The sequence below is a fragment of the Callionymus lyra genome, chromosome 1 (assembly GCF_982586985.1).
Source record: "Callionymus lyra chromosome 1, fCalLyr1.hap1.1, whole genome shotgun sequence".
Lineage (NCBI taxonomy): Eukaryota > Metazoa > Chordata > Actinopteri > Syngnathiformes > Callionymidae > Callionymus > Callionymus lyra.
In genome coordinates this window covers 22607160-22729055 of record NC_141818.1, presented here as the reverse complement: position 1 = coordinate 22729055, position 121896 = coordinate 22607160, and the positions used below count along the sequence as shown (strand labels likewise).

General features: G+C 38.7%; 2 protein-coding genes across 3 annotated transcripts; one reads left to right on the top strand and one right to left on the bottom strand.

Annotated features, from left to right (window-relative positions):
- Positions 1-222: 222 nt before the first annotated feature.
- lrrtm4l2 (leucine rich repeat transmembrane neuronal 4 like 2) lies at positions 223-6282 on the bottom strand. The gene is made up of 2 exons (XM_087797436.1): positions 5609-6282; positions 223-5351 (listed from the first exon to the last, which is right to left on the bottom strand). The coding sequence occupies exons 1-2, from the start codon at positions 5646-5648 to the stop codon at positions 3772-3774; spliced, it is 1620 nt and encodes a 539-aa protein (XP_087653562.1). The 5' UTR covers positions 5649-6282; the 3' UTR covers positions 223-3771.
- Positions 6283-12921: 6639 nt separating this feature from the next.
- LOC148088412 (leucine-rich repeat transmembrane neuronal protein 4) lies at positions 12922-98660 on the top strand. 2 transcript variants are annotated; one of them, XM_087797424.1, is made up of 3 exons: positions 12922-13232; positions 15123-16739; positions 98577-98660. In XM_087797424.1, the coding sequence occupies exons 1-2, from the start codon at positions 13202-13204 to the stop codon at positions 16694-16696; spliced, it is 1605 nt and encodes a 534-aa protein (XP_087653550.1). In that variant the 5' UTR covers positions 12922-13201; the 3' UTR covers positions 16697-16739; positions 98577-98660. The 2 variants fall into 2 exon arrangements, with proteins under 2 accessions (XP_087653550.1, XP_087653542.1); XM_087797416.1 differs by lacking the exon at positions 98577-98660 and having other exon boundaries at positions 15123-16959.
- Positions 98661-121896: the final 23236 nt, after the last annotated feature.

Sequence of the window (121896 nt, the reverse complement as noted above, 5' to 3'; positions counted from 1 at the left end):
TTTGTGTTCCTGCACAGCGGCAATATCACAGCAGAGTTGTCAGCATGCCTTGTGTTTGATTTATGACGCCGAGACAAAGCAGGTCTCAATGAAACCTGCCTGATAAATAAATACATGTTGTTTTTTTTCTGGAAGTGGGTAGAAAACAAACTAAACTATTTAATTTGAAACTAGATGTTCTGTTAAATATTGTTGACAAAGTAGAATAAATAAGACCAAATCTTGAAAACCAATGAAAGGATCTTTTATTTTCTCTTATAGCAATTTCCCAACAAAATACAAACGCATGTTACATTACACAGGAGAAGAATGCATTACCAGGTGAGGACATGAAGGCACGAATAACTCACACATATGGACAAATGTGAATATACACGCACGCCCACACTCGTGAAGAACCTAAACCAAGAAAACACAAGTCCACTTATGGATGGATCAGCGGGGGAGCCTGATAAATTGTGATCCACCAGTAGATCTGAAAGGTTGTTCAGGTGCATCATGAGAGAGACATGGAAAACACAAACTTACAATAGGTTTTCAAGGACGTTTATCGTTGGAAACTTTGGTATTTGCTACTTCAATGGTTGCAAGTTTAATGGATCCACCATAGGTGTTGATTCCTTTTATATTTTTATACCATTTTTAAGATTTTTTAATCACTACATCTGAATGCGTTACGGCCCAGCTAACTTGAAGACTCAGCAGAGCCCCCAGTGGCCATTTTACCACACTTATCCTAAGTTGGAACCAGAAAACACAAGAGGGAGATAAACAACTATAATAAGAATATTAATGAAGAGGAAACTGAAGGACAGAACAGATCAAAAACAAACAGAAAGATAAATTTAATTAGAGATGGACAAAGATGTGACCCATATTTAGGTTGGATACATTTTTAATTTAGGGAATAACACTCAAAACTCTTTCTTATCTCTAAAATAAATCAGAATTCTGGCTATAATGAAGTATGGTGCAGAGGTTTGAAAAAGTAATAATTATTCAACTGAAGTTTGCTGTGAAGGTTATATACAGAGAAAAGACAGGAGAGCACTCAACTTTTGTTCATGTTATTCATATGGTCTTTATAGAGCGTTTTAAGTCAGCAGGTACTTTAGATACAAATACATTTTTTTTAATTGATTCATATGCATTTTTAGGGAAATAACAGCAGCATTGTCTGAGAGCAGTTAAGTCACTGATATGTGCAACAAAGCAGCAACATAAGTCATATATTGTGTCATAAGCCGACTGTTCTTTTTTATTACACAGTCATTATCACAGTTAATGCCTTAACAGAAGCGTTTATACAAATACAGTGGTGATGAAACATTTATTAGAAAAAACGTTTTGAAAATCAATACATATTTTCTCACAGAGTTTTTATTTTCTAAATGTTGTTCACCATATAAAATGTTGACTGTTAATTTTCCCGAGAGAGAAGATAGTTTTGTTCTTTTGTTGCTGAACATAAACGATCAATAAGAAAATCACTTGAGCCTCTCTTTGTTCACCCTTGTGTTCCTCATTCTCTAAATGTCAAAATGTTTTTGGAAAGGTTAGTGTGGAGTCAGTGTTAATTCTCTGTTTGTAATGAACTTAAAGTGTTTAGACTTGGAAGAAATGTTTGAAGTTTAGCATAACAAGGTCAGTGAACGCAGCAGTGAATCTTTGTTATGCCGTCAGTAAAAAGGATGCAGAGAAATGTTGGATGAGGAAATAAATCTTTGAACTTTGAGTTGATATAATCAGTGTCAGTTCATACTGTAAACACTGTAAAACATCATATTCTTATATGGAGAACAGATGTTTGTATTTCATGGAAAATATAGTTTACTGCCGGCTTTTTAAAGTCATTTTTAGATGTGATAATCTGGACCTGTTACATCCTCAAACCCCTTTTGCTTTTCTTAGTCCTGGAAAACTACCTTGTCTTCCTTTTTTTAAAATTGTGGTCTTCTAGGCAACTTGCTATTCTTTAGCATTTATCAGTTTGGATTTTTCCATCAGATTGTTGTTCTTCATCTTTCCTGCCAACCATGCCAATCATTTGGTGACATATAACATATTAAATGTAACGTCTAACATATGTCATAAAATATCATTTCCTCTTGTTAGAATAGTTCATTTTCTTTATAAAATATAATTGATTTTATATATTTTAACAATATTATACATTTGGCAGATCAAATTTATAAAACATCACCAACACACACACACAGTTGAGTTCTTCAACACACACTGGATACAATTTCACGGTTATGTCTTAGGTGTGCATTTTGTGTCACCTCTGGAACAAATATTACCATTAATAAAGTATGTGTGTTAGCAGCATAGTCTAGATCATTTAAAGTGCTTAGCATTTTATTTATTAGCACATTATGCAGCACAAATGGATTCTGCTCATGGATGGTAGCCAGGGCTTTACTCTTTACATCGCTGCTTATTAGAAATAAAGAAGTAAGTAATCTGTGTACTAATGGTTGATGTTACCTTATCACAGTTACTTCTCTTTTTATATCATGGTTAACCATAATTATCATTTTTAATTTGCTAGTTGTAAGTGAAGCTTATGTGAGACAATGACCACAGGTTTACAATATTTTGCTTCTTCTATCTTTGATTGTTTCATCATAGAAAACTTCTTAAAATATCCTTTTTAATTATCTGGTTTATACTTAATTTTAAAACTACATGGCTTTCGTGTTGATGTGATTTTAAATTGTAAGTACAATTAATTAGTATTTATTTATTCACGCTATAACAAGACAATGATTTAGCTTTCTTTGTTTCAGATAAGAAATTATTTGCGTCCCGATATGATCTCACTAAGTGAAACTGCAGTGTAAAAGGTGAGTGGGAGCTCAGCTTTCTGCTGATGGGATTTTTGCTTCATAGATAAACAACCATCCTCTGACCAGCTCGCCCCTGGGTGCGAAGTGTCAGGGATAAAAGGGAACCGTGAAGTCTGAAGGCACAGCTCTTAAATAGAGAAGCGCTCAAATCTCCAGGTTCAGGTTGTTTGCTCTCAGTCTATGAGGCAATCAGGTACCTTGAGCTCCTTTACTGCACCACTGTGATGAAGAATAACATTATTTCCTGCTTCTACTTCAGACCTTGAACTCTGCCTTAGACTGGTCATGCCTCCACACTAAATACAACCTAAAACATTATCAACATTATTCATGTTCATCTTGAGTCACAAAAAATTAATAAATAAATAAACTAAATTGTTATCATAATTATCATAATTCAAAGAGTAAAAATGGTACACTTCTTGTTGAGGGAGAATGTCGAGTGAGTATTTGCTCTTCTACAGTGAAGAGACATCTGCAACCTGTGGATCAACAGATGGTCCCTGGTTCTGATGCTTCTCTTTTTTTAAGTATGTATTTCCTTGCATGATGAACAAATGACATGTACCGCGGCGGAGTAGCGTATCTACATCTCTCCCATCCCCCCTACATTATGGGCCCTGAAATAAAAAGTTCACATTAATATTTTACAAGTCAGATTTCAAAAACAAGATAGAAAAGATTCCTATCTTAATACGTCTTACAGTAGTGAGAACGAGCCAAGGAAAGCCTCAGATATCAAAAGGGCTTCCTTGCTTTTGAGGTTTGAGTAATAGAGATCCCACTCGGTAATGATGCACATCTTCGTGCTGTAAGACCAAGTATACACCTCTGTGTGCTATATCTCATCGGCACCTCCTCATAGAAATCTTGGTTAACAATTGCACTTCTTGTTTCCCGTTAAGGTTGACTGGTGCTCTCACACTTCACATTCTATAGATCCAGAAATGGTACATGTACAGGGTCTGGCCTCGTTCACCAGCGAGTCTGTGGTCTCAGAGTTTGAGTGATAGGTAAGGTAGTACTCCTGCAGCTGAGTGTTTAGATCCTGCTCCTGCTTACTGCCCTTTTTCCTGCGCTTGTGGTTGACGGAGTGCTGCCGCAGCTGCCTCACAGTGTTGGGGTAGTGCTTCCAAGAGACGTAAATAACCAGCATAATCAACGACGCTGACACGAACAAGGCGACGCTGCCTGCTATGATTTTATGGAAAACCATGTGCTCAAACGGCAGCTCCGAGTGGGAGGACGTCGGATATTCAGGGGATAGAGAGAACCAGGTGTCTTCCTCGGTAGTTGTGCCAGGGGAAGTGAAAAAATCAGGCTCAGTAGAGTCCGTATACATCTCCTCTGGGTAGAATGTTGGAAAGGGTTGCGAGATATTCACCAGCGCAGAAGAAGTCCAAACAGCAGTGACCGCGGTCATTGAATTTCCCACACAGGTTGTGAAGTTCCTCACCGCGTCCACCACCCGCTCCCCTTGCCACGACTTGGGACTACTGCAGATCATACTGATGTCTTTCACGTCCCTCAGAGTTTTGAGCCATCCCATGAGCGGGCAGATGTTCGGGCTGCAGTGCCAGGCGTTACCAGCCAAGCTGATGGTGGTGATGGATCTCCAGGCAGCGACAGCTTCTGAAGACACGCTGCTCAGCTTGTTGGACTCCAGGTTGAGTGTCTCTAAGTTGGGCATACACTGAAAAACCACTGGATCCAGAACCTGGATTTCATTCCCTGAAAGGTCCAATTTCTGCAGTTTGACCCAAATCCAGGGCCCGCCTTGACTGATGGATCGTATGCGGTTCCACTGCAAATACAGTGACTGGAGACTGCTGAGTCGTGGGAAAACAAAGAAATTAATCCTTGAGAATTGATTGTGCTCTAAGTGAAGCTCCTTCAACCGGAACAGACCAAAGAAGGTGGTGCGAGTGACGCTGCGGAGGCGGTTATAGCCCAAGTCTAGAAACTCCAAGCTTCGACATTCCATAAAAGTACGAACTTGGATCTGCTTCAGGCCGTTGGAGCGAAGGTGGAGGTTCTGTAGTTTTCGTAAACCATAAAAATGTCCCTGGTGCAAGAACTGCAGCTGATTGTAGGATAAATCCAGATTCCGCAGGTTGGGAATGGCACTGAAGGTTTTGTTGTGTAGATGAGAGATCTTGTTGGAGCTGAGGATGAGCTCCTTGAGTCTGCGGACCCCGTGGAAGGCTAAGGGATCGACCAGAGTGACAGAGTTGTGATCCAGGTAGAGCCAGACCAGTTGGTTGAGATGAGCGAACTGGTAGGGCAGCAGCACCTGCAGGTCGTTGTAGCGCAGAGACAGACCTTGGCATCCCGAGCTGATGTTGCCAGGTATGCCGTTGAAGATGCCAGACTCACAGTAGACCATCTTGCCTTCACAGCGGCAGCTCACGGGGCAGCTCTTCTCCCCAGAGCTCAGCAGCAGGAGAGCCGCCGCCTGCACCAGCACACATGACACCTTCCAGTCCAACATCCCTGACCCTGTGGTGAAGCCACACACAAGTCACAGTCAGCAATGGTGATGAGGGAAAATCTGCGCACTACATGGATTTAAAAAGAAGTTCATCCAGACGATGCCTGAGACAACATTCTTCATGAAGAATCAACCACATTCTAACATGATTTCATTTAATTTTGAATAAAAGATAGATATTAAAAATGAGTGAACGCAAAAATAATATGATGGTCGTGGAAGATAATGAAAAAGAAAAAAAAGGGAGGGATGAATCTCCACTCACCCATCGCCACTGATGTCAGAACAAGCTGGACCAAAAGCATCAATCTCCTCCTCTGGCTCCTAAAGATCCGCGCATCGTCGCTTCGAGCAGAAATCACAGCAACAACTTGAGAAGAAGACGCAGTCGGAGCCGCCGCTACTTCAGCCACGAATGACACACACACACACACTCACACACACACACACACTCTTCGTCTATCCAGAGCCTTTTCTCTGCTTCACCTACACCCCCCTCTCAGAAGAGTGGGCGTCCGTATGAGCGCGCACACGCTTGGGCAGAAAGACTCCTTAGACACAGACAGGAGGCGCAGAATATATTTATACACGGACGGTAAATATAAATCCATTAAAAAAATATTAAAAAAAATAAAAACCCACGCAAGCATCATCTCCAACCCACACACACACGAACACCTACACACACACAGACAATTACGAAAAGTTCACGCACAATTTCACGCTTCAAACGAGAACACGGATTATTTATTTCTCAAATAATACAGAAATAATCGCATGTCTGGCGCACGGACAGACTTAACACGCACACAAAGTTTCCAACTTAAATCGTTCTCACACACACACCTGCGGTAACTCAGCCTGGCAAAATATAAATAAACAATTAAACGACTTTTAAAGAACTTTCAGCAACTCTGAGTCACCTCATTTATAAGTGATGTCCAGTCAGGGGATGATCAGCTGGCCTCCCCATCACTCCTGCTTAAGTGGGGTGTTGACACACTGAGGAGGAGCTCGTGTGTGACTGTTGTTTCAATGATAACGGAAGAAAAGGATACTCGTAATTGGGGATGAAAAATGTTCTGGGGAGTTGAAGAAGGAGTGGGTGTCATCCCAAAAGCGTTTTAAATCCGATCATAACTCATATTTATGTTCATGTACTCCCGCACCAGGATCAGTCTGGCAGCGGTTGATTTTACTGTGTGGTAACAGTGACCCCTGGTGGTAGGAAATATATACACAGCCAAACACCGTCAGGAACCATACAAATCAAATGATGTTTTTTAAAAGCTTTAATGAATACAAATGAAGAGCCATCCGGTGAGCAGAAATGGTCAATTAAGAGTCTTTCTGAGGTATGACTTTTGTTGAAAGACATAGCACACAGTGAGGTGAGGGCACGTGGATTATGAGCAGCGCCGCAGAGGAGAGGAGAAAGTGCACAAAACACCACTTATACACTGACATATTGTTCAGTTGAATGTTAAGCACTTTCAAGGAGAACACAGGAGATGTCATACATGAGAGGCAGGGGTAAGTGATCAAACGGATCAAGGGAATGTGAGCCAGGTGTCAACCAGATCAGCATCAGGTGGGTGTTGACAGATGATAAGTCAAGAGAATAAATGAGAGGATTTCTATATATATGTATTAAAAGCATCACGACATATTGGTGTCTCTCATGTTGAGATGGAGGTGTAGGAGGTATGAGGGATTTACCGTGTTAGCCTGGAGGATTCTCCTGTCACTAACAAATCAATGGAATTAAATTAAGGACTGTACCAACACTTCTGACCAGTCTGTTGTGACCTCTGACCTTCCACAGCATCCGTTGAGCAGAGAAAAAAAAACATAGAGACGTTTTTAAAATTTACAGTTAGACAATAGAGGACTAAGGACTTCTCAGCAGAAGTAAAGTTCATGTTTAGGAAAATACTTTTATTTCATTTACAATTACTTGTGCAATCTTATTTTATTGTACAGGTTTCCCTCTGCCCAAATGGGTTCTTTCAGCGAGATTATATTTAAGCGTTACTGCCATTATTTAACTCTTAAGACCCAAAACTACAACCTTCAGAGAAGCAAGGTCCGTGAGGTCTTATATGTGAGAACCTACACAGCTCAAAGACACTCGATTGAACCGCTTTGTTACTGTGCCAGATATCTTTTCAGTCTTCCTAACTAGACTTCATGGTTCCCTTCCTTAGTACCCACCATAGCCTTGCCATTCCATCTGCACATAATTATCCGTGGAAAACAGCCCCATCCCCTCTTCATCGCCACCTTGTATTGCAGCATCCAGGCAAGGTTCACTCCACGCTGCTGGAGAAAAGGATGCGACTTATCTCCCAACTTCAGATATAGTGTACAATTTGAATGAAATCCCAGTTGTGGAATGACTTGGCAGGTACTTAACCGTAACATGGAAATGCTCCAGTGGGTTTTCGCTTCCAAGCACGGGCATGTGGAGAATGGATTGTTGTCTTGATGATCGCATCACTGCCTTCCATGGATAATGTGGTCCAGTTGGCTTCATTAGTCTCTGATGCTTCCTTGATGGGAGGAAATAGCAGGAAATGTCACCTCCCATGATATACGTATGATTGAAAGAGCCTTCGTGGACATAGAGGTCCGTTCTAGGCATAGACGGTAAGGGAGTGTTCCATCCCAGAGCTCATAATTCATTTTCTTAGTGGGAAGGACAGGGATGGTTCTTGCTCATATTTGGAAAAGAAGCATAACTTACTCATCTCTTTACCCAATCATGGGTGTGCTTCTCAAAATGTTTAGAAGATACTTTTGTATAGAGCACATGTACTCTTTGCAGCCTTTGCAAAAGGCTATGGGGGGCAAGGCTGCATGATTACGATTAATTTATTTCATACCAGTAGAAAAATGCTTGGAGAATGTGATTACAACTTGCATGTTTTGATAGCACAGTGGGTAGGTCTTTAATGAGAGCCCCTTCCATTTTAAGCATAGGGGTCAACCTGGGTAGCACAAAAATGCTCATAATGCGAAGTTTCATATAATTATTTTATTTGCAATCACTCACCCAGTGTATCCATTTGTGTAACTGATGCACAATGGTTGTGAGTGACATGAAGCTCAGTGACTCCATTTGTTGATGGTCCTCCTAGTCTAGATGTGTGAAGTCTGGCTTTGCGCTGCAATGGAGGCTTTGGTAGTTTGTCAATTTAAACTAAATGAGTAATTAATACTGGGTCCCAGTTTAAAATCTCCCGATGTTTAGTTTGGACACACTGCAATGTTTTGGCAAAAGAGTACATGAGTCACGACTTTTCAAAATTAAATTCTTAGAGAAATGATGAAGATAATAAATTAAGTCAACATGTTACACAGTGCTGCTTCAATGTTTGCCTTATTGTGTGGTATAGTTGTTGTTATATGCACTTTCAGGTGTGTAACTTTGCTTTTAAAAGGCATGTTGTCTGAGAGACGTACTTATCATATATATTTATGTTAGAGCTGTTAAAAACAACATAGCTGTGGGTATATCTGGCTGTGGATGTATGTGGTCCTCAAAAATGTATGTTGATATAAAGAAGACATTTGAAGTTCTCTGCTCACAGTTTCAAGCTGCTTAGAGTCACTCAATGCAGATTTCATCATGACATGTTGCCATGTGCTTCCCGTCAGAGGTTTGACTTGGTCCTCTGATCTTCCTGATCAGAGGAAGTCTTCACCTTCACTACATGATGTCAGATGTGTGGCTCTTCTGATGTCTGAGACCTGAAGAGTACGAAGTGGAATTACGGCAAAGGAAAATTTCAAGCATCCACTTTTTTTTTTGTCAATGTTGAGCCCTTTATACGAGTCGACATGTTGATAGAATTCCTCTCTTCTCTTGCTGACTGAACCTTTCTCTGGACCTGTAACTGACCTTAAATGACGTTTGTTTGCAGCCTCAGCGCATGAGCTGACAACAGCAGGTACGACATGATCTTGGGAAATGAAAACATAGAAAAAATAATCCCTTGATATATAAAGAAAGTGGCTTTTGTCTTAAGATGGATCACATTAATCCATAAAACCCTTTCTAGGTCATCGGCACCAGATTGTGGTGTGTTCTTTAATAGATCATGGAATCACCAAAATTCTACCAGCTGCCCACGTATGGATAACCTGTGGTTCAAGTTTCCTAAAACAGTATTTGAATTAGTCATTTACCTGTAAATGTTTTCCTTTTTTTCCCACAAGGTATAGTTGTCTCATTCTATTGTATAAATATTTATTAAAGTTGCATTTTTACTCATGTTTGTATCAAAAACATCAGAAATGATGTGTTTGTGCTACATTTAATACATGTTGTTATCTTGAAGGAACACACTTTTCTTAATAATGATGGAAATGTTTTATCTGCAGTACGCCTGCAGATCGTCATCTGAAAAGCAGCAGTGAACTAATTATAATTGTAGAACAAATAATGAAATTGTATTAAGGCAGATACGATAACTGTAGTTGAAATTAAATGATGATAAAAACTGTATAGTCTGCCAATTTTAAGTGCTGCAAGATAGAAAATAACTTGTCTGGAGGTCAAAGTGTGTATAAGGGATGCATATTATCAACCAAGCATACATTTGTTAAATTTTATTTCATTTTTTAAATAATTAAATTCAAATTAATTCATCGTATTATTTTAAATGCAACTAGTGTTTTAAGTGTCTCTTAAATTGGACTCCTATTGTTCTCATCAGTATATCTCTGTTTGTACAAAACTCTCTTTTCATGAAATATTTACATTACAAAATGTGCTTAATCCCCACACTTTGTTTTGCTGGAAATTAAATCTTGATTACCATAACCACACCCACTCTGCTGTGATTGGTCAAGCATTGAGGTTTGTCACTGTGCAGTCCCGGAAGTCTCCACCTCCAAGGAGCTTGTTGTAAAAGCAAAGCGGGCGTGATTACAGCTGGAGGAGGAGTTAGGCCATTATTACGTCATAACGGACTTCACTCTTGTAACCTCTCCTTCGCCGAGATCTTAGATGGGATAGAACTTGGCCTTGATTTCATATAATTTCATAATTTATCTCGAAAACCCTTAAAAAAAACAATAATTTTACATTTTCTTTAAACTTGTTTCAACATGACATATTCACAGAGAGGACACATGGAATGGATTTGCCCTGAAGATAAAGGCCTTGAAAAAGTTCAATTCAGTGTTGGAATAAAATAAAAAACTTCATTTAGCAGTCAAAAACATTTCTTTTTTATTAGTTTAAAGAGATTTACTCAGACCTAATGAGGGATTCTTAGTTCTCATTAATAAGACTCATAAAACCTGAACATCACCATCATCAGTAGATCCCAGCATCACAGTCATGAGTCTCTATATTAGAGGAAAACTGTCTCAGTTCACCCTGGATGTAGAAACAGTTAGGAATTACATTTTACGCGAAATGTGATGATCAGGATTTCTCTCTTGTACAATTGAAGAGGATGACTGGGCACAACATTTTGGCTACAGGCATTTCTGAATAAATCTATCAGCAACTATTTGGGGAGAGAACAAAAACTTGTTGATTTATGTCAGAAAGTCTTTAAGAGTGGACTATTTGTACAATGTTCCATCGTGCCTCCATCATAAAAAAGAGAGAGTTGGAGTGTCATTGTGCATAAGGGGTATCTTCTTGACTGAAGCGAAAAATAAAATGTGTGTCATTGTTGCTCGACGTATTCTCCTAGGGTCTGAATGTGAGTGTAAATGGCAGCTTGTCACTGAGCATCACTCTCCTGGCAGACAGTGGAGGAGTGCACAGTGACTCACCTGTGTCCCTACTTTGCCAGAGAGTGACAGGACACGGTCCCAAAAATGGGTTAATATTAACTAGATATCCTGCATCACAGCAGGGATTTTAGACATGTTTTCATAGTGTCAAGAGTAAAGTCATTAATATCAAAGAGCAATTAGTTAAGGATTTCGTATGTACTGATCTAAAACTTCTTATGATGTTCCAGGTAAGGTTAGAATCCAGCTATGCATGTTTATCTTGTGACAATTATTGGAGAGAAAGTGACTAACCTTGTGTCTTCAACCATACACACTCTCCTACATGTGAGTCTGTGTGTCTCTGCCTGAGTGCGTCGGTCTCGTCCTTGGACTACAACAAGCGGATTGATCCAGCTATGGGAATTAAATTAGTGATCCATCTGCATGGCCTCCATGTTTGTTTACTCTGGTACTTTAGTCACACACCCCTTATAATTCCTGCTCAAATGTTGGTTAATGCGCATTACAGCTAATTATGAGGCTGGTTAAGTGTTGGGGCAGGGGGAGCCATTAGACCCGATGACTCTGACCCTCGACACGGTGTCTCATTATGAGACTCTTTCCTCTGTTTACACTGTTCATTTCACAACAAAGACCTAAACAGTAGCTCTGTGAACACAAGGATGCAATGCATGGATGGCTTTTCTTGACGTACACTGGTTTCATAACACACAGCAAAATATAAATTCGTTCATTGACAACCCGTTGTTGATGTACATGTGCACTGTGATGGACTGAAGACCTGTCCAGGGTGTTCCCTGCCTCTCCCTCAACTTTATACTAAGGCGAGAATTCATCTTTTTTAATCACAAATCACAAATATCACAGTGACACCATCTAAAATATATACTGCCATGGAAGTTACTTCATTATTAAATGTGGTCTTATCATCCATTTGTTTGCAATATTCTTTTTTTTCTAATGTTTTACTTATTTTTTAAATAATTAAATACATTTTTGTCCCCCTCAAAATTGTATTTCTAAAAAATCAATCTTTTTTTTTTTGATTTGAAGGTACAAACAAATAAACGTAAAGACTATGAAACAATTGACCCAGATTGTAAGCAGCTGTTATATATGTCATTATTTAAGTTAGTTTCAAACTAATGGAACAAAAAACGTTTTCTTTTTTACTTTTTTTTTCCCATCAATACACTTGCTGACTGCCTCCAAGCCAGCAAGACTCCAAAGTCTAAAATGAAGGTTGTTTTCAAAGTCGAGTGTACACTTTGAAGCTGCCTCTCTGAGGATATCAGACACACAACATGTACCTCAACTTTCTTAACTTAGAAAAACCTAATTTTGGTACATTTTGCTTATCCATCCTTAACACCTCTTCACACACACACACGCAGATATAGGTAAAATTTCTCCGTATAATAAAGTAATCGAACTAAGATTATTTATTTCATTTTATTGCAGGCATATTCTCCATCCAATATTGCAATAAAAAATACATAAGAAAAGGTAAGTCTCAAATAGGCTTTCATTTTTTTATCGCTCTAAAAACACGTCGATTGTTTGTTCAAACAAACTGTTGATCAAAGCAGTTGCCACACTGACTGCAGGGTGGAGGGGCAACACATGGCCAGCAGGAGGCGTCTCATGCCCTCGAACCAGCTCCTGCTCGCTCAGAAACCCCCACCAGCATCATTCCTGTTGCTGCTCAACTGATTTATACTTGATGCCTCGGTCAGCGGCTCTGATCCACACACGCCGGCCCACCTTCTCACCCAGAACCGCTCACCAACATCTCTCTGCGGGCGGCAGCCGCTTGTCATCACTTCCTCGACTCTTCTCACAGAGATTCAACAATTGTCGACTCGGATGTTCGGCGGCGTCTCTCCAGCGCCCGGGAGGAAACATGGAGTGAGATGATGGCTCTTTCTGCTGATCTGCTCTGGTAACAACTCTTGGTCCACCTTCAGACCCGACAGGTGAGCTTCTGCTGCGCAAAGTGCGTGGAGCTTCTTTTTTTTTTTTGGGCTCCTCCGTCCTGCACCCTCTGGACCAGACGCCGGGTGTCTCCTAACATGTGGACCTGGGACGAGCCCTGAAGATGAGGACGAGCCGACACTGCACAAGTATGGGTATGTCTCCCTGCCTGATTAAAATTCACTTAAAGCGGATGTTGCCGGTTACTTCGCCCCCCGTGGCGGATGAATGATGACTGCAGGATGGGGGGTCTGGGATTTTAGGATCAGTGGTTTTCCCTATGCAACTATTTGACAGATTATTCCTGCTGTTTTTGTTAATCTGTCCCAAGAGGATGATTTAGACTGACCAATATGGATGTGTGTTTGATATACATGCAGTCATGAACACACCATAATCACTGAGTTGAGTTCTATCTATCCATCCATCTATCTATCTATCTATCTATCTATCTATCTATCTATCTATCTATCTATCTATCTATCTATCTATCTATCTATCTATCTATCTATCCATCTATCCATCTATCCATCCATCCATCCATCCATCCATCCATCCATCTATCTACCCATATACCTATCTGCCCGCCCGTCTGTCCGTCCGTCCGTTTGTCCGTCCGTCATCCAGCCATCCATCCCACCATCATTCATCCATCCAACCATCCATCCATCCATCCATCCATCCAATCATCCATCTACACATCCACCCATCCATCGATTCAGCGTCCATCCACAGTTAAGGTGAAGCGTCAAAAAAGACCAGAAGTAAACAAAATAAAATACACTAAAACAGTGCAACTAAGGGCAAATTACAGTTTACTGAATGTTTTCCCCAGGGATCAATAAAGTTATATCTATTCATCAAGCTACGATAAAGAAATAGTAAACACAATGACAAATTATTGACCACAATATCAATTCTTCCAACACAACAAATCAAAAAACACATATCACAAAGAACCACATAAATAACTACTAAACAATAATCACATAAAATCACAACAGAAAATTAAATGTATTTTCAAAAGAACATTTTATGGAAAAGTTTTGTCTGTAACAACAACAAAAAAAATACAACAACAACATCAATAAAAATTGTGGACTTAACACAATTTGAGAACACTAAATACAGATCAGGGCCGAACATAACACCCGTCCAAGTTCAAAGTAATTACAGATAAAATCACAAGAAAGTGTTTTCAACCTGCAACTAATGTGAACTCTGTGGTTGCCTGATTTAAGGCTGATGTTTTGACACTAAGTACCAACATGATACTCAGGTTAAAGCCAGAGTAGGATTTATGAGGGGACGGCAGCTTGTCTGGATGTTGTCCCCGTCTGGCTGACGGAGAAAATGCCAGACTCGATCTGGCCTTGCAGTGCTAATCACAAATCAATGGAATAATGAAGTTATTTATGATTGATCCAAAACATTTCAATATTTCTTTGTCTGTAGTCAATGGCTGTAAGCTCCCCTGACGTGCCCAATACACTGTTTAATGAGCTCAATGACAGAGAAATGCATATAAAGACGTTTATAATGTTGGTGTAGATGGACAGTAAGTGGCTAATCTTGCTAAGATGTAGGAGCTGTTGTTTTTCACAGCAACCACAATAAGTCTTAAGACCTTTGCCAATAGTCTTAAGAGGAAAATACATATCCACTGGAAGGAAGTCTATAAATTAAACAACTCTAAGCTTTAAAGCAACCGTAGGGAGCTTATTTTAAAGAGATAAAGTAGATTCTTTCTTCCAGCATTAATACATACATTTTAAGCATAGCAATTAAAGAACCTTAGAACATTTTCTATTGGCTCTATACTTTAGATTCCTACAGTACTTAACTGTGATGTGTGTTAGGTCATGTGTGTCTTGATGGGCAGACCCCTATCATGAGGAGCTGAGGAAGAGAGTCAGTCCAGGTTGCACACGCATGAGAACATACCTTTTTTTTTTCAAGGAATCAAAATACAACATTAGATGGAATCCAGACTCAAGACTCCTGACTAAATGTTTCTTTGACACCTGTCTTTTCTATTTCTGCAGGACTTTCTGTGCTACTCAGATGGCTCCTATTGACAGTGGTGGCTCCTGCCTTGCTGGTTGCCGCTCCGAGCATCGTTCGGGAGCGTCCATGCCCTCCGAGCTGCAGATGTGACGGGAAAATCATCTACTGCGAATCCAATGCCTTTCGTGATGTGCCAAGCAACGTGTCTGTGGGAACGCAAGGCCTCTCCCTGCGATACAACAGCCTGATGAACCTGCGAGCCCGTCAGTTCGCTGGGATGAGTCAGCTAGTTTGGCTCTACCTCGACCACAATTACATCAGCGATGTGGACGACCAAGCTTTCCACGGCGTCCGGAGGCTAAAAGAACTCATCCTCAGCTCAAACAAGATTACACAGCTGAAGAACAACACGTTCCACGATGTTCCTAATCTTCGGAATCTTGATCTTTCCTACAACAAACTCCAGGTCCTTCAGCCGAATCAGTTTGTTGGACTAAGGAAGCTTCTCAGTCTACACTTGAGGTCCAACTCTCTAAAAAATGTCCCTATGCGAGTTTTCCTCGACTGTCGCAACCTGGAGTTCCTGGACGTGGGCTACAACAGGTTACGGAGCCTCACAAGGAACGCTTTTGCGGGACTCCTCAAACTCATCGAGCTACATTTGGAGCACAACCAGTTCTCGAAGATCAACTTCGCTCACTTTCCCCGTTTGGTCAATCTGAGGGCGCTGTACTTGCAGTGGAACCGTATCAAAGCCCTGGCCCAGGGGCTGCCGTGGATGTGGACATCGTTGCAGAAGCTGGACATCTCAGGGAACGACCTTCAATTTTTGGAAGCAAGTACATTCCAATGCCTTCCTAACCTGCAAACGCTCAACCTGGACTCCAACAAACTGAGAAATATCTCTCAGCAGACAGTGGAGGCCTGGATTTCTCTTACCTCCATCAGTCTAACTGGCAATCTGTGGGACTGCAACCCCAATCTGTGTCCACTGATGGCCTGGCTCAAGGCCTTCAAGGGAAACATGGAGTCCACCTTGATTTGTGCTGGCCCTAAAGAAGCACAGGGAGAGAAAGTGAATGATGTGATGGAGACATATAAAGTCTGTACAGCAACACCGAGCCCCATCTCTACAACAACAACAACAACAACAACAACGACGACGACGACGACAACAACACTAACAGCTCAGACACCAACAGCAAAAGACTCGCTTCCTGTACTCACTCAGTCTGAGCCGATAACAAACAGGACAGCTTCACCAACTCCCTCCTTCGCCTCCCCCACGATCGCCATCCCAGACTCTGAGTTTGTGTCCTTTCACAAGATCATCGCCGGCAGCGTGGCACTTCTATTGTCAGTGGCTATAATTCTCCTGGTCATCTACGTCTCGTGGAAACACTATCCCAGCAGCATCAAGCAGCTGCAGCAGCGCTCCGGGGTGAAAAAACGGCAGAAGAAGGCGCGTGAAACCGAGCGCTCGCTTAATTCTCCGTTGCAAGAGTACTATGTTGACTATAAGCCTTCTCACTCAGAGACTATGGATGTGCTAGTTAATGGAACAGGACCTTACACGTACACCATCTCAGGCTCCAGGGAATGCGAGGTATGACCGTTGCCCTCCAAAAATCCATTTCTACTGCGAGGCGTGAGAGGTAAATTTTCCAATAGTCTCAGTGGTTGTTGTGGTGCCTGGATGAGGAGTTAAAGCCAAATGCACAGGGACTTGTTTCGCAAATCCAACAGTTCACGTCCACGCAAAGAGTTAAGCTGTTTTGTGTACAAACAATATTCCTAGAACTGCAGTGGCAGCTCCTCTGCAGCTCCCCAAGATAAAGTGCTTAGAAGTCGTTGGCAACACCCTGACACACAGTTTGCTCATCATTTATCCTTGACTTCAAATTATATTCAATTAATGAATCCACTGGTGAAAACTCGACAAACAGAGCACCCCTGGAGAACCATGGCCACACGTGTCATTCACCAATTCACTGTGCACTCGGTCTCCTCGTATCCAGTGTGTTTGAGCACATCAGTCATGTGATCAGTGGGATTTGTCAGAAGCAAAAGCTATAAGTGATTATTCCATTTCTCTGTTAAGTGATGAGATGAAAACAAACATTGGGATAATAACAAAGGTTCAGTTAAAACACGCTTTACTTTGGTTTTCTACGCATGTAATTCAACAATAAGCCACAATGATGACAGTCTTTCAAATCATTTAAAGGGAAAGGAATAACCACACAAGTGAACACATTAGCTGTAATGACCAGAAGGTGAGGTTGGAACAACACGGTACCAAGATGGACGTCAAAGTATTATTATTATTATATTATTAAAGTATATTAGCCTAACTTGAGGCATTATTCACTGAAATATAACAAGCTACACTTGGTGATGTTTGCTGTTATAGTAACAGTGTCAGTCTTTTAACTGAGCAGCTGTCACCACTGAAAAGCCTTCATTCGACTAATTATTTTTTCAGTGGGAAAAAAAGGATACGGTTAAACAGATTAAGCCTAACAGACCCTATATAACTATTAATAAAAGTCATAGTATGCAGGGTTTCTCAAGTTATATCAAATTATGTAGAAATCTGCCATCTAAAGGCATTTGTTTTAGTGATTTCCTCTTCTGTCTGTGACAGCATTAAACAAAGTATTTCATTTCCCGGAACATGTAAGCTTGACGCAGGTAAAATGTAAAACATCCAGACAGGCAAAATGCTTTTTATAAAATGAATTATAAATCATTTGAATTCAGTTAAAACTGACCACCTTACATTTGAACAAATACATATCCTTGAGCAAACCATGGTTCTACTTGTGGGGACTGTGACTTCATATTGACATGGTGAAATAAAACCTTATTATTTTTTTCCATTGAACCACTTAATTTAGCCTTTTCTCTGCCAAATAGACAAATATTTGATCTCTGTACTGTACTGGTGTCAAGCAGAGCAAGTGTGAATATGTAGACTTGAGAAGTCATTCAAACAAGGGCCCAAACCAAACATATAGTCTTAGCAATAATACATCAATCATATATCTTCCCAAAATACCCACACTGAGAGTTATCAGGAGTGAATACAAATGTTTGTCTCTTTTGACCTGAGATCAAACTGTTGCATTACTGGACTTTGATTTGTACGACTTTTTTTCACTTGTGAGCTGCCATTTATAGATATTCAGACGTCATATCGCAGCCATATATCACGGCGGTGATGCGGACCCTCAAGCTGGCTTGTGTGCTTCAATTTACTCAACCTGTGACCACAACCATTTTGTAAAGCAATCTTTGAGGTGAAATAGAAGAAACAGCCAGCATCCGTTGCTGGACAATATGGCCTTACATTTATCTCGATACCGCTGCCAAGGAGTGGCGGAAGGGATGTACTTGTTGCATTGGTTGGTCTGTTCTTTTGTTTGTGAACATTATAACTCATGAATGGATGAATGTATTTCAATGAAACTTTCAGGATGGATGATTTTGTTGATTTTTTGGTCATTTATCTGGATTTTGGTATGTTTTGAAGGTTTTATCCTTTACCTCACATGACAAGCTATTGATAGCAGAAACTGAAACAACTGAATTTTTTTTTAAATAATTAGTCAATGTCAACATAATTGACATGAATATTATATTCATTCAACATTTATTTAAGACAATAAGTGTAGATGTAAATACTCAGGAATGCTAAACAACTGAAGGATGCTGTTTCTTTAATGTCCGCTGTTAGCTCATGGAAGCTGTGGCATTAATTTGATCATATGCACTTTATGCAGTGTTTTTATTTAAGTCACGCAAATGTTTGTGCTGTCTTGCAAAGTTTAATTATTAACATTTTTGTTTATTTATTTATATTCAGAATGATGAGAAAGGTTACCACACAACCACCCTTTATTTAAAAAATAACAGCCAATATCTCACTTTAATGAACTGATCCCGTTTTTTTCATGGAGAAAAGTTGGATATACACGAGTGTTTACTATAATGGAAAGTCATGAAGAATATCTAGAAATGCTCTCAACTCCTTTTGCTGCTGGATTACTTTTCTAATGTATTTGAGGTCAGCTTTGAATTTGTTCAGGTTTGCTTAATGTTGATTTTTCCGACTTGACAAACTGATGCGTTTCCTGACTGTACCTTCAATTTTGAAAAATAAATGTATTTTTAAAACAATTACAAATCAATGCCTTTTATTTATGTATTGTATGGTTCTTTTAAAATACTGTTGGTAGTAAAAGTACGTACAAAAAGTACTTCATGAATTCCAATGCTTAGTAGATGTATATTGTAAATGTTATGTTTGCTTCACGAGTCTTGTTTAGAGGTCAGAAGACAAATATGTAAACGTGTGGTGGAGGTTTATGCACAGGACAGAAACAGAAGAAATCATAAGCCACAACACAACACTTAAGTGCTGTGAGATCTCATAAAAAGGAATTGCATCCATAAAAAAGTGCTTTGCTTGCTTAGACATTACACAATGTAGTCTTTAATAGTCACGCAACCGTGCTTTGATTCTGCAACAACAAAAACATCAAGTCTTGTACGGAGAAATCAAACACTGGAAACCGCTTCTAATTAATAAATGAGACGTGCCTATGATCAATTAAGTGAAGTAGAACAAAATGGGTTGTTAACAACTAACTACACCTCAGAAAACAAAATAGGTGACTCATTCCGCTCAAGATGAGTATTTTCCTTTAGTTCATTGAGCTCATCAAGTGAAACCTTTATTAAACCAATAAATATGACACAACAAACAGAGGATAAAAACATACTATTTAATTCATCACAGATGTAATAACATTGACAAATAACTAGGAAAGAGATGAAGCTCTACCAAGGGTGTAGAGTAACAGTTTAATTCTGTTTGTAGGAAACCTGAAAGTAATGGTTCACCCAAAATTCCCTCATTTTCTACTCACCCTCATGCCGATGGCTGGGATTATTTTCTGTTCCTTTATGGTGTTATAGGCAGAAATGTATGTTTATTTTAATGTAACGACTCAAGCTCAGGTGTCCTTGACCTCATCTTCGTCCAAAAAGACACATTTAAAAACATCATACCTTCATGATGCTTATCTGTAACATCCATCTTGTATTAAAGCCTCAACAGGAGGAATTGTTCCAGAAAGACTGAAACAAGTCTGTAGCTTTTTTTTTAGCAGGTAGGCCAACATCCCACATAGACAGGAAGTACTCCAGGTAAATATCACAAGCGTTTCCTATGTAGACAGTAGACTGAAAGCGCTCCTGATATTAACCCAGAGTACTTCCTGTCAGTGTAGGCTGATGGCCCACCAGGGTCTGCTAAAAACAAGTTTAAAATACAGACTTTTGTAAGTTTTTCTGGAACAATTCCTCTTGTCGAGGCTTCAATACCAGATGGATGTTACAGGTGAGCATCACAGAGGTATTTGGATGTTTTTAAGTGTCATTTTGGACAAAGATGAAGACAACTGCGCTACATAAAAATGAACTTGCATTTTTGCCTGTAACTCTAAAAAGAACAGATAACAACTAGTTGACATGAGGGTGAGTAGAAAATGAGTGGAGTTTGTATTCCTTTTAAGACTTGTTTTTAGAGAGTATTTGAAAATGAGTATTTTCTCTAGTCTCCTATTTTATTGCGTTAGATAAAATGTACATTTAATCCAATCCCAAAGGGATCCCTTATGAAAAAAAAATGTAAAGTTAAACGTGACAGAACTAAATCTGTGATGAATTGAATTCTCAGGAGTGACTCTTCAGGACAGACCATGAAAAGGCATCTGGACCATTATCTTGAGCGAACTGACACTTGAAATGCTTCCTTTTCTAATGCAGCGATTATGAAACGTGCGCCCACCTCTGTACGCCACCTACTGTTGATGTAGGATGACACATCCAAGCCATATTGAAATGGATTCCTGCTGTTAAATATGTAAATACATGCTCACATTATGTGCAAACATTGTAATTAAACATCCCATATTACAGTCTGGCCTGCAGCAAGAGATCGGCTTAATGTTTAACTCCTTGCTCTGTTTCACAAACAATTATTATGAGCTCTGAATGAGGGACTGCAGAGGCCTTCAGCTAAATGAAATATGCATCATGTCCTTGGCATCAGTTCACAGCCATCTTGATGTTTAATTTGGATTTCCACCTCCAAAATCTAAACGTCCTGTTGCTGGGATGGAACTGAAGGGTTAAATCTATGCCTCTTTTAAAAATCCCCCGATGCCACGGAGGAAGGCTTGGCAGGGGCACCGCTCAATTCACTCATGCTTAATTAGGCACTTTTTTTTTTGCATGTGTAGTCTATTTTCCACTAATACCACGCATCTATCTTCTCCTGGCACTAAAGTTAAGTGTGATTAACAGACACACTAGGCTGAGAAAGATGTAGTGTCACCAAAAATCTCTGCTGCACCTTCTCCTCAGACGTGCTGATGACTATGAAAGACTTTCTCCTCCACAACTCACAGACAAAGTTTTATCTCAGACTGCCACACAGCTCATTTCCTATATTCCACACGGACTCCATCAATCATGGTGAAATATGTTTCAAGCCCACAGCAGCGTTTGTGCTGCACGACACTGTAGCTCCGTGTTCCTTTGGCTGGACTCAACGTTGAGTCCTCCACTAACCTGCTGCTTTGTTCCTCAGAATGTCATGGTGCGCGAGGTACACAGGACGCTAAATCAGCTGCTTGTCAGGGTGTCTGTGGCAGAACATTTCTCAAGTACAAGAGAGGCTTGAGGTGGGATGGCCGGCTTATCAATCTTGTACTTTCCATGTAAGAGTGTGATGTGGGTGCGTTAAATGGCACAGCTAATGGGCCTTCTGCTGGCTAGAATAACTAATAGCCCATCCAAGGTAAGGAGCCGCGACTTCCCACTGCTTTGTTATTTCGTGCCCTCTGCAGCTCAAGGGAGCAACGGAGGTTGTTAAAAAATATAATGAGATTTTTTTTTCTATATTTGCACGGAATGCATAGAAGAAACGACGATTACACAGCAAGACACTTATAGAAGGAGAAATGAATAACACATAGGCGCAGAAAGTGTTTGTATATGTGGGAAATAATTATGAGCCAATAAAGTTTAATAATGCATCACACATAACAGCAATGGTACACACGTTATTATATGTATTCGAAAAATAACAACACAGAAAAATACAACAATTATTTGTCCAAATACAGCAACATATGAGTAAAAAAAGAATACAAATGCATGGTAAAGACTAAAAAATACATGGGACACAAATAATAGAATAGAAAAGATTACAAAAGATAGTAACACATGAGCTCAAGAATGTTAAATAATTAAGAAGTATATTAAAAAAATACCAATACAAAAGGAGATAAGGTAATACAATAATAATTAAACATTATAACTAAAAAGTAACTACTTTTTTGAACAAAAGTGTCCAAAATGATAAAGTGAAAACCAATAAAGGCAAAATGTGAAAGAGGGCTTCATACCTAGATCTCAATAATGACTTCAAAATATAATATATCTGTATCTTAAACCAGTTCAACCGAAGATTGAAAAAAGTCCTCAAAAGACTAACGAGACAACGTGTTCACCTAGCAACAAAACTTCAGTTTGTTTGTGTTTTTATTTGACTCATGTTCTTGTTGTGCGTTCTTTAAAAAAAAAAAATGTTTTTAATACATTTTTATCATTTTTACATCACATATAATGGAGACCACGGGCCACATGGGATCTTCTCAAGGGACTTCAAAGTGTTAGCATGTTAGCATTTAGACAGCAAACAGAAAAACACAGAAGTAATATAGAAATATTTTCCTTCATCCTAAAATTAAAAACAAAATAGTATTCGCTGTTTAAAATTCAAATTAGAGCAGCTCTTTGAAACAATCTAACTTGTCATCATGCACAAAGAGTGGGGGATGAAAGGATCAGTCAACCATCAGAGGATCTGTTTAGAGCGGTGTTTCTCAAGTATTAAAGGGCGAGATGAGGTTGCTCAGCAGGTAATTCATGTTGTATTTTAATAGCTCTTTTACAGGCGGCTAAGTCTGGGGATAGATGCAGCAGATACTTGTATAACTCTGATACGTGTTTACATCGAGTTTCCCCTTTTAGGTCAATATAAAGTATTGAAAATACCTTCTTCATTTCTCCTTTTATTCTGGTTCAGTGAAACTTGCAATTCCGATCTGGAATATTGTCAGAACGTTTTTTAGTCTGTTTGATAGTTTGGGATTCAAGCAGACCTGATTAAAGTGTGTTTGTACTACTGAAATAAATGGACTCAATGTTTCCTCGCTCAGTCGGCTGCAATGCTATAGGGACCATCGATTCTATTTCATCAAAGGTTTTCTTCTATTCTATCTCTGAAAGACTATAGACTCTGAACACTCAGACGGGAAAATAACAAGCTGCATTCAATTCTGGTGATATGTCGAAGAAGCTTCACGAAGCAGTCTCATGTTTTTACATCTCAGTAGGAGGCACAGTTTAATAACGATATGAAGTTTTGGTAGAATAGATGTTAAAAACAAAAGATTATAAAGCAGAGAGTGACATCTAGTGGACTCTGAAAATAAACTTAATGAAGCTTCAATAAGTTTTAAATATTATAGAGCACTTTTTCCGACCAGGGTCACAAAGCGCTTAAACATTCAAAACTATACTCAATAAAATATATACTTAAGAGGTCAAGAAAACACTGAGAACAACACAGGAGTCTCAGATGTTTCTTGAAGGCGTCAGTAGACATCATCAAGCGCAAAGAAAGAGGGAGATCGTTCCAAAGCTTAGGAGCAACAGCCTGGAAGGATTTCTCTCCTCTAGTCCTGAACCGTGTGAGTGGAACCATCAGAAGATTCTGAACCACAGACCTCAGCGCCCGAGCTGGGGTGTAAGGCTGGATCAGATCAGTGATGTAAGGAGGAGCCTTGAATAGCTCTGAAAGTAAGAACCAGGATCGGAGAAATGTGAGTTCTTCTACTAGAGCGGGTCAGAATTCTCGTACAGTGGCGTATCAGACTTGTGTGTGATTGGCAGGTGTTTGTCACTTCCATAACCCCCCTCCCCCCGGGATAGCAGGGGAGAACAGAAGATGTATCTGAACGAGCGTGCTTCCAGTCCCTGGCCTCTCTTAGCTACACCAGATAGCAAGCACTTAAGCTTTTAGCATGCATTTCAATTAGCACAAAGAGCTTTGTAATTGAAGTGTTCCGCACATGCCTAGAGCAACAGCATCGCAGATAATTTGTTTCTATAGATCTCTTCGAGCACTGCTCAGCAGGTCGGCCTTCACACTGCATACCGAACCCGAAAGAAGTCTTGATCAAGGTTTTATTCTTCGTGCCTTCTTCCTGTGGCTCTTAATGAAAACACCACTTTCCTCTCCGTATGTTTCGCACTCAGACCACCGCAGTGGTCTTTCGTGTCCATCCAAGGATGTATCCCTGCAAAGAAAGCTCATAAAAGATTGTGTTGGAAATCCCACTGACTCCTCCCGGTGATTCTGGTGCAGGATCTGGGAGCATTAACGAGGTGAGCCGGTCCTGCCAGCAGATAATTAAAGTTGCCGGTAAGAGGTCTGAGACCAGAGAGGAAAGGAGGGGGTGCTATTGAACTCTGGCAGTCTCAAAGCTTTGATAGGAGCTTATTTTAATTAGAAATAATTTTTGCATTCAAGGGCCAAAGGGCCCAAAAAGCTGGATGTTTGAATAGATTTTCCTATGATGGTATATCGTGGTATACGTGACGATGAAAGAACCTGAACTTCATTAGAGAAGCGTGATGGAATCATCCTAGGAGGATTACACATTTTCACAAAATAAATGGTTCATCTTGTTCCTAATACTTGTGAAGTCCTTTCAAATATGATTGACAGAGTCTTGTGACCAGCTACAGTTACACTCAGTCGTCACATTGGCGTTGGTATCTAATATGTATGTGGAGATAATATCCCTCTGTCAATAAGCTTATATGAAGTGACACCAATTCCAGTAATAAATCTGAATGTTTTATATTTGCTTATAAGTCTATTCTAAGATTAATTCCTGAGTGTGGCACTTTTTGCATTCTTTCATACGACGCAATTCTACTTTAGTTGTGCGTTATTCAAATAATATTAAAGTATGAAAACAAGTAGAAATTAAGTATGTGATTCATAAGGAAAGTTAGTGTTTTGCATACATAAGCTTTGTATTTTTTAACCCTTGTGTTATCTCAAGGTCAACGTGGCCCAGAGGGTCAAATACAAATGTTTTTGTTAGTCGGTTCACAAGCAACACATGGGATACTGAAAACACATTTGTGTGTCTTGACTATATTTCTGCTTTAAAGAAATATTCTTTTCACACATGAATATATACCATGATTTATAGGTTTGCTGAAGATAAAATGTAAATAGTTTACAACACCTTTTTTGCTTTGTATAAGTTCATTATATTAAAAACTTCTCTCAACCTGTAAGGCTGAATTTTAAGCATCATAAGAGCAGATACTTTGAATGTAATGTAGGTAAGTCATGTTGCAAATGTAACACAAATGATTTTGCTGAACCGATGTAGAGATGTCATGTAATGACGTAACGAATTTCCCGAAGGAGGTCTACTGAGGGATTAATGATATGTATCTATCCATCTATCTAATGTGTGTCTGTTTGCACAGAAAAGAGACAGTCAACACAAATTAAGTTAATTTCAGATTAACTTGAAAGACTACAACAACTTGCTTTAATTGGTGATGATTGATCTGATCGTAATTTCGACAAGTCTCAACTCTGATCAGTCGGCAGCTCTTCTTTTTCTCCACTTAATTATGAAATATAATATAATAAGGAAAATAGCACTGGCAATAAAGTCACAGGGATATTACCTTCTTTAAAGTTATGACTTTAATAATTTTAATAAATTACAAATCTAAATGATGTAGCAACCACATAGCAAGTCCTTGGGTTTCCATTAAAAACTACTGTTAAAAACCTTCTGATAAGATTTGTGTGTAATAGTGCATTCATAGATTCACTTGAATCAACTTACTTCTTTCAAGAAAGTATAAGGATTGAAGAAGCATACACAGTGGCACAAATATTTGATATGCGAAGTGGTAGGACCTTTTAAATGTGAGCAATGTAAAGGACGTATCAGGCATGAACTTAGTACAGGATGTTACAAACAAAAAGAATGTAAAAAGTATTAATTCTCATGTTCACTCAGAAAGTGCTCCATGTTCTTTGTTACTGTAATAAAAGAGAAGTTACGGTTATTAATAAACATTTTTTAAATACACAGCAATTATTCTTGTTTGATATTGAACAATTGACCACCTAAATATACAACTAACTATTTCTTTCTCCACTTATCTCTCTTGCTCCCTTGCGTCTGAGGAATTAAATGTATGAACTTTCTTCTTTAAATAAAGTCAATATTCCAATTGTTTCATTGCAATTAAATATCACTCGTTTAAGAAATAAAAGACCAGATGAATGATCAATAACTTAGATATGGAAAATAGTTTACTAAGACTGTTGGATTTGGATCGAAAAAAGAGGAAGATACAAAAAACCAACACTATATTTAATAGTCTTTTTATTTGTGTGACCCTTGACTGAAGTCTTAATTCTTAATATTCAGAAATCACGTGAAAATATGTATACCATCTGCTCTGAACACTGTCCGTCCTCTGCCGACCTCGGCCGCGGCTAATGTTGATCCAGCGCGTTGTTTGTTCCAAATGGCTCTCACAGCTGCCGGCGTGTTTGTTTGGCTTCCGGCACTAGATTTGAATTCTCTCCATCTTTATGAAGTCAGGAATAAGAAATAAAGATGATTGGCATTCTTAACTCAGCAACTTCAGTGCCAAGATGGCAGCTTGTACTTCATCTGTTCAGGAAGTGCACAGGAGGCCAGTTTTAATAATGTGACAGAAATGTTAAGAGCCGTTATTCATCAAAAATGGTGAGAAAGCATTGTGGAAAAAGAAGAAAGAGAAAGACCCGAGTCTGTCATTTGTCTCACAAAAGAACCTGTTAATGGCTGGAAGTGACTTGACTTCCATGGGTCTTTAATGATGATCATCCGAATCTTGGCTCTGGCTGAAACAAGTCTTTTAAGTGAATTAGCTCTCAACCTGCCGAGCCCTGAGTAGCAACTCTTACGCAACATCATTGCTCATTGTCCTGCTACTTGTGTAGACCGTCCAGCTGCCCCCCCAAAAACAAATATACTCGTAGGCAGGTTTGCTTGAGTCGATGCTTTTAATCGCTCAAGATTTAATTTTTCTTCTCATTGACTTTGTTTTAAGCTCCGTGTCATCCCTGAGTCAATCTATGAATATTTGAATCCAACCTTTCAATATTCCAACATCAATTCTTCCATACATTCCTCAGTCATTACCAGTATCATGACTTAAACATTTCTTCTTTTTAGTATCTTCCCACCTTGAATATTCGATTAAACAGAAATCCTTGTCGCCTCCACTTCACTCCTTTATTTTTCCACAAACTACACCAAGATTCCTCTCCTCCTGTCTTCATGTTATCTTTTCTCTGCCTTATTTCTCTGTTGAAGCGGCACTGGCAACACAACTTTGATTTATTCATGCATGGAATTCCTCTCCATATCTACTGTTCTTTTATCCTGCTTACAATCTTCCTGCTTTAGGAACAGATGATTAAATATTTGTGTTTTTTAATTGGGATTTTGTTTGAGGATTCGTTGAGGATTTATTTCCTCTTAATTCAAGTTGGATTGAAGTGAACATAAAACATATTTTGGAAAGAAAAAGCGCTTTTATATCTAATCATTCAAATTTATAATAAATTCATTTTTCTTTAATTTATTTATCTAGTTTGATTGATGTTGAAAAAAAACAGCATAGGGGTCATGAGTTGATAAGGTTTCACAAAACAGTGTTTTTACATTTTCACGGGCCACACGATAGCCCTCTGTGCTCTTTATCTATGGCAAAAAACCCTCCAAATTATTTGTTTATCTGAGAGCGCCACCTAGTAGTCTTTCTTCTCCTTTTTTGGCACAGAGTGATAAAGGTAACGAGCGTTAAAAAACTATCTTTTCTAGCTCAATAGGTGGCGCCCACAGTTTAGAAATGATATTTGTCATGGAAATAAATAGATTATAGAGCAGAGAGTGACATCTAGTGGACTCTGAGAAAGATGATACTGCTTCATGAAGCTTCGTCGACACAAATTAAAAGTCGAGTTCAACTGTTTCATAAAATGATTGCTTTATTAAGAAAATAATAATATTTCTGTGTTTATTTCTACCAAAATAGTTCATCATGCATATAAGATATATTATTTATTTCCCTGTCCGCTGTGTTTCATAAAGAAATGAGCCACAGGTCTGTGTGTTTCTTTGCTTTTCCTCTTCCTCACTTTATTCTCACATTCCTAAACGTGTATCCATACTTTTTTTTAACACCCATTCAACCTTTGTTTGTGTTTGTTCTTTCATTCATCCTTCACCTTTGCCATTGGTCCTTTCTTCTCTCCATCCTTTCATCCAGCAATTCGTAATGCTAACAAGCAGGTCCAAGAATATCTGACAACCACAGAAAGTAACTTCTGCATTAACTTTGGATGTGTCATGTTGTTATGGTCAGCGGCGAGGCTGTTAATATTACAGGATCCTGTCGCGTCTATATATTTTTAAATAGATGCAGGAGATGTATTGTTGCTCTGGCCGCGGAGGTAAAGCAGCATTCATTAATAATCAGACCTCAGAATGATCCTGGATGCTAAGCAGCTCTCAGGCGCTGGTGTGCGTGGGGGGAGATCTCCCCCAAACAAACATGTATGATTCAGCCTTTGGAAAGCTGCTCCTTTCAGAGGTGGGATGTCTGCTGTGGCGAGGAGGTGGAATACATTTCAGCGTGAGGATGGCACGCAGTAGCAAACAAGGTCTGAGCAATCATCGTCTCTCATCTAGAATGGCTTGTTAAAGGAAACATAGCAATTTTCTTCATGGTGATTGATCTCAGTGTTCCTGCTCGTGTGCATATAAACCGTGCTTCTGTTATTGAAACTGTTGCCTCTTAAAAGGAATGACCTCGGCCCGGCAACTGTTTTTTTTTTTGTTGCATATAGAAAATATGACGTCATCCTTGTACTCAACATGGACAATATCGGATTTTACTTGGGGTTAGATGTTGTGGTTTACTGAGCATATTTCGGCCAACTGCGACTCATCGTCACAGACTGAGGGTGGACGAATGTTTGCGCGGAGGAAACAAAGGGAAAAACAAAACGCCCCGTTAACCTCCACACCTCATTTTGAAATTGAGGGCAGACTTGATTGACAGCGTCATTAACTCTCGAGTTTCGAGTGATATTACGCGATAACGCCTCTAATGCGTCGCCCTGAAAATGTTTTCTGTTGGTGCGTGTTGTTAAAAACCACCCAAACATTTCCTCTCTGAGAAGAATTCAAAGACGACGAGCTAATAATCAAACCTCGCTTTAATTAAAATGTCAAGATGCGACATTTCTGCTGGTGGAGAGCAGAAGTGTCTGATGTCGTGACAGCCTGGGAGCTCATTATCCTCTCCTTTCAAAGATCGCTGGTCCTGGTGATTCCACGCTGGCTTTAAATAAAGTTCCCCCCAAAAGATCAAAGAGTTCCGAATATTTTTTTGGCCCTTGATCCCATTTTACATGGCCCTTAACTGCACTATTTTGTGTTGGTCAATGTCAGTTAAAGATAATAAACTGTTATTAAATGTTGTTAAAATTATAAAACATTGGTCTGGTGTATTTGTCCAGGTGTGTAACTTTAACCGCTTATTATTTTATATTGTTATACATGATACGAGTCAGCAGACACAGTATTGGTTAAATCCACCGCCTCATAGCCAGAAGGTTGCTGCTTCACCTCAGCTTGAACCTACAGAACAGCTGAGGGTTTCTTTAGCAGCTGAGATCAACTCCAGCTCCTCTGATAAGGAAATGAGTGGAGGAAAGTAACCGCATGAGTTATTAAGTGTTGTGTTTGTAAGTCTTAGTTTAGATTTAGTCAATGGCAGGAGTAAACCTAATATCTCAACCTAAGCGTGCCACGGTCAGAGCTCATTATATACCCTGCATGAGGTTCCCTGGCCAGTGTGTTGCTTAATCTAGACCCGGTGTCTGTGTCTTTGTTACTGCATGCTCGTGTCTCTCTTATTCTCAGTCGAAACGTTTGCAGGATGTGTTCTCAAACTAATGATGATTAAAAGTAGCGTTTGATCAAATAAAAATGATCCTTGGATCTATCCTTCTGTCGACATGTTTGCAGACCTGACAGCCTCCTAGTCAGCCAAGAGGAATTTCTCTAAAGTGTGATTAAAGACCAGAGGAAGGTTCCTCTGGGTTTATGGCCAGAAGACTGCAGACTCGATGTTTCTGAGTTTTGAGCTTATTCAATATTGCATTTCTGGACTAAGCTCTTTCAGCCATTAGTGGACTGTGTGTGTGTAGAATTCATATTTGTGACCGTTGCTAAGATGACATAGAGATGCTGTTTTATAAGACACAGCTCATCTCTCCGGACCTTTCCCAAAAATCATCATTTGCCTAGTTATGACAGCTAGTTTCAGCATCATCATCAACATCAAGCGCAGTATTCGTGTCCATTACTTCATCATTCAGTAAACTAGACTTGTAGTCAAGACCGCCTCAGCCAAGACCAGAGAGACCAAGACAGTTTCACGGAGTCGAAGCTAATACTTTTCCAGATGGAGACCAAAAGGTTTAGCCTAGTGTCAATCAAGGAAACTTATATTTCATTTTTACATCATAAATGATCTTTCCCGAAAGTATCTCACAATTCCAACTATCATTGTTTTAGAGTCGTAAAATAAGGTCGAGGACCCTTCTGATGTGTCGAAGATAGTCTGAATAATTTTTGTTAAAAAATGGTTAGTGCGGTGAGAGCAATAAAAGATGAAGCCTCTTTAGTCGTGTTGAACAAGAGACCAGTCAAGTTTGTGGTTGGAATTAATAAATCGAAGCCGAACAGATCAAGAACAATCAAAACTTATTGAAGAGAAACCTTTGACTGTACTAACCACTCATGGTGTCAGAGTTAAACATGTGGAATTGTTTTATATCAATATTTTATTATTATTATTATACAAAAACCAACACAAAATACAAAATCTCATATTTACTTGTTATACCCTTGCACTATCTAAGGGTCAATTTGACCCAAAAGCCCGAAAAACAAATGTGTTTGTGGTATCCCTTGTGATTTTTCTGGATCAAGGTGAACAACCTTCACTCCAGCATATGTATTTCTGAAAGCCAGGCAGGTCAGGTCGTTCATCATGACCTTGAGACAACACAATGGATACCACAAATACATTTGTTTTTGGGTTGTCGGGCACCTTGACCATGTATGGACCATTTTGGAGAATCAGATATCTGGCACAAATCCCTCTTGTGTAATGCATTTTACAATTCTTCCCAGTTTGACAGAGGAGAACAACCATTCTTTAATAACAACATAATCATAATGAATATTTTTAGGACTCTGGAATCACATTTCACGTTTATAAGAAATTCAATTTAATTTTGAGACATTGCAATTTTCTATATTTTGTGAGAGTAATTGCAAACACTAAAGAGGCTGCTCTTCATGTCCTGTGACGCTAGGACTATGAGGGAGCATTGATCTTGACAATGAGCAGCTTTTTACTCTCACTGTCCTGTCCTGTCACATGGATCTCTTCAAATGTGTTTGACACAGCTGTGGCATCAAACATAGGAGGGTCCCTCGCCAAACTAGTGGTTGTGAATGAAATTTTAACCTTTCCATCATTGTACAAATAGAAATGAATTACAACGCTTTTGTCTCCTGGTTCAAATGTAACTATTCATGCCTCTTTGATCTAGACATGAGAGCGATACAGCAACATCCTATAATTCCCTCCTCCTCCGAGGCATTATTCCATCACAGTGTTTCCTCCTGACAGGCGCAGACATCTGCTGTTTGGGCATATGCTGAAACAACTGATGCTCATCACTCATTTCCATGGGAGAACAGTAAAAAAAAGAAATCAATTTCCTACATCCTGAAACACTTTAGATATCAGTTTTGTTGGAAAGGAGCGCGCTTTGCTTCCCTTGACTGATCTTGGAGCCCGGAGAAGCAATGTGTAACATGTCTCATCTGCCGCAACTTTCCCAGTCGCTCATAACTTCAGGGGTGACATCTAGTTTTGGTGTCAGCTGCTGAAGGATTTTGCACCAGATCTCCACGATCCATCACGGAGGACAAATGCATTATAGAAGAAGTGGAGAATCCAATCTCTCCACCAGCAGCTGCCCCGTGGGCCAAAATGTTGTGACGTGAAACAGTGAGTGAATGTCAGTATATTTTGGTAAAATCAAGGCTGAATGTCAGAAGTTCAGATCCACATACCTGCATATATCTGGCATCATCTCACAGCGACTGCTGCTGCCATTTACTGACGAGTAGAAAGTGATGCAAAAATACATAAATAAATCACCTTCTCTATTTGGGTTTTGGAGCAGGAACATGTTGCAACACAGCTTTTGTTTGTCAGGGTTTCTAACCTTCCTATTGTCTGGAAGAAAAAGTTATATTTATATCATCTTAACCTACTGAGACCTGAACCTGTTGGTGTGTATTTGTTTATCCCTTCAAGCTATCTGGGGTAAGAAGGACTGAATTGGTACAGTGTGAAAAACAACTTTGTAAATAAAGTTTTTGCAAAAAACTTCTCGTCAGTCTGCAATTTACACTGATTACTATCGGTATACTTTTTACTACTACTTATAAAAGTGCGTCAAATTTCATAAATAGGTCAAAGTTGAAAGAAATCAGACATTAATGAAGCATCAGGAAGGTTTTTATGAAGTTCAAATGTCCCAATTGTTTTATAGTGAAATCTACATACATTTTGTTTAATTGATTGATTTATGTTGTGTAGTTTCTTTGTGCTGGGTTCCCTCTTTTACAAAACTCTCTCCAATGATGCTCTTGAAAAATCATATATTGAGTCACTAAAGGTTAATTAACAGAATAACTTATTTTCATTCTTATAAATTGTTTTTGTGAAGTAATTTAGGCAACCACTCCCCTGACACCTGCACTAAATGTGTGTTTGATGATAAGAACAACACAGGGACAGACGCTGCACATCAATATCAGAACCAGCAGAGTGTGTAAGTCATTATTTTTATATCTATTTTCAGAACAGGCTGTCTGGTTATTCATATTCCAAGGTTTTATTAATACACGGTTTGTTTAGATTTGGCCAATCTGTTGTTGTCCTTGTCCACACACGCACAGTCCAGACAGACGCACACACATCTCAAGCTACATTAGCTTGAACACAATGTTAGAGCACACTGACATCATGTCCGTTTGTTTTTCAGCAGATCTGCCCAAACGAATAAACTGCAGGTCACATTAAAGAAGAGAGTGATAAGTGGTTAATGAAGCTTCATGAGGAAGTATTCTCTTTTCCAGGGTCCACTAGATGTCACTCTTTACTTGATAATCTATTGCTTTAAACTTCTATCGAATTTCAGACGATATTTTACACTGAGGGCGCCACCTACTGAGCTCTCAGAGCACATCAGCACATCACTACTAACTAGAACTTGATGAATAAAAAGCAAATTCACTAGCGATGAAAGTCCTCTCTTAACTAATTTTAGCCAATGGTGCTGAAAAGTGACTTTAATGAACAATTTATTATCGTCGTCACAGCTCCACAATTGGGTCTCTCTCAGGATTAGAGCTGGAATATCTGCTCAAAGGGAAATTAATGTGTTGATTTAAGTGTTTCTTGGATCTTGGACCTCTATTGTACTGAGTGTCTGTTTGTAAAATACTCTCTTTTAATAAAAAATATTTACATTAGAAAATGTGCTTTAGCCCCGCCCACTGAAAACACTCAACTCAAAAAAGTCAGTGAGGTTAAGTCAAATTAATCACTAAAATAAATATGAATTTAACGTGCATTACGCTCTCAAGCACAATAGTGTTTGTTTTGTAAATAATTTGTCAGTAATCCATGTCCATTAACAGATTGATTTATGTTGTTGAGTTGATCAAAAATAAATATAGATATAATTCTACGTACCATCCCAGCAGCAGCAGAGGAGCATCAGTCTCTGCTTCATCGCTCCGTCAAACACGTCATGCTGATTTCTCTGTGAGTCCATGATTATTATTCATCAGTGATCCCCATCAGTTCCATTGACTCGCAATATTAAAGATAAGACAGAACCCAAGGATTCTCAAATCCCAATGAAAACTTAAAACGATTTGACCGACAAGGTATCCATGTGAATGAAAAATAAATCAAAGATACTGTTCATTTTGAACTTCCTTTAAGTCCTTAATGAGTCTCAATGGGGTTGATGTTCTTAAGAACATTGTGAGCAGAATTTCGATTTCCAACAGTGCAACTGCCTCTGTTCAGAATGTTCCTGAAACCAGGAACCTGCACCAACTTATCCTTATGGATGTTTACATGAACTGGGAACTGGACTCCGAGGGGTAAACACCACCTCTGACCTTAAGGGTAATGAACTTAGCGACCTGTGAAACTGGGATGGAGATATAACAGCAGCCTCACCTCTCTGTGCCTCAGAAAGGACTCTTGTATACAATTCAAACGTGTCTTTAAACCGAGATCTGATTTCTCATCATTGTTTAAAGCTTGAAGTCCGTTTCTTACCTGACTATAAGTTCTGTCTTTAAACTTTTGCCACCGTGACGAGGAGAGCGTTTCCAGAAAGTTGTTTCTAGTTTTTGCTTGTTATTCATTTCAGTTGATATAAATGTGATGCATCAAAGGTGACGCCAAAAATGACACAAAATTGTATAATATTGATCATAAACATCGCGAAATAATTGATGAGATGCTTTATACAAGTGAAATATATAGATACAATTGAATTCGACAAAATTAATTGACCAACAATGTGTTCTCACAATACATTGAATATGTTCAAGGTTGAGAATTGTCCTTTTAGATCCAAGGGTGGAAACTCTATTGTACTCATCAGTACGTGTCTGTTTGTACAAACTGTATTTTTACTTAAATATTTACATTAGAAAATGTGCTTAAGGCCTGCTCACTGAAAACACTTTGTTTACAATTACCACACCCATTATGCTATGATTGGTCAAGTATCAAGTTTAGTCACCATGTTTCATCAATTCCAGAAGTCTCCATCTTCAATGGACTCGTTGTACAAACAAAGTGGGTGTGATTAAAGCTGGCTGGAGGAGGAGTGAAGCCATAACTATGTCATAATGGACTTTTTTAACCTCTCGTTCACCAAGATTTCAGACGGGGGAGAACGTTATAAAGTAATAAATTCGAGACATGGTCATGATGAAGGACTTACTGCATCTTGGAGAGGAAGACTTGAACATTGGAAACATGTGAGTAAGTCAGGAGAGTTGCAACTTGATTTTATTTTCTCTTCAACATTGAGCTGCTCCTGTGTTTTTAATTGTGTGTTTAGATAATAGATAAACGTGTGTTTAACCACGAAACAAACAAATGCTGCGGTCAATGAGGGCATGAGGAGACAGGAGTGTCTAGGGAGGATGTGGAAGATAGTTTGAGGTGGAGGAGGCTGGTTGTGTTTTCACTTCAGCACCGGGGCTTAAGGTCACAAGAAACACAGTGAACACACAGGGAAAATAAATCTGCACACCATGGTGCAGAAAACACTGTTATGATGAAGACTTATATTTTGCCTTTATAATAGAAACAAAAAACGTTTTTGCATCACAACCTTCAGCTCAGTATGAAGGTAAACAGATGGCCATTTCTGCTGTGAACCTGAGATACGTTTCTCTTGAATAAATGAGACATGTTCAATGTTCATGTGTTTGCGGAGGTAGACGAGACAGAAATGCGCGCCATGTACGTCTAACAATTGACTTTTATTTTTGATTCTAAAGATGAAAAGTTGAAAATAGTGTGAAATAATGTCTGCCAATAGTTAAGAGCCACACAAGACCAGGTCTTTCTGATGTGGCCACTGATGCTTAACTTTATCGACCACGTGTCAGTCGAGTTGCTCGTCTCTGAAGGAGTCTTTCCTTTCAAAAGTCTTTGCCTTCAGAGACTTGTATCTGAAAATACTGATGCTGTTCAAACAGATGCCATAGAGAACAAGGCAAACTGTTTGTTCTCTGGGTCGAACCAGTCATCAAAGTTATCCACTGAAAATCCTCGCTAATGTTTGAGAAAACATGGATAATGAGACCAACAGAGTCACTTGTCCTGCTGCTGGTATTTATCTAATGTAGCAACATGAACTATTAAACTGTAAAAAAAAAAAAAAACTGAGTACACTTGCTGTAAGAAAGCTGCAAATACCAGCTGTAAAAGATTTATTTTTTCTTTAAGATTTTAGTTGAAGTGAAAAATATTGCTCTGTGGAGAAAATATGACTAGTTTAGTTATAGTTTGAAAATAGCGTGGAAATGTGGTAAAAGTATTTGAAACTGGACTAGAGAGATTTTTTGTAATTCAATTACAAAATTAATTTAATGTCAAGATAAAACATGGATTAATCTATTTTATGTTAAGGCTTGTACAATCAACTAAATGCTGGTGAGTAGATAATAATGTAAAAAAACGAAAAGATTAATTTGTTTGATTTGCTTTACTAGGGTTGTTCTCTAAACCCAGCAAGATACCATTTAAATTCTGTGTGGAGAAAAAGATGAAAAATACTTAAAAAGGCATAACAATTCTTCAAATGAAAACTGTATTCAACTTTAATAAAAATGTTATTGAATTAAAAATAATTTGAAAACTTACTTGAAATTGAAGGAAGCTGACAGAGAAATTGTTCGGTGGATTTTCAAAGCTTCAGGAGATTTGGGATTAAAATTGAGCTGTTTTTCAAACAGCAGTGGTAGATCTAAATTGGTTGTTATTCGTAGGTTTATTTGCAGATCTTCTCCTCTCCCGGCTTCAGTCTCCATCTGTAATAGAAGAAAACAAGTTTGAGTCACTTTTACCCGCAGCAATAATTTACCCCAAATGAGCAGCTAGCTTTTTTGCAGCAAGCATTAGCCACTGCTAACATCAAAGCATGGTCATTTAGTGTTGTGTCCAGATTCAGCGTTTGCATATCGATACTTTTCGGAATATCACTATTTTTTACAACCATACTTTATACCGTGCAGTACAAACATTTAAAAGGGATTTTAGATACATTTTTGCAGCATAAACCTTAACTAACAGTGAGGTAAAATACTTGCCAACATGAGTATAATTATGTGAAATTAAACTTATTATGTTTAATATCACGGCAAAAATTATTTTTGCTGTCAGCGTGAAAACAGAACGTTCACAGGCTTTAATAAATCTCTTATTATATTCTTAGCATGAATTTAATTTCATCAACATTGCAGTGTTGGACTCAAATTGTCTCTACAAGCTGCGAAACTGTTTGTGTACTGCAGCAAACGTCTGCTGTTGCGAGGCAGCGTGAGCGCACACGGACACAGAGACTGGATAATGAGCGCAGATATGTACTGTGCTCAGCCGCTCGTGGTGCCGACATATTTGCTCACCTAAGAGGTACTTCGACTTTACGCCCTTTTACACCCAACACCTTAAATATGTACCTTTAATATTCTTGATTTATTTATGTCCCCCTGATGTTCATCCATCGATCCACTTCTTCTGCTCCTCAAGGTGGTTTTGCAGGGAAGCAGCTGGAGCAAAGACGACCAGATTTCTTTCCTCTTAAGGACCTCTTCCAGCTCAGTAGGGAGAATAGCCAGTCATTGTGAGTGTCAGGGCCTGAGCCGAGGTCTCTTACCAAGAAGCCATGCCATGTGCACCTTCCACAACAGGCGTCCCTGAAGCACACTCAAGGTATACAAACCCCCTCAATCTCTTTATGTAGGGGAGCAGATGTTCTACTTTGTGTGTCTCCTGCATTAATGAGCTCCTCACCTTATCTCAAAAGTCCAGACAGTCTGCTGACCAAACAGATGTTGGCCTCTTTGTTTTGTATCTTGTGAAGAGGCTTAGTCTATCGGCTGGTATGGGAACGCCTTGGGGTCCCCTGGGGAGAGCAAGGTGATGGAGCTGGGGCGAGAAACGTCTGGGCCTCCCCGCTGAGATCCATAATCTTGGTCTTTTGATCCCTACCTGAATTCCACGACTATAGATTATCAGTAATTTGAGGTCTTGTGGCTCAGCTCTTTCCTCATCATAAAACAATCCATCGGTCGACCCAGACCCCAAGTTACTTGACCATCACTTTCCAATCTTTTCTGGATGAAGACCATCTCACAGTGCACTTCCATCCTCTTACTGCGACTCTGCCAAATCTTTACCCACGTTTGTGTTCCCCCTCACTTAAAAGTCTCACAATTTAATATATTGCCAAACACAGTATCAGTTCATAAAATCTGACTTTGCATCGACTCTTCGCTTCTCTCCGGCACTCACGAGCACATGTCCGCGTGTCTCCCTCACATTTAGTGTTACTGCTTTTTTAATACCATTTGACAGCTTATCTCCCACTTATGAAACCTTCGCAACACAGTGAATTATTCAATATTTAATCCAGGGTATTTAGTTTTAAGGTCTGCAGGGACGATAAAAACACATTTAATGATATAATCAATGTCCTTGTTAATTTTTTTTTCAAGCAGAGCTTAAGGGAGTTATTGTCTGTTTAGCAACTCATTTGTTATGATTGATTTAATTAGGGTTATTATGACTGGGACGGGGACTCCCGCCTCCTCTGTCACTTGTACTTACTGCATGTTGAAGTGAGACTAACAATGAAGAGAAGTGATGACTTGGCACCTCAGCGGGACAGAACTGTAAGATAGGAGAGCTTTTATAAAGCAGAAGGGAAACGATGGCATCGACCACGCCGATGCCAGGCTGGTAGGCAAAGCTGCAGAGGGTCCATGTTTGGGCTCCTCTCCAGTGCCTTCTTTAGATGTGATGTTAGGGCCACGGGTCTGAAGCGGTTGGGTTCCTTGGGGCGTGATTTTTTGGGGACAGGGAACACACAAGAAGTTTCCACAGGGTAGGTACTCTTTCCAGACAGAAATCAAAACCTTTTCAAGCGAGTGCTTCTCGTCTTGTGATGCAAATTTGGAGGGCGATAGGGAGTTCAAGAGAGAGCTGCAGGTCACAAGTGTGCTACCTCTGATCCCTTGAATATAGAATTCTTTACCACTGCCTGATGGAGGTGGGCCCTGAGTACCTACGAGGCAACTGTACCCTATTTCTCGCTTCATTTGAAGAGCTGGAGCAATGATGGAACACTGCATGCCTGTGTCCTTGTGTCAAGTTGGGGAACAAAAGTCAGATTTGACTGAATGTTCCGAGGATGTGTGCAAAGAACATGCCTGAAAAGAAAATATATTTCTTGTATTGTTGGATTGTAACAAACAGTGGAATGTCTGTCCTGAACTCAAGGCTGTCAGGACTTTATGTAACATATTTGGCACAAACATTTTGATTATAGAGGAATGATATAGGTGGAAGATACTTAGTGGCAAACCTTAACTTGAAAAAAATAATCAAGCATACGTCAACCATGTCTAGGTCATGACCTACTGACAGGACAACAGAGGTTGTGTTGACGTAAAGAACATTGTTGAACTTCTCATCCAGCATCAGCTAAAAAACAATATATCACAACAATGCTATTTAAAAGGCCCTAGTTTGTCTTCCATGTTAGCAAGATGGAACTCCTCTTAAAGTGATAGTCTACCAAAATTAAAATGTTTATTCATTTTCTACTCATGCCAATTAAGGGTTGGTATTATTTTCAGAGAAATCTGTGTCTTTTTTTGGAGTTACAGGTGGAAATGTACGTCGATTTTGGACAAGCAGGGCAAAGAAAACTGTTTTTGACTTTCATATGGACATACATTTCTCAAATGTATTGCTTAAAATTCTCTCACCTCTGAGTCAACATGGGGTTCTGTAGAAACCAAATAAATATTTTGATTTAACTATCTCTTTAGTGTATAGTACAGGCCAATTTTTCGTTTGACATTCCAGCCCTCCAGATCGCCTAAATGATCTTCAAAGTGAACAGAAGCCTACTTCTAGGACCACAACCATGGGGTCTCAGAAAATCATTCATTTTCTGTGCAGCTTCCTCGGGCCAGAGACACCCCGGCCGGACGCCAGTCTGGTCCAGGGCACACAAAGACATATTACCATTCACACAGACAGCTATGATGGACAATAAAAACCCTTTGGATTCATTAAATTCTTTGAAGAGTCAGTTTCTACCTCCCCTAATGTTTGGTAGTATTTGTTCAAAGAACATGGGTTCAATGGTGGATAAACGACCAGCAGGATGCAGGCAGATGGCTGGAAAACTCTGTATTGCAGTTGTTTGTTTTTTATGAAAGAGAGGTTGAGTGTTTGTTCTTCCGTTAAACACTGCTATTATTTTTCAGGAGAAAGCATTTTGCAGTTTCAATAAACACTTTTTGGAATGAATAAACAATCAATATGATTTAATGCATAAATAATGCAAGTCAAAATTAAAAAGAATCTTGGACTTTTTATTTATAGGACAAATAGTTGTGCTTCTCTATGTTATTGAAGGATTGTGGAATTGATGGAACACAATGCATCATCCTGGTTGCTGCTTTAAACCGGGATCTGTCAGTGATCCTGCCGTAATGTAACTTTGCTCAAATGACCCTGATAAATGTTGGTGAAAGCTGGTCTTTCTGAATAGAGGCTTTAATGGATATTGTTCTTCACTATATGAATCGTGTTGCATAAAATGATGTGTTACTCTGCTGAGGGGTCATTGGTGCTTGGGCAGGTTTAGTTGTGTGTGTTTGGATTTTCAGGTGCTAAATATCCTTTTCAAATCAGACAAATGGGTCAGCTCATTGTTCCAGCCGAGTATTTTTACCCTCATTCTGAGGAGCATGTAATTCACTGTGATGGTTCAGCAAAGGACATGCTTACCAGATTCGAGTGAGAATACACTGTGCAGACATTAACCCTCCGTGCCTCTCTCTCTCCGAAAAATCATTCTGTGCTGAAAACAGGATACTAAATGTGGTCATTGGAGTAATAGATCATCAACAGTGTCTCGGGATTGCGAGCGGATCATGCTGACAGGATTATGTTTGCTTTGAGAGAGCAGATTCAAAACCCATCTTGTTTCAGGCTTTTACCACTTCTCTTCCCCAGACTCTCAGACACACTATCATGTTTTTAATGTTCTTTTTCTTTTGGCACTCTCTCCCTCTCTCTCACAGATCTTTTATGAAAAAACAAACCAGGTCAGAGACGGCTGAACATATCTGCTTTTCTTGATGGCCTTGTTTTGTTTTGGCCTGGAGGTACATGATTCCTTGCACAGCACTTTCTGCAGGAATTATAATGAAGAAGGGAAATTACCAACACAAGAGAGGCGCAGAATTAGACCGTTTCTTTGAGCTAATTTTTCTTTTAAGATTCATTTAAGAGGGAAGTAGTGACATTGATGTGATCAATTTTGTGCCTAATGATGGAAATAACTTCAAATAAGTTTCAGGTTGAATCCCTTTTTATTGGTACGCAGCTCTCTACTCTTCTTAGATGTTATTCTGAGATTGTTAAACATTCAGCTAAAAATGTAATTAACAAAATAACCGGGGAAATCTCATTGTAAAACAAAAACATGTAACATTTGGACTATTTTTCCTGTAACTATTGGTTTGATTAAAAAAATCACGACACAATTTTAACTAAAGAAACATATTTTAGGTCATAGTGATGGGATATCAAATATAATTTGAGTCAATGTTGGGATTTGAATAATCGTCTACACTAATCTGATAAAATCGTCACACATTTTGAACATTTCAATGAAGCAACTATCCCTTTTCAATAATCTTATACTATGCTCATATGTTTCTACATAGCACGGATACACACGGAGGAAACACAGATTGCTGACATCAGCATGAATGGTGTGTCTGCAAACATAACATAAATTAACCTTTTAGGTGTTGAATTCTTATTTCCCGTCAGAATCAATGTCCCAATCACAGTAAATGATAATCCAGACATTTCCACATATTTTACATCTGATAACCCAGACATATACAGCAGCAACACTCAACATGACATTAAACCTCACTGAACGCCATGAAAGCGGTTTATATCCTGAAAGACGTCACTTTGAATTAAACCATGAGTGAAGATGAATAATCCATATTAAGGTTACTGAAGTTTGAGGGATGTCCTTAAATCTTTGTACATGTAGTTTCTCTATGATGTATGTTTGCTGACAAATTTGAAATATTGTGATCACATCGAGACGTAGACATTAGAAGCTACAAGTCTGACGAAAAGACAGGGATGTCCAGCCTGCAGTCTGCGCTGAGGTACATCGCTGGACGAGATTATCCCGGGCAGCCGGAGCAGCGGCATTTCATCAATTGGAGATCACTACTTGCTATTGATTTCATGAGCCATGGATGTTTGACATAACTGGATCCTCTCTGCTCCTGGTGACTCTCGGTCAATCCCAATTTCCATAGAGATGATAGCTTTGAGCCATGAAGGTCATGTGACAACCCCTCATCCCCCCCTCCTTCAATTCACCTGTCAGCTGTCCACCTTTTTCAATAGTTCACAGTCCTTTCAACTATTTAGACCTGGTCTGCCATTCTAATGGATTTTGAGAGGTTGTGGACCTTAGTGAACACACTGCCGGGTCTGAAGCTTATCAGTGTAATTACCTGATTTGAAGAACATTGGTACAAGTCAGTGGGAGGAAATGTGCTGCAAGATTTACTTAAAATGTGGATTTCTTTCAAGAACAAGCTACAGTCACGGGAAGAACAGTTGAAAAATATCAATGTTTACCTTTTTGTCAAAAAATAATTTCGTTCCATGAGTAAATATCTTAATTTAAGAGATTTATTCTTAGTTTTTTATTTAGTTTTAGATTTATTTTCTACTATATTTGATTTCCTTTTTAGGTCTGTGGGGGAGTTCAATTCTATTCCAGATGATTTAAGATGTTTATATGGAAATCAAATGGAATAATCTCTCTGCACAGACTTGGAAAATATCTCAAAACAAGTTCTTCCAGCCGGGAATCTGTAGCACCACTGCTCAACCTTCACCTCAAAACAAACTAAGAAGTTCAAAATGAACTTCAGAAAAATATTTTGTTCCAGTAAAATTCCACTATGAAACATTTTATTTTAAGTTGAATTCTTGAGTTGGTCCAAGTTTTATTTTTTGCATTATTTCTGCAAAATATTGTCTTGTCTTCTGCAAAAGTTAACGCTAACTTTCACTGCCATTTAAATCTGCCCCTCTAACTGAGGTCAGAATTAAGGAAGGCTAAATACATAGCTATTACTTTACAGATTCATGAGGTCCTCAGGAGATCTTAATAGAAACAGATAACACACGGGATTATCATCACCCTTCTTTTTAGAACACACAAATACATGTATCAAACGTTATACATAACATTATAAGTGGAAGAACTAACAATTTCCAAACCTTCTTAGAAGGAATAAAAGTCTCTACAGGACTCCCCCTGTGGGCTAAACATCAGATTGCTCTGATAGGCACTCAAGCGAGGACAAAATGTTAATTAAGGGTACTTGAAATCTGACTGATTGAAAGTGAGGAACTTTGTATGTTTAATTTTTTTTTTTTATTCCAGATTGATTAATGATTAAATAACAACTGAATAAATGACCAATTCAAGTAAACAATGTTCTAGGGTGCCATAACTACCTGAAACTAAATAATTGGTGGTAATAGAAGTAAGCTGTAGAAATAAATGTGTCTTAAAACAAGTAAATGATGCAGGCAGAATTTTTTTTTTTTAATCTATTAATATTACGCTACACAGAAAGCTTACCTGAATACTTTTTGTTCATTTGTACATGTACTACGATTTAAACCATCAAACTCTCTCTCAATCTCTTCTGTACCACCCGAGCCAATGTTGCACTACAAAGGTTTGCCTAAGAACTACACAACAACACTGCAAGAGAAAGTTATGTTGATATGGTTTCCCTGTTTTAGGATGAAACCAATGTTTTAGGTATTAAAACTATATTCGTACTTGTACATTTACTTTACATTTAATTTGATCTATTTCCCTTTTTATTTGACAATAACGCGAGCTAGATCCAAGAATGACAACTAAATATGCATTATTTCCTTGTTTTTAATGTTTAATGTTTGTTATTTTGTTAATTAAAATGTATATTTTCAAGCCGCCATGGACTGGAAAGCAACTGCAGTACTATTATTACTACTATGAAGTTCCAATATTTCAAGCAAGTTGAATTTGATTTCGTCCATGTGTAATCATCAGTACATGTTCCTTTGATGGAGTGACGACATCTTTTTTGTCAGATCTATATGTTCATCTCCGACTTCATGGTTATTGTTGCACTTTTACTTCCTGGAAGAATGTCAAAAATCTCCACCTTTTTATACACACTATCATTTTTTAATCTGGCTGATTCCAAATACACAATGCCTTTTTTCAGGCTACATTCCTGACAAAGACAAGAGTTATAATAGGATAGAAAGATTAAACGTATTGTATCCAGTCTGGCCTCTACTACGAACAAATGGTTTATGACAGGATAGAAGAAGTAAATGAAGCTCTAAGACATCTGCATCCTGTTATAGACAGAAAATGCCAGAACCGGTCGATCCAAAGTTGTTGAGGTAAGCAAACACTGTTCTCTCAAATCTTTTTTTCATTTACGTCTTTAGGAAAGTACTCTCAGGGAACAGAGTCACTCTTTTCACTGAGAATAAACTATAACAAATAAACTCCTTTGTTGAATCAATATCAGGGTTTATAATAATAACAATATAAATGCTCTTTTGTAGGAAGAAAATCTTAGTGTTAGTTCCACTTTTGTGGTTTTCAGGATGTGGATTTTAATTTACCTTTTCAGTCTCATCATGGCAGCCTTGGTCTTATAAAGAAAAATACTAAGGATTGATCCGAATTCATAAACAAGAATATGTCACACGTATAGTTAATGACTGTCAATTAAACATGTCTGAAGTGAGTGTAGTTGCAATGGCTTCAGAAAAAAAAACCCAGAAACATCAATGTTGTTTTATTTCCTTTTAACAGGCTTTCATTGTGATTTCATGTCATTTGATAGTTGAGATCTAATTGTGTAAATGTCATGCAGTCAGTCTAACATTGCATTTAATGTAGGAATTTATTCAGTTTCTTGTCTTGTTTTTGTTTCAATTCAATTCAATTCAATTTTATTTAAAGTGTCTTATCATAACAAAGTTATCTCAGGACACTATACAGTTGAAATAAGACTACAGTTGATTAAGGAAAAATAGATCCCAGCAATTCAACAAAGAGCAAGAAACAAAACACTGTACAATGAGCTGGGGTTGAAATAGGCCAGAGGGCACATACCTAGCACAGCAGGATCCAGACACGGGGGCCCAAGCCGCGGCAGGAACCCGCGGGAGACCAGGACCCGGCAGGCAAGATAACCACCAGAGCCAAGCCCGACCCCAAACACCAGCGAGAAGGCGGACCACCACTGGGGGGGGGCCCCGGCGGCGCGAGAGGGCAAGCACAGGCGAGGACGGCCGAGGAAGCAAAGAGGGGGAGGCACCAGGCGCAGGCACAGAGGCAGAGGGGCCAAGGGCCCGCCCTCCAAGGGACAGCCAGAAAAACCAGTCGGGGGATAGAGCTCCGGGGCCAGGCCGGGCCACAGAAGACCCCCAGACCGTCAGGCCGCCACCAAGTCCATAGCAGGGGACCGCGAGAGGACAAGCCAAGGAGACAGAGATCCACCACAGCAGCGGCAGCGGAGCCCCCCCCAATATCCTGCGGACACGGCCAGTAGCCGGGTTGAGTGCCACCGCATGAGCCCAGGGGAACAATGGCCAGGCACCGGCTCAGGTCCTCCGGTGAGAGTCCCCCGGGTCACAGGGGGGCCATGGTTGTGCGGGCAGGGCGGGGGTAATGGGGCTGCAGCCGTCCGGGAACGGCCCCCAATCTTCAAACTGTAGACCGTCCCCAACAGCCACAGCCCACGTCCCCCATGTCATGAGGGAAGTTGGGGGGCCAGCAGTATTTCATGGGCGGTCCACGGTCTCTAAGGTGCAAAGGCCCCGCCCATCACACGTACTGACCCCCAGCCCCCGCCCCCACCCACCATGCAGCACCCAGGGGGACAGCATCACTTGCATGGGCGGTACATGGTCTCTACGGTAACATGGGTCCGCCCAATGCCTCCGCCGTCCCCCCAACATGGCCCCGCCCAGTGTGGCCCCCCCCACCCGGGAAGCCCCCGAAAGACCGACCAACCCGGCCACGCACCCCCAGGACCAAGGGCGACAGACTCCCCGACCACAGCACATTCCACACAGGGCGGGTAGAGGACCACAGCCACCGCTGCAGCAGACACCCACCCCAAGACAGGCCCCCACAGCCCCCCACCACAGACCACCAGATGAAGCCATCGGGGCCGGATGGCCATCCAGAACACCCGGCCAGCCCCAGCCCCACCCCTAACGGTCCACCTTCCAACCCCGTCAGCCGGACCAGCAACCCCCCAGCCCCAGCACCGCCCCCAACGCAACCCCCCGTCCACCGCCCCAACCACCCCCGCCAGCACCAACCCCCGCACACCACCAAAGACCCCCGGAAGCGGGCCACCCCCACGACGGCACACGGGGCCATCGCGGCACCAGCGGTCACCACCACCAGGCCCAAGGCCCCACAGGCCCCACCCGCCGGGCCCCTCACACCCAAATCGGCCAAGCCAGAATGGCCCCGGCGAGAAAAGAAGGATATACAGAGATCGGTGTCTAAAACTCCTCCAGCATTCTCAGCCTATAGCAGCTAAGATAAACAGTTTTGTTAGTTATAACAGCTAAAGATAAACAGTCAAGTTAGTTATAGGCTTTATCGAAAAGTAAGGTTTTAAGATTGTTTTTAAACATAGAGAGGGTGTCTGCCCTCTGGACTGAAGCCGGTAGTTTGTTCCACAGCAGAGGGGCTTGAAAACTGAAGGCCCTGGCTCCGAATCTACATTTAGAGATTTGTGGTATAACTAATAGATCAGAGTTTAAGGATCGTAAGGTCCTTGAGGGTTGGTAAGTTTGGATTAAATCTTTAATGTATGTTGGTGCTAGACCATGTAAGGCTTTATAGGTTAGGAGAAGGATTTTAAATTGTATTCTAAATTCTACAGGAAGCCAATGTAGGGAAGACAGTACAGGGGAAATGTGTTCGCGCCTCTTAGTCTTAGTCAGGACACAAGCTGCAGAGTTCTGAATGAGCTGAAGAGTTCTGAGAGATTTTTTAGAACATCCTGAGAGAAGAGAGTTACACTAGTCCAGCCTGGAGGTTATAAAAGCATGGATGAGCTTCTCAGCAGCATCTAAAGGAAGGAAGTGCCTGATTTTTGAAATGTTACGAAGGTGGAAGTAAGCAGTCCGTGAGATTTGTTTTATGTGTGAGTTAAATGATAAGTCCTCGTCAAAGCATACACCCAGATTCTTTACAGTGGTGCTAGTAGCAGGAGCAAGTCCATTTTGTAAAGCTAGATCATTAGTTAATGATTGTCTGAGATGTTGCGGACCAACTAGTAAAACCTCAGTCTTTTCCGAGTTCAGTAGGAGGAAGTTTTTGGTCATCCATGACTTGATATCTGTAATACAGGACTGTAGTTGTGTTAGCTGATTTCTTTCATCTGGCTTCATGGACAAGTAAAGTTGGGTGTCATCAGCATAACAGTGAAAGTTTATAGAGTGTCTTCTAATCAAGTCCCCTAGTGGGAGCATATAGATTGTGAATAGTATTGGACCAAGAACAGAACCTTGTGGGACACCATAGCTGACCTTAGTGTGTGTAGATGAGAGGTGGTTGACATGTACATAGTGCGTTCTATCCGACAGGTAAGATTTAAACCAGTTAAGAGCAGTTCCACGAATGCCTATATGGTTTTCTAGCCTCTGTAGAAGGATTTGGTGGTCGACAGTGTCAAATGCAGCACTGAGATCTAGAAGAACAAGAACTGAAACATGGCCCTGATCAGAGGCCATCAGTAGGTCGTTACTTACTTTTACCAGGGCGGTCTCTGTGCTGTGGTGTTCCCTAAAACCAGACTAAAACACCTCAAATTGATCATTGTCCTGGAGATAATCACAGAGCTGACTTGTTACCACTTTCTCCAGAAGTTTTGAAATGAAGACTAGATTAGAGATAGGCCTATAGTTAGTGAGGACCTCTGGATGGAGAGTGGGTTTTTTAAGCAGAGGTTTAATTACTGCAACTTTAAAAATCTGAGGCACATAGCCTGATGTTATTGACAAGTTAATAATGTCAAGTATGAAAGTGCTAAGTAAGGGGAACAGTTCTTTAAGTAGCCATGTGGGAATAGGATCGAGAAGACATTTTGTGGACTTTGAGGAGGAAACAACCTGGAACAGCTGTCGAGGACTCACTGGTAGAAAGGAGTCAAAATATGTATCAGTCATAGTGTCTGTGTCCGGTGAGGCTGCACTGGTTGTATTAGAAGAATCTAGGAGGTCTTGAATCTTTCCTCTAATAGTTACAATTTTTTCATTAAAAAAGTTCATGAAGTCACTGCTACTAAGATGAGAGGGGATGGACTGCTCAATGGACTGATGGCTCCGTGTCAGCCTGGCTACAGTACTGAATAAGAACTTGGGGTTATTCTTATTTGCTTCTATAAGTGATGAGTAGTAGCTGGCTCTGGCTTTCCGAAGAGATGCCTTGTATATTTTTAACTTATCCTGCCAGTCCTGGTAGAATTCATTATGTTTTGATGAACGCCATTTCTTCTCTAGTCGTCTAGAATCCTGTTTTAATTTACGTGTTTCCTGAGTATACCAGGGAGCAAGACTACTTCTGTTAACAGTCTTTTGAGTTAGTGGTGCGATTAAGTCAAGCGTATTGTGCAACGAGTCTGTAAAACTGCCCACAAAGTTATCAATGTCTGGGTGACTATGGGTAGAGTTTCTTGACACACTGAGGCTAGGCGTTTTACTGAGCACAGAGGGAATTATTTCCATAAACTTGGTAACGACACTTTCAGACAGACATCTTTTGAGAGTGCTCCTGCTCTGTAGACTTGGCTCATTTAAAATGAAGTCAAAGGTTATTAATTGATGGTCAGAAAGAACTGAATTCTGAGGAGAGACAATAACATTTTTAATTTCAAGTCCGTATGCTAGGACAAGGTCTAATGTGTGCTTAAAACAGTGAGTCGGTTCATGTACATAATGAGAGAAACCAAATGACTCCAGGATAGAGTTAAACCTGTTAGCTAAGCTATCATGGACCATATCAACATGGATGTTGTTAGATTGGAAATTATTCTACACTATACGTATACGCCATAAGTTAAATTAATGCTAAAAAGATGATCAAAATATAGAGTATAAAATACTAGCCTCATCTAAGAGCTTAAACGTTTAAATACACATTCACAACCAACATTTCACTTTCATACTGATATACACTGTGTCAAGGGTAGCTTGAAACAGACTAGAGATTATTCAGCGATTTAATGAAGGACTGTCTGTCTGCTCTGTTCACACCTGTGGACGTGAAACAAAAGGGCAACACGGAACACACCCAAAAGAGGGGGGCTGGAAGACAAAGGAACTTGCCCACACAACAGGCAAGGAAGGAAGTTACTCTCCAGGTGACTCGAAACAGGAGTTAACATAAAAGAACCACTGCCCCAGAATAGGCGACCCCCTGGACAGGAAACTTTCCCTTAAATGTAGAGACGACCCATAACCCAAGACCGTCTTTCCCGGAGCTATTGACCTGTACAGCTGCCGGCAAAGAGCGAGTCCGATCGATCGTAAAAGTTTGTATGTTTGTTTGTTTTGAAGCGGTGAATAAACGACCGTACACTCTGAATTGATCCTTTTTTCTCCATAAAGCAAAGTATTAAGACCCGGAGGTGACGTCGTGTTGGAGCGACGGAAACGGACTCCGGTTCTATCCGTTTTAATGTTAAAGTCACCAACAATAATCACTTTATCTGATTTAAGCACCAGGCTGGTCAAGAACTCAGGGAACTCAGACAAGAATTCAGAATAAGGTCCAGGGGGACGATAGACTCCAACAAAGAGAAGTGACTGACCTGATTTCAAGGTTGTATTAGATACGCTAAGCGTAGACCAGAGCGTCGAGGGGCGTTAAAGTTAGTGTGGCTGGGTGGTGTTGATTCATTTAAAGAAACGTAATCATCTATAGACAGCCAAGTTTAAGGTTAAGAATAATAAGTCAATGGTTTTATCTGAGGACAGGGAGGACAGGGATCGGATATTCAACAATCCACACTTAATTCTCCTGTCCTCTACAATGGTAGTATTTATTTGATTTAGATTTATTTGAATTAGATTTTCTTTAATAGCTCTTCTACTGACATTTTTACTTGGTTTTATTAAGCGGGTCAGATTGACCCTCTCTATGTGGTTAGAGGCGGGTGGCTGTTGTGGGAGAAGGGCAGAAGAGTGTGGAAGACCGCAGTTCTGCCTTCTGATCTGTGCTCTGAGTCACGTTACACACGTTACAATTGGCAGCACTGTTCGTGTATGTTGAGTTACCGACCTGTCAGACTTGATTTCTTATGTTTTGACTCGTCCGTCACCTTTTGATCACTGGTGCTGGCTGGTGTAGCGTTACTCTATTATTACACTATTTCTGTGAGCTCATTCCTGCAGGGCCAGCTTCTGTAGGGACCTGACAACAATGGTCATATTTCTCTGTCGTCTGATTGGTTGCTCAGAACAAAGTAATACTGACACTACTAACACATCTGTAATGATCTGCACACATTTCAAGTTGGACATTTTACTGCCCACACGCAGAAGGAATTGACTTCAATACTCAGACCTGTGGTTCAATATCAGAATTCAATTTCAATTAAAAAATTTCAATAAGGACTTTAACAGGAGTTTTCAGAAGTTATTTTTTGCTGAATCACTATCCCAAAACAATCACAAGAGAGTCTGATCGAAACCTGTGGCCATCTTTACATCGGCAGAATAGTTGGACAAAAATCTTATGAATATTGATTCCAACCTGTAGGCAGCAGCAGTGAACCAGCAGACGCCCTGAACACCAGAGAGACATAAGCATCTTAGAGCGTTTCATTTCTAAATGAACTTAAAGGAATCCTACATTCAACTGTTTACAACACAATCACACATGAATAAATAGAGATATAATGAATCATTAGATCAGTGCAAAAATCACACAGTCGCACACACACCGCCCCAACACAAAGAAATCATATACAAGCCTGCACACCGTTACCTTACAGAGAGACTAACACATTAACACATACACACACCCTAACCATAACAAAAAAAACAGATACAAACAAATACATCACTCTTATACAGACACACACAATACCCAAACACAGAAACACAAAACAAAAACAAAAACAAACAACTGCACAAACACACACTACCCCAAAACTGAAACATAGACACACAAACACACCTCATCACATGCACACACAACCAACCCAACACAAAATAAAGATACAAACACACAAACCTCCCCAACACAGACACACACACACACAGAACGCCCTAACACAGAAACAAACCCACCTTAAAACACTGACAGGAATACACAAATATAATGCCAACACAAAAAAACATATGGACACACAACACACATCCCATCCCAACATAAAAACAGAAGCACACACACCTGGCAAAAAAAAATACCAACACACACACACAATACCAGCAGACGAACACACCGTAGCATCTTAATATGGAAAAACACACACAAACAACAAACTAACACAAAGATCACCCCACCACGGTCACAGAAATAGGAAACCAACCCTAACACAGAAAAAGAAACACACACACATTATCCCTCTAGCCACCCCAACACTGAAAAGGCACGACAAACCAGCCCAAGACAGCAACTGGTGTAAACAAACAGACACACAAACACAGGTTTAGTCTCTGGTTCTGTTCCATGTTCACGTGTAGGTTTTGGAACACATGTTGAGGGTGTGTGTTTCACACAACCCTGAGACATTGTTCACAGATGAATGAGAGTTCAAAAGGAAATCATGATGAAGAAATGAGCGTGTGTTCATTAAGGAGCTGTTAAAACAAACACACTCAGCAGGAGGGTTTTAATAAACGACTGAGACGATCGGGCCTTTTTACTTACTTGAATACAGGAAGTCAGAAGCAAATGAATTGATGCTGGAGGAGTATGAGGAAACAATCCCTAGAGAAAACCACTGCAAACTAATCTGAGGAACTGTTTCCACGCCAGTACTCAGTTGAGGTTACTTATTAGCTTCTGGGAGTGAAGCCTCAGCATGGATGGTATTTTAATTGATCCCTAATATTACTGCGCTTCTCCATCCCTTCCTGTCATTCACACATCAGTATTCCACTTCACTCTCGCTAAAACGCCTCCACTTTAAATGCTCGCCAGGCTCATCCCTATGTCATTGACACAATGTCATCTCTAAACATCATAGTCTGTGGAGACACCTGTCTGACCTCATCTGTCAAACTGTCCATCACAGCTGCAAACAAGAAGTGGCAAAGAATCGTGTGGCGTTCTTTTGGAAATTAGTCATTGACTGTCACAGGATTCACAAGAGTTCTGATGCACTTTTCGGTGCTGTCATGTCTGTATGCAGGTTTCCTACCTCTCTCATGCTCAAACCTGAGTCATTATTAATGCCTTTTAACCTTTTTTATTTCTCATCAATCGACACATAATTCCTAAGGTTGAGACAGCTGTGTATCGTCGTGTTTCGCTTCATCATGTTTGTCAGTAGTTTTCTACGTGGCGGCCGACTGTGGCTCTTTCTAATTTAGTGACAATTACTGCCAACGATACTGCAAAGAGCCCTAAAGCTGTAAGTCTGCAGAGGAACTTGCTGGCAAACCACTCGTTTTTTTCTTGTGAACGTGCCTCAAAGATGCTGACGGTGCTCTTTTCCCGCCTCATGAATTTCTCCTCTGTTACTTGTGCTAGACCTGTTTCATTTCCTCCAATCTGTTGTGACGGCCACAGTTGGACTAAAGAGCATCGGGGGCCGCTTTTGGAAGCTCAATGAAAGAAATATTTCTTCAGTAGGTTATTGCCAAACTCTTTTCATCGATTGAAGAAGATCTAATAACAAGAACACTGAACTGCCAATTATTAGATGAACCACGGTCCTGTCGGGTAATATACTGGGCGAAGGCTAATCATATGTTTTTTTTGCATTAAAGAGAAATTGGAAAAAAAAAAATCTGGTAGTTTAACTTCTTGACATCTTAGAATTGCTTCCATTAATCTTTGCTCGTGTGGAAGCCAACAAACACAAGTCCTATTTGCAAGAATCAATGCGGAAAATGATCAGGAAAAAAAATGACTTCTATACATGGCTGAGCCGCAGAGCTCATCTCTGATCCATGAACTTCTCACCCTGTTATGTAAAGTGAGTCCAGTCGCTCTGCAGACTCTCATTTGGCTGCTGGTCATGACAATGATTTGCTCTATTATTGCAGACAGCAGGAGTGAAGATCCAGAAAGTGTCCAGTGGTGCACTCAGCACCTAAATCTACCCTCATATACACTGTATATCACATTAAATGTGTGTTTTTCTGATATTTTACTTGACTATTCTGTCTGTTAATGTCTAGAGAGACTTGTTTGGTTACTGTACAATGTACTCTAATCTTTACTTCATGTATATGGTATTGTTATTCTGATCTTTTTTTGTATGGTATATTCTTTAGGTTATTTTCCATAATATAAACATAACAGCGTCTTTTTTAGTTTTTCATTTTACCTCAGAATGAATGATCAACCTGGCAGTTATTGACTATCTAAGCAGGGAAGTATATTTGGATATAGATCAGACCTCTATTGTGCTCATCAGTATGTGTGTGTTTGTACAAAACTGTCTTTAAATTGAAAGCCCCGCCCACTGAAATCACTGTTTTCCTGGAGATATAATTTTGTGGTGTGTCTCAAATCGTGAGATCAATGTGCGAAAATGAAGTGCTCCATGCGCACTCAAATGGCCAGAAAATTAAGTGTGGATTGAGGGACACTTTTCACCCTCAACGGCTGCTATCTTAGCAACATAGTTGATGTTACGTCAAGAACTACATCACTAAATGGAAGATAGGTGACTGAGGACACATATTTGGAGCAGATACTGGCGTAAATGTCTCGAGAAAACACTAGGTTTACCTCAAAACATTCATTTAAATACAACAATAATAAACACAACTTAATAACTTGTTGCGATTGGAAAAAAACGCTGTCTGCTGTCGATATGGCGATATGATTCCAATGGCTGACTTTGTATGTGATGTATTATGTAAACTGTCTTTGTTGAGGACTACAGATGGAAAGTAGCATTGTGCTAAATCTGGTGCAGCCATCTTTTTAATGTAACACATTGTCCTTTTAAATAAACTGAACTGAACAATGCGGGAGTGGGTGCACTGTCTTACAGGGTACTGTAAAGCAGTGCACTTTAAAAGGCGATTTAAGAGACAACATTGTTTACCCTAACCGAGCCACCCCGGTTGTGATTGGTCAAACATTGTTTGTCACTGTGCCTCATCAATTCAGGAAGTCTCCACCTCCAAGGGCCTCGTTGTATAAACAAAGCAGGGCATGATTACAGCTGGCTGGAGGAGGAATGAAGTTGTTATGGGATGGACTGTTTATATATATATATATATAGTATATATACAGTATATACTAGCGAAGGTTTCTTGCATTTACATCTGTGGTCGGATTAACTAAAGCCCGCTTGTGAATCTTGTAAAGAATCCTCAAATAAGAGGATTGTTCCTGTTATCTTTGTTAAAGGCGTGAAAATCTCTTCCATACTTTCTTCCGTACCTTTGTTAAGTCTGCCTATCTGCTTTTGTCTCAATGGACCATGATACCCAGTATGAGGGTTTTGAATGGTAACAGTAAATGTATATGTTGCATCAGAAATCGTTCAATTGAATAAAAGGGATAATTCCTGGGGATTCCACTGATTCAGGACAGCTGGTAAAGAACGTATGTTTTCCAAAGGGAAAAAGAAGATAAAGAGTAAAATAAAAAAATAAAAAAATGTATTCCTGAAATCCCTTGGAAGGAAAACTCCCTGCTGTGAGTGATAATAGAGTAGATTAGTTTAGCTCTACAGTGTATCACTCAGATTAGCCTGCACATCGGACCGGTTTCTCCGCCATTGTCTCAAGAAGAGGTGGGTGTAAATGAAGCGACTAAATCTATTTTTAAACAACCGCCTCAGCACATCTTTAAAAGAAAAAAAAAATTCATTCTGATGTAAAGCTGTTTATGTTCCGAGACAATAGGAGAGAACATCATTTTCTACGGATCCGAAGCTAAGTGCATCTTGTTGTTCTTAAAGTCTTTCACTTTTAATCCGAAGATGAGGTGGATGTACAGAAAACACAACCTTTCTCTTATCGACACACTTCCAAGGTAACACACAGCAGGAGCTGCAGTAACAATGTAGTACACCTTTGGTTTTATCAGGTTTACATCCAACGAGGAAAAACACATGCACAATCTATACCAAACAATAGAACAAAAAGATTTATTTTTTTAGATTACGAATATAGAAGTATTGAGTAATTCTGAGGAAGTTAAATCGGAAGGCAACTTTGAAGATTTTATGCACTGATCAACACATCTAATGCATTGTGTTTAATTAATTATAGTGTAGTTGATGTTGTTTTTTGATTCTCATTTCATTTTGTTATCCAATTCTATCTTGTTTTCTTGTGCTTGACTTGATGGGGTGAGAACGTTGGTCAGTCCCACCCTTAATTTACATGACTAATAAAGACATGAAGTTTTAATTTCATTTTCTTTAAATTTAGACAAAATAAGTCAACAATACTCAGCCCTCCTGGTGGAAACCAATCCCAAATACAGCAGAAAGTAACTACAACTCCATCTGTTTAAAACAATAAATTACTTCATGAACTGTAGGCACTTTTTGTTGTATACCAATCCGTCCAACTGTGACATAGTAATTAAAACATAAATTAATTAGATTAATTCATTACAAAAATCATAATCAATTAATTTGCAGCTCTTTTTATACTTTTTAAAGTAAAGACAGTGGTTTTAGTACTTTAGTTAGAGTTACAGTTTGTTCTGATGGTTAACCTACACGTTGTTTCTGTCTATAGATGAGCACTAGTGTGATACTGAGAAATAAACTATATGTTTATGTCAAGTTATGTTGAATAACATGAAATATTCCATTTATATCATGGAGAAGCGTTTAACTGAAGCTGGGATTAGTCTGGAGTTTTCTGTGGAGGTACAAATCTAACTGAATTCACAAAGACTATTCAAGCTGCTACTGTTGAATTCATAGTTGGGAAATCAAAACAGTGACAATAGAAGTCATTTTGCTCAGATTAATAACTTACAATCAGCTTCAGTGGCTGCAACATTATAAATAAAAAAAACCTTTGTGTATCAATCTGCAATAACTGTCTCTCTAAAACTGGGCATGAGCAGGGTTGTTGTAGAGGGAGGACGAGCCTTGGCAGTGAAAATGTGTTTTGTTTTAGAAGCTGCTGCTTTTATTTAGAACATTGCTAATACAAACACCTTGTTTTAACTTCCGAACATGAAGGATTTCAGCCTCATACTAACATTCTGAGCGTGATGAAAGTAACATCCACGTGTTTTGATTTAGTGACTACAGTTGTGTAGAAAATGATTAAAGCAGTCTTGTTTTCTAAAACTCCTTTGTACATTTACACATGGTTATAATTGGCAAAAGTACTTCAGGCATTCCTTGTTTCTGTCTCCTACTCACATGATACTCAGGTTACTACTTAAATCCATACAACTAATTCATAATGACGTTTGATGCAACAGAATTATCTATCTCTCATGAGATTTATTTCCTGAAAACATTGTTTTTAACATTTTTATGCTGCACAGCAATTACTTATTGATACTAATATTATTTTTATATTATCATTTAAAGTTACTTTTAAAAAAGCTTCACAGAGCTCTCTTTTATTGCTAATAATTACTTTTAATTTTAAGCATATGTTGTGTGATGTTATAATGGATGCATTTCCATTTTGAGCTTCGAGAAAGCTATAAGCTAAGCTTCTCATTCATCCAGTTCGTGGTTATCTGAGTGGTTCGTAAGCAAGTACACTGGAGTTCTTGGAAGCCGTTTCCCCTCTCATCAGAGAGGTTTCTTCAGTTTGGCTGCTTTTGTTCCTCTTTTGTCAATCATTTGTCATATCAAATCTTAATTAAGCTTGAAAAAAAATTCCGGTCAGAATTTATCACGCCTCTTAAAGCAGAAACTCTATTCGAATAAAAGTGTAAAAACTGTCAAAGATTCTGTGAATAGTTGTGTCTATAAGTTTCTTTATTTTTATTATTAATATTTGTTTTGAATAAAGGAAAAAATTAAACCAGAAAATAAAACTGACAATCGTCTGTTTGTCTTTGGGATGTTAAGCAAGTCGTTAATAGATTTTTTGTTTAACAATATTGTGACTCAAATGGATTCATTGTGAAAAACACGCATCAAATCTATCAAAGTATCACCATGGTAACTTGTATAGACACTTAGAAACAGATATGGAATTCATAATAATACTTTGTGTGCATGTTAGATTTCGCTTGAATGTAATCCTACTCAAAACGAACATCATGTGAACTTGAACTTTGACCCTCTTAAAACACATTCTCGTGACGCAATCAACCTGTGAATGAAGTATGAAAAAAAATTATTCCCGAGTATTCATTGATCTGCTTTCATCAATGTAGGGCTGTAATTCCTGGCTCCATTGTGAATTTGACTGCCTTCTCTCAGATCTCAGAAAGCAGTGAGCGCGGCTCTGTAGTAATCAGGGAGTCATTTCCGCCGCAGAGCTGTTGTCGTGTTTTCTACTGACAACAGGTTGTTATTCCATCAAACAGCTGTCTCCCCGCAACACAAAGAAGCTCTGTCGGCTCTATACAGGCAAACACCAATCCTCTTATGTGCACTATTATTTTATATCATTTGTGAAATTCCTCAGCTGTGCCTGTAGTAGATAAATTCCAGAAAGAAAGGAGTCAGCAGAGGAAGGAGACATTTGCTGTGTTTCAAAAACACAAAAACAATTCATGACATTCCATTATAGATAATACTCAACTGACTTTCTTGCACATTGTTGTTTTTCGACCGAGAAACTGCAGCTGCTAGGAAACAAATCTAGCAGGGGGGAGAATGTCTCGTCGTTTAACCCTCACTCTTTTACTTTTGCCAGGAGAGGTCTTCGCTCCTAACACTTTACAACCTGTGAGGTCACCAGCACCAAACCAGTGTTTAACTCTGCACGTCTCAAGATAACCTTAGTAGCTTGTGATGCTTACCTGTAATCAATGACAATTGAAAATATATTCTGTAAACTGTAACAGCCCCAGGTCTACGGTTAACTGGATGGTAGAAGTAGATTATGGGCAGAAAGGCTTTGTGTAAATCTGTGAAATAAAGGAGGACTACGCATGCGTGTCACTCGTTCACCCACTGGAGCATCAGCACCATCTACTGGCTATTGGATAGTCCAGTTGTCAATCAAACAAAGATGCATTTGAATGGTTTGCGGTTCTTTAATATGGTGGGTGTATGTTTGATAAAAACTTTGACTCAGGGCATCAAGACTTGGCTTTGCGTTTAACATCACAAGCACAAGCAAGACTGAGGTGTTTGCTAGCTTGTATTTAAGTAAATACACGGATTGTTCTATTCCCTGCTGTCGTCCGTAGTGGTTCCAACAAGGACCAGTGGAATTAGAATAAAGTTGCGCTACCTGGAGTAGTTGGTGCTGCACCTCAAACCTGTTTATTTCAAACCCTTTTAGTCAAAAGTGCCTCGCTCCGGTTGAATGTTCTTGCTTGTGATGCAAATACAGTATTCATCCCAGCCTCGTCTTCTAGAGCCTTGTACTCACTTAACTGTATTTAGAGATTTCGGTGTTAAATGTATGCTAGAGGGTGCGGGGGGGATGACTCTGATGGAAAAGTCCCATTTCCTTTTGATATTGCCAAGATTCACCTGACTTAAACACTGAAGGAAGTCATGAAATGAGCAGCGAGATTCGGGAAAGGGTTAAGTCTGTGGGGGAGGCGACAGGACAGTATCAATCCGGGAATAAGGACGCCAGTTTGTTAGGAAGCAATTCTAACCAGATTACGGTGAGCAGACTTTAGTGGGGGAGGTTTTATTTGAAGGGCCAGGAAGACGACAAAGATGAAGAGAAATGCCTGATTGTTTCTGTTTGGTTATCAGATGATATAAATGACTGACTCACTCTGGCAACTTTTGACAAACACATGTGTCAGGCCAGACTTTTTGAAGCGAAGACTTTGAAGCAGCTTTTGTAAGTGGAGGTTTATGGTTTGGTGAAGAAATAAAAGGATCCTGGCCTAGTGAGTGTTAACTGAACCTCATTTAAAGAAGCAAATGTGGTCGTCATGGTATTCCTTGTGAATATCAGTGCTATCGTAAGATATTTAACCTATGTTAAAGGTTTTCTAGCTCAACTCTATTTTTGGCTTTTAGGCAATATGCCATGGTAGTGATTCACAATTTAAATTTGAATTGTACTTTCGGACTTTGATCCAGTCAGTTAAATAAAGATTATGAATGTAAACCCCTCAGACTGCAGGATTATTTTTATACATAATCTGCTCAGAGCAACCTAGAACAGAGGAAGCAGCATCAGAAGCAGGACGAATCATACCTCAAATCTGCCCCATTCTGCACGGGGGACATGGGATATTACAAGGCTATTAGCAGCGGTATGCTATACGGCTGCTGACCTGTTTAGGTTCACTACCCTGAGCTGTGATCCTTGAGACATGCACATATGCACACACAGCCATTAATAGGTACATTTGAAGAAGATGTTTTCAGTGAACTAAGGATTTTGGATTGTAACACGAGCCCAAGAAAAGGTCCTTGGTTTAAATCTCAATCAGTAATTTTGAGATTCCACGTCAAATTCTGATAGATGCTTGAAAATTGTTTATTACTTTGAATACGAAATGGCAACCTATACATGTATCTAAATAGCGGGGACCTCCACCCATTTCACCATTCAGCTGTCTTCTAATTCAGCAGTCCTTTTAAAGCTTTTTTATTACTGGGCTGCAAAGAAAGAAAAAGGAGAACATTTTTTTTCTTCTATTGATTATTACTGCTTGAAAAAAAAACACCAGATTTTCCCTCTTGACTCTTCAAAATTAGTGACTCTTTGGAGATAAAAACTTCTGATTCAGATCCTCATTTCATATAAATATTGCTTAAACATTGTCACACATTGACACAACGTCTTCAAAAGCTAGGAGACACACACATCTATTTGTAACCAGTCCATAGCTCTTGCTGATTCAGTGCTGAGGTAAGATGTTTTTTTTAAATAATTTATTTTTTCCTTTTTTCTATCTGAATGTCGGTCCGTACATATAATCCTGACATTTAACCGGTCAGCAGTAAAAAAAAATGTTGGGGACCACTGTTCTAACTGCTTGTCTGCAGGGTCTTGGGGGCAACAGCTCGAGCAGAGACACCCACATTTTCCATCTATGTGATTCTTCTCAGACCTACCTCTTCAAATTCTGACTTCAGGTCTCTCCTCAATTGGAAATGCCTGCAACACCTTCGCTAAAAAATGTTTGTGTTTGTGTGTGTGTGTGTAAAAAAAAAGCATCAACATTAAGCAGCTTCACTTCTTTTTCTTTTTTTTAAATCTAAAAAAAACCCTAAAAAACTTGTCTTAAAAAGCTTTTGTGGAAAAATCTCATTTCCTTTAGTCGATTAATAAACAGAGGTAAATTGGAATCTGCAGATGGCCCCTGGACCAGACCTTTAAATACAAAGAAAGAGATTAATATTTCCGATTAAATACTGTCAGCATTAGAAAAAATGAATAAATGTTAATCCTGCTTGACCCAGGCAAGAGACAGTATATTTTATTACGGCACCCTCAGGGAATGACTTTGACATAATTCTTCTTTGCTGACAGCACTGAAAACCTGATGAGAGTGACTCCTGCTGATGATGTATTGAAATAGCTTGAATTTAAATTTCCATCAGTCCTACAACTTTGGCCAAGACTGCAGTTTTTTTCTGTGCTTAACTTTTAACAAACAACTGTTTAAAATTACAAACAAATCTCATTATGCTAATAGCCACTCCAATGAATAGCAAACATCCTGCGGTTTGAAAAGATTGGCTCCTCAGTAGACAGTGTGTCAACATGCACTTAGAGTGAAAACAAACTGATGTTGCAGTCAACAATCTTATCATTCCGACCACACAGCGGCAGGTGCAGGATGGAGGACAGACTGATTTCCACCCAATGCACTCTGGGATTAGCTCCAGCCATTGGATGTGGAAGAGACTTACAATGCTGCACAATAAAAACAGATGTTTACCGTCAGCGTGGGAAGACGGTCGTGGCCGTGACAAAGTATGCGCACGCCAAGGAGGAACACACAGTGGGGGATGGAGCTGACACGAGAAAAGGATTTAAAAAACCCTGATTGGAGGTTTTTTACAGTGCAAAAGAGTGAGGGAATCTCAGTGTCAACAAGTCTGAGATGATGAAAAGAGGAGCTGTTGCTCGATTATTTCATTAAAACTACAGAGGATTTGTGACCCTATGGTAACTCTGTGAAGGAAACAAATGACATATTTGTTTGTAAACTCAAACTAGTTGTTTCCCCTTGCTCTGTGCTAGCAGAGAGAAGATGAATGTTCACTGGCATGTCTATACAATAGGCTCATACATATATTCCACAAGAATATCCTTCCCAGAACTCTTTCTATTTCCATACAAAAGCTCAGTGTGAGAAGTGATTTCAACTCTGCTGCATACCAGACACCCAGCCAAGCTAACCATCACATTCATTCTCAAGGTTTTTAGCATCTGTGTACATAGTTGCATCAAACTGCACATAAGCACAGCACCAGAAAAAGTATATTCATGCAAAATTTTTATCACCATTTTCCTGCCATATCTGCTCGTCCAATCATCATCTAAAGGTCAAAAACCTCACTCAGTTGACGCGTTGAAAAACATTTGTATTACAATATCTGGTAAATAGTCAAAGTCACACAAGGGAAGAACCTAAATCCAAATACACAACTGAAACGTAGGATAATATTACCAATTTTACAATAAAAAATATCATAGAAAAAACATAAAAAGCCACTATATTAGAGAGAATAAGACAAACTTAAGACATGGGCAACAATCCTTGTGAAAATCCTCAGAATTAACAGCTATATAAGAACTAAATGCGCATTCAAGGATGTCAACATGCACACAGAATGAAGACACAAGACACAAAGGAAAGGAAAATGAACAACGAATTAAAGAATATAATGGTAACATGTTTGTAAAACAATTAAATAAACTCAATGAAAGCATGAATCTATTAAAATAATTAATCCACCCAAAAGTAGCAAGATTACGTATGTATAACAGAGATTTTGCAAAACTCGACCTAAGTTAAGAATTCCGTTCCGTTCCAGCTGTGTACCATTACCTGGGATGCTTTTAAACATGAGGGGCACCAATAAAAAAACATAAACGGCCTCGCAATCGTCCTCCGTTCTCCTCAGCTTCACATTTCTGAATTCTGAATAATGGTTAAAAGGATTGGTTTAATCTCCAGGCCATTGTAGTTGCTGTGAGAACATGAATATTTTAGATCTTCAAATCTTTTTTACATAGAAGTTTGTAGACAGGGAAGTAGATAAAGGGCCTCTTCAAACCTTGTGTTGTAGATGCATGAAGCATACCATCACCAATGAGAAGGCGGGAGTCAGAAGAAAGGCGTTCGGGTCAGTCTGGAGAAACATTTAAGTTTGTTATAAATGCGTGGTTAAAAGAAATGCTGGTATTAGTGTTACCATCAACACGCGTTCGCTAAAGTATGTGGGTGAAGTTGTAGATCAATACATTCGGGTGTGGGTGCAGACGATGAAGCTTAGTCACATCATCTCATAAAAGATTGTTTTAAAAAGAAGATGTGTAAGAGTTGATGAAATCAAAAGGAAAGTGTAGACACAGAAGTCCACAATTGAGGTAGCACAAGAAAAGCCCTAAACAAATATTCCGCTCTTGACGTCTCCTCAAGAGTGAGGGCTTTTCAATTTTCGGGGTAATATTCTATGTAATAGAATCTGGCAGGAAGTGCTGGCGGACTAAATGATTGATGGCTAATGTGGAAATGAGATGCGAGTGTTTAAAGGCAGAAGGGAGGTGAGATAAATCCACCGGTTCGAAGTAACACACATTTGAACACAATGGATGACTTGTGAAATAAAATGCCACTTTATTTAAATTTTCTTTCAAACCTGTCGTTGTCTGTGAGAGCATTTTGATTTCAGACTTTAAACTTTATATCAGGGTCAAAGTGACCCATAGGCCCTAAAACAAATATAATTGTTTTCCCTTTTGTCGCCTTTGGGTCAATGTGAACAACCTCCAAAACTGCATATGTATTAATGGAAGCCAGGGAAGTCGTTCACCTTGACCCAGAGAAAACACAAGGGGTACCAAAAACACATTTGTTTTTGGGCCTTTGGGTCACCTTGACCCTGCGATAACAGGGTTAATGGAAATAACTTGTTGGTTTTTACCATTTTTGGTAAACTTCAAGAATGGCTTGGTTGAAGAATGCAAGGTAAGGTATTTGCCGGCATGGACGGCATAAATCTCTCCTCAGCACCGCTTATATAAAGAGACAAAACAATAACCGGCAGCTGTGACAGGTAGTCCAGTATCTCATCAACTTCCGACTCAACGCGACGCTGCGGAGGGCGACTGACGGGAACCTTTTCCTTGCCCTCTTTTAGATCGAAGCAACAAATACAAACCGACAACTTGTAACCCACATCAGCTACACCTCTATAGCTTACGCTAGGAAAGAAGCCTGTCAGCCTGTTTTTAGGTTTGAATCTTGATTTATTTCCCTGTTTTTCCTAACGTTGTAATCGCACAACTTTGTTATTCCAATTATCCATCCTATGTTGAACCCATACCACAGATTGTATGAAGTGTTGTTGCTGTGTCTAATTGGAAAGAAAACAAAAATCAATAAAGTTTTACCTAACCTAACTTAAGTCTCACAGAGGATTGCTATTGCCCCGAATGCAGCGCAATCCTCAGTCTTAGTCAGACTTAGGCAATATATCTCATTTGTGTCATGTGGTCAAGGGTCCGTCTCATCACTGGTTCACTACAGTGGTTTTACAACAGCACGAAGTGGAGCTCAAGGAGCAGATAATGATGTGGTCAACACTTCAGGTCAGGATGGACCACGGTAGAAAAAAACGATCACCTAAAGATACAATGACTGCATGTCATCTGGGATCATGTCTACGAGTCCTCAAAGGAGCAGAAAAACAATCAGCAGCTGCCTCAAAAACACTTTCTACACAATATAGATGTCACATGCAACCTCTTTGAACTGACCTATAGAACTGTTTAAGCAGAGTCGAAAGAGTCAGAGTTGAAGATGCTCAGGTGAAAGACCTATAATGATAAGATCACAAATTATTGATCAGAGGCACATCTCACATGGAGAAGACACGTTTTAGTTATTGAACCTATATTACCTATATTGAACATTTGTTTTGTCTTTTTTTCAAGTGAGTTCTTAGATGTCCAACCTCTGTCATACCTTGTAAAGGGATCATGGAAATATGTTACACTGCAAAATCTGAAATCAATATTTTTCATTTTTGTTTCTAGTAAAAACTGTATGATTAGACTTATATAATATATATCTCAGATATACCTCGGAGTCTCTTTTATTTCTAGATAATAAAAAATGAAGATTTTTAAAAATCTGCCAATATGTTGATAAAATACCTGCCAAATTTGCCAAAATTTGTAAACTATTAAAATGTAATTATAATAGTCTAAAGTGTTCTATATTAAAATAAGCCCCTTTTCTCTCTTATCTTATTTCTTTTTTTTTGACACCACAGAAAAAAAACCATGTTATGTTTACACCACAAACTGGCTGTTAGCTAACCACTTTCTGTTATCATACCGCACAGCACCAAATCACTGCTCGACTGCACTTTGAAGGAACCTGTAAGTGGTTTTATTTGATTAACACAATGTCAGCTTTGTTCTGCCTGTTTCCCCGCGCTGCCATTCTCACAATGTGCAACAGTTGGAGATGCAGAAATCAATGCTTATTATGATGCAACTATTATATATTCAAGAGAGCGCTGCCACTGAATTTATGGCATCTGAGGATTCAGTAGTTGTTGTTTTTTTTCATTCATCTTTACTCTGTTAAAGCAACACTTATTCAAAATGGGCAACATATGGCAAATAATGTAATATCTACTGCAGCAGAAGCAAAATTGAGTTTGTCATTGATATTTTTTATTAAGAGACAGGCTCGATACTCAAGCGTTTCTGGCCATAAGTATCTCCAGTGTGTTTGGGCTGTGGGGAAGTCAAATCTATTTACCGCGACATCCAAGGATGCACATAAAATTTAAAAAAGTGAAGTTTAAAAAAAGGTCCCCTTCAGAGCCAGAGATACTCTGCCCTCAGTTTATTTACAAACTGAATGCCAAACCTTGTAACTTTTGCTCTCGCCCTCCCAGCTCTTCCCTCAATGTGTTGGTTTGAATTCACAATGTTTAGATATAAATGCTAATGCCTGAGCCAAAGAGAACTAAGATGCATTTTTTGCCAATTAAAATAATAGGAAATGTTCTATATTGTGAACCATGCTTGTATGCATACTGTGTATGTTGTAAAAAAAAGTTTCTCTATCTCTTTAGAATCTATAAAATGTTCTTTTGAATGATTACAAAATGTACAAAAAAAAAACACTACTATTTAATGTTCCATGCAAAAGAATTGCACTACAAAACACATAAACATTATTATAAACATGGATGTTTTGTGTAAAAATGAATATAGCATTAATTAATTAATTAATAATTTATTAATTAAAAATAAATGAACCTTTATGGTAGTTGTTCTCTGGACGTGGGAGAGTTATAATGTGGATGAACAGAAGTTTTGCTGGATAATACATTTTCTTGCTGTGATGTCGTAGCACTAATCACTTTGCCATTGTGCGCATGTTTGACAAACCGATTGTGTTTATTTCTAAGAACCACATGGTTCTGATATCACCGCTGTTAGAAACGTTGGTGATATTTGACACCTGCAGTTGTTCCTTTGATATCTTTATAAAAAAAACAAATTCAGCCACCGTTTGATAGCACATGAAAGTCTAAAAGATATATTGCAAATTTCTTTTGAAGTATTTCTTTTTTAGTTGGATCAGCTTGAGAGAAATGGGTATAAAAATTAGATCCTGAGGTTGCACTTAGAAAAGTTCCTGCGAGGAGTTAAGTCATCAGAGTTTTTAGTTTTAGGAAAGTCAAGCTGAGGGATAATAAAGTGGAAGGTGATCCCATCTCTGCTGAGACAATAAGATAACAGATGACGAGATCAAAGATTAATCTTTAATTAATGTTATCTGATACATTGTCCTTTTCATTTCCTGATGTGTGATGTTTGAGATAAACAAAGGTCTGCAGCCAAATTAGCCTCCAAGATTATAGCGTCTGTTCCATAGAAGCCAAAATGCCGGTGACTAAAGTGCACCTAACAACTTATTTATGTTTCATTGCTGAAGTAAGTACAATGTTGTGGTCGGCTCCTGTTTCCTGTGTACCCTCTAACCTTCTCAGTGCCCATTTTAATGAGATCTGTGCCCTTATTTACTCAGAGTCATCCCTCCCACAATAAGAAACAGCCACAAATCTGGCAGGTCATGAACACAAGGCTCCATTACTTCAGTTGTCATGGTGCAATAATGAATTGGCTTCCCCTGACCGCTGCCTGAAGGAGGCAGCGTCTGAATCCCAACGCGGAAATGAATAAGAACCAAATAATAAATAATTAAATCAATAATTATCCAAACAAATTACTCCAGCGGTGCAGTGTTGGTGGGAGGAACTGGATTAGGTGAGCGTGGGTAAAACAGGAACACAGGTGAATTAATAAACCCCAACAGAAGTGTAATTACCGACTCACTCATCAACCCGACTCAGATCGGAATTAACCTCTGACTCAAAGTCTGCGCAAAAGACCCCTGTCAAAATTCATGTACAAATTCAACCTCTTTTTTCTTAATAAGAGGGTATATACACTGATATTCAAATAAGTTAAATTTCAATATGATTTAAACCATATGTAATAAATTTTAAATTATAATGATTTTTATATTTTTTAGCTGCTTTTTGCAATTCTAAGGCCCGTTCCTACTTTTCTTAGTTTTCAAGGTTATTTGGTTTTCATATATTTTTTGATATTTAATGTATGGCCTGAGTATGGCTGGGTATTTCAACATGTATTTACATTTTCAGGTCATATAAGAGTAAATAAATTGTATATTATTATAACCACTTTAAGGGTAACTAATGTGAAAACCCAACTCTCCTGACTTACTGATTCTAATGTTAACTTAACTAACTTAAGTCTTTCTCTCCCAGATGCAGTAAGTCACTCATCTTGGTGTTTTAAAGTTTTACTTTATAAAATTGTCCCCTGTCTAAAATCTAGGAAGACAACAGGTTACAAGAGCAGAGTCAATTATTATGTATTAATGTGCTTCACTCCTCCAGTTGTAATTTGGCCCTGCTTTGTTTGTACAACGAGTTCCTTGGAGGTGAAGTCTTCTAGGATTGATTACAGACACGGAGACCAACCTCCCTTAATGTTTGACATATCAGAGCAGAGTAGGTGTGGTTTTGGGTGAACGAGAATTCATCTCCAGAAAAACAAAACGTTTTAATTGACCGGGACATAGGTACATTTTCTAATGTAAATGTTTCAATGAAAAGAGAGTTTTGTACAAACAGACACATACTGACGATACAATAGAGGTCCAATATAAATTTAAGAAACACCTATATTAACATATTAGTTACCCTTTAAAAGATAAACACTGTGTGGTAGGTCCTTGATCTGTTCCGACCTTTTATCTGTTAGGACCTTAGTAGAGGGTTGATTCTTTCATGTGTGTCTCTGAAAACTTGTCCTCCAGCAAACCATGAACAAAAATAATTCTTATAAATCTATATAAATTCAAACTCATAGATCATTTCCATGTACAGTAGAATGTATCAGGTACAAATGTAAGAGTGTACTTCTGCATAGAAGAAGAAGAAGAATGTTTATTTGTATAGCGCCTTTCTACGCCAGGGTCACATAGCGCGTTAATAGTCACGCATTCACACACACAAACACACACTGATGGGAGTAGACTGCGACCTCTCAGACCGCGAGCAACCACTCTACCATTTGGCTCTGATGCATAGAAACTAATGATTCTGAACCTGCACCTATTTTAGGCCTTCATTCATTCAATGAACACTCATGATGACACTTTTTTACCTTCAAGTGTGCAGTGGAGCACGTTGTTTCCTGAAGAGCCACAGTATTTCCAGGGCTTCAGAGGAAGAAAAATATCTATTCATGGTCTTATTCTGACGACTGAGAACAAGACATCGCCATGGCAACATAGTGTCACACGTGTCCGCTTTAGCGCCCCGTTAGTGTTTATTCTTCCTGGTGTCCTGCCGTTGTGACAAGTGCAGAGTAAAGAATCATTGTAGATTAATAGTTAGCCTTTAATCCACTTTCAGTCAATGTCCCATTGTGAGGAAATCATCAACAACAGAAGTGCATATACTGTCTCAATCCTGCGTGGATTAAGAGATTAGATTTCTATGAAAGAGAAACTTGACACTGTAGAGTGAGTCCCAGGTGAAATGGATCGTCATACTGCCCCCTGCTGGTGGAAATGAAATAAATATGGAGCATTTATTTGTGGTGTATCACGGTTAAGCTTAGTATCCCTTTTAGAGTTACTACCTCATAACCACACAATTCATTGTTTTAAAACAGCAGCCAGACATTCCTCACTTGAAGCTGGAGCTACAGTTTGTTGAATCTATCTATCTATCCATCCATCTATCACGCTTTAACCTTTTTTGTTGAGTGGTTAAGGTGCAGAATGCGCCTCACATTTACCAAAAAGTACAAAAAATCAACAAAAAATGTTAGCTTGACTTTCTCAAATCTTACTGATTCATGATTGAAGTTAAGTATCACAACCTTTTTTTTTTTTAACACAGGTTAGATTAAAATAAAACGAACTTCGAATCACACAACCTGTGACTTAACATTCTTTTTTGAATTTAACTTCTTGTGTTAAAAATATATTTTGATAATACAAAAGCACTAAAACAGCACATACCTCTGCCGGGGTCCTTAATAGAACATGTTACGTATAAGTTAATGAAGAGGTTAAGATACATACTGTGTTTGCACTTAGTTTGCAAATTGTTGTTTTTTATACAATTTGTGAATGTGTAATCCAGAAGAAAACCAAATGAAAGAATGTGTAAATCTTGTGTATTATAATGTTATATTGTGAAAATTTGATTTGAATGAATGCAGGGCTATTTTGACCTCTACTCTCACCTAACATTGTAATATTGCAACAATTGTAAAACAAGCTGTAAATTAAACGTTGAGCATATTTTCCACTTCCAATTTTTCAAATGATGTTCTGCCTTAATGATCAATGGCCAACTACTAAAACAAATTCTAGACTGTTTTTTAAGATTGGATGTCTTTTTTCTTCTTTCTTTTTTAATAGAATAGAATAGAATAGAATAGAAAAGCTTTATTCATCCCCAGAGGGGAAACACACTTTCACAACAGCGCAGTTGAAAAAAATAAAGTGCAAGGAAAAAAGAAATAATAAAAGAGATAATACAAAATAAAAACAATCTTAAGAATATACAAATTATTTACAAAATTAGAAATTTGACACTATTAACAAAATAAAATAGAATAAAAATAAAATAAAATAGAAATAAAAAAGTTAAGTTAAGTTTAAGTTTAAGTTAAGTTTAACAATCTGAGTGTCCTGGCTTTGTCTTTGAGACTTCCGAACACTTCATTCATTGTTTTTTATGTGCATTTAAATAAAACAAAAAAGTTGAGTAAACTTTTCCATTCTTGATTACTTGTTTATTTTCTATTTCCGGCCCCTAATTGCTGTCTAAAGGAGGCCGGCTTTCCACACCGAGCAGACCAACTGAGTCATGCTGCAGTAGTTTATACGGCGATGCTGAACTTATATCCCCAAGGTGACCGACACAGAGATGGTGTGGGCCTGCCAAGGTGACAGCCGGACACCCAAGCTAGCGCACAGGGCTGTTCTGCAGTAAAAGGAAGACAGGCGTCACCCAGATGAGAGTCATTCATCTTAATAAAGTGGACCATCAAACTGATGCAGCTGCAGAGTTGCTAGTTAGACAGAGGAAGAAATGCAAGGAGACAGAGAGGAGAGAAGCAGGCGGGACCCTGGGAGATACTCCTTAACGGGTAACACAATGTTCTTTCCCGCCGTCACTTCTCAGAATAGAATAATAGCTGTCTTCCTGGTGGCAACATGTGGGCACCTAAGCTCATTTTGTAGAACTAATGCAAAGCACATTTTAATTTGACTTCCAAATGCCGGGAGATACCTGAATCCTGAAGATGTAAGTCGCCTACAAGGAGACGTGTCAGCCCTGACAGCAAATTCTGTACTCCAGCGCAGTCCTTGTCATGAGGAGAGTATAAATTAGAATCACCACTTCAGTATTAAATCACATTGCATCAGAAACCTGCAGACACTGGACAAAATGAAATTATGTTTAAAAAAATAAAAAAAATTCAAGGACTATTGAGCAGATTGTGCAGCTAATAGTAAATAAACTTTGACATCTTTTCAAGAGGTTGTGCACAATTGTTCCAGAAGGGCACTTCCAGTTTAGGAACACACTTTATTCGGTTTTAAATGTAAAAAACTGAATTTTGGGATATTACAATATCATCTTTTATTTCTTCAAGGCTCAATCTTTCTTAATCATCTCAGTATCTTCCTTTTCAAACTTCTATGTTAAAACCCAAATTTGAACGTTAAAACAAAGGCCACATAAACACAAGATAAAGCTGGTCTTTGCCCAGGTCTTTGACATGTGTTCTTTCATGCTTACAAACATCATCTGCTTTGATGTCCGTCTTTTATTCTGGAGGTTCATATTTGGACTATGGAAGAAGATTAAAGTGGGTTGTTGATGTGACTGAGTGAGCAACTCTGTCTAAAACACCACCTAAATTACCTTTAATGTGGTTCAACGCAACTGTGTTATTAACAATATAATCAAAGGCATGTTTTCAAAACATTAACACTTATTAAGCTTATGCTAGACGTGCTACTTCAACAACCCTGTTAAGAATTTGAACAACTCCTTATTTACCTGTTGTTCATTTAATTTTTTATGGAACATCTATTTTTTGGTGAGTCTTAATGAGACAGTTGCTATGAACTATGTGTAACATATACTGAACTACTTAAGTGAAAACACTTTTTTCCTAGAGGAGTTTCTTCTAGTTTTGTTTTATTATTCTATAACTGTATTTTAGCGAAGAAGAGTTAAGCTAAACAAAAAAAGGATGCATAAACTGTTGAAATGTATTCAAAAGTTGAATCAGAGGCACTTTTTAAAATCTTTTTTCTACAAGTATTTGGAAAAAAACCCTGTTACTGATTTTATTATATTTGGTTCAGATAAAAGAGGACCTGTGAGCCGGTGTACACACCTGTGTAGCTGCAGAAACACTTACATTCAACCGATACTACTGAGTCATCAGTGTCATTGGTGCTGCAGATCTTGTGCTTCCAATTGGAAAAGCACATCAATCTGAGACAGCAGAGGTGTCAAGTAGTTGTTGGACTGCCGGTACTACTGAGGTAGCTTTTTAAAAAGAGAAGATCGCCTCTGTAAGCTGTTTGCAAGAATGTCTTGCATTAAAACAGAGGTCTGTAGCTTCTTAGCTCAACAATACCTCACTGAGGTCTGAATCATCACGGCTGGTTTATTGTGTGTGTTTACTCTTACTTGTTCTTCTGTTACTGTTTGTATTGGTGAAACTTAGACTCACAATCTGAAGCAGGAACAAGATGAGGATCATGGGAACTATATGTCAAATTGCAAAAAAAAAACCTTGTTATGGCCACGACCTTCAGTACTGCATATTTATTTCTGGAAGGGATGGAGGTCATTTACCTTGACCCAGAGACAACACAAGGGTTAAACATGAGATTTTACTGTTATAGTCCAGTTTTGAATTCTTAATAATTACAAATAATTTTCGAAAACTACATTTTGATGCAACAATTCAGTTAAAAATGGTGTGCTGTTTTGCTGTGAAATATTTTAATTGTATGCATTTCCATTGCTCATATCTGGTTATTCTGCTATATTCTCTTGTTTATATTTATTCTCAGTTACTCATTCAATCATGTCTTGCATATGGGATTCAAAAGTGGACATCTTGGATCTTGTACCGTCTTGATGTAATTTAAATGAGATGATGAATAGGCTTCATTGTCTTTATGCTTAGAACATGTATTATTCACCAGGGTCTCTGTTGAAACATGATGAAACAAGAAGAACTAATTGTGATTGTAAAGCTTCTTAAAGCACTATTTGGCCATCTCGCCTGAAGAAACTGGGATAGGCTCCAGCCCCCCCTGCAAACCCCTACAAGGAAACAAACAGTTAATGAAGAAAATTAATGAATGTTGAATGTTTATTCTGTTCAGTAAAGAAATCAAAAAAGTTATGGATTCTCCATGTCTACAACGTAAAGGGTTATATAGTTATGTGAGGCTCATTGAAAAACAATACATTTTTATGTTAAGGCACCCCTGCACTGGTCATAGAAGGGAAAAGTTATGTTGTTTGAGGACCCCTTGATGTACTGTATGGCAATACAGTTAAAAATGTTGTATAAAATGTTTTGGATATTAAAGGCATTCATGCAGAATGTTCGTAGTATTACTGTAGGTAGAGGCATTTAAACCGCAGGAAACCGAAATGATGAGTAAACTAATTTACTAGGTTGTTTAACATTGGTCAGAACTGAATAAATTGACTAGAGCAAAGACACATATCACAGAGGTTTGACATTACGACAGAGACTGACAGAAAAAGGAGGCTTCTACGTCATTTGGTTCTCCGCCCTCTAACTACTTTGCAAATGGATCCTCGAGGCCCTGCCTCATCTCTGAGAAAGCTTAATGAACTCACTACCCAGCTGGGGTCCAACGCATACTTTAACGTTCCGATAGTCAAGAGACATCGGAAGGACTTGCGTTTTGCGCCCTCGAGTATCAAGTGTTTCAATACACTCAACTCCCGTTTGGATACTCTCTGGCACCCAGGACCATTACCAAGTGTGTGGAGGCAGCACTGTAACCAATGAGAGCAAGTGGCGTGAGGATCTTGACTTATTTGGACAACTGATTGATCCTTGCAGGGTCAGTGGCAGAAAGTCACGCCCACACACAGAAGGTGTTGAGCCATATTGCCACCCTGGGGTTCATGGTGAACCTCAGCAAGAGCGCTCTTACTCCAGTCCAGCAGTTACCAGGGGTACTGCTGAACTATGCGTGCCTCCCGGAAATGCGTATCCAACCCATTCTCCGACTGACAACACTGTTGCAGAAAGCTCGGCGTCCTGTGACGACAGCAGGCGCTGTTATGTTCCTCCTGGGGCTCGTGGCAACAGCTCACACGGCTGGGCTTGCTGCATATGAGGGAGCTCCAGAGATGGTTTCGTCGCCTCAAGCAAGACCCAAAGCAGGACCAAGGTCGAAAAGTGAGCCTTCCCGCTCGGGTTTTGCAGGACATCAAGTTTCAGAACTCTTTAGCCTACCTCAGACAGAGAGTTCCATTAGGTTGTGTGTCAGGGAGGACTTTGATGGCACCCCTGGTCCTGGGTCTGCCTCTCAAATGGTGACTCTTGCACGGGACGAGCTGAGTGGATATTCACACGTTGGAGAATGCTCGGGCCTCCGTCCACACATAGGCTTTATGCACCCAAATGAGGGATGTTCTCTTGCTGGTGTGCAGAAAGGTCCCTGGACCTCAGCTCCTGATTGGTCTCTGCTGTCCTGTCTTTCCAGCAACATTTGCTAGATTACGGACGGACTGTGGCGACACTGAGAGTGTAAGCATCAGCCATAGCATTGAGGCACATCGGGTGCCTCGCCGTGTACAAACCATGTGATGGTGCGTTTCTTAAGGGGGGCCTTTCAGCTCTAAGCGGGATCTCCAGCTGGTGCTGGATTCTCCCCCAGGCCTGACTTTTGAGCCCTCTTGCCTCTTGGCCTCCTTCTGGTGCTGACATGAAGAGAACGAGCGAGCTTTGTGCTCTCTCCATTAGTCCGGCTGACAACACAGTTGCTGAAAGCTTGACGTCATGTGACGTCAGCAGGTGCTGTTGTGTCCCAGTGTTCCGTCCGAAGGTTCTAAACTTCTCCTTCCGGGGCGACAACTATCAGACGTGGGCCTTCCAACCGTGGCCTCACTTGGACCCGGGTCAAGATCACCTTCACCTGTTTTTCCTGTGAGGGTTTCGTTTTGCGTCGCCTGGAGATATTCGGCAGCTCTGATGCATTATTAATCTGCCACGGTAGATGTTGGCTGGGTGAGCCGGTCTCCCCTCAGATGTCTCTGGTGAGGTGAGATCGGCCATTATCCATGCCTAACAGACAGTGGGTGGATCTGCTCCTAGCTAATCAGGGGCACATACCACCCGTGGTGTGGTAGCTTCTGTGGCTCTTTTGCAGGTTTTTGCAGAAGACATCTGCTCAGCCGCTTCTTGGGCGTCCACCTCAACCTTCGCTAGAGCCTATCTGATCGACCTGGCGACAGGATCAGTAGCTCTTACTGTTTTTTAACGATGCCATCCCCCTGATGCTCACGGCTCCAGTGGATTTGGATCTTGGGCTGGCGGGGCCCTAGTGATGCTGCTGTCAGGAGCAATGTCCAGCTGGGGGTACATTGATCCCGTCGGGCTTCGCCTTGCTTTAAACCAGTAGCGCAGCAGTTAGAGGGCTTAGCACCAAATGACCTAGAACCACTTTATTAGTTATATGTTTCATTACTTCAGGTTCTACAAATTGGTGCGAATCCCTCTAACCAAGTCACCCAACTGCTTCCTTTTCTCAGCTAAGTTTTCAGTAGGAGGAAGTGCGGTGGGGATTCCTCACCTCTTATAGGAAGTAGACTGCACCCAGCTGGGTGGCGAGTTAATTAAGCTTTCTCAGAGACGATGCATCGCCTCAAGGATAACCAAAAAGCGAAGCAGTAAGAGGGCTTTGCACCAATTCGTAAAACCTGAAGTTATGAAACATATGACTCAGAAGATTTTAAACACAAAACAATCAAGGGGCGCAGGGATCAGGTAAGACGAAGACACTGGAACCACACAAATAAGGGCAATCAGATCAGGAGCACAAGAGGAAGTTCACAATAAAACCAGGAATTAATAAAATTATTGTTATGTTGCTTTTTATTTGATCGGGAAGAAAATAAGCATGTAGCCGCAATATTTTTATTTACTTTTTAATGGGGTTTTTTTCAAAATATTTTGGCTGAGTTTGTCTTTCTTGCAACTTGAAAACAGACCTCAGTCTGATTTTTCCTTTTCCCCCCCCTCCTTAATCAAGTGTAAGTAAGAGCCATAATTCCCTGGTCGTATTTGAGCCCACTCCCCTCCATTAGTTCTTGTTGGGTCTTAGTCACAGGCCGGTGGTTCTCCTGTGGTTTCAGTGGGGGTAAGCCAACATCTGGCTGTGGTTCATCTCTTGTCATATCACATTTTCAGCCAGACTGTTTAAAGCCAGGCGTGGTGAGATACAGTAGCACAGATGGCGATCCTCTTGGCCTCTTTTTAGGTTACAGATGAATAGACACAGGATCACGCAAATCTGCTTTTTTTTCTGCTGCTGCTCATTGACTTAATTATTTTTGGTGATGGATTGTGTAAGCAGGTACTCTCAATCTGTAGCTAAAGGGAAGAGAGATCAAATCTGGAGCAGGAGAGCTTTTTCTGCATGTGTGTATTGTAATATACTTAAGCTTAACATGCTTTTTAGACACTAGAAAGTTGTTGTTTTTAAAGTTTCTATTTCTTTTTAGATTGTTTTATTTGGATAAAATTGTGGATCAAAGAAACGTACAATGTTTAAGATCATCACTGAATATCTGCTTAGAGAAAACGTTATGGGTCAGTGGAGGTCAGGCCATTAAGCTATGGCTGGTGACAGCGGCAAGGTGCCAGCACGCCACGGTAACTGACCTACATAACCTCGAACTGTAATGACTGCATTGCTTTTTGGATGTTAAAATAAGTTACTAGTGCTTTGTGTCACAAATAAACCAAAATGTTCTAACAAGGACGACACCATCCTTTTTCAAAAAAACGTTAAGTCAGTAATAATCAATATAACATTAATTATCTTTCTTTCTGTGAGGCCCAGTAACAAATGCCTCATGGATCAGTACCGACAACTAGACTGTGGCTTGTGGGCCATTGCTCTGAAGTCTGGAAATCATATTATTCAACAACTCCATGTTGTATCAATCTAAGTGAAGAGACCCAGGCTTCCCCTGAATCTTCCAATCATTCCTCTGAGCTAGTTATAAACCTGTGAAAGAAGAAGATAAGCGATGAATGGTGTCCATTTTTCTTTTCAGCTCCATTCATTTTCTCTCACTCATTGACTTCAGGGAGCAGTGGGAGGCTTTTTCCCAGTCCAGCAGCATAGGGTGAAGGAATGGTGATGGACATGGACAGGTCACAGGGAAAACATAGACAACAACACAACAACTATTCACATCAACAACCAATTCGAGGCTCAACAATGATCCCCTGTGGCCTGTTGATGGAAACCAGTGTGTGTCCAGATAACCAATTATGACAGAATAGTAACCAATGAACTCCAAACTGCACTTATCTGGATCTTTTTCTCAAAGTATAGGTCATTAGAAATCTTTAGGACAATTGGAACTCTTATTATTATATATTTTATAGTAAGAATGATAAATTTTTATTCATTAAGAAGCATTATGTAAGTTTGAAAAGATTGTTTCCCCCTAGTCAGAAAAGTGCAACTACAATACTGTAATATTTCCATTGTGACAGTACAAAATGTGGAATCCTGGAAACTAATGAAGAGCATAGTTTAACAGCTTTAGAGTGAAAACAATTAAAATAATACATAGATAAAATATGAACATAAAACATAAAATAATGTTAATAATATAGTATATTTAAGTATAGTTAATTTAATTACTAAAGGAACATCCTGAGTTCTTCAGTGCACATCTTTGGTTTCTTTGTTTCCATAGCAACATTGGGACAGGTGCATTAGTCTTCAACCCTGCTCATGAGCAAACATTATGGACACATGAAACTCCAGTCATGATTAGCCTGTCAATTATCTAACAGAACTAATCCAGTGCTTTAGACATCGTTGGGAGGTATCGCCATGGCAACTGGATGGTAGTGGGAGGCTGCACTGTGGATGAGAAGCAGATATCACGTCATCATTTTAGTGTTTTGATTAGAAAAACCACTCAATATACATCTCAACTGTTTTCCCGGTTGTTCTATTAATGTGTCTAGCGTGCAAGTGGAGGTAATGTCAACAACCGTCAAACTTCCCTGGCTCTCGTGAATCATCAAGACCAACTAAGTTGGTCAAGTGAGTAAAGTTTAGCATACAGTGAATTAAAACATGATGAATGGATCTGTGTTGGTTTGAAAATGACTTGTATGAATTGATATGTATATTTGCGCAGTTAAAGTTGGCTATTTCCACACTCCTGGCAGCATTATCGCGGAAGTGCCTTTAACCAAAACGGTGCAGGAGATCCACGTCCTCCATCCTGCCCACAGCTCTTTTGATTCCTGGCTTTGACTGCTTTACAAAAGTACTTTCTATTTTCAGACAAAAACTTCAACAAGTAGTAGAGAATCTAGTAGTCAGCCGGGCAGCAAAGACAATGCCGGTGATGAACAAGTAGACATTGTTGAGCTTTAAGCAATTAAGCTACAGCCTATTTCCCCAGAGCACTGGCACAGCCCCACAGGGAGCCAATATGGGACTTCCTTTATCAACGGACGCCGATTTTTAAGCTTCAAAACAACCTGCAGCTTTTCTCCGGCGCCGCATTTAGTTGACTATTTCTTTGAACATTAAGTTGTAACAATTAAGGGATTTACTTTTTGCCTCTGTCCGTCTCATTGATGTCATTTTTTTTTACCACCTTTGCAATAATTTTATCATTTGTTTAATTGTTTAAATGAAGAGAAAGAAAAATATGATTGTTTTTGGACACTTTTTTAAACCCTTCACAGAAACATGAGTTGTCAGTCATTGTTGTATCCAAGATGCAGTAAATCGCTCATCATGATGATTATTTTAAGTTATTACTTTATAAAGTTCTCCCCCATATGGAATCTCGACAAACGAGAGGTTACGGGAGCGGAGTCCATTATGATGTAATAATAACTTCACACATCCTCCTGCTGTATTAACACCCCGCTTTGTTTACACAATGAGTCCCTCGGAGGAGGAGACTTAGGTTAGGTAGAACTTTATTGATCCCTCGGGAGGTCTCATTCGGGAAATTGTTTCTTACAGGAATGATGACGCACAGTGACAAACCTCAATGTTTGAGCAATCACAGATTGTGTATTTTTCAGTGGGCGGGGCTTAAGCACATTTTCTAATGTAAATATATAAATGAAAAGAGAGTTTTGTACAAATATACATAAACCGATGAAACAATAGAGGTCAAAGATCTATTTAAAAGACACTTAAATCAACACAATAGTTGGCCTTTAATTGAATCACCACACCAACTTAATAGGACATGTGTTAACATCTAACGTGAAGCTAATATTGAGAGTATCATACCTACTTGGCTCCAGGCAAAAAGCTTCCTATTTCTGTTGTGTTAAGCTCCTGCTGGACACTTACACCTGGAATGTGCTCCTATGTTGACTTTAGATTATCTTCTGTCTTTGCATGTAAACCATTTGTTGGTGGTGTTTAGTGGGAATGCACTTTTTGTGTGAATGGTTGTCTGTCTATATGAGCCCTGTGATTGACTGTCCAGTGTGTCCCCTGTACACACTACATACAGTAGCTGTGACAAAATTGACAATGAAAGATTACTGACTTTATTTGCTGAGCTAAATAAAAATGTTATATCCAACCATCAGTCTATTAAAAGATTATTTGGAACACAATTAGTGTAATAATTGATCTTACATATTTAACCTTCATAGTACAAAAGCAGCTTCACACAGTGAATATTTACCCTTTAGGCTATACTCCTATAGCAAGCTCTTTGCTCAAAAGATTTATTTGACTTCAGATGTAGAACTATCCTTCAGAGCACACGTCTTATTTACAGTAACTCATCTGTTCCTGTATTACAGTTGGGATATTAAAAAAAAAAAAAAAAAAAAGAACAATAATACATACTTAAAGAAAAGGCTTTATCAAAAATACGGCCTTAATGATTATAGTTTTCATCACCTTTCATTTAAAATGTATCGCCCACTTTGGTCATGAAGGACAAGAATGTTCGCCAGAATTCTACAAAGTTCAACAGGTTAATATTTTCTCTCCAGAAACGAAAACTTTTCCTCTGCTCCTATTTATTTTTATTTGTTATTTATTTCCATTCATTTCAATCTTACCTCGGTCTTTACATCTGTTTACAGGAAGTTTTTTTGGTTACAATTGTACACTTTAAAATCCTACACAATCTCCATAATGTGTACATCTACACATACAATCATATAATTGAATGTGTGAACAAAATGTGTGTCATGTATTCTTCTATGGTGCTACTTATGAATTAATTGTATTCTTGCTTTAACTAAATATAGCTGAATCATCGAGAAACTATAATTTAACATCATTTAAAGCATTTTTACCCCTTAAAAGAAACCATTCTATTCGACCATTTTTTTATTTGACCAGAACAACAGCGAAAAATAAATGCATATTTTAGTGTTAGGTTTGAATATATACCTAGAACATCACATAAAATCGAGCAATCTATTTTTTAAAAGTAAATGTAGGGAACATGTTTTTATCTGATCGTTTTACTTGATTCCGTTATTTATACAGAAAAAAAAAAATCAAGAATTAATTTGTGAATATTTGTTATTGACGAAGCCATTTGTTCTCAGTGTGCCAGTTAAAATTAGGCTTTAATAAGAATTAACATTGATTGAACATTTTATGTTATTAAAACAATTTTGCCAAGTTTCAACGAGAATAAATCTAGCAGAGGATTCAGTGAAAGTTTTGTGAAGTTGTCATCCACTTAATCAATACGCGCCGAGTCAGAACCAAGGTGATTGTATTATTAGCATAGCTATTAAACACAAGTCCGCCCGTCTAGTCTTTCATATCTTCCGTGTACTCACTGAATTATCCGTTACTTGGAACATTAGCTCAATATTCCATCTGGACACACCAAGGCTGATAAACTGAAGAGATCTATTGGAGAATGAAATGACTTGGCCTTGCTGCACTAAATTCCTTTAAATCTCCCTTTGACACACTCTCGGTGCATTCCTTGCTGACAATCCTCTTTTCTTCCTATTCAAGTCAGAGCACAAACTTAAGTTTGTGAAAATTGAAATGGATTAAGCTCAGAACAACGACGGCTCCCTGAAGCACTGACACGAGGAAATAACTGTGGCTGATGAGTTTTAAAATAATGTTATGAATAATGTTCAGGGTCCACTAGATGGCACTAAACCTTGGATTTCAGAAACTATCTTTATGTAACATTCTATTTTTTATTCAGAAAAGGATGCCATCTACTGAATTCAGAGTATGACGCTGTTTCGTGAAGCGTCATTAAGCTAAACTAGATAAAATGTAAAACATAAAATGAAATGTTTTCCCTCATAGTGTGCATGAAAATAAAATTTAAACGTGTTCCTCTTTACTTATTTTTCAAGGTTACGATAGTGAACATAAGTAAAACAGATTTACAGATATAATGATATAAACAATCTATAAATATATTTATATACATGCAGAATATAATACATACATACAGAAAATACAGATTAATTGAGTATCAAATTAAAAATTGTACACATTATGTATAAATCCAAAATGTTTTGTCTCAAAGCAATCAATAAAATGAGTATTTGATCTGGTCATGAGTGGAGCGAAATAAAACAACCTGACGGCACTTTGAAGAGCTAATCTAAAAAATACACATGCTGCATGTAATCCTGATGTGAACAGCTGCGTTGACGATAATGATAATCCTAAAAAAGAATAATAATTTCTGCGCTCTTGACTTGAAGCTGAAGCTTTTTTTCAACGCGAGTTTGATCAGACTTTCTCACAGCAGTTTCTGCAGTTTCCATCTTTTTTTTATTTGAATCAAACTCCGCCTTAAGTCCACATTATATTGGAGTAACTTCCCACGAAACTGGAATGCAAATGAAACAATATTAAGCATTGGCTCGTGGTATTGAACATAATCCTTCAGAGTTAGTCTTCAATGCTGCTGTGCGCGTCCACACAGCTTCAGGAAGTCGGGCTAATTGGATTATTTAAGGTCTCAGGCCAAATGAGGCAAAGAATCCCGAGCTTTACATTTATTTTCTTGTCATCAAAACGACTGGAAAGACATCAAGGACATCAACAGTGACGAGAGGATGTAAAGAAGCTCCAGCAAGTGTATCCGCCTGACGGCTTTGCCATCAATTCACTCTGCACCTCTGACTATCCAGAAAATATTATTCAAGGTGTCAAATAAGTCGTGTCTTCAGACATATGTAAGGTCCAAGCAAAGATGTCTGTTCTTACATGCAGCGTGCTGTATGTTTAGAATGACAGACCAAAAGCATTTCCATAGTGTGTCCCACATTAACTCTGGGTTAATCCAGACATCTCTCTCTCTCTCTGCTGGCAGCCACACTCAGGTATCTTATATATCCATACATCAGCACAGAGTGACGCGGGTGACTCATAAATTGTCTGTCCAGTAAATAACCTTAAATCTCAGCGTTTGTTTCCAACAGTGATGAGCAGAAAATGGGATGAGCAGCATTAGGAGCAGATAAATCCCCACATCGAAGGATTACGGTGATTTCGTCAATTGCAAAAATGCTTTGCAAATAGAAATGTAATTGCAGGGTGAATATTAAAGTCAGCAGAAGTTGATCTTTTTTGAATGCGTGCGGAATTAGTAGGGATGACTTGGAGTTTCGTCTGAGATTATTGCGGGATTTTCTTCCGCTGATTGCCGCTCGCCCCTCGCATGTGGGCTTCCTGTCGCTCCATTGTGAGTTCTTCTGGAATCATTGCAGCTGATTCAAAGTCTGTGGCTTTACATAAGAAAAATGTTCATCACGTTTAGTGCCTTTCATTTTTCCAGCACATAGTTTGCTTTCCATGAAATTATGATTATCAACCATTTTGTCTGGGTTCGTTCAACGTAGTTATCCAGGAAGTTATTTCCATTAAAAAAAAATGTTTGCTTGATGTAGGCAATAATGAGTTAATATAAATTATTAGATTATAGTTATAAACAACAGATCATATATATAATGTAATAACTGAAAATAAAGGAAATAGTAAGTGGAAAAATTCTATATTATTAGAAGATCCAAACTAAATATAAACCAAACTGTCTTCAGGTACCTGCAAATGTGTATGCAAATTACATGTTTGCTTTTGAAAAGCATGTTGAATTACAGTTCTTTCGATAAGCAGTTGATGGACCCATAACCAAATAGCTAATTTTACAATTCATAAAATCAAATTTAAAAAAGGCCATGATTCAAAAATTGTACATTAATAAAAGACACTCCCTGACTGGGAAATTAAACAAAATATCTGTTGAGTTTTCAGTATGTTATGTTTTTTTTAACCAATTTGCTGTGAGAGACAAAACTGTTTCAAATGGAACTACAGAACAACACCAAAATAAACAAGAATAATGGAATATAGGCATCAAATGAATTAAAGTAATCAAGGTACTGAAATTAATGTTTTGAAATGAGGAAAATAAGACATGTTTATCCATGTAAGTAGTTCTATTTAGTCCTAATCTATTCATGTGTCGATGAAGCTTCATGAATCTTTGTCTTTTTCAGAGCCCACTAGATTACATTTCTGCTCTATAACCAATTGTATTACTCTGTGTTGCTAACTTGTACCTATACAAGCTATAATTGTTGCATCTCTGGGAAGTGACATCACGTACAGAACAAGTCACGTTTTCAAGGACTACTTATGTGTGACGCCGAGTGATGAATGTCAATTATATAGTTGAGGAAGGAGAGATCTCACTGCCGCTTGACAACGCTGGCTTCCAACAAAAAGCTGTCTGGGACAAAAAACAATTGAAACTTAGAGAATCACTGACTTTACCACCTGATTCGTGAGGATTACAGACTTTAAAACTGTGAGTAGAAAATCAAAGGCTTCAAACGGCTCCTTCAGGTGACTACGTCCTCGAAATTTTCGGCACCCCTTGTTCCCTTAAGGGTGTCGCAGGGGGGCTGGAGACTATCCCAGTTTAAACGGAGCAATAGGCGAGGGACACCCTGAACAGGACTCCAGTTTTTGACAGGTCACACATAGACAAACAACCATTCACAAACACACACATACCTACAGACAATTTCCCCTAGTTCCCAATCAACATCTGTATGTTTTTGGACTATGGAAGGAAACAGGAGTGCCCGGAGTAAACCCATGCAACACGGGGGGCATACTTTATTAACCACTTACTAATAACAAAGATTTTAGACTGTCGTTATAAGATAAGTTTTGCCAGTAGATTTCAAATAGTCAAACGTGTCAGGTCAAATGTGTTACCGTATTTTCCTCACTATAAGGCGCACTTAAAAGCCTTTCATTTTCTCCAAAAACGACAGTGCGCCTTATAATCTGGAGCACCTTATAACTGAACATTACCTGGTCGATGACTTGTTTACAAACACTTTCATGACTCTGCGCCGACTGAGCCGACACGCTGTGGGCGGGATTACGTCATTGCGTTATCACGGGGTGGGATTAACGCGAACGTCACATCATGGTGGAACGCCTATGGCGTGATATTACTGACACCGGTTTGAGCGAGTGTGTCTTGTTTGTTGTATACTCAAAATCACTCTGCTGCGTACTCAACCAGTCATACACGTGCGTTCAACATGTCATACATGTGCGCTCTAGCTGTCATACACTCGCTCACTCAACATTTGTCTGCTAACAACACCAGTCTCACGCGCTGCTGCGTGAAGCCTTTTAAACATCATTTGAACATCGTTACCATGGGAGTGAACGGAGTTGTCAGAACGGTTAATAAAGTTTAACTTTATCTGACTGTTTTGTTGACGTTTCCTTTAGAACAGCTTTATCTAGTGGATTCATAACGCAGCCCCAGTCAAAGTTTGACTGCAGTATCTTATATTCTATGCACCTTATGTATGAAAACAGTTCTAAAATTGGCTATTCATTGAAGGTGCGCATTTTAATCCGGTGCGCCTAATAGTGCGTAAAATACGGTAATTCAAAATAAAGTAAGCACTAAACAGTGCTGGGTTGTGATACAACATCACTTTTTATTCTGTATCATGATGCAGTGTCTTCATTTGGGAAGGCCACTAGATGTCATTGACTCCATTATAATGTTTGACTCTGATTTACTAACTCAATGAAATCATCATTTTCAAACCGAGAGTGCCATCTGGTGGCTAAGACACTGCATAAGTACATTAGCACTAAGTAACCAAGTAACTTTTTCAGTAACCAGATAATTTTTTTAGTAACTGTGTCAACTAGTGTTATCATGGTTTGGCAAAGATTTTAGTTCATTTTACTCTTAAAAAATGCATAGTGTCTATATCTGTATTTATTTTTGTGTGTCATTGTTATGCTTTCAAGTTTGACTGAAAAATGAAAAATCCTCAAGTAACCGCCATAATTTGACTTAGAGTTTCTCTAACCTCACGTACATCGATTGATGAATTAGAAGCCAGGTCTGATTCAACATTGAACGATGAGTACTTCTTGTCTCTTTGCTTAAGGATTAGATTTGGGGACACAAACAGTTCATCTGGTTTGACATTGGCAAATAAAAAAAACGGGCAGAATACTAAGCGACCATATCTCACCAATATACAAGACTTTTTGACATGCAGATGGAGCTAAACCCTTGTGTTATCTCAGGTTCAAGGTGACCCAAAGGCCTGAAAACAAATGTGTGTGTGGTATCCCTTGTGTTGACACTTCTTCAAGGTGAACGACTTCCCCGGCTTCCAGAAAAACCTATACAGTGGTGGAGGTCGTTCAACTTCTGGCCTTTGGGTCACCATGACCCTGAGATAACACCAGGGTCAGAATAGTTTGGTTTTTTTTACACATTAACATGTGTCAGGTGATAAAAATAACCTTGTGATTATCCAGTCATGTGTACATCAAGCCAGCACGATCAGATAAACCATACTTGCTGTGATTATAAAAGAGTTCATGAATTGAGAATCGAAGATGAAACTTTTTATGTTTTGAGAAATGAATGCTGAGCAGCGGTGGAAAGGGCCACAGTCAAACCTGCATATCTTAAGCATCGATCTCATGCTGCCGGATCAATGTTGTGTCCCCACTGTCGCTGTGAAGCGGCCAATCAGCAATGACTTCTTTAAGTAATTAAATGTTTCACTGCGAAGCCAAACAGGAGTTTCCAAATGGATTTATCTGAGCATATTAAGCCCCAAACAAATCCAAATGTCCTCTGTGTCGACAACCGGGGAAACAATAAATGCAGGGAAAAGCTTTCAATAGACATTTAATCAAATGTTCCCGCTGCTTGTTATCATCTGCTTGTCCGTGTCAATCCAGCTGAAATCATGAAAAGGCTTGAGCCACAATGGAGAGAGTTCCACGGCCATTAGCATTCCAGCCCGTGCTGGTGTGTCCTAATAGACAGTGATGATAATAACGGCTTCTGTGTGCTGCCTCGCCGCAGCGTTGACCACTGAGTGAATCATCCAGCTGATGGAGAGTGGCGGCGCAGCTCGAGCCGAGGATGTTGTTAATATGCCAGCGAGGGCTCCTGTGCCAGTGTGCGCCATGCTGGCATGCTACAGCTGCCATCCGCCTAATTGGGAAGCATTTAGCTGCAGCTTGACCTACATTCCCCGGCCGAGCAAAAGGGGACCACCTTTGTGAATGTTGTCATTCGCAATCCAAAGTTAATGAGTGGGGAATTAATGTTTGTTGTGGATCACAGGAGGGTTTTTGGTATTGCCCTACAAATCTAGATCCCGGCGCTCAGGCCACGGCTGTGGAGGGCAGCTTAGTTAAAGCACTTTACTAGAGAGTTTATAGAAATGATTATAGATCTGCGTAGACGTGTGAAAAACAACATGTATGAAATATTCTGTCAAGAGAAATAATTTGCTGCCATAAAAAAAAGGATAAGGTGAATAAACTCTACGTTTCCTGTTGATTAATCCAAAGTAATTACTGCAGTATCAGATGTTCTCTGTCATACTTGCTTAGTTGTCATAGATGTGAGTTAACAAGTTGCTATCCCTCCACACCTGAAGCCCTTAGCAACAAATCATTTAGCAAACACATTTATACAGGACCAGGTGCAAAAAACAGAATCAATTTACATCTATTTTCATTTTTTGTTGCTTTTACCAGGAAAAGAAATGATGCCACACATGTGTAAGAGTTTAACTAACTGGAACTTTTTTCCAAAAAATATTGTGCAGACAAAAATCTAAACCTGCGTTAGATTGCATTGATACACAAAAGGTATTTAACTTGGTTTTCTCATCGTGTTCCTTATCCAACTCTCTTAAATTAATCAATTAGTTAATGTTGTTGGATTGAATTTTGTATTTGGACTAGTTTTATGATGAGCATTCAATGATATTATTATTGTTGTTTTTAATTTACTTAATATTTCGATTTATTTCACTTGGATGTATCTTATGATATTATCTCAACCTAACATAGCCATTTCAGTAAAACACAATGACAGATATTTCAGACAAAAAGGAAAAACTCATCACTACCTATTAGGTTCTGCATTTTTTTAATTATCAAAGAAATTTTTTATTTTTATTAAATTTTTTATAACTATATTTTAGTAAACGCCTATTTCTGATATGTTTTTTCTCCTAGTATTTAATTGGGGCCTGTCCTTGTGACATGCGTCTTAAATCTTGTGTTGTCTCTGGGTCAAGGTAAACGACATCCCTGGCTTCCATAAATACATATGCAGTGGTGGAGGTCGTTCACCTTGATCCAGAGACAACACAAGGGTTAATTGTTGAAACTTGTTTTCTTCTTCTGCTGACTTCATCATGAAGGACCCCAGTGACAGGTGAATTATAAACCAAACCATAGTTCTGTTAAATGCAGTTCACTTCATTGCAACAAATAGAAGAAAAAAAATCATAATATCAACATTATTTAGAGCAATATACAGGTTGAGTAATTAATAATTAAACATATTTTGTGAGATGATTTAGACCCCTGAATATACTTATATGAGGTGAAGATATAGAAGACAGTGATATTGTCTATGTGTGTGAGTGAAGGTGAGATAATGAAGGACAGAATAAAAGATGTGTTTCAAATTCAAAGTAGTAGAGATATATCGTCCATCACAGCAGCCTTTGATAGCATCAGAGATCTGAGATAACCAGATCTGACACAGATGGACTTCATAAAACTATGTCAATTGTCTGTGTGAGGCTGAAAAGATGCGTTGACACTGTTATGCTGATCATCAACGCCTCGGTTATCCTCCTCAGAGTGTAAACTGTCAGTGTGTATCTGTGCCATCAGAATAAAGAATGGTTTAATTTAACAGTTGAAATGTTATTTTTTTAGTTTTCTTGTTTTTATATATACATATAAATCCATGTTTTTACACAGAGTTTGATATTCTGATATGAATGACTAAAATTTTATTTTTTTTGTGTGTGTTTTCATATGAAGTACTGAGGGTTTTCTAATTTACCAGAAAGATGACAGAAAATGTTCATTGTTTGAATATACTTTCAATTCAATTCAATTCAATTCAATTCAATTCAATTCAATTCAATTCAATTTTATTTAAAGTGTCTTATCATAACAAAGTTATCTCAAGACACTATACAGTTGAAATAAGACTACAGTTGATTAAGGAAAAATAGATCCCAGCAATTCAATACACAACATAGTCAATGAGAATTCCAACAGGGTATTTGCCTCCATGCTGAAGGTCAATATGACTATTTAGAACTTTGGCATATGTGCATATTCCCCAATTTGGGACACAATTCAAAAATAACATACTTTAGATATGCAATATACAAGTAATTTTTTTTTTTGCTTTTACATGCTACCACTGTTATTCAAGATATATATGTGATGTTTGTTTGTTTTATTTTTTTAATGAAGTTAGTTTTTCTCTTGACGGTGACACGGCAAATATTATATTGTTCTTTTTTTTTCACCAGAAAGACAATATGTGGATAAATTGTGTGAAAACATTACTTGAAACCTGAGGCTGATTTTCTTTTTCTAACCTTGTGTCTGGCAAAAAAAATGTCACTCTTTCCACCTTAGGGGATTTTGTGAGTCACTCGTTCCGACTGCTGCAGAATACGTAGGAAGAGCAAGGAATGCATTTGAGGCTGAGAAGCGATAAAGACAATCCAGTCATCTGAACAGTCAATTTCATCAGAAACATTTTCAAAACATGCCCCCTCCAGTCACCACGTAGATCTCCTCTCTGAATGTGCCTCCTCTGTAAGCCACAGACGGTGAAGATAAGCCGGGGCTGCTGCCAGATGTCCACTTTATTACCTTGGCCACGGTCCCGGAGAGTAACACTTAAAGTTGTCAAACAAAGTCTATTTTTAGAGCGCCATTATAATCAAGAGATCTGAATTCATCTTTGGACTCATGTGATTCCAGCCTCGCTGGAAAATACTTTTTTCAGCCGTGGAGGTTGTAGTGAAAGATGTGGATCACGCGCGCGGCAGTATCAGCTGCATGCAGCCTTGAGCAGCCCTGAGCGGCTCTGCTGGCAGCGCTTCAGGCCCGGCCGGCCAATGACTCACTTCTCTGCAACCGTAGCAGGCATTTCCCTTGTTAGCATTCACGATTAAACCCCCGAACACACACCACTCGGTTGACTTTTATTCTTCCATTCATTGCTAAGCTGTGATATTGATCCTCTTTTATTTCACTGCACCAGAATTGAGATGTTTAAATGAAAAATAAAGATGTTTGGTGCCCATGGAAACCATTTACCTTCAAATAGATAAGCGAGTGCTTGAACAATGTTTCAAAAGATGTCAACCCTTGGTCGCTACATTTGCCTGGTCCCGAGACATCCTCTTTTTCCACTCATTTACCAGCTACAGAAAAGCAACATGTGGGTGACTGTTGACTCCCCAAAATGGACCTCAGTGTGTCGTTCTGCCCCACTGTGCTTTAGACCCACCTCACATGTGAAAGGCTTTGTGAAAGAGATTAGGCTGCTTTAGAGCGTTAAACCAATCCCTGGGAGACTGTGGCTGCACCCCAACATTCCATGTAACTGACCCCGACAGTAACTGAATAATGTTGAGTAAACTTAACTTGAGTTACAAGGTACATTAAGTCTGTTTTTTTAATTGTTGTATGACTATTAAATTGACTCATCTTTAAGGATAATTTCCAAATAAAATTTGTATTTTTTAATTACCAGTACATAGACCATTATTAAGTCAGTCATTTCAAATGATCAAAATAAAATAAATAAATGTATGTTTTTATCTCATATCATTTCAAAATAATATTATATTATATGATATTATACAGTCAGTAAAAACAATTGGAAAACCTCTTTTTCTTCAAACATTAGTTTTGAAATTATGTTATACTGTAACTTCTGAGTGTATCATGTGACTAACGAAAGAAAAACATGGATCACCTAAAAACACTGTTTTTGGCAGTAGAATGTCATAGCTACTGATTGTTTCGATTAGTATAATGTTTTTATAAGTAAGTAAGTAATTTGTATTTATATAGCGCTTTCTGATGGCAGACAAAGATACGTTACACTTAACGGGAGTATTATTTTAACAGTTCAATTACAAAGAAACACACAACAAACAAAAAAATAATAACTTGGAGGAAAAACCAAAAAAATTAAAACGTGAATATTTGAAGGGTATAAAAAGCTGAAAGAATAACCAAAAGTAAAGTATCTGTCCTACACAAACCTATTGCAAAAAAATAAATTTAGGGGAAACTTATGGGGATTATGAATACCAAAAACACTAGAAACACTCATAACACTCATTTGTTACTGTTTGATGAAGACATAGAATTAGAATCAAGGCCCAAACAGTGAGTCAATGTATTCTTTATCATTTCTTGGCACCATTCAACATTTGTTACAACACGAAGAGTTCCTGCGATGAGAGAAGCTGACATGAAGTTAATTCAGATGTTGGGCCCAGTCTGGTGGTGAGTGGTGCTCTGAGGAAGCAAAGCTGCTTAGTGTTGTTCAGAAACAGCTCAGGGGAAGCAAAAGTGTCTGTTCAGTTAATTGAAAGAATGTAGGAAGCGCAGAACCCATGACCTTGTGTTGCCCCTCTCTGAATAAATAACATCAGCCATTTGTATAATTGTAAATTCAAACTGTTTTCGGAAGAAGCATTTCCGTCAACAGCTTCAGCCGTGAAGTCGCGTTGATCCGACTCTTTGACATTTTCACCAGCTTCGGATCAAAATGTTAATTTGTCCGGAGCAGAGTTTGCCACCAGAAGGCTGAGTCGCGCGCAGACGACAGCCCAATCAACCTCAGATGCTCCGGCGTTCACCGCTCATTAGTCACCGACGTTAGTCAAAAGCTGGCGAGTCCGCTCATTAGTCAGAGGACAATCATTATTTCTCCCAAACACATTTTGCAGATATTACACAGCGAGTACAACCACCTGCACTCATCCTTCATGTCCCATCATTCGCAGACCATTTTCAATCCATTACGCTACATTTCGCACATCATAATCTGAGCGTGTCATTTCCTCCGTAATTCACCAGATTCTGCTGAACACCCCAGTTTTCCCACATATTCATTTTCGCCTGGGTGAGTTCGCAGTACTTTTATGTATCAGCAATGCAATGTTTCTTATATCAGGGGAAATAAATGAGGAAACATAAAAAATGAGTGAAGCTCCTTGATTGGCTCCCTGCTGTGTGGTTCCAGTGATAACAAGCTAAGAGACTTCTTATTTCATGATTGTCCATGTTACGTCATAGCAAGGACATGATTTTGATCTTACATCTCAGAAAAAGTTCTGTTGTTATAGCGTAATAAAACTAAAATGATTGCTGTCATGGGATAACAAACTTTGAGAGAGTGGTCAATTATGAATTCCAATTAATTTAACTAAATAATCCATTTTCAATGGTGCAGGGTGGCACAGTGGTTAGCGCGGAAGGTTGCTGGTCCAATTCCAGACTGAGGCAACCTTTCTTTGTGGAGTTTGTATGTTCTCCCCGTGTTGCGTTGGTTTACTCCGGGCACTCCGGTTTCCTCCCACAGTCCAAAAACATACAGAGGTTAATTGACAACTTTGGGAAATTGTCCATAGGTATGAGTGTGTGTGTGAATGGTTGTCTGTCTTTGTGTGCCCTGCGACAGACTGGCGTCCTGTCCAGGGTGTCCCCTGCCTCTCGCCCTATCGTTCTGGGATAGGCTCCAGTCTCCCCGCGACCCTGACCCCTGGATAAAGCGAATGAATGAATGAATCCATTTTCAATCACAACTAATAAGTTCAGAAAAGTCTGGAACTTAATACATTTGTTGAATTTAAATTAGTGAAGCCGATTGAAAGAGTCGTATATAAGAAGTCTCTTAGCTTGTTATCACTGGAACCACACAGCGGGGAGCCAATGCGGAGGAGTAGCTGAACTAGTAGCAAAGGCCCTCAGACAGTTCCTGCTGGAGATACTGAACCAAATAATTCATTGAACTTGAAGACCATATCTGAGTGTTTCTTACATCAAACTTGGACCTCTTTTGTACTCATTTGAATGTGTGTGTGAGTGAGTCAGGACAGGGACGATTATAATCTGGTGCCTGTTGCTGCAGGAGAGGTGGCTTTAAGCTCTGCTGCTGAGGTGTGTTTATTGTGTGATGAGCTGCAGCTGCTGTGAGAGCAACAGGCGCTGTGGAACTCCGGTTCAGAAAGGACATAGAAAAAAAGAGACAAGACATGTCAGGGTTTTCACATTAGTCGCCCTTTAAGTCAAAATAATGAGCCTTTAAAACAAATAAAAGAAAAAGTCACCTCATGAAGTCATTTATTGTTTTGAAAGATTATTTCATTAACATTTTGCTGTTAAGTGTTGCCTGCAACCGTTGGCTGAATATCCATTTTTTCTTTCATGTAAAGCGTTAGAAAATACAAATAAAACATTAGGTCGATATAAAGTGGTGTAAGGGAAGTAATCAATGTCCACTTCAGGGTGATGGAGCCTTGTTTTGTTACCGAGAATTCAAACACAAGGAGAAGAACACATAAAAACAGATTATCCGAAAAGCAAACTTGCAAACATGAACCGTAACATTAGAGATTAAAAACAAGAATAATGTGATTTCAAAAATGAAAATTATGAAATGATGACTAATAAATAAATGGTAAATAATCACAAAATTTGAAACTGTTAACTAAAATACACACGTCGGTATGTGAAATTACACAATTCCTCTATGAGTGAATCTTGTCACACACCTGTGTTTAACCAAGCGGAGACTTTACTAAAAAGCACCTTGAAGTCGTGAGCACCGCTGCTTGATCACGTCCGACTGTAAGTCACTGCCGACATATATCATCAGGCGCCCAGAAGCTTGGCACTAAAGGTCATTTGGCAGATTCATTGTGTGCGTGTGACATCTGACTCGCAGCACTTACTGTCACAACCCGCCACTTCCTCGTTGAGCACCGATGAAACACGTTTCTGCTGAAAAGACGCAGCCAGTACTTTCAAAACCTATTTTAAGGTTCCGTCGGCTCATTATGGCAGCGATGTGAGTTCAAGTGTAGCGGCTTGATGCTCAACAAAGAAGCTGAACTCAGCCTCAGCTGCCAGTGCCTAAATGTCAAAAAGATTCTTTCTAAAACAGAAATTAAGACCCGGTGAAATAGAAATTACAGTTTATTTCACGGTAAGAAGAAGCCTTTAGCAAGTAATGTGCGACTTATATTTGATGTAAGCTCCTGGAGACTGCTGAGAAAATCAGTGTGTTTGAGAGAAGGCATTGATTCGGAGCTGAGAAGGAACGATTGGGCACAGAAATGTGACACGAAATCTGCATATTTGTAAACAGATTTTCTTCTTTTGTCTTATTATGTAACTAATCCTTTTATATAAGACAGATTTCTGCCCTTTATGCTTAAATTCTTTACGAACAGGTTTGATTCTGATCAGCTCCAATCACTGAGACACACGCAGCAGCTCGACGCCATACATAGATTATTATTTTTAGAGAAACTCTGGTGTCGCACGTATATGACAGTGTCATTGAGGTGAAGGATTTTAAATGAATAACCATTTACAAGATGTGTCTCTCTGGTCGTCGCAAGAATGCTCCCTAGTCGAGACACTTTGAATTTTGGTCCAACCTCTGTCAAACTCTCTGTCAAACCTGAAAATCGACTTGTAGTGAGACTCCAGTCAAGTCCCAGCTAAGACCAAAACAGTCCGGGTCAAGAGCAGGATTTATTCCATAACTTGCATGAGTTATAGAACATTATTTCACGTTGTACATTTCAATTCAGCGGCACAACAGGGAAGAACTCCACAGTGAGTCCATGAAGGTCTGAATGAATGACAACCAGGCTGCGAGTGATCATGAAGTGTGAAAGAATATATTTCCCTGATGAACTGACCACATCTGAACGCTCACATGAATACTCTTCTTTTTTAAATGAATGCGTGTTTGAAGACACGGTGACATTCCATTTATTCCTTTTGCGATAATTTTCTGTTTGATTTAACTCGAAACTTGATTACAATTATGACTTAATTTGCACACAGAAATAAGAACCTTGATCGCAGTATATTCTTTTTTTTTAAATTGGGGTGTGTCTAACGATCTGTTGAATTATTACTCCGTTGTAGAGCTTTCATTTCCATAATATCTAATTCTATTTGCTTTTATTTGCCTCGGAATGTACCTTGTCGCTGTATTTTGACGGAAAAACACCTGGGCTGGTGCGATGTACTGCGTATGTCTGTATCAAGTTTAATAAAAGTATTCATAGTGTTTTATGACGAAAATTGACAGATGCACTTTAATTCCATAACTCGTTTCCTGCCCAAACGATCTTGTTACCGGCAGTGCCAAGAGTTGAAGTGGAAAAAATGGATGGAATCCTAGTTCAGTGGCGCGATGGGGGTGTGGTCTGCCCGGTGCCAAGTGCAAGCATGGACAGATAGTCGTCTACTTAAGTCCGAATCTCGTCCAAAAAGGTTCATAAAATGTTTCACTACTGCTAAGAGGCTGTTAAGTTCGCCACTATATGTATCTTTTATGCTTCCTGAGCTATTAAAGTTGTTTTATGAGCAGGTATATTTAATAAAAGTAATATACCTTTTTAACAGGTCTATTTATTTATGTATTTACAGATCTGCGAAGGTCTCCAAAGTCTGGGAAAAAGGCTTTTTATTGACTCAGCAACTGCAGCTCCGTTTGTTTTATGGCACCTTTGGATTTGAGCCGGAATAAACTGGCAGAGGAAGTTTAACAGCAGAGGCGAGGGAGCTGCACGGAGACAAAGGTTATTAGATGTGTGCCAAAGTCAGTGGTACGGAGATTAGACGGCAGGTCATCGGTCCAGCCAGCCAATAACCCAAATTCAAAATGGAGTCCACTCGCTATTGTCTATCGCTGTCGTAGAAAAAGACGAACGTTTCTTCCTGTCACCTAATATCTCAGCGAAACAGACCCTCTCGCTTCATATTTTAGCAGAACCGCTCAGCATGAATTCATAATGGAGCCTTCTGAAGTGCTGCGCAAAGTTCAACCCCTAAATTAAACAAAAGGGTATTTTTCAATGAATCTCCCTATTAAAGGAAATAGCAAACCAAGAGGAGGGTTTGTGTGTACATAACCCTTTTAGAGTTGTTAAATATGTACTAGGAATACAGTTGATATAAAAGGTTAGGAAACTTGTGGGCAAAAAATGTAAGACGTATCATTAATCAACCATGAATGGGTGATTGAAGATTGTGAGATATTTAGAGTAGTGATTAAAAAAGGCAATTATTAAAATGTAAATGTCATATGAATGAAAACCAAAAATCCAAAATAGAGAGAAGGTGGGTATACATTTTAGAAATCTACCTTTCTTAGGATGTAATAAATCTGCCTGAAAGTTCATAAAATTGTTCTCTACACTCAAACCTGAACTGAGAGGTCAGTAGTCCACATGCTCGTATTAAAGAATTGTGTCAAAAGATTTGTGAGTTTCCAGTTTTCAAGACATCTATCAGATTAGTTATATGTAATATACAAACACAGATAACTTTAACTTTAGGTTCAAGCAGGCATTAAGTAATTTAGTATATAGAAGAAGATTTTCTTCTCTTTTATTATCATTATTGTTGTTATTATTACTTTATAATAAGTGTTTAATAGTGTTGTGGTTGTTCAAGGATGATTTAAACAGAATCAGGATTTACTTAAAGGATAACTTCCTGCACCGGGCCTTAAAATGTTATGAGTATTGTGATGTCAATAATTTGTTGCTTTTTAATCTGCATTTCTGCAGGGCAATTTATTATGGTGACTCTTTCAGTATAGTTATAATTAGCTATTATTTCATAGTTAAACAACATATTGATCAGAAGTGGTTATTTTGATTCATACTCAAATGAATTCATATCATTGAAGTAAGTGGCATTATGAAACATATAGTCCAGTTGATGGAACTGGAGTTCCTGGGAAAGTAGTTGTGATGAATATTTGGTAAAATATGGACTTGTGAATTTTAATATATTTCATTAGAATTTTAATCGCAGCACTTGGATAAAAGGTTTCAATTCTTGAACCCCTATTGGTAATGCCTTGTTTGAATATTCCCAGCATGCCTGAGTTCCAGTGGGGGCTCTCACAAAAGCTTAGTTCAAGTGGTTCTGACGGCATGTGCTAAAGTGTGGAAGTTTTTCTTTCTTTAGTCAGTGGATATGGTTACACTGGTGTGTGAGTGCAATTCAGCATCAATCCAAGATCTTCTATTGTGAATAAACCTATTTTATTACAATTATATGAGGATGAATAGTTTCAGAGATTTATTATTTATTAAAGATATTCATACATGGTTCACTGAATGAAAAAGTGTTCTCATGAAATTAAACAAATGTGTTTTTAAAGGATCCTAACTTAATTTTAGTGTTGTGAATTCAATAATTTTACATTTTAATTAAAATCTTGCACTTTTAAGCCATTTTTACCAAGAACAATTTCTTAAAAGTCCAACTGAGTATTAGCAGCTAGCATGTTGAATCAAAAATGTTTCTATTACCATCTGATCTGCTTTTATACTATAAGTGAATTCTGAATTTAAAAAAAACGTTTAATGCTTGATGAAGCTTTTTCAACCCATCTGTACAATTCAATATAATTTATTGGCTTTGTTCATTTTAAATTCAACACACTTTGTATGTCGTATCCTGAATATTACAAACTGAATTAGATTAAACCTCGATTAAATAACAATCCTCTTATTTTAAAATTACATTTTGGATATTATTACCTGAAAACATGAAATAAATAAAATACCTTAAATTTCAAAGGGAGTCTGTCTTGTTGTTATATAGGTGTTAAAGATGAATAGAATACAAAAAGTGACCTGTACCACAAATAAAAATATTTTCAGGGTTTAAGAGTTGGAAACATTTTTACGTGAATGTCCCAAAAAACCGCTTGTCCATGATATCTTTAAACTATAGAATCCTCCACGGCAAATCAATAAAATGTGTTGAGTCACCGAAGTAAGCAGTTATCAACTGGACTGAACTAAATTCCAATACGTTAAACGTAAAAAAAGAACCCAGTTATTCTACTTCTTGACTGGTGTGAAAGAAATCCTCACTTAAGCCCTACCTATGCCATTGATGTGACTAATGTGGAATGTTAAAGCTAGGAAATGTAAGCAAGAAAAATAACTCTTAAATTACTTAGTTAACTAGCTCTTAACATCATCATATTATATGAATATTACCAGGTGGTTATTTGGAAATATGTCAAACTATTATCCAATAAGTATCAAACTATCACATCAAGAAGGTTGTAGGTTCACTTCCAGGTCATAAGAGCTTGTTTGTTCTCCGTGTTGCGTGGTTTTTCTCCGGCCCTCCTGTATCCATCCTAAAGTCCAAAAACATACAGTAGTTGATTTGGAACTTAAGGAAATTGTCCGTAGGTATGAGTGTGTGTGTGAATCGTTGTGTGTCTTTGCGTGCCCTGGGACAGACTGGTTTCCTGTCCAGGGTGTCCCCTGACTCTCGCCCGAAGAAAACTACAACCCCCATGATGGAATATACGGTGGAAAATGAATGAATGACACTTACTCAACTAATTCCATCAAACTTCAAATCAACTCCTCTGAGTTAGAAAGCAGGAATCTCTGGGAACCAGCGTTGCAATGACAATGAGCACAACTTGGATCTGAGCCAGACTAGAGAGCAAAGTTGTCCTTTTTTCCACAATAATTTCCATTCCCTCCATCACTTGTGGTCAGAATTTTTTCGCATCCTAACGGCAGCGGAACGGGAGCTCATTCATCAGCAGGACATGGACCTCCACTTGGATCAATACATCAGAGCATATTTTATGAATTTGCCAGCTCACTCTGGCTGTGGAACATGGTGTGAATCCTCTGTGTGTCCGTGGGTAGAGAAGTTAGAAGCAGTGAGAAATGAATGAGTAAGAGATATAGTTGAAACACATATTTCAGCCCCGGTGGTGTGACGACTTGTCTCCTCTGCGCTCGAGTTCGAACACTTGGATGTCTATTGGGATGCTAATTGCACAGGAAGCATCCTTTCTGGCGTCACTTCAACCACAATCCGACACAATCCTAAGAGCAGCCTCTGCATCAGCCAAGTGCTTGTAATGTAATAAGCACTCTCTTTTAAATTGAGCCTTGACTTCATTTAAAAATATGTGCGCACTCTTGCTTTAGGCTTTCATCTTGCATATAAATCACTCCTGCTGGAAGTGGGTGTCTGAGCGCCACAGAGTTGAGGTCTTGGGGCGCGCACTGTATCAGCAGCCCAGGCTGCATTAACGACAACAAGTGCCACGAGTAGATGAAGTCGCATATTCTGCTGAAATGAAGGATTTTGTGGCTAAAATGTTTCTTCTCCTCCTCTGTCTCTCCAGACACGGCGGCAGATGAACGCTCTGGAATTGTACAGGTGTGAAGTTCTGGACTACTGCCACTGCTCGCTGGCCCCCCCCCACTCAGGAGCTGGGAGGTCCGATCGCACACCACCCGGGCCTATCGGCTGCTCTCCCCTCCGAGCCTGAGCTGCCTTGCCCCCGGACCCTCCATCACTGAACGCTGCACGTGCAGCTGGAAAAACAAAAAGCTGCGTGGGAGGAATTGGAGCTGGTAAATAAGTGAGAAGGAGACGATTCATCTGCCGCACGGAATCCTGGGAAATGGAAAAATAAAAACATTCTCGGCGGTAACAGGGGTGACTGCCGTATTGATCGGTAAGCTTCTGACCCGGCTGACCCGCTGTGCCCTCAATTTGCAACGGCGGCTGAGCAGCAGCATGACTCTCCAGCTCCTGCTCCGCTTCTTGAGCAGCATTAAGGATAATAATTTAAAGATTTGTTAATCGCATTAAACAAACTTCCTCGACTGCTCATCATCCGGGCACCTCTGCTCCTTCAGGTAAGGTAATCGAATGCAAAATGCGATTAAGCGGGCAGGGAAAGTGCCTGGATAAGCAATTGAGAAGCAGAACAAATGACAGAACTTTATTTTTTTTCCCCCTGCTTTCTCTGATCGTGCTGTCATTCAACTTGGGGACCGGATCCACTGCAGGTGGTTCGGAAGAGATTACTGTTTTGAAAAAGAGGAAGCTGTTGTCACTTATAATGTACAGCCTTTACATTTTACAATAAGTATTATTCTTCATGGTGACTTTTTTCTTTTCTGCCATGACTCTAATCCCATTATGAATCATTTCAATCATGCCCAGAATAATACGATGTAAAATAAATACTACAAATCTTGGTGCACCTGTGCGTTCATGTATAGGTTTTGAATCATCAGTTGGAATCCTTCTTCGGTGACACTTTGTCACAACTGTGTGTGACTAAACCTTTTTTATTCATCAGTTATGGAGCATAATTACTTCATCAACTCATATCTGCCACTTAATTATCAATAAGTAAAAATGTCCTTTATCTCATATTTATATTTATATTTGTGTTGTAAATAATTGTAATAAATAGTATTTGTGCTCTCAAGAGATTTATTTTAAATTTTGATTAATAATAATGTTCTGTAATTAAGTAATTAATTTTCTTTATCATCAAAATAGCTGAGCGAAGATTTTTTTTCCCAAGATGTTTCATTTTGATTCTTTATTATTAAGATTTATATATAAGAAAAAAAATCATAAAGTATTTATTTTCTGAACACAATTGAACAGGTGCAGTTCCAGTCGATCACATTGCTGTATATGTACAGAAATAGGAGAAATAGTGCCAATTATATGTACTTTCTTAGTCGATATATTTCTATAAAAATTGTTTCAGGTAAGTGTTTTTTTTTTCTTTCATTTTCCCTTGTTATAACCCATGTTTGAATCGTCCTCGCTTCATATTTAAGCAACCGATAACAATTTATATAAATAACTGGTCACACAGTTGTTATGAAGTGTCACCCATTTCTGTCTCTTTTGTTTCTGTGAAAAAAAAAAAAAAAAAGCTGAAGAAAAAAAGATGTGTTATACAGCGACTTATATGATTGTGCAATCATATATCCACGTGTGTTTTTTTGACGAATATAAAATGATATTCTGGAAATAAACTATGGTAAATGACTTGTGTTTATGGTGTCATTCATCCGGATCAGTCAGATCACAGTCTTCTGGAATTAGACTGATACGTAGGTGGAGAGACTGAAGAGTGCGACGCCTGAGGCCGGTCAAACAGCGAAGAAGGACTTAGATTCCATCTCTTGCTGTGACTGTGTCAGATCGTTATCAGAGTCTGACAAACATCGGTCTTTGAACTTGCTTTGATAAATGAGGCTTAAATATTATCAAAATACTGATCGACTGGTTATGTTCTCTAAGTAGTCAGTTGAAGAGTAAGAAATGTTCATTTAAAGACAACTGCGAGAATATTGCCTTATTTGGCGAATACCAATGGTTACATAACTCTTAACAATACAACAATAAAAGTCCATGTCTCTTTTGACCTCAAAACTTTATCTGGTCCTAAAAAATGGGGTTTTTTTTGGTTCGAAGGGACATTTAGTTTTTTATATTGAAGTATATGTTTTATCATAACAAAAATTGAATTCATGATTGTATCTTAAAATATTTTAGACATATTATGTACCAAAGGTTATTCAGAGACAAAGGTGAGTCAATCATAAACTGCCAACCTTCTCTACCGAAATGTGAAAAATCATGTGTGTAATTATTCGACTCCTCAGGCCAAACTACCTCTCTTTTATTAGTTTTTGAGGATTAAAAAATGCGTGCTAAGATTTTTTTATTAAAGGTTAGCTTTTTGCCCACGTAGCACTTATTTCTACATAAAGTGCCCGATATTGATTGATGGATGTGCCAAAAAAGGAGTGATATAAAGTAGCCTATAAAGCTTCATGAAGCGGTCTCCTGTTTTTAAGCGCTAAATTCAAAATAAAAGTTTCAACAGAATGGTTGTTTTTTTTAAAAGATTATGGAGAAGAATTTGACACCTAATGGACGCTGAAAATAAGGAAACTGCTTCATGAATCTTTATCAACAAATCACTATCAAAGAGTGAAATCAAATGTCTTTATAAATAGATCTATATCATGAATTATTTAACCTGAATTGCTTTCCAAAAATTGCCTTGTACACCCATCTTGCCAATGTTTCAGTTCTACAAAAATAAGTCTGCAAACCTTGAGATTTTGCCCAGAGAGACATCAGCATAAAACTTTCCCAATTCTGGATTAGACCTGGAGCCCGAGTCATATTTCTATCCCTACATAAACTGAACATTTGTTGTCTACACAGTCATTTAAGAGTTGCTTTATTTGTTGAGAAAGTATTCAAGGCATGTCAACCGTCCATGAATTGAGTTTATTGAAGTTACTGTCAGACATCATTGTCAGGAGGTTGGCAGGAGTTGCAGTGAGCCATAGTGCCACGCCTACTGGTGCAATTCTCTGGAAGAGCAATAAATCTCAGAAGATAGAATGAAATGCTCTTAAAGAGGTATCATGGAAGAATTAAACCCTTAAGTTTCATAAAACATTGTCCTATTATTTGTGATGCGAAGTTTCAATATAATACTTGTTTAAAGCAATAGATTAAAGAGCAGAGAGTGACATCTAGTGGACTAAATATAATGCTTCATGAAGCTTCATCGACACACTGAAAACCTCCTGTGACTCACACTCACCAACACAAACACACTATAACGCAGAAACACAGAGCGACAGAATCCACGATGCAGATTGGATACATTTTTATGCCCAAAATTCGATGCTATAAACAAACACGGTGTCAGAGAAAACAAATACAGCACATTTCAAAGCTTTTGTGTTCAGCTTTATTTTGATGTGTCTTCCATTTGTACCTTTGGATTCACTCGGCTCTGCTGTACTTGCAACTTTTCTTGTGCCTGAGTTCAATTGTCAGTGAGCGTAAAACCTCCATGTTTCCTTTTTTCCACCGCCTGTCCCTGATGTTTCCACCGAGAGTGTGTACCGGACCAGTGGTATGAGCTGTAGTTACTAACTCTGCTTTGTATGTTCTTTTCATATATGTGTGTTTTTGTTTCACGTTTGCTCCCAAGTTTGTTTTATCATCCTGGAAACTGTAATGTCTTTGCTTTGGAATCTTCTGAACATTTCTTCTTTTAGGTTGTTTATCCAATATCATGTGATGGTATTTTGTTGAATGTTTCCTTTGTGACAGTTTTTCTGTCCTCGCTAATCGTCCACACTTGTGTGCCAAACATTTGTCTCAGTTTAAATGTTAGACTCGTTTACAAGTTGTTGAAGCGACTTTATCAAATAGATACTCTTTCAATGGTGGACTTTTAAGGTGTTTTTTAACTATTTAACTAGTAATCTGAAATTTAACCAATATGTGTCGTTTATATGTAAATATATATTTGTGGTTGACAACCGACAGTTCTATTTAGTTGATTAGTTCGTTTTTTTCCGTTGCAATTTCCAGCCGCTCATTTCGTCCTCCACAGGTAAAAGATTTTAAAAATCCTGGCGATGACTGAGGACTAGCGGATACAGTCGACTCCAGCAGCTTTTAAAGCTGATGTTTGGACATACTTTGGTTTAAAAAAAACAGTTTTGACTTTGTCAAGAGACCTGTGGTCTGGAATTTCTTCAAGGCAAGAGTCAAATACTTGCATTATGTTGCAATATACCTTATTGTTTGTAGTAGCACTGCGATCTTTCGCTTATTTCTGGTTATTTTTAAAAGTACATTTGATTGTCAAAGTAAATAAAGAAATGATTCAGCCAATATTTCAAGTTAATGAAGCATTTATTACAGACATAATGATGTTCCTCTCCTCATTGAGTCCTCAGCAGGAGACACAAGTTCACTCTCCCTGTGGAGTTCATCTATAAAGAGCAGGAAAACGAGTGCTGGAGATATATCTACTTATGACAACATGACATATTCATGCTGCTGTGGAATTTACTGCTCTCCACTTGCACACGCAAACAGTTTAACTGCAATGATAGATTGCCGAGTGCACTCACTTTGAGTGTTGGGAATAACCGTGGCAGATTCCACAGAATAGTCTGATGAGTTTTTACACAGGCCAGGATATGCTAGAAGAGCAACTTCTCTCTTGGTTGACCAGGAGAGCAAAACAAATTGGAGTCTGACAAAACATGTCTTTTTATAATCAAGGTGTCTCGAGGAGCAGGTGTTTTTGATGCAGAAGTCACAAGCCTGTGTTTCCGGAGCGACATGAAGCTCCTACAAGAATCCCCAAAACTCCTTTGACTGATTTTCTTTTTTCATTTTAATGGGCACAGAAATAGTAATACCTCTGTTTAGGGGTAATGAGTATGTCAACCAATCGTGATCCTCCTCTTCTATTTACCACATAAGTGATGTTTGTATACACAAAACACAGAACATTAAGAATAATTTGGATTTATTAGCAGTGATTTTATCAAACTAAATAAACTCCAAGGACATTGGAGTGTTAAAAAATCATAAGTAATTGAGGATGAATAGTTGACTTATATCCTGTTGTAGCAACTGTAATCTTCCCCACAGGGGAAGGGGATCTGACGGAGGGATGCATGTATGATGGGGTATTAAGTTCATTAACAAGATAGAGGAGGAGGGGCCTCAGAGAAGGAGAGCGTCAGGGAAAAAGACGAGTCAGCCGAGACTCGGCAGACTTGACAAATTCCTTCTGTGATGTTTGGCGTCCCCGTGGACGAGGCCTCGGCAATGTTTCAAAAGTCCAGGGTTGAGTAGCTGAGAAGCAGCAGGGCGGCGCAGTGTGGCGCAGGCTTTTCCCTCATTATACGCTTGTATCTCTTGTGTATTATACACTGAGAAGACAACGACTCCATGTGTCGGTTCTCACAGTTCAACTGCCCGTTCCCAACACAACCACTCCTGCTGAGTGTAGACTAGCAATGATCACTCTTCTGCAATAATGAGGAGTTGGAAGTGAATGTGTGGAAGGTGGACTGATTCAAGTCCAAGACTTTTACATAATGAAAAGAAAGACAAACGTGAAAATAAATATAGTACACATCATTTACACAATTACTTTCTGAAGTTGAGAAACGTTACTGTCTGGTTAAAAATCTGACTTAATGCCTTTTACCTAAACAAAGAATAGAAATCTGACCCTGGTTTAAAGTCACATAAAACATGTGACACTTACACACTACAAGTGAGAAAAACACAGAGTTTCCATGTCTTTCTGACTTCTTTCTAAAACACAGACCTGTTGATTCACTCCTTCAAAGTTTGTTCCTGGCCTCTGAGTGAGAGAATATTACTATATGAGGTAAGAAATTTTAATGAACATATTTTAGCTCAGGTTTTTCCTATTAATTAGAGTTATATTGGAGTTTATTTTGACGACATTCTGTCAACTGTTGTTTGTGGATTGGACTGTGAGGAATTTTAAGTTAACATTTTCATATTGTATCATCAGTATGTGTCGGTTTGTACAAAACAACCTTTTCATTGAAATATTTACATTAGAAAATGTGGTTGAAAATAAAATGTTAAATCTTGTTTACCATAACCACACCTACTCTGCTGTGGTTGTATAAACAAAGCGGGGTGTGATTACAGTCATTATCGGCTTTGCTCTTGTAACCTCTTGTTCGCAGAGATTTCAGACGGGGGAGAACTTTCTAAAGTAACATCTTAAAAATATCATGATGAGGGACTTACTGCATCTTGGAGAGGAAGACTTCAACATTTGAAACATGTAAGTGAGTCAGGAAAGTTGGGATTTTACATTATTTGCCCTTAAAAATGCTACAAATGTTTTAGTTAACAGGTCAATCAAAAAGTTTCCATCCGAAAACATACAGAGGTAGATAGAGTACTCTAAATGCTCATTAGGTGTTAGTATGTGTGAGTGGTTGATATGTAATAGTCGTGATGTGAATAAAACAACAAATCCACATAGAAACTGCAAAATAACAAAGATGGCCAGTACTTCTGCCAGGGAGATCACTTCACATTTATGAAAAACACAGAAACACTTGAATCAATGAAGCGCAGTAACTACTCGATCACATCAGTTCTGGCACCTCTTAAAGTAACATATTTTTAATAATGAATCAAAAGCGGATTTTTTAATTTGAGACTCAAATAATTGGTTTCCACTGGTGGCGGAGCACTTTGTCTCCAAGGCAACACTTTCAAAACCAGGATGTCAAGGCCAGGGGAAGATTTTTCTCTCTGTGTTATTTATTTCATAAAAATAATTTGGATAACTGGACAACACATTTTAAGATTTTATTTAACATTTTCTTCTTGCTCACTGGAGCTGACAAGCAGAGCCAGAGAAAGACTTTTCATCATGTGAATTTAAAAAAGGAATCTTTTCTAGGCAGCGGCTGTTTTTCTGAAACACTCAGTATGTGTCTGAGAGTGGAGCCCTCATTTGTGACTCATAAAAGACCAATGAAAGCAAACGGTTGCAGCAGAGTGAACAGTGCAGAAGCTCTGTCTCAATACTGAGCATTGATAATGAGTAGGGTAACTATGCAGACGATGTATTTTTGTGTGCTTGGATAAGCAGATGCTTTGCTGCAGGCATATGTCAATCTATAGGTTATTAATATAAAGTCTGGCAGCTACAAGGGAAAACGTCTCTTAAAACAGATGCATCAACTTTGGTTCTGTTTAATTTCTCTGTTTCTCCTACAAATGTGTCTGAAGGGTTTAGTTGATATCGGTTGAAGGTCCTCCACTGAGCAGCCCTGCTGTGCCTGGCAGGCAGCATGGCAGTGAAACGAACCTGATTTCCTCTGAGACTTCACTGTTGCTTGGCCCAATCTCACCTCCAGCAGGTCACACACATCCACTATGACCTGAGCGCTGACACCTCCCTTCTAAACTTCCTGGATGTTATGATTCAAGTGAGATATCTTGAATGTGTGTGTATAATGAAACAGGAACAAATATCCTTTTTGTGTGATTTCCTCACTAACTCAGGTACTTCTTGGCAGTTAGTTGTGTCTTCGTAACAAGGTGAGTATCAAGAGAAAATAAGTTTCTCTTCATACAAGGCTATGGATTTATGAAGTGATGCTTACACAGAAAAATTGAGTTTGGATTAATTGAATTAATTTTTAAAACTAAGTAATTATTTTGGGTCAGTTGAGTGTGAAAACAATTAAAATGATATGCTAATTATGTGTTACTTAACTAACCTTATACAATTATTCGCGCAAACTTACCATAATAAATATAAGTCCCAGATTTGTCCACAGTCCTTGCCAATCCCAAGCCATCTGGAGGCTTTTACAGTCGCCTCTGAGCTCTGACTCGTCTCTTGTGTGCTGGCGATGCCCTAGAGCTTGTAAGCCTTACACAATGATTTGCCTTTTAATCCTCTCAATTCAAAGGTCAAACACACTGACCCTGGATACGACACTACTTGGCAACGTTTTTATTTATTTATTTAGCTTCACTATGACAATCATCACCTGCCAACCTTGTGATGTTCCCTTGAGAAGATTTATTTCTTGAGTTAAGTTACCTCGTCTGGCTTGTTGTTGACATTTGTATGGAAGGTAAAATAATCAACCATCCTCGGCACAACTCAGCCTCAATGTTTTAATACAGCTGCTGAAATTGTGCTCCAATGGTCCCATTCCCTGCCACTAGGGATACACTGGTGTGTCACTCTCCCTTCATTTGAAGTGGTACCATTGGTTCTGAATGTCTGTACACACCGACTGTGACTTGATTGACATTCAAGGGTCTCAAACTAAATATTAAGAAGCTCGTAGAATAAATAAAATCAAAGTGAAGTCGGATGTCATCTGGAACTTTTGTATTTGGAACTTCTGATTGTGTTTGTGCAATTATTCTTGTGTCAACATACAAGACAAAAAAAATAATTTCTATCCATTAAATTGCCAATGAGTTCTGGGAAGTTAAAGACTAACAGCATTTTTATATGCAAATCATTGATCACAAAATTGTTTTTTCAGGGTTTTGTTGCCGGAAAAACTTAGATGTTGTCCTTTCCGTGTGGAGTTTGTATGTCCACCTTAAAGAGTTCAAAGTTCAACTACAAGGTAAAAACACAAAGTCCGTCGAGGCATAAAAAAAAGGTTGAAACGAAAACAAAAACAGAGGATTAAAGATGATGAAACCCTTGGTAAAAGTGTCACAGAAGTAACTTTGAATGTAACCAATAAGAAAAAGACACAAAACTGACATGTCTGACAGCTAATGTAGGGCGATTGTTGGTCAGGAAGATCGTTCTCCTCCGTCATGGTTCTGGTTCTGTTGCCTGAAGTGTGTAGTCTGCTATGACTAATATATTCTTGTTGAGTAGTTGAGCTAAATAAACGGATGAATTGATAACGTCCATCAAACTGATGCATCACACCCTCTCATCAACTGTGCTTTTGTGCGCCTCTAAATCAATAATTTGAATGACACTATCTAATTCAGATCAGCACGATGAGTAACACACATTAATTCATTGAGCTGTTTAAATGCCCCTGTGACATGAATCATTGTGTAAAATCTATACAGCTATACAGCTAGCTTATATCTGTGAATACAATTTAGTTATGAGTGAATACTATATTTGTTTTGAAAGTCTTTATTGTCTAATGTACAACTTTATTTTTCTAAATTATTATTCATTCCTCCTTGCCTGTGTTTCTTTAATAAGTATTCTTCAAAAAGTTGTTACTTGTATAAAAGTCCCTCCCACCAGACATTTGAAATGTTAACACACTGACTTGTGTAATCTCACCTTTTTAAACTGGCTTATTCTCTGTAACTCTTGTTTTATAGTCTCTATGTTTTGTAGTTCCCTTTTAAAAAGTGTGTACTCCTCTTGACTTCCTTGTGGAGGAGCATTTATGAAAAACAACAATAAATATTATTAATATTATCATTAAAACGTAATTTATGACCTGAAAAATCACACCTACAATCAGACCCTTAAAATATCTTCCATGACTTGAAGGTGTTTATCCAGAACTTAGAGTAAAAACCAGAGCAGAGTGTTATGACCTTTGCACAACTGATAAGTTATGGAGAGGCTCAGAGGATCTTGTTGTGCAAGTTGGAAAACAAGATCAAGGACATTAAGTGGTTAATAGTCCACTTAAGTAATATATAAATTGACATGAACATAAGTACAAACATCTCTAAATTGTGACGTCATCTGGAATGCGACATTAGCGCTGCTTCTTTTCTGAGCTTTCAAAGTTTAAGCAATCCAAAAAAATTTAACCCATTTTAAAAATGTAATTAAAAGATATCTGTCTATCTTCAATATCGTTAAAATGGTACACTATATCAGCATTATTGTTTTATGTTTTCTATATCTGACTTCAATTTGGATTGATTTGATTTGCAAATCATTCCATTCTGAATATCATACATGGTAGCCAGTGTAAAAGTTTTTTGTCAGCAGTGGCAAGTTTTTCTCACCGGTGCTTAACAATCAGGGATTTTAGTGCATGCTTTGTAGTAAAAGGTTGCCTCCTCCATTTGTTTTGCTAGTAGTGAAAACATCTGTGCGAGTGAGCAGCAGCAGTTACAAGCCATAAGAGGCAGATTCCTGAAGGTGAAACTACAAGCCTTCCATGTCCCAGTGTAAACATTCCCTGTAAATGTCAATAAAATATGTCAATCTGTAACATGAACATCATAAAACTTTTGGTTACATAGAATTCATGGAACGATTCAAAATTGGACAGACGTCTTGCCATCTAGCATTTCTTTCTAAGCCATGAAGCATCTGTGGGAAAATATTCAGTGAAGCAACAAGTGTTTACAGAATGAAGGTCGTTCTCTATTCTCAAAATGCAGTCAATTATAGAGTTTGAAAGGCATAAAATGACGGAGGCATAAAGAAAGTGCATTAAGACTGACCTCCCTATAGATAGAGTCTTTTCTTTACCTTCTAATAGTAACACAATTTAATTGACACATTTTGGCACTGGATTTATTTTAAAGAATTATGAGCAGTTGTTGATTTTGGTATTTTCTACGTCAATATGAGTCTGGAGAGAATGGGATTTATCCAGGTTGTCATTAATTACGTGAAGAAGTGACAAGTGCTAATGAACATCCATTTCCTCTGGAAGCTCAGTGAACAGATTAGTACCGATCATCTTGTCAGTGCGTTCACAATAACAAACTGAGTGACATGCTACAGATTGAGTTAAAGATGTCGCTGCAAGGTTGGATGCTAAATGTTGTACTTCCAATGATATTACAGTGCAAAACCATACAGTCCCGTTTGCAATCAGTCTCTTTTCCGACATCAATAAGGACACAATATAAAACTGTCGATTTATTTCCCCATAATCTCTTCAGAAAAAAAGGAAAGAGTAATAGAAAGCAGTGCACAAGAGGATTTGTCTTAATTGGATGGAGGTTTAATATTTAAACGTAATAAAGACTGACTTTTCCTAGATTCCAGAGATTTCCTGCACGAATGTCCGCATGGCTCACTGCTGACATGCTGGCAGGAAGGTTAATGCAGGCTGATGTTTCAGTCAAAGCACATTCGGCTAGATGGTGGAGTCTGGGCGCAGAGCATGTGCACGAGACGCATCTACCTTCCTGAGTGCATGCCACACTGGTAAATAAGATCATTTCCACGAGGAAGCACATGAATGGATGACAAGACACAACTGTGTCTAATTGAATTATCAGAATATTAAAATAACACAGTCTGTCTAGAGATGGACTGGAGACTACTTAACTACAGCAGTAAAAGGCTACAGGCACATTTAAATTAGATAGGTATCTAGTGTCATTGACCCTGATCGAGGGTTAGGGTCTTAGACCATCACTCTTCAGTGGAGGTTTATTGTATTTCTTCATTACAATGTGATACTATTGTTGAAACAATTGCCCATAATTATCAGTGAACAATTAAAATGAGAAATCTTTTTCTTGTCAAATGAATTTCTGCTCAAAATAATGATCCCTACTTGCTACCGTTTATTTTGTCAAGTCATAAGCTGTATCTCTTCTTATTTTCCAACAGCTTACAGCAACTGCTGTTGACGCACGGTTGCTTTCAATCTGCCATCTTACAGCCCTTCATGTACACTGTATTCACCAGGAAGCAGCGTCAGCTCTTACACAGTTCTGCCTGGTGTGACGTTGACGTCCCTCAATCCTCATTTGTGAATTGACCTTCTGGATCCGAGATTTTGGAAAGTTGAATTGTTTTTTGTGTGTGAAGTGTAAGTTACTCGTTTTTGGTGAGTTTTTACTTTGTTGATTCACTCTTCTAATTTTCCCCTCTTTTAGTGGTTTGTGAGTCCTGCTAAAACCAAGCTCTGCATTATACCATTTCGGTTTGGATATATTGAACATCGGGCCGAGAAACTTTGTTTTTTGTTTGTGGACCTTTTCAGAATTGCCTTTATGTAATTAAATTGTAATTGTTCATTTTATCTTGTGTATTGAGCAGTGTTTTCGCTACTGGGTCTCCTTATTAGTCATTAATGATATGAACCATTGTTGCATAATTTTTCCATCTGTCATGTTGGGTAAGGTAATATTTTTATTTGTTTATTATTATTATTATGTTGTCTACTTACTGTCAAAAGTTAAATATGATAAAAATGTTTGAAAAAGTTTTAAAAGTAAGGTCATTGGCAGAAGATACGATTAACCATTATATACATTACATGGTTGTAAAATAAGGTTAATATTTAAAATAGTGAAACATAAGACTGACAGATTGTTGTGTCTTGCTCAACCCAGTGTGAGAACAGTGGAACTGCAATGTCATGGAACATCTGTTGCTGCATCATACCGTGTACATTTGTTTATTAAACGAGATAAAGGCTCCTGTGTCAGTTTCTGGTTTCATCTTCCTGGTAAGTTCTAAAAGTCTCTCAGTACCACGTAAAGTATGTATTGATAAGATGGTGAAACGGAAAACACTACCAAATGTCTTGTATCTTATCCCTATAGCAACATTTCCTGAATATTTCTTGGCCGTTAACAGACAAAGACAATGTTGATGATCACATAACCTAGTTGATGGGGATGAACGTGATTTTCACCAAAAATAGCAACACACCATCAACCTTTAAAAACAAGTTTCACTCTCTGCTGCTGCTTTGAACACCTGACATTAACATGAAAAGATTTTTCCACAGTTGTAGTCAAGTAGCAACACACCAAATGAAATTGCAGGCTAGTTTGTGCAAATGTGAGCCTGAAAGGCTCTTCTCCACGATCGTATTTCTAAATCAAAAAGTTTGTTTCACTCGCTCAGATCAAACACATAAGCAAAACTAGGTATACTTTATATTCACACGCTGAACCACAAGAGTGGAAAGCTCTCTTTATATCTGAATAAATTCAAGTTACGACAGGTCGATTATTAACTTAATTCCCATAGATTAATGATTTATTTCAAACCAAAGATTTGTAGTTAGTGATTTTTTAATCAATTTTTAGCAGTTATTCAAATAATAAAACTGTTTAATTTGTTAATTTTTACTTAATGCTCTTAATCTATCCAAACAAAAGCTGAAAGAGTATCTATGGAAATCATTTCTATTTATTTATTAATGTAGGCAGCAATATTTATATTTGAAAACATTGTTTCTGGCTCTCCTTAGTGTCGGAAAAACATTACTGTGATACTGTGGAGACGGTTGTATTTTACCACATACTGCTTTCATTGGTAACTCTCGGTACTTGAAAACACTGTCTCTGACTCACTGTTATAAAGCAGTTATGTGGTCACATGACACTCACAGACTGTTCAGGCGGGTTCTCCAGACAAAATTACATAGTGAAGAACACTGTTAAAATAAGAGGTAGTGAGTTTTTGACACAAGTCTTATTGTTAAATCTATCTAAAAATTGTTACTTATTAATGTTACTTAGCTTTAAAGAAGTGAAATGTCAATAGTGACATAATTGAAGATTCTGAACAGAGTGATATAATCTCAGTAAATATTGTTAGTTTATTTTATTGAAAACACAATTAAAGTTTGCTTTTATACAAAAAGTCTTCAGATTCTTATATAGTGGGCAGAAGAGGTTGCTAGGCAATCCTGCTAGATCTAAGAAAGACTTGACTGAGCTGTGGAGATCAGATAGAGCGGCAGTTGCTGGGTAAATTGAAAGCGGATAACAAAAGTCATGTAACATGGAGTGTGAAGGTAGAATGAGAAGAGAAAGGAGCAGCTGTACACACATGCACAAACAGATACACGAACAATAGTGAACCGTGGAAAAGTGGATTATTGTTTATTTACCTGCTTCCAAGAGTAGGTGTGTAAACTAGATGTAACTTAATTATCCTGAGATGATAGGCTTCCACAAGCCATTGGGAGTCAGATACTGGTGAGCACCCGGTCTTGTTCCTCAAAAAGAGCCAAAGAAACACCTGTTTATTGTGTCAAGAGTTATTTCAATGGATTATTATATTTCCATTGTAAGTAAGTAAGTAAGTAATTTGTATTTATATAGCGCTTTTCCAGACCAGGGTCACAAAGCGCTTAAACAATCAAAACAATACTCAATAAAATATAGACTTTAAAGGTCAAGATAAAACTGAGAACAACACAGGAGTTCCAGAAAATCAAGGAAAAGCCTAGACAAATAAAAACGTCTTAAGAGAGAGGAAGATTGTTCCAAAGCTTAGGAGCAACAGCCTGGAAGGATTTCTCTCCTCTGGTCCTGAACCATGTGCAAGGAACCATCAGTAGATTCTGATCCACAGACCTAAGAGCCCGAGCTGGGGTGTAAGGCTGGATCAGATAAGTGATGTAAGGAGGAGCTTGACCATGAATAGCTCTGAAAGAAGGAACCAGAATTTTAAAGCACAATTATTTTCCTCACCAACATGTTGTCACTCAAGCTGTGAAGGATCATGAAGTTACACATTAATTGACCATTTCTCTCACAATAGTGATGCTTTCTCAAAGCCACCTTACCCTTCCTTATCCCTGATGTTAGAAAATGTGTTTTTTTATTTAGAAAATTAAAAAAAAAAATCCTACATATTTTCAGATTGGTTAGGTGGCTCTTAAGTCACCAGAGACAACACAAGGGATACAACCAACAACAACACATTTGTTTTCAGCCTCAGGGTATCCTCTGATAACACAAGGGTTAAGAGCCTTCTTGGGTCCTTTCGAACAATCAAGTCTGGGAAACCAGGCCAATGTCAGTGACCATTAGTTCAAATCAGGGGTCTGTCACAGGAATTATATAAATTATTTGTTTTATCTTTGCGACCAGAAACCAAATCCCTAATGGACAGGCCCCAGGTTTAATTGGTTTACATAAGCTGAAGGTACATATGCAGCTTGGACACTTTGAAGGACTGTGAAAAGTCAGAATTATGGGTATTATCTGCATTCAATACCGTGACCTTTAATTGTTTTGGCATTCAACAAATTTGACTCTCATTACATACCTTCCGAGGGAAACTAGGCTCTGCAGGAGCAGAATAATCGTTCCCATAGAGTGAGTCGTCTGAATTCAGTTGCCCATTCTGAATTAGATTCTTAAAAAACAAGTTCACTGTATGTGGTCAAAGTGAGGACTGGCTTTAAATCCACCAGTCTTTTTCTCAAGAAAAACAAATCTCCCAGAAGAAATAATGAACCCGTGATGAAACAGCGCAAACGTCTCACACTCGACCAGGTTCGCCCACTGACATGGCAAGAAGGGCAGATTGAATTTAGCCGTCTCTCAATTTAATTCACAGGTGTGGCTGTGAGCCCGGCTGACTGCGGGGGGATTTATGGGCGGGAGTCTGTAGGCATCGTGTCCCTGCAGCAGCAGCACCACAGCCCAGCATCACTGCCAAGTGCAGTTTACTCTGCCAGCACTGCCCTCGCATCCAAATGAGCAGCGAGCAGGAAACGGCTAATGTTACAGCCTCTCGTTGTTCATCCCGAGACGTTGGCTCAATTAGCCCAGCATAAGCACTGCCGCTGACTATCAACGCGAGGGCTCTGGTCCTTCCGTGTCATCAGTCGTGCTGCAAACATGGGATCAGAGGAAGGCCGGCGAGATTGATACCTCCGACGTTAGATTTCTTTGTTTCCCATTTCTCATTTGGGCTGGTAATCCATCTTTTAGAGTCTGTGTGCAGCGGCTGGGGCATCAGAGGTGAGCTCTGGAGCTAGAAATAAAACCGGGGGATCCTCCATCAATTTTACCCTGCTACACTGATTTACATCATCCCTGGCAGGAGGCAATTCACGGCTGGCGGAAATTCAGCCTTTCCCCCTCGCAGTCTCCGCATGACTGGGGATCTATCATGACAGATCTAATCAAGAAGTTCAGGGTTATAAGAAGGATCCATCCTGATCAAGTTTGATCAGCGACCATTTACTTTTCATCTAGAGTACATATGGTTTGGTCGGAGGAAATTCTGTGGCAAATAAGTCCCCTGGTAGAACCATAAAGGACCCTCAAATCAGATGGTATTGTTCGTGCTCATCTATTGACATTAAGGGAAAAGTAACTACATTTTAACATCTAGATCATTGTGAAAACACAACTACTGTACATTCAAGAACCTCTTAATCAAGTGCACTTATTCAATGTTTTGCTAACACAAATAGCCAAACACATATTTAGGCAACTAATGTGGTTGAGACGCCCTCGTAAAAAAAATAGAATTTAGTAACAATGAAATGAGCATAGTTGTTGGTGCCTCATATATTTTACAAGGTGTCCAAAATGTTGACATCAAATTGCAGACCAATAATTTTGGCAATTTTTGTTGAACCTAAAGTTTTCACTGACTGTAAAGAAATAGAACAAGATTTAACATCTAATGTTTTAGAATTAAATTATTATTAGGTATGGTCAGTACAAAACAAATTTACAGTGATTGAAACAATTTAACAACCTATTGAAACAAATTAACCAACTTATAAACTTTGAATAACATTTACAAACCAAAACATATTTAACAAACTATTGTAACAAATATACAAACTATTGTAACAAATGTACAAACTATTGAAATAAATGTACAAACTATTGAAAAAAATGTAAAAACTATTGGAACAAATGTACAAACTATTGAAACAAATGTACAAACTATTGGAACAAATGTACAAAATATAAACCAATTTATAAACTATTTTTTTAAAAAGTACAAACTATTGAAACAAATGTACAAACTATTGGAACAAATGTACAAACTATAAACCAATTTACAAACTATTGAACCTTGTTTTTACAAACTATTCAAAAAAAATGTACAAACTTTTAAAACACATTTACCAACTATTGTAACAAATTTTCAAACTATTTAAACAAATGTACAAAATATTGAAGCAAATGTATAAACTTAAAAAAAAAAAACATTTACCAACTATTGTAACAAATGAACAAACTTTTAGAAAAACATTTACCAACTATTGTAACAAATGCACAAACTATTGAAACAAATAAACAAACTATTGAAACACATTTACAAACTATTATCCGTCTGAAATCTTGGTAAATGAGAGGCTACGAGAACAGAGCCCATTGTGATGTAATAATGGTCGTCACTCCTCTTTCCAGCTCTAATTACGCCCACTTTGTTTATATAACAACTAAGGTGTAGATTGATGAGGCACTTAAATCATCACATTACGCCCTTTAAAGTTTCTCTAGCACAGGAATCTTGACATCTGACTCTTGAGCTGCTTTTGAAGCCTGAACGAGCTGCAAACGGAATGGCTACATTTCCAAGCGTTTACTCACAAAAGAATAAACCGTCATTCGAGACTCTGGGTTTTTAATCGTGTTTTCATTACTGTCTTCCAGGGGCTTTTTCACAAACTCCCACACACTTATTCTGGTGTTGATGATGGTTTAAAACACATGTTTTCTATCTCTAAGCTCAGGGGCCAAATCTGGCCCACAGAATCATTCAAATGACTTTTCAGATGGTAAATAATAATATTGGTTGGTTTAAAAAAAGGAAATTACTGATTGGGTATAGATATTTTCTAGGACTACAATTGTACAGAGACTTCCAATGAGAGTTAAACTGAAGGGATTTTATGGGAGAAAACATGGTAACACAGATCATGATTGAAGTCACCAACATTTACAATATTGGAATCAGAATTACACTTCCTCTCACAGAGTTTGATAAATAATGTTTATCTAAATGTTGTATTATCCTGGTTGACTGCGGAAGCATATTCAAAGATGCCCAATGACTTCTTTGGGAGTGAATGTTACGCCTCAACCAAAGAAAAATTCATTCTGCGAAAATGTAAGGTTATTTCATTAAGAAATGTGCAAATTATGGGCCTACAAGGTGTGTTTTTTTTTCTCACACCCTGTATTGTATCATTCAATCTCTACACAGGGGTCTAGAAAGTCAAAATATCCTGTCCTCTCACAGACCAAAACCGATGTGGGAAAAAAACAAAAGATACTAAAATAACCATTTTTACAACCAATCTACACAGAATAACATCCTAAAGCAGGTGGACAGCGGGAGAAGGGCACACCGGATGCTACTCCTATCAAGGAAGGTATGATTTGCAAAGGTTGGCAAAAATTGGATCTTTGGAATAGAAAATTGAAAAAAATGTTTCATCTGATGAGTCTCAATTTCTGCTGTGACATTCAGATCAAGGGGTCAGACTTCGGCATTATCTACCTGAAAGCATCGTTCAGTCGGCTGCTGGTGGTTTAATACTGAGCGCGGTGTCGTCTCGGCACAATCTGGTCCCCTTTGAACTGATTGAGAAGTGTTGAAATGCCCCGGCCAACCAGATTACTGTCGTTGAATAACTACATTTCTTTATGATGACATCATCTTTTGAAGAGTTGAGGCAGCCCATATCTAACATTGTGCGAGTAAGAAAGAATAGCGGCTAGTGAGTTGTGTTAGGTTTCAGATTTAGTAAGCAATCTTTATATGATTTTCTCTAAGATTAACACTTGTACTTAAAGAAGTAATACCTACCTTTTGTAAAATGAAAACATGTAGGGACCTATACCAGTTGAAAAGTTAATTTGAACATGACATTTCTATCATGAAATGATTTCAAAAGGAACAGAACTGAGCTGGTGTTGTGCCCATAATATACCTAAGAGTCTGCTTATGCTTATATGTTTGTTTTTTACTAGAGTCCAGACAGGGACAGACAATGAAATCGGTGTTTAATTGAACAATGATGTGTATAATCCACCCCTCTCAATCTAAAGAAGTTTATTTTCAAATGTGTGAATGGATCATTTTATTCCAAAAAAACATGTTTTATTCAGATCAGGCATTTATTCAGATTACCCTGGTGCAGGTAAACGCAGCTAATGTTGCTGGAAGTGAACCAATGAGGACATTTAAGCAACATCAAAATTGGTCATCATTTGTGGAGCCATTCAAACCATTTAGAAAAGGTGGTGCCAAAGTTTGAAAGAAAAACAATAAAAATAGATTAAAAATGAAAATAAAGACAGTGTACTACGATTAGCACATCAAGTTAATTATGTCAAATGTTGGGAGAGAACCATTGAGGAGCCAAGAATTGCAACACATCAGATCCATCAGAGCTTTTACAGGACATATTGGAATCACGAAATCACTAAGGATGGTCCATTCCACAATATTGGATTGGACCATCCTTAGCGATTTCATGAAGGCGTACAAAGACCAGAATAACAGTAGTGAACAAACAAACTTGTGGATAATCAAGGCTGGAACATCAGTGTTAGGCATACAAACTGGTGGTAATGCTATATAGTAGACTAAACCGTCCAATAATGAATTACATTTTTTAAAGATGTTGATGACTGGCCCGTTCAGATAATGTACATAAGTAAGTGTGTTTACAGGCACTGTGGAGATGTGAACTTTGCCATGCCGGGCGGCGAAATTAGCATTCCTTTAAAGACTGAATATATTGTTTCTTCTCTCATCGGGCCTTTGAAGTCATTCAGGGCTGGCGCGTGTTATTAACACGAGGCCCCAGGGCTTCATGGGCTCTGAAATGAACTGATTTATTAAATTATTTGCCTCACAGCAAACAGCAATATTGCCTGTTTGAGTGCAGTTAGCAGAGAGCGTTGACTGTCGCGGCAGAATGGAAATAAATTATAGTGGGAGCTACAAAGATCCGTCACTCATGCAGTGAGACGTGGTGCCTGCACAGAGCGGTCGACATCGAAAATCACCTTTTATTCAAATATCTTTTGTCTACAACTCAATGAAGCTGTTTGAAGATTATAATTTGCAACTTCCTTATTCTTGCTTTCTGTTCATAGTTTACAGTTATTTTACTTAGATTTAAAGCTCTCAGTGAGATATCAACTCCACTTTTATTTATCAATCATGATTATATATGTTGTATAGTTGTTTTACTGGAAGCTTTTAATTGTTTCTACTCAGACTGTCAAATAAATGAGATTCCGCAGCTTTAGTAAGAGAGGATGTAGAAGGAACAGTTTAAAGAGCCACTAATGTGTACATTTTAGTGTCTCTTAAATGGATCTTGGCCCTCTATTGTACTGAATGTGCAGCTAGCTCAAGTAGGAGTGAAGACCACTATTATTTCATAATGGGATCTGCTCTCGTAAACCGTCGTTTGCCGTGATTTCAGACATTGAAGAATCAAAAAGAATCACAGACAAAACACTCAATCCACCAGAGCCAGTGAATGTGCTGCAACAAACAGCATTGGAATTAGGGATTAGCATGTGAACAATAATATTCCCAGGGGGCTGCAGGAACAACGTCCCCCGCTGTTTGTCCCTCCTGTGTAAAGCTGCTGGGGCGCCCTGTTGCTTGTTAAGATGTTTGTACAAGACGACATCACAGAGAACTGACTGCAGGTAGGCAGGCGTATCATTTGCTTTGAAAAATGTTTTGTGAGTGTGCTTGCATAAAAGAATCCAAAAGGATTTCACCTGGTGCCAACTTCAGAAATCACTGTCAAAGATGGAACGTATGGGTCTCAGCCTCGTCATCCAAATAGTGTTTCGAGACAACATGCAATTCCATTTTGTTCATTTTTTCCGTTCTCCTAGGATGGGTCACAGAACCCAGGTTCCAACCCTCCTCATTCCAGAGACTTCAGGTAACTTCTCTAAGGAAACACAATGACATTTCCTGAACAACTAACTAGGAAGGCATCCTGGAGCTATCCTAACAAGATGTCAAGGCCTGCTCAGCTGGCTGATGGAATTCGTGCTCCACAGACCCGCGATATCATTCAGTCCAGAAGCCTCTCCTGCCCTCCTATCCTCCTCTAGATATGGATCAATAGTCATGTGTGGATGAACGTTCATGAAGCTGAACCTTCCATTTCAGACTCCACTAGATGTCGCTCTTTGCTCTACAATTTAATGTATTTGAAAGCTATTCTATTGAGATTTCACCTTACTTTAAACTTAGGGTTCCAACTACTGAGCTCTAAGAAATATGACTTCATGATAACTGCTTCACGAAGCTTCATCACCACAGAGACAGAGACAGGTGCCGTATTACTGTCATGTACATAGCTCTGTTATAGTAAGGGACAATAAAAAACAGCATTCTATAGAAATATATACTGTAAATGGGAAACGATAAGTCAAAACCAAATAACGCCTTTTATAGACTAATGGCTTTTAAACTCTAAACCACGGACTCCCGTTCACCCTTATAACTTTATTTACAATGGATTTTTTTATGCAAACTTGAATTTTCATGCAGTTTTATTTTGTTTTAATTTTTAATTTTTTTACCTCTTTGTCTGGTGGTTCTGGTCTTGTCTGTGATTTTGTAGTTCATGTTCCTTGATTGTTAGTCCATAAATATGTAAAGTTCAAATAAAGATAAAATAAACTGTAAATTATGGGCAACACATATGGGAAAATATAGAATCACCCTAATTTAATATGTTATAAATATGGTGTGTGGTTGGGGTCTTCTTCTGGAAATCCTCCTTACTTTCTATGTAATATAAATGATTTCAATTTGATTAGAATTGGACCTGTTTTAATTTTAATGGGGGTCCCTGTGCCCCTTATTACTTGACCTTGTGGACAAACCACTGGTAGAAGACTTGTAAATGTATATACTATGTTAAATGGATTTTCCATTCATCATATTATTTTTGCATTTAACCAAGATTGTCTTTATTGTCTCTTTAGTCTTAATATGTTAGTCGTTTGCTCATCATCATCATCATCATCATCATCCTTCTTCATAATCTGTCAGCTTGTGTCTGATTTATTTTTCTTAAACCATAAGTTCTGGAAACTGACATCAAAAAAGTAATAACAAACAGTTCCGCACTATTTAAGTTCTGAGCGCCACTTCAGCGATGAGCGGCGTGGGACTAGATAATGACTTCTTCGAAAAGAGAGTAATGGTCTTTGTTTTTAAGTTGTTTTTTATGCTTAGTCACAAAGGCAACCCACTCAAAGAAGAGGATACAGAGAAAGTATATTGCAGGGAATCCTCCGAGAAGTGTCCACAGTTCTAAATAGTCTGTTGCATTGTCTGTTGAAATGTTCTCGTCAGAAGACCCTCTCACACCTGTCAACTTCAGAGATCACCCACACAATCTCTGCTATTGTCTGTCTGCCCTGAGCAGCAGCTCATCAGCCTCACACTCGCACAGACTCGACGCCTCCGCTGCCACCCAGACCTGAGCACATCCATCATAATTATGCACAGCAGGAATTCAAATCGCTCTTTGCACTTGAGAACAGAAGAACTCTGCAGCACTTTCTCTCCACATTTTACACAGACACACCAACAGCAACGTACATCATCTATTTCCAGCTTTTCTGTTTACTGACAATGACATTGAAAATGTTTGTTGATTCAGTGGAAATTACTAGAAGCGTCTTTGTGCGTCTCGTGGTTTCATTATCCGTGAAAACATCAGAGGATTATAGATCACCTCCTGCATGAACCGCACTTCTCAAATCTTCTCTGTGTTTCTGCTGCAACCCGAATGTGACATTTTTCTCTCCTCAGTGGGAGAGTTTGAAGCTGGAGATTCCCCTGAAGCTTGAGCTGACCCACGGCAGCACACTTGAACCTCCACTGCTGCTACATCTACGTTGGTCGTGAGAGAGAAAGGTAAAGACAAGAGTGGACTTTAATATAACTCAACCTGTTGGACTCACCAGTCCATTCACGTCCATTTGATATATTTTAGCATCAATCTGTGATAATAGTGGCCTCATGGCCATAACTATCTTGTATTCTGCTTTCAACCGACCTGATTAAAATCATTTCATCTGTGTTTAATATCTTGTTTGTATGTCTGAATACACAAAACCTGATGATCAGTGTAACAATACACACTACAAAAATTGATACACACATTGATCAGAAATGTATTACATTTGTGCACAAGAATCCCCTTAAAGCTCATTTTCTCCACTACAGTACAACTGACTTTCATCAACATGCTAGCTCAATGTATACAGCTTTTTAAAAGTTGAAAAGTCTTTGCTGTTTTTCTCATTTATATACATCTTTCTTGTAGCTAAGACATGGGCCAGTTGCTGCCCAATAACTGTATTTATTATACCCTTGTACAGTGGGAGTAAAAGATGAAGAAAATGTTTCTGACAGCTTACAAATGTATTTTTAATTGATTTTTGTATTCAAGCTAAATAAAAAAAATGTAAACTTTTCATTTTTGTCATTTGGAAATATGTTTTGTCCCTAATAATAGTTCCATTGAACATTAAGATCATGTTCTTTTTTATATCTGTTTTTATATTCACAAAAGTGACTGAATCTAGTAATTGTATGGCCCTTATGGTTTTTTTATGAAAGC

Bases quoted from the DNA above. Each gene is read 5' to 3' on its own strand.
- LOC148088412 (XM_087797424.1), top strand. From the start codon at position 13,202: ATGAGGACGAGCCGACACTGCACAAGTATGG. The intron at 13,233-15,122 runs GTATGTCTCCCT...CTATTTCTGCAG, and splicing joins CCGACACTGCACAAGTATGG to GACTTTCTGTGCTACTCAGA.
- lrrtm4l2 (XM_087797436.1), bottom strand. From the start codon at position 5,648: ATGCTTTTGGTCCAGCTTGTTCTGACATCAGTGGCGATGG. The intron at 5,352-5,608 runs GTGAGTGGAGAT...GCTTCACCACAG, and splicing joins TCTGACATCAGTGGCGATGG to GGTCAGGGATGTTGGACTGG.